Source organism: Pinus tabuliformis, chromosome 6 (assembly GCF_031772625.1).
Source record: "Pinus tabuliformis cultivar Carrire ecotype Pingquan chromosome 6, CPIR1, whole genome shotgun sequence".
Classification (NCBI taxonomy): domain Eukaryota; kingdom Viridiplantae; phylum Streptophyta; class Pinopsida; order Pinales; family Pinaceae; genus Pinus; species Pinus tabuliformis.
In genome coordinates, this window is record NC_142292.1 from 1,146,802,690 (window position 1) to 1,146,946,868 (window position 144,179).

General features: G+C 37.9%; 1 protein-coding gene and 1 pseudogene across 1 annotated transcript; one reads left to right on the plus strand and one right to left on the minus strand.

The window, feature by feature from the left end:
- Nucleotides 1–23,196: 23,196 nt before the first annotated feature.
- On the minus strand, nucleotides 23,197–28,649 carry LOC149262900 (glutamine synthetase cytosolic isozyme). The gene is made up of 14 exons (XM_089425385.1): nucleotides 28,353–28,649; nucleotides 28,206–28,245; nucleotides 28,010–28,113; nucleotides 27,679–27,727; nucleotides 27,476–27,582; nucleotides 27,148–27,235; nucleotides 26,868–26,996; nucleotides 26,619–26,693; nucleotides 25,589–25,642; nucleotides 25,457–25,494; nucleotides 25,067–25,226; nucleotides 24,907–24,967; nucleotides 23,654–23,748; nucleotides 23,197–23,512 (listed from the first exon to the last, which is right to left on the minus strand). Exons 1-13 carry the CDS (start codon nucleotides 28,427–28,429, stop codon nucleotides 23,657–23,659), a joined length of 1,074 nt encoding a protein of 357 aa, XP_089281511.1. The 5' UTR covers nucleotides 28,430–28,649; the 3' UTR covers nucleotides 23,197–23,512; nucleotides 23,654–23,656.
- On the plus strand, nucleotides 28,508–104,035 carry LOC149262901 (trafficking protein particle complex II-specific subunit 130 homolog; annotated as a pseudogene).
- Nucleotides 104,036–144,179: the final 40,144 nt, after the last annotated feature.

Genomic DNA, 144,179 nt, shown 5'->3' on the forward strand with positions numbered 1-144,179 from the left:
TGGGAATGCTTCTTCTTCATTATCGGTATCAGAGTTGGGGAGTATAAAATCCCACATTCCATGACATTCCACTACTTCTTCCTCATCATCAGTTGGTAAGATCGTTTCCTCTTCCTCTTCTTCTTCTTGCTCTGAATCTGCATTAGATATGACATTTGGTGGCTTTGATTCATTTCTCTTGTAAGTCCTAAAGGGTCTTTTGGTTGAGGTTTCGGCTACCTGTTTCTTTATTTCAACCATTTCATTTGATAAAGTTTTTAGGACTTTTTGTAAACCCTCCATGTCGTATGGGTCTTTTGGGGTCTACTTCCTTGAGTCATCTTTAAAAGAGACTTTCTTGGCTTTTCTGTCTTCCAGAGTAGCTTTCTTCTCTAGAGCATTGATGCGCTTTTCAACAGCAAGTGCTTCTCTCATGTTTTCAGCTAAGGTAGGTTTCCCAGCCCTGTCTACAAAAATGGCTATATTGGCAGGTAGGGCGGTGATATACCATTCGCTTCGAATTTGTTCACTTGGTTTGGAGGCTGTAGGGATTTTATTCAGGAGTTTATTGAAGCGGGCATTAAATTCCTTAATTGGTTCCCTATGCTCTATTCTCAGATTGGAGAGATCGATTATTAGGGTAGCCAAAGACCTATCATCTCCATATTTGGTAAGAAACTGCTCTTGGCAAGTGTTCCAACTGGTAATGGAACCAGAGGGTAAAGAGAAATACCAAGATCCTGCTGATCCTTGCAAGGTGTAAGGGAAAAGTCTAACAACAACATCTTGTTCTGTTACTCCTTTCAAGTTGACTGCTAACATGAAATTATTAATGTGTTCCTCATCCTGGGTCCCATCATCTGGATTAAACTTGGGTAGCCATTTTTCAGGATAATCTGGTAATGGATGCAATGGTGCAGGCATATTGACTGCACCAGGTCTGGTCCATGGATCTGCCATTACAATAGCAGTAGTGGTTGATACTACCACTGGAATTCCAGATGTCTGGGAAGGAAATAATGTTGAGGAGTGAGCAGGATGGGATGTTGAAGCTTCTAATCCCTGGTGAACAACAATATGTAATGGGGGAGTGGATGGTTGACTTTGCAGATAGGAAGTTGAAATGGAGGATGTGGATGAAAGCTCTCCACTGTCAGATTCTTCAGTATATTTCTTTGCCTTTTTCCTTTTGGGTAAAGGGAACTCAGTGGGTTCAATACCGAGCTTTTCGCTCTGAAGTCTGGTGAGAGGATGAGATAAATTGAACTGCGAAGTTGCACTGCTTTTTGATACCTCAGATTTCTGTGGTGAAATCGAGAAGCTCTGAACTTTGTGGATAAGAGATTGGACTTCAGGTGATTCAAGACTTAATTGTTCTAGAGTATGATGGGTTTGAGTAGTGGTAGTTGATTCTTCTTCTTCTTGTTTGGATACTGGAGAGCCAGCATGCGAATGAGAAGTTCGAGGGGATTCGGAGGGAGATTTACTCTTAGAATGGCTTGCAAATTTGGGTTTGTTTGCCATTCACAGTTAGCCCTCCTTCTAGCGCCAAAAATGTTGATGCCTCGAAAATCGCTGCAACAACATCGGGGATAACCACCCGGTCCGGACCTTAGTACAACTCCTTTTCCATTTGGAATAGTGGCTCCGACTGGGGATAATGGGACCAGTTTCCCAAAAGTGGATAAATGAGATGAATGGATGATTTATAAACTAGACTAACGGTGAGCGAATAACTAAAATATTAACAAGAATACATAAATTATGATCTATCCCGGGAACCTATTGAGCTTTAAAGTGCAGCGCTTGATGATCTATGTATATAAACAGGCATATAGATGACTCTATTTAACGGACATAAACATTATTTCATTCATGATTACTATGCTTAAATAGTTAAGCAAAGCGATTGAAGCGATATTACCACACTTATCGTTTGTATCATTGACATATACATGATTAAAAAAAACACATCATAAAACATCCAATAGTGGAATGAATATAGATCTGTTGTCACAGCGAATGCATATAATCAATAATAGCAAGAATAATCACATAACAATTCATATGAAAGGAATGAATTCAGACATAGATAGAAATACCATATGAGCTGCTTGACACTCCCAATATCAATCGCTACTTGTATTTCTTCCTTCAACGTAAAAACATTCTCAACAAAGACAATAGTGCACAATTGCATAAAAAGCTTCCTTGTCGAATTAAGAACAACTGGTCCAGTTTTATAAAAGAATATTTGACTGAAGCACAATAGTGCGAACTTCAGTCTTTTAAGTCTGGTACAAAACTTTACGACCCTTTCCAAAACAATGAAAGGGTCTATAAATACTAAATTAATCTAAATATCTATTAAACTGAAATCCTACTAAATCGGTATCAATAAATCTTGATCCTATTTTCCTCAGCGATCTGGCAATCGGCGGCATGATTCATCAAGTAGGCTGCTTGCCTTTAAATCTGAGCTGACTTATCGCAAGCATTGGCTCTACTTCAGGAGGTTTGTTGAGGCGCGAACTGAGCTGGGCGGCATAGGTGGCATCCTGAATATCAGGAATTATATACCCGATCGCATCTGTTAGGCACTTAAGGGCGGCTCTCTGTGTATGCGGCTTAATTAGGAAGAGCCAATATGCGTCCATGGTTAAACTGTTAATCCCAGCGATTAATCTCCCCTTTTCCTCTAAATCAGGATAACATGATTGCTCCAATGTGTTTGTTGTTGTCAATTTTCCTGGTGTACATTGGGAAATCATATTTGATAAGTAGAGAGTGTTGTTAACTAGTTCAACTAGATTGCTGGAAGTTGATTTACATCTTGAAGCCGCCCTCTCTGCTTTCATCATCTAAGACTACCATTCTGTGAAGAGTATATCCTTATGTGTTTCTAAGATCCTGGGCAAATTTGTTGCTCTCCCTTGATCAGAATCTTGCCAGTCAAGAAATGCAGTTATGATCTCTTCGGCTTGATCCAATTCATTTCTGGCCTTCTCTACCTGCTGATTTATGGATGTCGTTAATTCACACAGTGGCTCTGCCTGAGCGATTTGTTGACACAGGAGCTTAATTTGGGATATTAATGCAGTGTTTATTTGTAATGCTTCTGCTCTGAATTCAGCCACTTGTGGAGCGCCCTTTATTTTTTCGAGCTGCGATGACAATTGAGCAATTTGCTCATCCTTTGTTTTCATCATTTGCTCGTTTGCTGCCCTTAATTGTGCCAATGCCTTTGATAATTCCTTCTGTTTCTGGATCGCGCTTTGGTCGATCCTTTGATTTTCTGCCTGTAATTACTGAGTTAGTTGACTATTCACTTGCTGTTGTGTCAACAATTGCTGCTCTGCCTTCTGCTTTGTCTCAGCCAATTCTGCCTGTAATGCGAAAATTTCTTGATCCTTGGTTTTCAGTAGAAGACTTACCTCCGATGCCTTATCGATTGTCGCTGCCGAATAGGCTCCCGCATACTGTGACAGTTTTGTCAGGTCATCGGAGGGGTCGAATTCCTCCTTCCAAACCACGCTGCCCGTAACAGTTTGCTCTGGGAAAAGGGAAGGTTGATCAATCTTCCTTCTTTTCCTTTGTCGTTTTACCACTGCTTTATGCCTCGGGCTGTAGAAAACATCCAGGGGAGGAATATCTTCTACCTGGAGAATGATTTGGTCGGAGGGGTCTTTTGGTATTACCTCAACATCCTTAGAAATGGGTGGGCCGCTGGTTCCACTTAGAACCTGAGGTGAAGTGATGTCCTGTGTATCGTTTGTCTTGGAAGTGTCTGTATCCTTGGAACATTCCAACCCACTGATGATAGAGTCAAATTGCTTCCATTCCTGGAGCAATTTAGGGTCAATACGAGTATCTATATTGACATCAATGGTGGTTTGTTTTTGCTTTTCGGCTTGGGACTCCTTCCGCACTTCTTCCTGCTCTTTCTTTTGTTTCTCCTCTTGTTCCTTCTTTTGTCTTTCCTCCTGCTCTTTCATTTGTTGTTCCTCTTTCTCTTTTCTCTGCCTTTCCTCCTATTCCTTCTTATGATCCTTTTTTATAACCAGAGGTTCCTTTGATTGTTGCCGACCAGGCTCGCTTGATGATGTCGTTGGGGTTGTTGCTAGTAAATCTAGAGGCAGAGTTTGCAACCTCTGTTCTCTAAGTTTATTAAATTCAGTCAACCCTTCATCATTATATTTCGCTTTGGCGAATGATTTAACCTGATTTATTGACTCAGCTGAAGAGAACAGGTCGTCAAATATATCTTCCTTATGATCAAATCTTGTCAGTTTGGCCTGTTCCAGTGCATTATAGGCAACTTTATTTGGATCGAAATGCCTATTTGGGAGAGTCGCCAGAGTCAAGGATTGAATTTTTGTGGCTTCCTTTTCTGCATGTTTGAGATCATGCAAGGTATATACACCACACTTCAAAGGAAAAGAGGGCCAGCCTTGCTTCTTACTTTTCTTGAGCGTTTGTGTAACACTCTCAGCTATGATTTGGTAAGAAATTTCCCTTGCTAGCAGTTTATCCGGTATGTACAAAGGGAGGACATGAGGTCGGGCTTGGCTACCGAAAACTCTTATGTAGGTAAATCTCTCCTCTCCGAACCATCTACCTATTCCGGTTAAATCAATTCCGGCTTGATAGGAAATCTTGGGAGCAGGTTTATCGAAAATGGAATAATAAATAGGCAACATAAAGCCATTACAGACTTGGTATAGATGATGTTTATAAGAAGATTTCCACAATTTCTGATGATATATATGAATAGGCGTGGGGTCTTGTGCAGTCCACCTCCAGCCGAGTACGGGGAATTCAGAGTTAAAACAGAGGGTATCTAGAATATAGGCACTGTAGTAAAATGGGGGAATTACCCTTTCAGAAATACGGGTCTTGCTTCTAAACTCAAGCACAGCTTGTGCTAATTTGTCAAAAAGGATAGTGGCCCAATCCATAATTATACTGTTGCATGCTGCTTCCATTAGAGGGACCATTTCTATGGTAAAATTAGCAGAGTCATGCAATCCCCATAATCTACACATCATTATTCCAGCATAGCAATAAGGAGAAGCCAGAGAATCAACCGAGTACTTACCGGAAGATTCGTGTTTGTGCTTGGCCGGATTTTGTCTCCAATCCCGGATGGGTTCGGATTCAACTTCATTTTCATTTGCGAATTTCTCCAGGAACGCCTTATTATATATCTTCTCTGGCTTGGGCAAATGGTACATTTTCCTTAGATCATCCGCCCTGAATGACCCAAAAATTCTCCCGTCTCTGGTGCTGAAGGTTCTATCCAAGATTGGGATTTCTTCAATCGCCCACCGCACTACGTCTGTGTATGGGAGAATTTGCTCCCTGGCCGCTATCCTGTGAAGGAAAGAGTCGGCTAAATCCTTGAGAGTACTCTCAGACTTCCGAGTTAAATCCACAGTAGCTTCTACTATTGTCCTTGCTGGTTCTTCGGCTTCAATCAGGTTGTAGGTGCCTTGCCAAGTAACTCTGACGAGACCCGTACATGTAGTATCAGATATCAAGCCCTTCTTTTTGTCCACGACAGCTTGTCCTGCAGCTGGTGTAGCGGAAGTGCCTGTGGTCTTCTTGGATTTCTTCCCCATCTTGCTTGAGCTTTCTCCTATGGATGAATTCTGCACAGCGGCGAAAATAAATGTAACACAGAGATATGCTAATGAAAATCCAATATGGGAAAGATATACTGATCAAAGCGTGCTGAGAGATTAACTCTTAAAAATGGCCGCGGATACAATCCATGGGAAGATCTTACAATTACATTAAATGGCCATTTAAGACCTGCCACCCCTTAAATGCTCATTATACCATTATTCGGCTGAATGGCCCGCTTAAGCGTGCTATGGATATTTTGGCGGTTGAGTGCGGGTGACCGATTACTTAAGAGATCAATCTTTAAATATGCATGGATCGTAATATCCCTCCATTTAACGGCTTTTTTGAAATCCGCGCTATATCATAATCGGGCGTCGGGAACACCTAAATCCTTATGTTGACAATTTTGAAACCCCGATCGCTGATAGCGATATCGCATCGCATCGGGAGAATTGGTGTTATATAACCATATGGATAGCATACCACCGACCGCCGATAGCGAAATCGCATCGCAACGGGGTGAATGGGCATAACAATGTGCATAGATAGTGTATCGCCGATTGCCGATTGCGATATCGCATCGCATCGGGGGTATGACCTGGGCGCCTTATTATTGTGCATAGGATATTGCCGATTGCCGATTGCCGATTACGGTATCGCATTGCATCGGGGGTAAAGGATTGGGGTGCTTTAAGACTTGCATAGAGTATTGCCGATAGCCGATAGCGATATCGCATCGGCGGGAACCCATATGTCACTTATTTATGTTTTCTATGTCATTGCGATATGCGATCTTGCGATCGCTTTATCGCAATGATAAAAGATTATTTTATTTGATCAAAAATGGGTTCTTCAAAAGGTTTTATATAATGTCTTCATTTAGTTTGCGGACCTTTTTCAAATAATGCAATATTGATACCAATTAACTTCTAAAGGGACCCATCTCATATAATAATTTTGTAAATATAAATGATATGAAAATGGGGGGTTGTTGTAGGGCACAACAGGTTCCTAAGTCTAAACTTAGAAAAATTAAAATATTAATGGGTATTAATCAAAATATGGGTGAGAATGATCTAGAAGGCAGATCAAGTCAAGTTTTAATATTAGTCATTGATTAGATACTTAATCTCGACCGTTGAAGTCTCAAAGATAAAAGTATAAGTAGGCAGCTTGGGGTTCATTTAGAAACACAAAGATATTGAGAAAATCAATTTTCTGAAGTGAGAAGTTCTCAGGAAGAAAATGATTTGAAGAGATCTTGCAACAAAGGGGCAATGAGAATCTGAGAGATGGAATTTCTGGAGAGTACAAGGTAGAGAGAGGACAAAAGACATCCAAAGGAAGCTTGGCGCTAGCCTAGGCAGCGCTAACATAGAGGTAACGCAGTTAGTGAGGGGAAGTAGAGTTTTTGCTTAGGGAATTCGAAGTTTAGTTACTGGAAGCCAGGGTGTGATTCTAGGAGGCAGGAAAGTCAATTTCTTAGCCAGCAGAAGATCCAGAGTAGAGAGGTAGCGTAATACCCAAGAGGGGTGACACAAAAGCTCCCCAGGGTGACGCAGTTCTGCGCAGAGGCCACACAGAGGGTGACATAGAGCCCCTAGAGCTGAAGGATCAGTCATTGATTCTCTAGTGACAAGGTGAGATAATTTCACCAGTATTTTGTCCAGTATTTTCTCTATAAAGGATTGTTAGTTGATCATCCTAGATTTGTACTCAAAATTTTCTCCTGCATAATAATAAACCCTCAGAGTTGTTGCATTGATTTTCCCACATTAGGTTTTTCCAGGGACTATTTTGTCCAAAAATGATTGTGTCCTATGTATCTTGTTCTTTGCTCAGTTCCTCATTTCATGTAATCAAATATCAAAGTAGTGTAGGTTGCAGAAGTAATTTTCTTCAGTATTCAGAGAATAACTTGATGAATGAATTATTAAAATCAAGTAGGTGAAGTAAATTCAGATTTGCTGCAATAGGGATTCCTTGAGGATTAGGAATTTTCACATTGTATCAAAGCATTGTTTTTGAAACAGGAAGAGCAGATCCAACGCTGAGTAGAGAGGCCAATAGTTGCATTTGGCAACAATTCAAATCCCTTTGAAGGGATTGCACAGTCCTTTCTGGGAAATAGAGATTCCGAGGAAATATCTCTCTGAGAGAGTCGACAAAGGGGTATGATTTCCAGTTCGTGAGTTTGCAGAGGCAAAGGGAGTGATGCAGAGCATCAATGCAGTGCTTGAAGGACATAGTTTCCGTTAGGGAAGAAATCCGTCTGAAAGAGAAAAGACACATAGAAGGGGAATTTTCTCATCAGAGAATGTTTTGCCAAAAAGTTTGAATTTCTCACTTGTTGGGCAGTTGAGCAGTGCTGAGCAGTGACTAGAGGAGTCAGTTCGATAGTTGGGTGAGATGGCTTCGTATGGGCTCAGAGATTAAGGCAGATTGTAAGGAGCTTCCAACTATGTCATATGGAAGACCAAAATCTTAGCTGTTCTAGAGGAGTACGATCTCGAAGCCTACGTCAAGAGTGTTGTGGTTGTTCCCACTGACAATGATCAGAAGAAGAAGTACAAGGTCAAGCAGGGAAAGGAAAAGAGGTTCATACTCGATGAAGTTCGAGATCATGTGGTCTCACACTTGTAGGGCAAAGATACAACCTGAGAAATGTGGGAAGCTTTGTCTTCACTGTATGAAGGCTTTTCCAAGCAGTGGAAGATGTACCTAGAACAGAAGTTGCAACAGACATTGATGTAGAAGGGAGAAGGGATTAACTCTTATCTTCAATTTCTTTAGGACACCAAAGACTAGTTTGTTGTAGTGGGGTCTACTCCTCAGTATACAGCGATGGTAAGGACGGCCTTGAATGGAGTCTCGGATGAATGGCAAGTCTTCGTCGAAAGTATATTGGGCAGGGACGGACTACCTTCATTGGAGGAGATGTGGGCAACCCTTCAACAGGAAGAATTAAGGAGGTACCTAGTCAAGGTCAACCTCAATGGAAACAATGGGAGTGGCATGAAGACCAAGGAGGAGGAGGAGAACGCAACTCTAGCATCAAAGGTACAAAAAAAGAATAAGAGAAAGAAGTACATTTCGAAGGTGAAATGTTTTAGATGTGGTGAGATGGGCCACTTCACATCCCAATGTCCTTTGAAGCAAAAGGATAAGGATGAGAAACATTATCCTAAGGCTGCTCCAGCAAAGATTGACGAAGATGAGTTTTCCATGAGTTCCCACGCATCTCAAGGAGGGAAATGGGGCGATATTGAGCTATAGTAGGGAGGACTAGATGTGGGTAGGGTCCTTGAGAGTGCACCTCTTAGACCAATTCCTTGCTATAGGAACCCGAGAATCAACAGTAGCGAGATGGACTTAGTGTCAGATGATGTAGTTGATTTTTTGGAGGATAGATGTTGTATTCAGAGACCAGAGACTGATTAACGCAGAGAAAGGTTGGCAGCAGTACAGTTGGCAATATGTGGAAGTTAGCAGTAGCGCAAAAGATTCAGAGGGTCAGAGACTAATAACAGTCAAATTCCAACATTCATGGTATTATGCTGAACACAATTAAGTTTAGTTAATGTTGGATGTTTTGAGTTGCTTCTCTCAGCAACTAAGTTGTAGTACAAATGCAGTGTTAGCAGCAGCATAACAAATGTTGCATTTGAGAGGGAGTTATAGTACAGATGCAGTAGTGGTAGTGGTAGTGTCATAGATATCAGTACAGTGGCAGTAGAAACACAGTGTTGGTGGCAGTGTCATAGATATCAGTACAGTAGCAGTAGAAACATAGTGTTTGTGGTAGGAACAATGCGGAAAGGAGGTGCTTGAGAGACAAAGCAACATGCAGTTCGACATTGTTGCTAGAGCACTTTCCTCCCTAAGAGGGAGTGTTAGTTTTTTGTAGCATCGGATGTGCTCTAGCCATTAAAATTGGTGGAAAGTCTAAGGCACATGAGTTCTAAAGAACCCAAAAACCATTTGGTGAAATTCCACCTGGATTGTATTTTATTAAAATAATTAATATTTTTAATGGGGTTCCTAAGTCTAAACTTAGGAAAATTGAAATATTAATGGGTATTAATCAAAATGTGGGTGAGAATGATCTAGAAGGCGGATCAAGTCAAGTTTTAATCTTAACCGTTGATTAGAGACTTAACCTCGGTCATTGAAGTCTCAACGAGAAAAGTATAAAATGGAGGCTTGGGGTTCATTTAGAAACACACAGAGAGATTGAGAAAATCGATTGAGGAGATCTTGTAGCAGAGGGGCAGTGAGATTCCGGGAGAAGGAATTTCTCAAGAGTACAAGGCAGAGAGAGGATAGAAGACGTCCAGAGGAAGGCTGACGTTGGCCCACGCAGTGTTGATGCAGAGGCAGCACAATCAATGAGGGGAAGTCGAGTTTCTACTGAGGGAATTTGAAGTTTTGTTCTTGGAAGCCAGGGTGTGAGTCTGGGAGGTAGGAAAGTCGATTTCTCAGCCAGCAAAAGATCCATAGTAGAGAGGCAGTGTAATACCCAGGAGGGGTGATGCAGAAGCTGCCCAGGGTGACATAGTTCTATGTAGAGGCCACACTGAGGGTGACGACCTCCAAAGATGAAGGATCAATATTTGATTCTCCAGTGACAGAGTGCGATCATTCCACCAGTATTTTGTCCAATATTTTATCTATAAAGAATTGCTAGTTGAGCATCCTAGATTTGTACTCAGAATTTTCTCCTGCATAATAATAATCCCTCAGAGTTGTTGCACTGATTTTCCTGCATTGGGTTTTTTCGGGGACTATTTTTTCCAAAAATATCTTTGTCCTATGTATCTTGTTATTTGCTCAGTTTCTTGTTTCATGTAATCAAAGATTAAAGTAGTGTAGGCTGCAGAAGTAATTTGCTTCAGTATTCCGAGAATAACTTGATGAATGAATGATTAAAATCAAGTAGGTTAGGTAAATTTAGATTTGTTGCAATAGGGGTTCCTTGCAGATTAGGAATTTTCACATTGAGCAGGATTGGATTCTCCACCGTAACAATGTTGAATTACAAACAACCAATTACTTCAATTTATCAAATAGTAGAATCTAAATTAAAATTCTAAACCTTAATACTAACTTAAGTTTAATATTTTTACTTTCATTTAATTACATTTAAACTATGAAATAGGCACTAGCTACTATGTAATCTTTATTTTACATCAATACATTACACATTCTTTCATCATTTATGTTTTCTTATGATGCGGTGAGACTTAACTCAAAATGAGACTTATTCCAACCATGCTAGCGTATAATGTTTCATCACAATAAGCCACATATAAAAATAACACCATTCATGTTAAGTGAACATAAGAATTTTGTAACTAGATCCAATATGGTGTCCAAAGAACAATGATTGTCGTTATTGCATCTCTCATTTATTGGATCACAATCTGAGTTCTCTTATGTCAATACATTACACATTGCTCCATCGTTTATTTATTTTTTGATAATGCAGTGATACTTAACTTAAAGTGAGACTTATTTCAAGTAAACTAGTGCATAATATTGTATTTTATTTAGATAAGTTATATTATAATAATAATAATTTATCTTTAAGGTCATGGTTACATAGACACTTAATTGGTATATGAGACTTCTTTATATGTGGAATAAGGGACTTATTTACACACTACAATTTGACTACTAAAATCTACTAAGTTTTCCATACTCTATTCTCTATTCCTTTGGACCTGAACATATGATTTCTTATGAGGAACCATATTAAATTCACAATTAAGATTCACATAACCTCATTGATTTATATTTATTTAAATGGTTTTAAAAACTGAGTATAATGTTTTACATTAAGTGATACTTTTTGTTTTTCCTTTTTATTGATAGAATGTATACTATAGGAAAACTTTTGAGGCACTTCCTTTCAATTAGAGAATGGTATCTTGAGTAAATTGACTAGTTGTAGTTTTGGCATCCTAACCCAATAAAGACAACAAGTGAAACCCAATAATATTCATAAAAACAATCGACCCATAAACATAATTTTGTAACCTCTTACTTATAATTCACAACACTTAACTACTTAAACTAACCCATTAAATTACAATATATTATACTTATACTAACCCACATTATATTTAAAATAAAAATTACAATACTCATTCATTTTTATTTACTTAAATAGGAAAAACAATTATAAATAATATTAAAAATAAAAATAAAACAAATTAATATCAAGCCAGCAATCCAATAAATATCTTAAACAAGCGAGAGATGAAAGGTTCGAATATTTTACATGGTTATGAAGTCAAGGGGAATCCTTCATGAGTGGAAAGCATGGAGAGAACACCTATAAATAAGCGAGATGAGTAGATCATGATTCCCTCAATAATCTCCATGTCCCCACTTATGTCATCAAATGGGATGCGGAGTAATAATTAGAGAGGGAGAGGGAGAGGGAGAGGGAGAGGGAGAGGGGGCGGGGGCATCTCTAATGGATGTCATGTAAGTTTATTTAATACACCTTTAATTTTGGTAAAATAACGACGACTTAAGCATTGATTTATCACTACTCATACTCATGGGGTCCACATCACTATATGATTAGACGGGATATGTTTATTGAACACATACTAATTTGCGAGGAAGGTCATTTGTGTATGTGTAGATGAGCACGATATTTAATTGGAGATGATAAAGTTTGAGTGAATGAATGTTAATTTAGGTGATAACTTATTTGGTTAACCGTCATGATACTGTGTAGATCTTCTTCCGAATTTATCGTATTAGGTTTCTTTTGATCGAAATTTCGAACCAGCAACGGTGGTTCATCTTCAGGATGTGAAAGATAAGTGGAGGATTGTTCTTATTATTTCAATAAAGAGATATATTAATCGAAACATACAATTAGAATAAAAACATAATTAAGATAACAGTTAAACAATTAAAATAAAATATAATTAAAACAACTAAAACTCTAACATCTGTTGGCAATGCATCTCTTATATCTATTTATTGAAATAATAAGAACAGTCTTCCACTTATCTTTCACATCCTGAAGATGAACCACCGTTGCTGGTTCGAAACGTCGATCAAAAGAAACCTAATGCGATGAATCCGGAAGAAGATCTACACAATTATGACGATCGTAGAAACCTAAAAGATAAAATAAAAATAAAAATAAATAAATAATAAATAAAAATCATGACACATTTATAAATAAAAGAGAAATTAAGTGAAATTTTTCTTAATTTTCAATTTCAATATCATTAAAAGGATATAATTTTTAGTTAATATCTAAATAATTAAAATTATTAATTTATATATAACAAAATTAACTTACCAAAATTATTTATTTGAAAATTATTAAAATTTTGTATTTTATATTATTTTTTAGCTTGATACATAAATGAAGTTACAACATAAAAGATTTGAATCTTGAATTTCAAATCTCTCAATTTTTATAGATTTCATATTATTTTGATTACCAATTGAACAATTTCAAAAACATTATTATTACTATTATTATTATTATTATTTCCAAATTAAAAATAATTATGTAGTTACTTTAAGATATTTTAGCATCTAACTACTTTATAATTTTTACTTTAAATTTTGGACAATTCAAGGTTTATTGTCATTCATTAAAATAGACATGGGTTGTCACATATCTTATAATGTATAGGTAAGTTATTTAGGATGGAGTTCTAATAATTAGAATACTTATTGTTTTCTATATTTGCTTTATTAGGAGATTTATGATAGATTTTATTCGCTATTTGAAATCTTCACACGTTGATAATGTGGAGGATTCTTTATAGACATCAAAAATGTTTTGATTTTTCACTCAACTTACTCGATTGTGGAGGGAGTTGTTGCATATCCCTAACTTAACCACAACTTAGTGAATCTTGTCGAACCACCCCATTGTTTGGGCACATAGGAAGAGGCACATATATTTGTTGTAATTCAAGAGGGGCACTTAAGATTAAATCTCCTCTATTGTCTAGAGCTTATGTTATAGTTAAAATACATGTTGATCATTGAGTGGTATTCACCCTGTTTCAACTTCAAATATTGAGATAAACCATTTTTTACATTTTTTTTATTAGATATTTGTATTTAAATTAAGTATCATATATGTTTGTCTTTTCCCTTTCCATATTCTCCAACTCCTTTTTAATCAAATTATAATGTTTTTAATACTCTCTTTTTTGAAATCACTATAAACATTCATTTTGTCTTCTATGTGTCTTCCACAAACCATATTATATTACAAACAAGATTTTAGGTTTTTATCAAGTTTGGAGTTGTGCTCATATTGTGATTTCCAGTTTAAAATTAATGAGATATGCATGTCATTGTTTTAAAAAATGTCATTTCACTATCAAAATAAATAGATATAAATAACTTTTTAGAAAAAAAATGACAAATGAAAAAGTAAAATAAATTAGTAAATTTAGTAAATAAACTAGAAATATAAAATATATATTAACCATACGTAAATAAACATTCAATTTGCATAGAAAAACATTAAGTAAAAGGACAAAACTAAAGGATGTTTTGATAATTTTAATAAATAGACTATAAATAAGTGACATTCAATCTACATTTATAAATCTGAGGAAAAAATAATATAAGTTCACAAAAGTTGAGTAGCAATCACATTAAAATCACTTGTAAGTTTATGAGATTTTATGTAAAATAAATTCACATATTAGTAATAATTTACACCGGGAACATATAAATTGAAGAAGTAGATATATCAAAATAATATTAAAAATCACTCTAAGTTTTTTAAGTTTTAAGTCATAATTTGATTATACATGAAGTTACATCTATATTAAGTATACATTTTAAAGTTACTTGACTTAATAAGGTTTTAATTTATTAGTAAAGTTGATAAATCATTTACAAATATAGATATATTTTAATTAAGGATCTACCAAAATCTTACAATGGATCAAATCTCTTAAGAAATAAATTTCTTTTATAATACAAAACTTTGACTTCAAAGATTTGATCCCTCTTAGAACTCGATAGATATATGATTAAAATGAATATATGCCATGATTGTGTAGACTACACTGAGTAAATTATAGATAAAATATACATAATTGATATTAAAATATTTTATTTATGACTTATATTGATTTTTTAATCATTATTAATATTTTTTATATGCTACATATTAATTTTATATTAAGAATTAAATGAATTACCTCTCTTCCTCTTATTAATGTTAGTATGAAGTAATTGAATATTTTTATTATCAAATATATTTTTTTTGACATTAAAATATTTTATTATGATTACTATTCTTTTTTTAATATATATATATATATATATATAATATATATATATATATATATATATATATATATTTTCCGAAGAAAGCGAGCGCGTAATTTTCATTAATTTAGAATTGCAGAAAATTACATGTTGTAGATGCCGAAGCATATGCTGTAGTGTGGGTATACCACTTACAATAACCAATACTTCAGAGAAGTATGCAGATAGGCCCTGAGACAGGGCAACCAGAAAGAGGGTATGTAAACCCCAACAGGAGTGAAACCCTACCCATATAGCTAATAAACAGAAAATAAAAGCAGTAAATATCGATAGCTCCTTCGAAAGGCAATACCTGCCTAACTAAGCTATAAAAAACAGCTAAATACAATGGCTCCAGTGGAGAGCGCAGTAGATCGAAAAGCCACCAAGAAGAGGCACGAAATAGAAAGGAGCAGCCAATAGCCACACCCCCCATCCCCTCAACTCTCCAGCTGTGACTGAGGAAGATACCGCCCAAAAATCCAAAGAAACCATAATAAAAAACCACCAGAAACAGCCATTGAAGATCCGGCACGAATCGGTGCAGAGATAGACTCCACACCACAGATCCCTCAACGCACCCGATGACTGCCAAGGTAGCCAGCAAAGAAACCAAAAAATGAAAACCACACCTCAGCAAGGGAACCCATAAGGGCTCAACCATAGCAGAGGCGTTTCGGGTCTGGGGGCAGAGGCGGCTAGAGCAGCCACCTCGCCCCCGCGAGGCCAAAAGAAGCCCCCGCCTCCTCACCACGGCTCAGAAAAAACCGGGACGGATCACCAAAACAGAGCCGGAGTCGAAGCCGATAACCGCCGGAAACCAGAAGAGGTCGGACGCACTCCGCAGCCTCCCCAAGCAGAGCACAAGGCGGCGGAGCACAGTCTGAGAAGTAGCTGTGCCGGCACTCCAAAACTGGGACGGCAAACGAAGTTGGTATATCAAATCCTCGCAGTGGAAAGCACGCCGCAAGGGATGAGGGCCGCCGGTTGAAAGGCAGAGACCGGAAACCGCACCCCCGGCAACCGGATTCAATGAGCAGCAGACCCCAGCCGACGAGGCAACCTTACCGCACGACGGGATGGAGGACCAAGGTAGGTGGTGGGCGGTCTGAAAGCCCCACCCGAGGTAGGCCCTGCCGCCGCAGGCGCGAACAGCAGCTCAGAGCCGAGTAACCCTAGCAGCGGCCGCGCGAGCTCTGTTTCTCTGCAGGCTTTCCTAAAAGATCATCTACAACAACTGTTACTTCTATAGAGTAACTCTTTTCAGTATTTTCTTAATGTGTTAGTGAGAGAAGGCCTTGTTAACTCTTCATTGTGTATATATATATATATATATATATAAGAAGTTGATATTATAATAAATTAAATAACATGGATATTCAAATAGTTTATTTAAGTTCAACCATGAAACATTTTTAAAAATATAAGAATTATATATTTTCCTTACACTCCAAAGTGAAAACATAAGTTTATTTTATTTTTAATTGTAATTATTTTATCTCTTTAAAGTTGCTATAAAATTTTGTTATTTCATATGTACATCTAGATATTTCATGTATGCTTGAGATTGAAAATCAAATAGTTTTATCATCTCCTTTATATTGAATTGTAATATCAACAACAAAGTACAATTAAAACTAACAAAGCATGTACATTCATTTTTGTTTTTTTATTATAGGCAATATTGTTTTTTATTTAAAAATATTTTATTTTTATTTTAAAGTTATGTATGGAAGAAATTACACATCTCCTTTAGACTGGATTGTAGAATATCATATAAACCAAGGGTTTTTTATTTTTGTATTGTTGTCCTTGAATGGCATGTGAAAAATGAATAAGGTAATGCCCAAATTTTAAAAGATTTAGCATCCTCAAAACTTGGTCCTAAAACTAAATTATATTTATATCAAAGAATTAACATGATAAAACCATAAAAACATAAATGTATCCTCAAATCTCATATCCTAGAAAGTTAGATATGAAACCAAAATAAATTTGAATATAATAAAAAACTACAAAAGCTATACATATAATTTTAAGCACTCAACCAAATACAAACAAAAAGACATGAAAAAATCAACATCTCACACATTAGAAATTCCATGGACAATTGATATAAAGTAGATTTAATATCTTAGAAAATTAGAAATGAAACAAAAAAAAATTGAATATAATAAAAAACAACAAAAGCTATACATATAATTTTAAGCACTCAACCAAATACAAAAAAAACATGAAGAAATCAATATCTCACACATAAGCTATATATTCTTCGGCGAAAGTGTTCTGAGGCTCGGTGAAAGAGTTAAAAACATACTCTATATATTCTATATATTCTTACTCTATATATTCTTCGCATATATTCTTCGGTGAAAGAGTTCTGAGGCTCGGTGAAAAAGTTAAACACGTACTCTATATATTCTTCGCATATATTCTTCGGTGAAAGAGTTCTGAGGCTCGGTGAAAGAGTTAAACACATACTTTATATATTCTTCGCATATATTCTTCGGTGAAAGAGTTATGAGGCTCGGTGAAAGAGTTCTGAGGCTCGGTGAAAGAGTTAAACACATACTTTATATATTCTTCGCATATATTCTTCGGTGAAAGAGTTATGAGGCTCGGTGAAAGAGTTAAAAACATACTCTATATATTCTTTGGTGAAAGTGTTCTGAGGCTCGGTGAAAGAGTTAAAAACATACTCTATATATTCTTGGCATATATTCTTACTCTATATATTCTTCGCATATATTCTTCGGTGAAAGAGTTCTGAGGCTCGATGAAAAAGTTAAACACGTACTCTATATATACTTCGGTGAAAGAGTTCTGAGGCTCGGTGAAAGAGTTAAACACGTACTTTATATATTCTTCTCATATATTCTTCAGTGAAAGAGTTCTAAGGCTCATTGAAAGAATTAAAAACATACTCTATATATTCTTCGCATATATTCTTCAGTCTGCGGGCTGCGGTGGGCACAGGCGATCTGCAGTCAGTTACCAAAGATTACCAAGGGCAGACGGGCGATCTGCAGTCAGGTTTGCTGATATCAGGTGCACACATTCCTTATCTTTTTCTTTTTCTAATACATATTTGCTCATATAATTTCAAGTATGAATATTTCACCACAGTTACCAAAGATTACCAAGGGAAGACCTAGCACAGTTACTCTACAGGGCCTTTATGAGTATATAGAGTCTTTAGAGAAATGTAGAGAAGAAAGAGAAGCCAAGCTACAAAAAGAGTTAGAAGCCATGCTGGAAAATAAATTTGCATCTCTTGAAGACACGATCCAAAAACAAATAGAAAATAAAATAGATCTACTAGAGAATAAAATGGAGGCAATGGAGACTAGACTGCAGGTTATAGAAAAACAAAACCAAGATACTAACCAACCATCCCAGCAAGGAGATGCTGATACTTTAGAGAGTCTTAAAATGAAAGACATGATTAAAGAACTAGAAGAAAAAGTTAATAGCTGTCTCACCCTAAATAATGTGGCAGATAAGTTAGATATCAAACCAATTAAAGATGAAATGAAAAAATTAATAGAATTAGACCACGAATGTAACAAAAGGGCCTTAAACCTTATAATATTCGGTTTAAAAGAGGAAGTAGATGAGGATACTTTAGCCTTAGCCCAGACAGAACTACATAATAGATTACAAATTGAAACATTGTGTCTTACAGAAGCAACAAGGTTGGGGAAATTAACCGAGAATAAAGGAAGACTAATCCGCATAAAGGTGAGCTCCACTGATCATAAGCACGACATACTTAGTAAAACCTCAAGTCTAAAAGGAACGGGAATATTCATAAATGAAGATCTCATTCCAGAAGGTCAAGCAGAATTAAGAAAGGAGGTTCAAAAGGTAAAAGAAACTAGAAAGGAAGGAAAATGGGCAATAATCAGAAATAGAAAAGCCTTTATTCGAGATAGAAACCAAAAAGATAGTAACCAATAGCAATTAAACATGCTCCGGATCCTTTCTTGGAATTTTCGGTGCTTCCCATGGAACAAAGGCCCCAAGCTAAGTTGGATTTCAAATTATGTTGATATTATTTTGCTTGCTGAAACTTGGGAGCATGAAGAATCTAAGGTCCCTAACATAGATGGCTTTACGCTATGGTCTACCTGGAACAAGCGATCCTCCTGTAGAGGCATTGGGGGAATAGCTTGTTACATTAAGAAGAACATCTCCCCCCATGTTAGGATTTATAAAAACGACCCTCACAACCAATATAGTTGGATAGAGATCAAAGACATTAATAATAAAAAGTCCTACATAGCAATATGTTATTTTCCCCCCATTAATTCTAACTTCTATAAGAAGAAGAATCTAGATAAAACTAACCCTTACAATGGTTTAGAGAATGATATTTCTAGCCTAAGGATTGACGATAATATCCTTTTAATAGGTGACTTTAATGCTTGAACTTCAAGCAACCAAGCTATTATTCTAAGCAATCATTCCAACCCTAATCCTCTTTGGTTAGACGAAGACCCTACTCTGGTTAGCAGGTACAAAAGGAGCTCTGAAGATCTCGGGGAAAATTTGTTTGGGTCGGAGCTAGTCAAGCTCTTTAGTGCTCAGGATCTCATAATTTGCAACGGTCTAAAGAAGTGGCCCAATTCCAGGAAGATGACCTGCATCCATGGACTTGGTAGCAGTGTGGTAGACTACGTTATTTCCGATCTCCCATTATACAACGAAATAATAAATTTTGACATCTTAAACGACCACGAACCTGACTCTGATCATAGGCCTTTACTTATAACTCTCAATTTTGTCATGCATAGAGTTCCCATAGAAAATAATACTTATAGCCAAAAGAACTTAATATTTGATAGAAATAAAAATGATCTCTTTCTAAATGAATTAAAAACTAATTTGCTTCCTTTATCTAGTATAGACAACATAGAAGACCTCTATCATAATTTTACTACAACCCTCTCATATTCTATTAACAAGTTCTCAATTGAAGTTTCAAATAATAAAAGAAATGGCAAAACCAATCCATGGTATGACAAAGATTGTAAAAGTGCGAGGAGAGAAATTAAGGAAGCTGTTGATGAATCTCTTAAAATGGACAAGATAAAAATATACAAAGCCCTAACTAAAAGGAAAAAGAGGCAGTACATTCGTCAAAGACAGGAGAATCTCTTACACCTCTCTAAGGTAGCTCCTAAGAAATTTTGGAGGCAGATTCTAATTAGGAAGACTAAGGATAATAATAAAATTGCTCTTCACGATTGGAATTCCTATCTTAAAAAGCTTTATGAATCTCCAAATGTCATGGATAATTTGGAAACCCTTCTCACAACGAAAGAAGTTTTCTCTTTAGAAGACATTAAGTTTGGGGTTAATCGCCTCGCTAATGGGAACGCTAAGGACATTGAAGGTTACCAAGCGAAATCTTAAAAATTGGAGGTCCTGTCCTCATCCCCCACATCCACAAGCTTTTCAATCAAGCAGTCAAGCAAGGGTTCCCTAAACCTTGGACTGAGAGCCTCATTATCCCTATTTTTAAAAGTGGGGATACAAATAACCCCTCTAATTATCGAACAATTATGATCAGCCCTCTCTTAGCCAAGTTATATGGTAGTATTTTGGAAAAGAAGTTAAGAATATGGCTTGAAAGTGAAGGTAAGCGGGCTAAAGGCCAAGCAGGTTTCAAAAGGCATCACTCAACAACAGACCACCTTGTTACGCTTAGGATCATTGTGGAGGAATGTCGTAATGATAAATCCAATTTATTTTGTTGCTTTGTGGACTTTAGAAAGGCTTTCGATACGATTCCTAGATACAACCTTTGGAATAGATTAGAAGAGCTAAAGGTTCCTCTCGAGTTGAGAGCTGCCGCTATAAGGTTATACGAGAATGTAATTGCCAAGCTAAAGAGCAATGAGGGGTGGTCGAAAGATATTAAGTGTAACATCAAAGTTAAACAAGGTTGCCCCCTCTCCCCTACCCTATTTGGAATTTACATTGATAAGCTCGAAGGCTATTTAGAGGAAGCAGGATGTGATGGCACGATCTTAGCTGGGATAGTCGTCATCCTTCTTCTTTATGCTGACAATATTGTTCTTTTGGCAAGGTGCCCATCTGATCTTAATAAGCAACTCAAGCTTCTTAAGGATTTCTGCTCTACCATGGGTATGACTGTTAACACTGACAAAACAAAAGTTATGATTATCAAATCCAAGAAGGACACTTACACTAATTTTATGTATGACAATAATAACTTGGAGGAAGTGTATTCTTACAAGTACCTAGGAATTGATATTCATCACAAGCTCAACTGGAACCATAGCATTGAGAAAAGGATTAATGGGGGGTGGAAAGCTTATTTTGGTCTTGAAAATAATTGTAAAATAGCAAACCTCGTAATGTGGGATAAAAAGAAGTTCCTCTTTGAAACTTTAGTCACTCCTGTTATCTTATATAGCTGTGAAGTTTGGGGTTGCAGCATCTCCAGAGAATCATGGAGAAAGATTGAGCAAATCCAGAAGCGTTTTATAACTTCTAACCTGAAAATTAAAAGTAATACACCCTATCCTATTCTCCTTATAGAAGCATGTCTTTCCCCTATTAAGAGCCTAGCTATGCTTAGGTTTCTGTTGTACAAGCACAAAATCAGTAACATAGACGATCATCGACTTCTTAAGCTAGCTTTAAATTCTAGCCAAAACCACCTAAGGCTCAATCGATGGTGGCATAAAGACACAAGGGCCTGGTTAAACTATTGGGAGATCAACGAAAATGATGCATTGCAAAACATAAATAACATTAAAGATATTGTTACTTCTAAGTTCAAAGAAAAGATGTGGTGTGAGAAAGATTTAGCGACTAAAAGAAAATTAAGTTATTATAAGAAGGTCATCAGCCCCACCCTAGAAGATCAAAAGTATCTCTCTATTTTAACTAGCTCAAAGAAGAGAATTAATATAGCAAAGATTAGAACGAATTTTCATGAGCTCCATAGTGAAACAGGTCGTTGGGCAGTTCCTAAAACGCCATGGATGGAAAGGATCTGCCATATATGTGAGAATAGGAACATCGAGGATGAAAACCACTTCCTCTTAGAGTGCCCCGTGTATAACCACATTAGATCTCAGTTTCACAATCTTTGTTACAATACTGACCTTCCTAGCCTTTTACAATGTCAAAATTATAGTGAGCTCGGGAGGCTTCTCTCCAAACTTTTTGAGCATAGGAATAAAATCTTAAATCAAAATAAATAATGTGTTTCTTTAGGTCCGATAGACCATTATTTGGTCTCAGCGGACATTAACCATCATCATCATTATCATCATCATCAAGAAATTCCATGGACAATTAATATAAATTACATTTTGTAGCTTCACAAATTAATTCAATTAGTGAATATATATATATATATATATATATATAATTGCTAACTTCAACCACCATGCGAAAAGCGGCTAATCCACATATTATCTACACATAATTGCCAACAAACATATTGCATCTCTTCTTATTAAAAATGAAACATTATCACAATATAGTCCTACGATGGTTTCTGATTATATAAAATATATAATTTACTATTTATTATATCATGCAACAACTATATGGACTTCTATATTATTAAGCAAAGAAAAATAAATAGATTTCAAAATTGAGAACTGTTGCAAACTTTGAACAATTGAAATTTAAATTGAAAATAGTAGTTAATGTAAACTTTTAATAAAATGAAATTTGAATTTAGTTTAATAAAATTGAAAATAAACTTAAGTTATTAAATAAATATTTATATGGTTTAATGAAGATAAATTCTAATTATTAAGTAAAATTTTAATATTTAGGAATAATAAAATATAGAAATTTCAACACATTGAAATCTGACTTTGGTTTAATAAAAATAATTTTTTATTATTAATATTTTTTTTATTAGTTTTGATAAGTCTTAGTGTTTATTTAATTATTTTAATATTATAATGTTTATTTATTTTTAATTAAATTGAGTTTAGGTTGGGGTTAGTGTTAATATAAAATGGAAAAACTATCTATCCATGTATAGAAAGTTGTTATTAAAATTGTGTATGATTTATTTAATCAAATATCCAATAAACAATCTTTATCCCTCACACATAACTCTTTCACACATAACTCTTACGCTCAATCCCTTCCCCATAAAATTTGTAACTTTTTATGAACAAATTAAAATTATTATTTTATTAATGATTTAACTCCTCACAACTAAAAATACACAACAACATTTCAATGGCAGGTAAAAAAAACAAAAGCCTATCAATACAAAGAATATATCATATTCAAACATTCTAAACAATTTGTCGAATACATCTTCCACAACGAAATAAATAAAGGTAAAAGAGAGTCTTTTAAAGCCCTCGCCATATTACAAGTAAAACAAATACACAAATAAATATATATCCATATACCAAGAGGAAATTGTTTGACCAAAGTTCAGGTCTACCCACAACCAAAGCAAAGTTACCAACCTACTTAAACATTGGCATCACATTTACATACATATAGCTTATCAGTGACGCTGGCCTCCAAAGCAAAGCACCACGACCACGCGTGTAACTGGCCTCCACTTTGTCTGTAAGAAAAGACAATATGTTCTCCATCAAGTTAGCTATGCTCTGGCTTTCTTACAACATGAAAAATGCATTGTGAACAAGTATAAGTATATATATAACACAAACTTGCAGCCAATAGAGAGAGGCTACTAGACACTTACAATTTAAGGTTTCCATAGAATGGTCGTCTCAGCAATCATAGAAGTCACTATGTATGGATCCATGTTTGAAGCAGGTCGACGGTCCTCAAAATAACCTGAATTAAGCCAAAAACATCATAAGTTTGTTAAGTAGAAAAAATTATACTCCAGGGTTTCTTTTAATTTAAAAAAAAAAAGGCTTTTACTTGTTAAATGGGCAAATTTCTACTATTAAAATATTAGAAAAAGTAAAAAATTATCATGCAAATGAAATATATATATATATATATCCATGAATGCTATCGAATGACCCAGCAATTCGAAAAGGCTTTTATTGACAAAAATTAATATAATGACCCAGCAATTCGAAAGCTTTAGCCGATGAAGGTTCAATTTGAAATCCCTAATTTATGTTGAACAACATTTTCATAAAATATGTAGTCAACTATTTATTATCCATTCTACTTAAACAGTTTGAACCACAATTACCTCACAGTGACAGCGGTGGTTCCTTCCAGGAAGGAAGGAAGGAAAAAAGCAGTTAACCGGACAAAACCAAATTTTGCCCAAAAATGCTTAGGCCCTGCTGCTTAGGAGGTTAGCTAGAGCTCCTGAGAAGAGGAGGTTGTCATCCATCTACTACAATTCTTTATTTTATTCTCCTGTTAAAATTTCACTCCTCTATAATCACTTACAACTGAGAAAGAAGAAAATAATGAATCCGGAGCAATGCTTGATCTTTTTCCTCAGCGGGCTGCCAAGAAAATATTCGAGAAGTTTTCTACAGGACCATAAGATAGGTTTTACTCCAGTTCATTTTGGGTTTCTGTTTTGAGGAGAAACAGTGTAATTTTTTCTTCTCTCTTTTTAATGTGTTCTCTTTGCCTCTTCTTTTTTTCCTTCTCTCTTTTTTTAATGTGTTCTCTTTGTTAGTGGGGAGAGGGAGGTCGGAGATTTTCAAGCACATATAAAGCACTCTGAGTTCGTGAAGTTGCATAACAGGGCATCAAAATTTGGAGCTAACAGTTTGCAGTAAATAGCACTAATCGTCTCGAAGTAAGATACATAGACATAAGACAACAGCAGGAAATAAGACAACCCCACAAAAAAGAATTGTTGAGAAACATTAATAAGGAGAACAGTTATCATGGTTTTTTACAACCACAGTATGTTAAGTTCTTGAGCAATTATATATATATATCCAATTTTGCAATCAATATCCCCTCAGTTATCTTGGGGATAAAAATTGAAGACGGGGTTTGGCAGCATCTCACCTTTTCCTTCTTTTTCTGTGTCCCGGCCCACTCTAACTGAAGCTCCTCGATTTGCAACACCCTGTTAGCCATCAAAAAGGCGTATTACATAATTCCCCGAACCACAAAATGTCGACAAAATTGCCAGTAGTTTTAACTTTCACAAGGAAATGAAACATACCCAGGAAAAGGTATTCATGTCTGCTGTCTCGTGCCGACCAGTGAGGCGTCTCTCATTGCCCTCCCCATAGGCAGAAATATGCTCCTTATGCCTCAACTTCAGTTTTTCTATTGCTTTCTTAATTACTTCGAAGCCTCCCTCCTTGCGCATGGACTTGGTGCTGTTCAAAGAGTACGTTAGACGTTTTCCTCCAATGGAAACATGCAAACGTAAATCTATTCCAACGGTGATTCGTTTATTGGTTTACAAAGCGGAATTACGGCCAATATTGTTTTGACCAAATGCTTTCCTCTTTTCTAGTAAGGAATGCTCCTCGCTTACCTACCCTTTCGTACATTCATTTCATGTGCTTTTTTACGTATATCATACTTGGGGTAAAACAACCTTTACCTGTAATTTGTGTGGCATCCAGCACCATTCCAGTCCCCCTGAAACAAATAGTAGGTAGTCCCGTTAGTCATTAGATAAATAAAGGAGCATCAACAAAAAATGCCAGAACCACATACTTTCCCATAAGTTTACCTCAATTGGCTTGGGATCAAAGGACAGAACGACACCCGCCTTTTCTGTAATCCTCTGCACTCGAAAATTAGATAAGTCAATTAACCACAATTTCTCTTGGAGAATGTAAAGATCAATTTGCACTACAACGACATAACACGACTGGCTACCGAACTCAATACATGCATTTTAAGAGGTCAATAAAGGGGAGAATTCTCCAGTTAGGGAGATCAACACAAGTTAAAACTTCGAAACTCCTATTTCCCATTTGTTTCCTAACACCTGGTATAATTATTGTTTCAACAAAGTAGCACAATTACCACACAAAAATTAAAACTAACCACAATATGTGAACTTGTAAGGTGGACTCTTTGCCATAAAGTCTAATACAATTGCTGAATTGATGCTCACTTCACTCTATTATATATACACACAGCAAATACATCCATGAAGCATAGAATTCTATCGTTTTAAAGTTTACCACAACTATCTGCTCTTAATGCAGGGCCTTTTAAAGTTTACCACAACTATCTTAACCTAGGGTTTATTAAGCTTCAATAAAAACAAAAAAAATTTGAATTGGATTAATAATGTCAAAGATTATCTATGATAATCTTTTAATCTTATCAGGAAAATATGTAAACAGCGTCTCCCAGCCAGCCAGGCTGTAGAGTACCTCACTTCTATATATACACAATGCCAATTCACCCTAAAACATAGAATTCTATCGATTTAAAGTTTACCATTAACATACAACTATCTTAACCCTAGATCTATTTAGACAGGGATGAAAACTTTGGGTTGTACTTAATAAATATGATGTCAAGATGATATATCTAAACTTTTAACTTTATCAAGAAAATATGTAACCAGCATCTCCCCAGTCATCCGGGCTGTAGAGCTCCTCACTTCTAGGAGCAGCAAGGCAGAGCAATTGCAGTTAAAAATCCCTTTAGCACAATAATCAATCATAGGATATTAAACCAGTTAAGAAATATTATGCCTTTACGAAGAAATTAAAGATAAGAGAAGTATGAAAAGAAGGCTATACCTCCATAATAAAACGAGCACACCACAGCTCATCTGCTGCTGAGATACCCACTGACGGACCTACTTGAAATTCCCACTGCACATGCAAATATGATGCTTATACCAGAAGTTTGAAATCCTTAAACAACTTTAAATTGAAACTACCCTTGATATTTTGCATGAAATTTCTCAGGTATCCTTAGATTAAGGTCTAAATAGCCCCAAATTGCATATATTGTGGTAAAGATAGGAATTCCAAGATTTGTATTACCTGCCCTGGCATGACTTCTCCATTGATGCCACTGATATTGATTCCTGAATAGAGACAAGCCTTATAATGGGCATCAACAATGTCTCGTCCCCAGGCTTTGTCAGCCCCAACTCCACAGTAATATGGGCCCTATGGGAAACATACAAATATGTCATTCAGTGTCCATCTATGAAGTAGCTTCATGGTGATAAGTTCATAAATTCAGTCCTATATATAAATTAGTCGATGATCATATATAAATGCCTAACATCGTTAGCCGGCCTTTCTTTTGAATGCTCACCTGAGGACCGGGGTAGCCACCAATTGGCCAGCCAAGAGGCCATTTGACGTCCTTTTGCAACAGTGTATATTCTTGTTCAAGCCCGTACCTGAAGACCAGAAACAGAGCAAGAGCAGAAACCCTAAGAAAACACAAGAAACTAAAGCTAGGTAGGTGGATATATGCTCATAGAATTAGTGATGTTCGGTACAAGTCACGTGTTCTGTATTACCACCTATTCACAACTAGACCATCACCAAGCACTCGTTACTTTCAAAAAACCACGAATGCACATACAAATCTGTTCAAAAGGAAAACGAAAATAGTTGTTTCTGAGTTCCTGCATTACCATGTCTCTTCATCAGTAACCGCCTTTTCGTTAAAAATTTTCGCTGCTGCAGCCCTCTTGTTGGAAGGAATAGCAGTCCCATTAGGAGAGTAGGCATCACAGATTACCTGCATTTGTACATGAACTTATCAGAAGCAGCCCGGAGAATCTTCTTGAGAAAGAATCAATAAAATCTTCAACATGACTCTTAAAGAAATCCTTACCAAAATGTGCTTTCCTCTGCGAAATGGATCACGGAAGATAGCTTGTGGACTGCCTCAATCAGAACAAACCACGCAATTGGGTTATATATGTTCCAAACTATGAGAACAAGAACATTTAATATTGGAAACTCATATAGACTTGGAATCAAGTAATATCTTAGAAATTTCAGAGTACAGGGAAGAATATTCTAAACTGTTAATTTATGTTGCATTTTGGGCCGTATAGAATCAAATTAATAAAACAAAAGGACCATATACCCAGGCCTATGCACGATGATGAAAGGAAGAGAACAGTAAAAACAGAAACGTAAAGTTGAATATCGGTTGTTACTATAGAATGACTTCGCTGTCATGTCCTTGAGCCTGTCCAGTGCTGGAGCCGTCATAGTTCCATTTGGGAAGCTCTTTAACGCTACTCACAGGTCCTGACAGAGACTATGAAAATACAGAATGGCATAAATCATGGTGCCAGAAAAGACACCAAGAGCCAATGTGAAAGTAGCAGCAACCATATTTATTATACTTACTCTGGCTTTACTGCGCATATCCATTCCTGATCCTCCAATCCTGCTCACCACACACCAACAAACAATACATAATGTAATGTAAAGTGAAACCCGTGAGCAAAATTGCTTCAAAATGAATTTTCAGCTACATATGGATGGACATCTCACCATATATACTCTGCAATGACCTTCTCTGTCACGTCGCTCAGGTCAAGGTTGAGAAGGTCTGTTAATACGCTCGACATGGCCACTCTCCAAAACAAACCAGAGGGAAGGAGAGGATTGAATGTGGAATGAATTTATCTCCGGATAAGGTGTAGCAAATGCATATAAGGAAGGAAGGGGATAAGATTCAAGAGATGAAGGTGCAAAATCACGTTAATCTTGACTTTGAGGCAACATATGGAAATCAGCTCATCTTGCATACGGGTTTGGATGGTTCAGGTTTAGCTGGATGGGGATTAGGTGGGGGAAATCTGAAACGGGTGGTTGAGGCTCACGGTGCTTCGATGAGGAGTGGAAAAGGATTTGTGTGATGCACCAAGACGATGGGGGCGCTCAACGTCTTCAGGAAGCCTTGACCTCTCATTTAAGATTTTAATCCACAACCTCCCTCCCATGTGTATTACTGATACATACATTTTGTCTCTAATGGTAACACGCATTCCCATTCCCATTCCCGCTAATCATCATCTTTTCTTTTGTTTTCCATTTAACCAGGCAGGCATTCCCGCTCCTCTCTCGCTAATCATAATTATTAAATGAAAGTAATCATAATCTTTTGCTTTAATTATTAAATGAAAGTAATCGGATGCCAGACGCATGCGAAGTGAGCCCCTGGGAGCCAAGCCTTCGTCGTCAATTCATGCTACTATCAAGAAGTCAAGTTTACCCGACTTCATCATAACCATAACCATAGGATGCAAATTAGAAAGCCATCATACTCACTTCAACAAAGAAAGTTCATGATATACTCACTAACTAAATATAAGAATAAAATGGAGGAGTAAAGTTCAAAAAAAATTATAAATGGCAAAGCGCATAACAAGGAAAAACACAGAATCTTGACGAGGGTGATCATTTGAGCTACGTCATGGTTATTTAGAAATAATAATTAAGAATATTATTTAATAATCAGAGGATTTAAGAAGTATAAGCTCCTATTTATTCCAATTCCAATGGGTTTTGGGAGCTTGGGTAGATGGTCGCATTGGAAAGTTTGGGTGAACATGAGTAGAATTCAAACGTATTTGAATATGTGGTGGCATCAATGGTGTAACATGTGTAATGTTTTGATATGTGTTCGTCAATTTGGTGATGGAATTAACTGTGACTTCATCAAAGTTATAATTTTAGTTTCGGGTAACCATAATATTCCAAAAGTTTCTAGAAGTGGTATATTTTCACTAGAGTATTCAAAAATGTATAATGATTTAATGTACACTGAAAATCAAAGTTGTTAGAATTGGTCTATTTTTATTAGAGTTTTCAAACATATATAATGATTTTCAAATATGCACAAAGTCTTATTAGATTGTAACCATTTTTCGAGTTTTCAAAAAACTTGAGAAAAAGGTTCTTCAAAAACACTTCAAACCTAAGAAGCATCCATGCAAAGTGAAACTCAATAGTTTAAGGAAGTAGATCTCCTAACAGGGCATCATTTTAAGTGAGGAAAATAAGGAAATATCAAAAAAAAAAAGACTTGACTTGGAAAACAAGGAGATATCATAGAAAAAAAAAGACTTTTGCTTATGCTCACTCAAACTTAACTATAAAATAAAACTCAAAAAAATATTTAAAAAAATTGACTCATCTATGTTTATATAATTTAAATTTATCTTATATTTTGTTATTAAGTACTTAATATCCTTGTTATTCGCAATTAATCAAGTATTATATTAATAAAATGGTATTTCATATATTTCCATTAAATATAATATATTATAATATATTAATGTTTGTTATTATAATTAATATGAAATATAATGATAACATAAATTTATAATTCGAAGATAAAATTAATGCAATGCATTTCACTGCTCTTACATATATGTACATTTTTTTAAATTAAATTACTTTCCTTCTATTATTATAAGAAGATTATTACAGAGAAAGCAATCAACTCCTCACTCTCATGGCTTGCCACACTAGAAACCAAACCAACAGTAGTAGAGTATAGATTTAGTCCAAAGTATGTTGTTTAAAACCAAATGGGAGCCATCATGATGACTAAGAGTGGCTTTACTACTAGAAACATGCCTAGAATACCTCAAAAGCAGGCTTAACTATAGTACATGTAGCCTATTACATACTTTAAACATAAAAATCCATAATGTTAAAACAATAGACAACATAGTAGCAAAAGACTACATCATGGCAATAGAAAATAATGTAAACACAATTACGATGAGGTGGAGACCTCAATAATATCATGAGTAGCTGGATTGACTAGAGGAGTAGGGACGTTGAGATGAGCAAGTGTGATTTCTATGTGTGTAATCATGCCATCTATGTCCCTATGTTCCATTGTATCTCATCAAGTTGAAGCATAATCTATGGATTTACTTCATTTCTCTCCCACAAAACTTTGCCACAATTACGATGAGGTGGAGACCTCAATAAGATCATGAGTAGCTGGATTGACTAGAGGAGTAGGGGCGTTGAGATAAGCAAGTGTGATTTCTATGTGTGTAATCATGCCATCTATGTCCCTATGTTCCATTGTATCTCATCAAGTTGAAGCATAATCTATGGATTTACTTCATTTCTCTCCACAAAACTTTGCGAAGCAACAACTTTAAACACCAATAAAGGTTTATAGTAAGCAAATATTGATTTTTCCAACCCCTGGTGTGCCCAAGATTTGGCATCCAATCCACCAATGAAGTTAAAACCTCGGCTTTAGATCTTGCTTCTCACTTAGTCAACAACTCCTCTTCAAGATATTGGATTTCCTCTTGAATTCAAGAGGAGTTTGTTGATGGTAGAGTTGAGGAGAAGTAAAGGCTCGATATACCAAACATGGGAGCCACCAAGATCACCTTAGAGATAAATTTGCAATGCGAATGGGCTCTTTGGGTCAACACGGGGAAAACATGGCAATGTTTTCCAAGACAAGGGGGATTATAGTTATGCTAAGACACATGAAGGTTTGTTGAAGGGCTCATGCCAAAAATGCAGGGATGATAATTTGAGATCTAGGCCTAGATGAGGCTATAGAGAACCAATGGGAAAGGAAACAATGCTTGCGCATGAAGGTGAGAAAATGGGAGATGGTGCCAATGTAGAGGAGGAGACCCATACCTAGGAGAGAGACTAAGAAAAAAGACCAACCGTTTAAACTCTCTAACACATAATTGAACCATACAATCTTGACACATTCAAGCATGCATTGTAAGCCATTATTAAAAATCGAAACTTGAAACACTAGAGCAGGTACCTACCCAAGCAACCTGGAATGCGATACCTCATTGTAAACACACCTCCTTACCCTCAAGGATGTGTTCACTATGCTAACTCGACTTCCCTGGTATGGTTAGAGAAATGGGCTTAAAAAAAATCCTTGACTTTCTTCCAAGTTTCCAAAACCAAAATTAGATGTCATCATCATACTCGTCTCAACAAGACCTTTCCAGTGATATAAACTTTGTCCCTATTGGACTTCATGATTGCAAGTTATGTCCCTTTAGATGTTTTATTAATTTCAATTGTGTTACCTTTCTTTGACTGCCACATGGTCCCTATGTCATGCCCACATGACATGCCACTATAATGCCATGTCACTCAGACATGTGGTGTACTTCGATGCTACCTACCTTGCATTACCCTTCCACATGTGAATATATATCCCCTTGTTGACATCATAAGGGGGAGGCCCCACTATATCTCTCAATCGTCAATCCTTTGTATAAATCCGCACCACCTGATTAAGCCCAAGCCTTTGCCCTTAGTCACAATGGTGGTTATATGGTCCACCTCCTGGCCCTTAGGGTTAATACCTCCAACTCGACATGTACACAAGAATTGGCCCCAATCTCGGGCAATAATAATGGTCACCTCTCTTGGAATTTCTGCCCGGTCACATGCTCGTCATGTGACCAAGGCCTATCCCTCAGGGAATTAACCATTAGAGTGAGCACTATATGCTTCACTACAATGTGTACAAAGGAATGCACTTCTAGACTGTATCACGATGTGAAATACATTGTCGATGTATTTGTTGTCGAGTTACTACAACATAGCATGCATATATATATATATATATATATATATATATATCAACTTGACAATTATGCTCTGTTGTAACAACTCGAAAACACAACCATTTTAATGTATTTAAGCCTACAAAATGTATTTCATCTGTAGATTACTCTTTCCCTATGTTTTCCATACAACATTACAGTCATATGCCAATACAATGATACAACAATACTCCCATTGACTTAAGCTTGTAAAATACCTACAGAAGCATTGGGTTATTCCCTAGATTTCACATAGGATACAATGCACATGGTTAAAATACATTATTACTGAAGTTTTCATCCTCAATGCTCAAGAGTAATTAAAACGATCAGCCACACCTCTGTGTGTGTGTGTTTGTGTAAAATTACATTCCTGCAACTCAGGTTTAGATATAGCAATTACAGTCAATCCCCCTAATGACTATTGTTCCTCCCTATTGCACATCCAACTGGTATTAATTCATGGTTATAATCCCTATCCTTTCAGAATTATAAGCACATCATACATGTTACACACCCCTGTACATGTGTATGTGCTTACAGGTTACAAACACTAGTACATATACTTATATGTGTGTGTGTGTGTGTGCACGAGGAATCAAAGATCATGAGCTTATACTCTTTGTCTCTATGGCACAAAGATCAATGATACAGGTATCAGGAAACTAACATTGCCATTCTTCATGTGGAAACCAACCAGCATTATAATGACTCATTCACATTGGAGTGTTATACATCACAAAATCAGGGACATATCATTAGCTTAGTAAATATGACATGGAAATCATTGCAATTTTCTCCATAATCTGATATCTATCAAGCATTAGTAAATATAGCCACATAAGAACCCATGTTACATTCATTCAGATGATATAAAATTTGTTCAATAAGAATAAACACGAAATTCATTACATTTCAACATGAAAAATACTTATCTTGAATTGGAATAGGGCAATTGAGTTTGGGACAATGACTCTCCACCCAACCAGAGACAAGTTGCATCTAATCCGCACTTGTAGTTGTCACCCCTAAGCCATATTCCAAAGATTGAGGTGGTTTTTTCTCAAGGGATTAAACTCCAAATACTAGTTGAGACAGGGATTCCAATGGTTCTCCCACCTCCACCCACCAACTATTTAGTAGTCAACATTTGCAGGTAGGACAATCATTGTGCAATTGTTGACTGCTAAATAGTTGGTGGGTGGAGGTGGGAGAACCCCTGGAATCCCTATCTCAACTAGCAGTTGGAGTTTAGTCCCTTGATAAAAAACCACCTCAATCTCTAGAATATGGCTTGGGGGTGACAACTGCAAGTGAGGACTAGTTCCATCTTATCTATGGTTGGGTGGAGAGTCGTTGTCCCAAACTTAGTTGCCTTATTCCAATTCAAGATAAATATATTTCAACATGAAATATATATGTGTGTGTGTGTGTGTATCTTCTCTTAGAGTTGTCGATGTGCAAGAATCCTCCTTCCCTGCAAATGTCTTTGATTATCTCTAGAGAAGGGATATGCACAAATTTCCTGTAGTCTCCTGCATAATCTCTATATTTTACTGATGATTTCCTTTTTAGGAAATGCTCCCCAATAAACACAATTTTCCAACACGAGCTCTGTAACTTGCAAGTATTTTATTACACCATTCCTAGGCTACCTCCTTCACTCTACTCATGGTCATAAATTATCAATTTTGCACTGTATTGCCTTCAACATTCCCTTCATCCCTCATCCACAATGATGTTGTTCTAAGTGATCGTGGGGGATGTTGTATGTCTACCCTTCCTTCTTGTCCACCTCGTTTTGTTCTACATTATTGACTTACATTATCCCTAGTACCAGTGCAACCCATTCTTCATAATTTTCTTCCTTTTCTGCCTTGTCAATTTGTCCAAGGCCAACATGGCTCCTTGTGCTTATTCTTCAGCTAAATTAATTAAGAAGACCAGTCCATTTAAGGCAGACCAACCAACCTTTAATGACTATCATAAACAATTCATATTTCCTATAGCAAGGAAACCTTAAAAATCCCAAGCAAGTAATCTCCCCATCTCTGGAATTTGTGTCCCTTGCCTGAACCCATTTTTTTAATCAGTACTTACATTGCATACATAAAAAAAAGAGTAGAAAATAACCAAGGTTGTCACAAATTCATCCCCTTGGGGGAACACCGTCCTCGGTGTTCTTTTTCCGTATACAACACAAAAGACATGCTTAAAAAAAACATATTGTTTTATGAAGCTTTATATACACAGCTCTATACAATATTTCACTACAAGGAAAATACCCTCTAACGGAGGTTATTGCGGAAACCCTTATAAAAATAGCCCAAAAATCCATTTATAGTGAAGGTCACTAGCGGAGTTAAGTAGGCAAATGTTTTTTAATGGTGTGTCTATAATACACTAATGCACTAGTGTGTTACTATAACTAGACGCATCGGTGCTTAATAGCATATGGTGCACCGTGGTAGAGTTATTTTTTATAAAAATAAAAAAATAATGGTGCACTAAGTACATAATGCACATCGGTGTGTATACTACTCAATAGCACTAGAAAAGGGTTAAATTTAAAAAAATGTCAGTCGTAAAATTAATTTTTCCTAGTTTAGTGTTATACTCTTGCGATGCCCCGATACTAAACCCGTATACAAATGCCCTGATGCATAAACAATATGGTGCACCGTTGTGGTGTTTTTAATTTAAAAGTAGCGTTGCGCTACTTATATTATATGCATCGATGTCGTTAATTGAATTGAAGGCATTGATGCTTAGTAGAAGATGGTGCACCATTGCAGGTTTTTAAATTTAAAAATAGTGGTGTACTAGGTGAATCTGGAGCATCGATATGTATACTACTTGATAACACTGGAAATGGTTTAAATTTAAAAATTATCGATCGTAAAATTCATTTTGACCATTTCAGTGCTATACTCCCCGAATGACAGATGTTATTCTTGTTTTGAAACGTTTCGGTGCGTAAATAACATCTCAATCATGGTAGGGTTTTTAATTTAAAAAATGGTGATGCTCTTCATACATAATCCACACCGCTGTGTCGGGTACTCGAGCGCATCAGAACAAGGTTAAATAAAAAATAATTATCGGTTGTAAAATTCATTTTACCATTTGTAGTGTTGTAGAGCTCTCAAGCACCGGTGCCACTTTTGCCTCTGTGAAGCATCCTACCATGAATGCTTCCCTTGCTTTCAATCCTTCCATTCGTTTCTCACTGTGTGCCTTTTGAATTTTGTCAAATGGTGCTCAAATTTGATTTTTTCGATTGCGGGGAAACCATGCCTCCTCAACGAGTAAATGTTTAGGTAATGTCTATGTTTCTTGCTAACTTATATTTTTAGCGAAGTAGAATTGAAAGTTAAGTAAAAAAAATCACTGTTTAAAAAAAAAAGGCGTTCATGAGGTTTAGCCCGCACTATTCACAGTGCACCCTATAAATTTACAGGGTGCACCACAAATCGTTGTGTAAAGTTAATGCACCATATTTTTTTAATATTACACATTGTGTTTGGTAAATGGAAATTCACTAGTCCATGAAGTTCCACAACGCATTGCCTTAAAAATTATAATTTTTACGTCATTCCGTTAGGCAATGGATTGAAAGCACCACTAACTGGTGTATAAGATCAACACACTTGGAAGTTATGTTCAAGGACACATCACCATAAAAATATTATTCTTTTAGGTGCGTCTGGTAAAATTAACTTCTCGATGCGTTTATTTTTAAAAAACGGATATTATAATATTAAAAAGTATAGCTCAGTGTGGTGCGTCAGTGTAAAATTAATGCACCAGTGTGGAATGTTATGTCGACACATCACATTGAAAAATAAAAATAACTAATGTTATGTATGTATGCACACTGAAAGCGGTGTGTCAAGTTGATGTGCACACCGTGTCCGGTGCAATCCTATTTTTTTGGCACACGGAGGTTGAAGTTTTTTTTAATTGAAAGTTATATGTCCATATTTATAAACACATTTTTCATTTAATAAAAAAAACATGTTTTATGTATGAGGCTGATGTATTTTATATGTCAATCATGTAGATATGTCAATGGAGAGAGGAGTGACAACAACAGGAGAAAAGGGTTGACCAATACAATGTGGAACAACAGTGGGACACACGGGAGAGGGAGAGAGATTTGTACCCTCGCCCTATTATGATAGCGACCCAATGCCTCTTGAGGAATGTAAGCATCCTTAAGTACTATGAGGAGTACATCCCTAAATGGGAACTCCCAGTTGTTGGTATAGTTAATTCGTTGGTGGGATGTCCACCAGCGGGCTTTCCATTCCGGTCCTGACATGTGGTACCAACCCACTAAGGAGGACATATATTTTATCATTGGCCTATCCAAGAGGGGAGGATTTTCCCTAGTTCCCTGATGTCCCCCTCGATGTTGCAATAGAGAGTCAACTTATCTACTCTCAGAGATACATTGGGGATCACAAAGTTTCTTTAGCATATTTTCAAGTCTGGTGGACAAGTATGAATCTCTTCTTTTGGCGTAGATGAGGTTAGGTGCCTCTCACTATTAGTGACTACCATTGCACACTCTATCAGTGATGAGAACTGCACTACTTTACCTCTTTTGTTTGATATTGGTTCTTTGGTGCAAAGGCCATGATGTGTCAGATGGTCTACCATTTTTTTGCAGTACTTTTGTATAACATTAGATAGATGTCACGCTATGATACATGGGAGGTCGAACTTCCCTTTTTCTTTAGAGTTGTTTTGTTTATTTTTTGAGAGGTTTTTGGAGACAAGGCCTACTTTTGACTGTCACCCTCCTAGGTCAATGATTGAGGTACGGATACACATGTGGGGCGAGATGATTCCCAAGAGGATGTAATAGCACCTAGTTGATTTTCCATGTAATTAAAATTAAACCAAGGTCATGGGACATGTATTCCAAGTTGAATGTTGGGAAAAACATTATCTTGTGGTTTATTTATGGCTATGGAAATTGGTAAAAGAAAAGAGGCAGTAAATGGTATTTAATTATGAAATTAAGAGAAAAGGAAGGTGAAGAGAAACAAATTTGCATTCAAGGTAAATTAGAGGTAAAATGAAGGAAAATGAAGAAAAGGAGACATAAATAATAAAAAGGCATCATAGAATCAATTAATAGCTTTTATTATTTCATTTTTGGCTCTCTCCTTTCATTCTCTCTCTCATACACTCTTGCACACTTAGAAAATTCTTGGAGCACTCTGACATTCACTTGGATTTGGAGAAAGCAAACAAGGAAAGCAAGGAAGCGTAAGGAGACAATGTTGATTTTGGGTAGCATAGGATGTGCTCTAGCCATGAAAATTGGTGGAGAGGCTAAAGCACATGAGATCTCCAATACCCATAAATCCTTTGGGCAGATTCTACCCGGTTAAGGAGATATCAAAATAATTAATATTTTTAATGGAGTTCCTAAGTCTAAACTTAGGAAAAATAAAATATTAATGGGTATTAATATAAAACTGGGTCAGAAGGTTCTAAATGACATGGATCAAGCTAAGTATAACCTTAGCCATTGATTAGAGATGTAATCTCGGCTGTTGAAGACTCAACAGAAAAAAGTATAAGAGGAGGCTTGAGGGTCAGTTGGAGAACACGCTAGAGTTATCAACCATTCGATTTTCTAGAGCAGGGTTTGCTAAGAAAAATCAAATCAATGATCAGATTTGCAACAAGGGGCAGTGAGTACAAGGCAGAGAGGCATGGATAGTGCCGAAAGACCAACACAGAGGTAATGATCAGGGATTAGTATTTAGCTTAAAAATGAAAGTTCTAAGAATTCCTTTAGACCTAAATTAATGGATATATTTCGTCTCCAGCTTTCCAACACCGCAAACGGTTCGAAAAACCGGCATCGTATGCAAAAGTTAGAGCTTCTGCAAGTTTGGTAAAAAGAAAGCCCCCCGGGGCCAGCCCCTGCCCCATGTGACCAAGTGCCTGAACCAAGAGCTAGGGGTCAACTGTTAAGCGGGATTAGTGTGCCACTAATCAATTTATCATTTCATTAATCTGTAATTAAGTTGGCAAAATTTATGGCAGAGCCACTAAATCCGGAACCGCCACCAAACTTGGCGGACTTAACTGGTAGTTCTCAAGATTTAGAGGAGGTTTTCTAGGAAAAACTGTTTGAGCCATAAATTACTCAATTCTCAACTAAATTTCGAAAATTAATAGTCATTCTTGGCTAATTGGAATGCTAGAAATTCATTGGAGTAGGTTTTAGAGGCAGAAGAGGTCATCTACAGGTGGTTTTGTTCACTTTAATATTTTTGAAGCCTAGGGCCACCAGGTGTTGGAGGCCATTCCCAGAGTAGCTGGTAACCAAATTGAGTAAAAAAATAACCATTTCTAATAGATTTTAATTTTTTTTCATTGGAGCAGGTTTTAGAGGCATAAGAGGTCATCTATAGGTGTTTTTGTTCACTTGAATATTTTTGAATCCTAGGGCCACTAGGTGTTGAAGGTCATTCCCAGAGCAACTGGTAACCAAATTGAGTAAAAAAATAATCATTTATGATAGATTTGAATGCTTTAAACTCATTGGAATAGGTACCCAGAGCATTGGATGCATGTAACAACAATTTGAGCACTATTTAAGCTAATACAAAGGCCCACATTATGAAGCTGGACCATGGAGATGTAGCCCAGGAGGGGTGAACTCCTTCAAAAAAAAATTGTGTATTGAGTTCTTTTATTTGTGCTTGCTATGTTTTTATATGTTGTTTTTCAGCCATTTAAACTCATGCTTTTACGTTCATGCAAAACACTAAATTTCACCAAGTTAGATGAATTGGCAATCACATGCTCATGGATAAACTCTCTATGGATAAGCAAACCAAAGAAAATAAAATTTTATATCTGGAAATGGTACTAGCATAGCATTAACTAGCAATCAATTTCAGATCAAGTTGGTATCAGAGCATAAGGTTTCTTTCTTGATTTTCTTGAAGGGTTTAATAGTTGTAATTGTTGTTATGATTACAGGTTGAAGTTGCAGAGAGGAGAAGGGAAGCTACTGATAGCTAATCCTGAGATTAGGACAAGAAGGAATAAGGCTAAGAAAGCATCATCCTCACCCAAAGGACCACTTAAAGCAACACCTGAATCACCTCAAGTCCCATCTCCATCAATTGAGATTGAAGAGGCACAAATTGCACAAGAGGCTGAAGTGATTAAAGAGGTACAATCAGTACAAATTTCTGAGCCTAAATCCATAGCCATTATGTCTGGAGAAAGAGAGCATGAAGGTCCCTCTTCAGAAAAGGAAGAATTCAAGAAAGCTTTCTATACTTTGACTGAGATGGTTAAAGTCCTCTATGAAAAGAGGAACACTAGAATGGTTAGAGAGAGTTCTAAACCTCCACATGGAGAAGGAAGCTCAGAGAATAAAAAAGATGAAAAGAAGGATTCCAAAGGGAACGGTGGAAAGCCACCTCCATCTCCAACATCCTCATCCTCATCATATTCACCACCTCACACAACATCATCTTCCACTACCACCACAACCCATACTCATCCCAAAACCCCAAAAGGAAAAACTCCATTACTGAAATTGGACATAAAATTCGAACTTCCCATGTACAATGGAGAAGTGAATGTAGAAAAGTTGGAAAATTGGATTTGACAGTTGGAGGTACACTGTAGAATTCAAAACCTTTGAGAAGATGACATAAAGATCCAGTTGGCTTCACTAAGGCTAGAAGGAGCTGCACTAGTTTGGTGGGAAGCAAAGACTCAAGAGGAAATGTGAATCCATGGTAAGATATCCATTTCATGGGTTGAATTTGTTTCTGCAATTAAAATACAGTTTTAGCCTTTAGCCTATATGCAAAAATCCATCATGAGTTGGCAAAAATTTAGGCAGCTTAAAGGCCAAACAGTCCAAGATTATACACAGGAGTTTAGTAAAAAAACTTTGTTATTAGGAGTAAACTTGAATTCACAAGACATACTCTTGAAATATATTGGAGGTTTACATTCCTATTTGCAGCACACTATCCTTATGTTTAACCAAAGCAACTTAGATGAAGTATGTGTGCAAGATACACATCTTGAGGCAAGGGGAAAACAAAACATAGAGGAGAAAGGTGAAAGTGAGGGTAAGGAAAAAGGAAGGGAAATAAGAATGCAACTATCAAAAAAGACAAGGGAAAACTCACATGCAAAAATTGTTCAAAGACTGGCCATGATGAAGACCATTGTTGGCAACTTCATCCAGAATTAAAACCAGATAGATTGAAAGCCAAAGAGAAGGGAAAAATTGTTGCTATAGCTGAAAAGGACCTAGGGTCAGATTTAGGAGATGAGACAAAAATTACAGTTTTGGGTTTGAAAGGTCAACATGTTGAAAGTACTAGTTCCTCAAATAGTCACAACAACACTCCAAATGAAGACAAAAGGGAAGAGTTGTTCACTGTCAGAATAATCTCAAATCATACCAAGATTGATGCACTCTTTGATAGTGGATCACAAGCAAACCTAATTTCAGAAGACTTAGTTAAAGAGCTTAAACTTGAAACCGTACCACATCATAAACCATACCCTTTGGGTTGGATAGTTAAGGATGCCAATTTACAAGTTTCAAGGAAATGCATTTTTAGATTTGCTATTACTGCAAACTTTGTTGATGAAGTCGAGTTACACATGGTTCCACTTCACATTTCTGGAATTATCTTGGGAAGTCCATATTTGCATGACAGGAGAGCGATGTTTCATCGCTATGAGCACAAATATCATTTTCTTAAAGATGTGGTGAAGTATATTGTGAGCTCCTCGCAAGAAACTAAACATTTCTTTAGTTAATGCAGGGAAAATGAAGAGGCTAGTGAATGCAAGTCATAACTTGACATTGTTGATGATCAAACAAAGAGATGTTTTGAATCATACTTTTCATAAAGATGCTTATATTTGTAATGAGTTGTTTCAGAATGATAACAGGTTGCCTTTGAAAGAAGGTGAAAAACATTTGCAACAGCCAACATTAGTGTTGAGCGGTGTTGAAAACAAGGTGCCGGTGCAAGAAGTTGCAAAGGTCAAAGAGAAGAGGACAAAGCATCTTGGCAAAGAAGGCATGGGTTTCACAAATGTTCATTGCTGGTTTCCAAAAGGCACATTACAATGACGAAGAAACTTGGGCAAGAGTCGACTCAAATACAAGGCAAAAGCAGCTAAAAATCGCCATAGAGATAGTGCAAGGTGAGAAAGATTCCAAGTTTCCTTTGATTTTTGACCAAGGTAGAAACAAGATGTTTTTTGCAAAATTAGATTTTTGTTCTACAAATTCAGAAATATTGCAGCATGATGGTGTCAAAGACAACAATAGATAGTCGTCGAAATCAAAGAAAAATTTGACTTTTTATGAAAAGATCCAAATGATGAAATTAGGAAAATTTCAATGGATAAAGACTGGAAGGATGAGGGAAAAATACCCTCATCAACATAATCAGTGATCAAGAGAGCTTTTGGGGTCCAAAAGGCTTCTAGTGGGGAGGAATGATCAGGGATCAATATTTTAGCTAAAAATTGAAAGTGCTTAGACTTTATTTAGACCTAAATTGATGGATAGAGTTCATCTCCAGCTTTCCAATGCCACAAATAGTTCGAAAAACCGACATCGTATGCAAACATTAGAGCTTCTGCAAGTTTGGTAAAAAGAAAGCCCCCCTTGTGCCAGCCCCCACCCCATGTGACCAAGTGCCTAAACCAGGAGCTAGGGGCCAACTGTTAAGCAGGATTAGTGTGCCAATAATCAATTTATCATTTAAAAACACTGTAATTATGTTGGCAAAATTTATGGAAGAGCCACTAAATCTGGAACCACCACCAAACTTGGCAGACTTAACTGGTAGTTCTCAAGTTTTAGAGGAGGTTTTCTAAACTGTTTGAGCCATAACTTACTCAATTCTCAACCAAATTTCAAAAATGAATAGTCATTTTGAACTTATTGGCACGCTAGAAATTCATTGGAGTAGGTTTCAGAGGCAGAAGAGGTCATCTAAATGTGTGTTTTTGTTCGCTTCAAGATTTTTGAAGCCTAGGGCCACCAGGTGTTGGAGGCCATTCCTAGAGCAACTGGTAATAAATTGAGTAAAAAAATAGTCATTTCTGATAGATTTCAATGTTTTAAACTCATTGGAGCAGGTTTCAGAGGTAGAAAAGGTCATCTACAGATGTTTTTGTCCACTTGAATATTTTTTAAGCCTAGGGCCACCAGGTGTTGGAGGCCATTCCCAGAGCAACTGGTAACCAAATTGAGTAAAAAATAGTCATTTATAATAGATTTTAATGTTTTAAACTCATTGGAATAGGTACCAAGAGCATTGGATGCATGTAACAACAATTTGAGCACTATTGAAGCTAATACAAAGGCCCACACTATGAAGTTGGACCAAGGAGATGTAGCCCAGGAGGGGTGAACTCCTTTAACAAAAATTTGTGTATTGAGATCTGTTATTTGTGCTTGTTGTGTTTTTATATGCTATTGTTCAACCATTTAAATTCATGCTTTTAAGTTCATGCAAAACACTAAATTTCACCAAGTTAGATGAATTGACAATCACATGCTCATGGATAAACTCTCTATGGATAAGCAAATCAAAGCAAATAAAATTTTATATCTGGAAATGATACTAGCATAGCATTAACTAACAATCAATTTTAGATCAGGCAAAGAGGCAGACGCAGAGGCTAGTAGGGACTGCGCAAAGGCCAGAAGGGCCCACGTCATCCACGCAGAGGTTACAAGAGTGACACAGAGGGTTAGAGAGGCTACACAGAGCCTCAGAAGGATGACGCAGAGGATTTCAAGTTGAAGTAGAGGCCAGGAGGGCTGACACTGAGCTTCATATTGTGATGGAGAGAGTCTCATGGGTCAGACTTTCTGAATATCTGCTTCTGAATAAAGAGGTATTACTACCAAATTATTTTCTCTGCCAGGTGAGCTAGTTTGGCACCCAGTTGTACTAAGAAAGACTGCATAATAATATAACCCTCAAAATTGTTGCACCAGTTTTCCCAAGTTGGGTTTTTCTAGGACGATTGTCCAAAAATAACAGTGTCACTTGTTTGTTTTTCTATTTCTTTTAGCTTTTGATTTGTATATGTTTGAGAGTGTATTGTGTTTATTTCAATGTTTATATAGTTAAACAACTTGTTAGTAATTAAACAAGTAGGCGAAATAAACTAGAGAATACAGATAAAATTTATAATGGGTAATACTTAGAAATTTCAACAAGGTATCAGAGGGTTGCAGATCACAGGAGAGCTGAAGGCACCAGTTGAATTAGAGCATTTGCAATAGAAACAATTGTCCCGAGTGATAGAAGTTGTTCCTAGTAGAAAGCAGTAGATAAGGGTTGACGCAGAAGGACTGTGTCATCAGTTCGAGCGAGAGAGAGGTCAATGCAGAGGCTGAGGAGGGAAGAAGAGGCTCACGAAGAGCCACGTAGAGACCAAGAGGGTTGACGCAGTTGGTTAGTGGAGAAATTCAACCAGTACCGAGATTGCGGAAAGCCTAGAGGCTCAGTCCTTCAATTGTTGGGGCATAGGAAGTTGCTACCTAGGCGGATTTCTAGCCAAGAAATCTAGATCAGTGTTGCAGGTGAATAGGAGATCGGAGAGGTGCGATTCGACGGTTGGCAGGAGGATTTCCAGGAGGGAAATCGAGGCTCAGAGGGAGTCTAGCAAAGAACTTCCAAAAGGAAGTAGCGACTCAAAAGGAGTCAAAGAGAGAACTTCTAGGAGGGAAGTAGAAACTTATAGGAGTCGAAAGGAAGAGCAAAGAGATGGCCATGAATGGAATTAGGGATCAGGACAGGTTGGATGGGGCATCCAACTTTGTCATCTGGAATTCTAGGATCCTATCCGTTCTAGATAGACATTGCATCAAGGAGTTGACCTTGAGAACCATAGCTATCCCAGTTGACCCAACTAAAAATGAAAGGTATGAGGATGCGACGGCCAAGGTGAAATGCATAATCCTTGATGGGGTCAAGGATCATGTGGTCCAACATATTGTTGAGAAGGAGACGAAAAAGGAAATGTGGGACACCTTGAAGACATTGTATCAGCACACTTCCGTGTAGAGGAAGATACTACTAGAGAATCAACTGTGATCATACCAGATGCAAAAGTGGGAGTAGATAGATCACTTCTTTGGTAGGTTGAAGGAGATATGGGACCAACTGACTTCCATAGGGGCCACGCCGGTCAGGAGTTGATGGTGAGGACCGCTCTAAATGCAGTCTCTGAGGAGTGGGAGACATTCGTCCAAAGCCTTATGGTAGAGTGAAACTTCCATATTGGGAAGAATTGTGTGCTTCTCTTCTCCAAGAAGAGATCAGACGACTGACCAAGACGGGAAGTAGTTGCAAAGGGGCCCGAGTCAAGAAAGAGGAAGAAGAGGATGCAGCTCTAGCATCTGTGAGGAAACAAGAGAAGAGGAAGAAAAAATACCTCTCCAAGATTAAGTGCTTCAACTGTGGGGAACTGGGGCATTATGTGAACCAGTGTCCGAGGAAGAAGAATAAGGGAGAGGCATGTGACTCCAAGGAAGCGCTAATGAAGGTGGAAAAGGAGGTAGAGGAAGATGACGATTGTGCCAGGAGTGCTTATGTACCTCGAGAGAAGAGTTGGGGACACATCGAGCTGTAGCCAGGAAGACTATAGGTGATGAGGGGTAGGATCCTTGAGGTACCCAAACTCTTGGATTATACCTGGCTATAGGAGCCCCGAAGTGAGAGTAGCAGGATGGAGGACGTCGATAGAAATAGATGCGGATGAAGCGACAAAGAGTGCTAGAAGTGTAGAAGTCCCTGGCAGCACAGAGGCTTGCAGCAGTGCGAGAGGCAAAAAGGAGGTTGCAGCAGTGAAGGATGGAACATAGAGGTTTGCAGTGGTGCGAGAGGAAAGGAGTTGTTGCAGAAATGCAAGGGCAGTAGAGGGAGCACAATATAGCGACATAGAGAGCTTCAACATCATGAGTGTTTCTAGCCCGATAGGGATGTCAATAGCTGGGTGGATCAGTTACTTACTTCTGAGTAACTAAGTTTCAGTGTAGTAGCAGTAAGCAGTAGCACGATGCAGCATGATGAGAGCGGGTTGCAGTGCAAATACAGTGTTGGGGGAAAGGACCAGCAGCAGCAAGGATAAAGAGGGAGTTGTCATATAGATGCAACCGTGGAAGTGGCAGAGCCATGGGTAGCAGTATAGGATACAACAGTGTAGAGGATGTTGGGCAGGGAAGCCTAGCATTAACACAGGTACCGATGCCGTATAATCAGGGTGATGCTCAATATAGAGTATTATTAGAGCACAGTCCTCGCTTATAGGGAGTGTTGATTTGGGGCAGCATCGAATGTGTTCTAGTCATGAAAATTGGTGGAGGGGCTAAAGCACATGAGATCTCCAAGACCCAGAAATGGTTTGGGAAGATTCTACCCAGTTAAGGAGATATTAAAGTAATTAATATTTTTAATGGAGTTCCCAAGTCTAAACTTAGGAAAAATAAAATATTAATGGGTATTAATATAAAACTGGGTTAGAAGGTTCTAAATGACATGGATCAAGCCAAATATAATATTATCCATTGATTAGAGATGTAATCTCAGTCGTTGAAGACTCAATAGAAAAAGTATAAGAGGAGGCTTTAATGTCAGTTGGAGAACACACTAGAGTGATCAGTGATTCGATTTTCTAGAGCGGGGTTTGCTAAGAGAAATTGAATCAGTGATAAGAGTTGCAAGGAGGGGCAGTGATTATGAGGCATAGATGCAAAGATAGTGCCAGAAGACCGGCACAAAGGCATACACAGAGCTAGAGGGAGCCACACAGAGGCTAGTAGGGATTGTGCAAAGGCCAGAAGGGCCTGCGTCATCCATGCAGAGGCTGCAGGAGTGACATAGAGGGTCAGAGAGGTTGCGAAGAGCCTCAAAAGGCTGACACAAAGGGTTTCAGGACAACACAGATGCCAGGATGGCTGATGTTGAGCTTCAGATTGTGCCGGAGAGGGTTTCGTGGGTCAAACTTTATGAATATCTGCTTCCCAATAGAGAGGTATTACTGCCAGATTATTTTCTTTGTCGGGTGAGCTAGTTTGGCACCCAGTTGTACTCACAAAGACTACATAATAATATAACCCTCAGAATTGCTGCACCTATTTTCCCAAGTTGGGTTTTTCAGCAGATGATTGTCCAAAAATAATGATGTCACTTGTGTGTTTGTCTATTTCTTTCAGTTGTTGATCTATAGATGGTCTTGTAGCATTTTTTGGTTTTGGTAAGTTAGAATGAATTAGTCAAAAAATGAAAATTATTTATTTATTTATTTATATTTATTTTTTATTTTTTATTTTCAGAAAATGTTAAGCTAGGATATGGACAAAAAGAATATTGAATAAAAAATGTTAGGAAATATCTTGATAACATGTCCATATAAAAGAAAATGTTAGAATAGATGCCCTAAAGAATGAAGGAAAAAAATAAAGTGCTAGGTTAGAGAGAAAAGTAAAAAGCAATAAACTTTGAAAGTGTGCAAGTCCAAGAGCCACTACTTTTACTTTTCTATGGTTGTGTGCAGCTTGTCATAAATGCCACAACCCATGACAGTCAAATAGTTTAATCTTGACTAGTTCATGCTTTAAATTTCATGTTTATAGTTAGAGAATAAAGATCTAGCCAAATTGTTTAATCTTGGCAGATCAGTAGTTAGGTAGAGAATAATAAGGAGCTCATCAATTTTAATTTGAGCCCTTAGATGCTATAAGGTTAATATTAGATAGTTTTCTTTTCAAAAGAAAAAGGAAATAAAGGGTATGCTAGCCTATATGCACCCAATTAAGTGAAGAAAAAAGGTTAACGTAAGTAAAGGGTAGGTATAAGAAAGGTTCTAGAAGTACAAAGTTGATTGAGGCATAAGCACATTTATCATGCTTGATCATGTGTTGCAGTGTGCAGGAGCAATTATGAAGGCAAAAAGATGTTCACTAGCTGATTTGGTTAACTTCCCCTCATTTCATCTCACCCCCCACTACATACTTACTAATTTCTTCATTATCCCATCATACCCTTTTCCCTTCATTTTCACCTTTGCCCCTTGGTTTCACACATTTTCCTAGCAATTTACCCACAAACTCATTCTCCTACCCAAAAACCCCCTTTAACCTAAGTTTTATTCAAACCTCGCATTACTTAACAAACCTTCACAAATCACCTTTTTCCCAATATAAGAACTTTTTAACCCACCACCCTTGGTGTGGTTAAATAAACCCCGCCGCCATTAACCTTGTTCCCACTCCATAAACCCGTGCATTATGTTTAAATCTGCTTATGTTTAAACCCCACTTATTCATTAAAATAATTATAAATCCTTTGTAATTATTCCCCGGGCCCCGCTAATCTCAGCGCCTGTTCCCTCTGTGCATCTCGACTATGTGATAGCCGTCAGATCATCTACTCCCAGATCCAACGACCCACAACAATATATCGCGCTCCTGATCTCTGACCTTTACCCGCCTGAGAGCACACAAGATTCGTGGTTTTGCTTGGGCCCTTTGTGATTACGTGGCAGCTCCACGTTAACTCGCGTGCCCTCAGAGAAAAACCACCCCATGGCCAAAAGCGGTGCGATGAGCCTCCGAAATCGCTCCCCGCGTAGGCCTAAACCACCCACTGTTCACAATTATGAATTTCCGCGCCAAAGTTAACAGTTTCCCGTTTAAATGCCAAAACCCTCACTTTCGCTCTTTTTTCCTGTTTACACAGTAAAACCTGTATAACCCTTCCTGCACCACTCCGAGCCTCTGCAACCTATTTTGACATCCGATTACATTCCAAACACTTCTAGGACTCCGTCCATACACTATCCTGTTCCCTGAAGCCATTTCGTCCCTCCCTGTCAGCCTGTGTTTTTCTTAACAATTGTTGTATTTTTCAGGCAATCATATAAAACCTGTTTGTTCCATATTCTCTCAGGAAATGAATTCAAAAGCCTTTATACAGTTAAAAGACAATTATCATTTACATAGAGCAGAAGTCATTTACATAGTAATGGTTAAAACAAAGAAGAAATACTTCACACAGAGACAATGAATGTTAAACAAAGGAGGCAGATAAATACATAGAGTTAAAGGACAAACAAATGAAATATATAGAAAAATGATCAATATCCAAATACCTGATACTGAGACATGTAAAAAACTAAATGATTTACTGTTGAAATACACAGTAAAAACTTGAAGTGTACAACAAAAGTAAAAATCACAGTAAAGGATATTGACAGGTCAACAAGGTCAAAGAGTATCAGATGAAAGGTCATATTGAATTAGGTTCTGTCATCATTGAACCAAGTTCACTATTGAATTAGGTTGACCATTGAAAGAGAGTTGCACTCTTGATGAAGCATTTGTAAACATATGATGTACTTAGCTTTTCTGGATCCTCAATAAAAATCAAAGGATTCTGAATTCAGTTTTACACAGTTTGTGTTTCCTGTAAGTTTTTCCAGTATTACACATTATGTTTTTCTTCATATTCTTATGTCTTACAGAGATACCTAGGTAGGAATAATTGTGTTTCAATCTATTCCTATAAGCTTATGAAGTGATAATCTATAAAGAGAATGTATTAATGGACTGTCTGTTTAATTCCCTCTGAATCAATAAATCATCAACATCTTGTTGTAAGCATAAGCATATTCTCTTGAACCTTTTGAACATTGGTCAGAGGTTTTCATACATATGATTGTTTAGTTTTCTTTCTAAAAACTGTAATACTCATATTATTTTTTGTTTCTGCTCACCAATATTCAAGCTATTTCACTACGTGAAATTTTATAGCATCCCTCTACTTTGGCATTAATATTATTCAAAAGGTTAGGCATTATAGTGTTACATTTGTTTCATTCATTGGTATTCCAAATTAAAACAAAATCCCCAAAACAATTATCTTAGATGCTTTGGCTTGATCGCTGACCATTATCAACTCAGAGGTACAACATCAGTCTGGCACCATTTCCGGGGACTCGAATTCCATTAAGTTTTCCTGGGAGAACGATATTAATTCTATTCCTTTAAGGTGATTAAAGGTCTAGAAAGGTTAAAATCTTTCACCTGGTGACTCGACTAGCCAAAACTGGCACCTTTTAAGCACACCAGATCTCATTTAGAATCTGACTTAGTTAATCCTCTTTGAGATACTGAAATAATTATGAGAAAAGCCAGTTCTAAAGGAGACAACAACCATCTTCTTCTTCCTCTTCTGCCTTGCAGTCTGAAGAGTTAGTATCATTTGATCCTTTTAATAATATTCCATTCAATCCTGATTTGACATAAATACCTCCTAGGGTTTCTGAACTATTAGATAGGGGAGTTGATTTACATTCAAATTTCCTCATTCATTCTTTTGAAAAGCATCCAGAACCCCCACTACCACCAGGATCACCTAAAACTGAGTCTGACTTGGGTTTTCATTTACCTAAATACAGACCCACATATTTCATATCCCCTACTACTTATTCATTTCCTCCCACTTCTGAACGACTTGAAGCTTCTACTTCTTAACAACCTGAAGAGACCATCTCTGTATATATAGATACACTCTTTGAAACAAAAGAGGGTATTCATTCACAGGTCCCAAAGTTAGTTCTTATGACTCCTTTAAAGTTATTCAGGAGATCCCCTCCTTCTTCACCTCCACATAGTCACACACCCCCTCAATCACCTTCTCCTACCTCTTCTTCACCTTATTTTTCTTCATCCACACAAACAACTCATACACCACCTTCTACTATGGCATTCCAACCTATTGTACAGGCTAGATATGCAGCTTTAGTCTTACATGCTAACCTCGATGCATTCCCAGCTGGATACTTGAAATACCTTCCCAGGTATAAGAGAGAAACTCATCCTACAGTGGAGGACCATCTTCAAGCTTTTCTACACTTTGCAAACAACATGAATATCAAACAAGAAAATTTTTGTATGACATTGTTTGTACAGTCACTTGAAGAAAATGTAAGAATCTGGTTTAGGCAGTTACCTGTAAATTCCATTAGAAATTGGGAAGAGCTAACAAACATATTTAAAAACCAATGGGGTGTAAAGAAAGATCCTCTTTACTTTCTAACTGAATTTGAAGAACTTAAAAGAAACTTTGGTGAACCTGAATCAAATTTTATCAAAAGGTTCAATAAACTTTATCATAAGATGCCCCCTGATTGTAAACCCCCAACAGCAGCAAATAAGTCTAGGTTTTCTAAAGCCCTTGACGATGATTTTCTTGTAATGCTAAGAGAGAGAACTTCAAGAACTCTTGAAGATATGTAAACAAATGCTATAAAGGTGGAAGCAAATAGGGCTGCTTCAACTTCCTTGAAAGCTAAAGAGGAAAAGGTGTTGAAATGTGGCAACAAGAATATTCCAATTTTAATTTGTCCTTGAATTAAAATTCGAATTTAGTCTTAAAAGCTGCTTGAAAAATAACTAATTAATTCATCTTGAGTTAATTAGTTGGAGAAATTCAAGTTAGAAGTATTTTTGAAGTCATGCAACAATTATCCCTTAAATTAAGGAGTTTATCCCTTAATTAAGGAGATAAGATTGAGTTATATTTGAGTTGTAATTAGTTAGCTCAATTTACTGAGTTAAGTCCAGTTAAATTAGTTCCAAACTGTTTGAGGAACTAATTGTGAGTTATCAGTCAGTTGATGCATGCATGCACTCAACTAGTGTACTCCAGATAACTGAAGATTCTCTCATCATCAACTCATGCATGTCTATTCTGAGAAAGACCCAGTTGAGATTAAAGACAAGGAAAATGTACTACTATTAGTTGCATGTGTTTTCCTATAAACAAAACTCATGCATGAAGAAAGAATTCATTCCTTGAGGATTGCATAGTTTTATAGGGTGTGAGATCAGTGTTCCACTTGGTAACAGGAGGATAACTGAGGAGAAACAACGGAGGAACTAGGAGCTTGGAGGGTAGAGGAGAAGGCTTAAGAGAAGTCTATTTTTCCTGTGAGCATCTGTGAGGATTGTACTGAGAGTTGGATAGATGTGAGAGCTAAGGCTTGGTGTAATTCTGAGATATTTCCAACTTGTATGATAATACAGATAGTGGGGTTTTTAGCTGAGGCTTTCCCTTGAGTATTCTTCTATGTTTCATGTGCATTGATTCTTCTTTTGGTTATATGTGTTTTGCTTGATCTTGCTCAAATATTTCAAGCTTCTGCTAATTGATTGCAGAAGTAGATTTAAGTATTTTTCTTTAGTTATATTGCATTATCAGATTAATCTATAGTCAAAATTTCTACATGGTATCAGAGCAAAGGTTATTGGAGCTGTGAACAGTATACTGAGATGAGAATTCGAAGTTTGAAGTTCGGGGTTGTAGGTGCAAAATCAAATTCTTATCATACTCCAAGGTTTTCCAATGGCATTCAATGGCTTGAGACTTGAGTATGCATTGGATGGTAGCTTGAATTACATAGCATGGAAAGATTGCATGGAGGCTGTATCAGAAGACAATGACTTGAAGGAATTCATTGATCAAGAAATCCAAAAGCCAACTTCAACTAATGAACAAGAGTTGGCTGAATGGAAGAAGTGTGTGGTGAAGGCGAGACGGATCATCCTTGAGGGAGTTCGAGACCATATTGTCTCGAGTCTCCATGGGAAGGATACTCCATTTTCAATGTGGAAGACATTGAAGGACCTCTACCAGAACAATAGTGACCAGAGGAAATTGGTGCTCAAGGATAGGATTCGAAGAATCAAGATGGAGAAGGGAAATACTATTTCCACATATCTGAACAAGCTCACCACCTACAGAGATGAGCTTAGCAGTGTGGGAATAACTACTGCCGATGATGATATGGTGAGCCTCGCTCTCCTTGGCCTTCCAAAGAGCTAGAATAGCTACCAGGACTCTATGAATGGAAGGGAGAAACTGTCGGATTGGGAACGACTGTGGTCAGATCTCATGCAGGAGGAGATCAGGAGGAGCACACGAGATGGTTCTTCATCCAAGAATGATGATGAAGAAAATTTGGCCTTAGCAAGTAAGGCAAGGAAAGGGAAGGGGAAGGCTTCCCATTCCAAATCAAATTCTTCTCATGGAGGGAAGAAGGTTGACAAGTCTAAAGTGAGATGCTTTAATTGTCACAAGATGGGACATTATGCGACTAATTTCCCATCAAAGAAGTCCAAGAAGGGATCCTCGAAAGGATTGGAAGGTGAGGCATTAGCCTCTCAGTTCGAAATGGACTTTACCCTCATCACATGCATGGTTTCATCGATGATGGGTTGTGTCTGGTATCTTGATAGTGGAGCCTCATTCCACATTACCGGTGATAAAAATTTATTTAGTACCTTGGAGGAGAAAGACCTCAAGATGCACATAGAGATGGATGACGATGGAAGGTATAGTGTTTTAGGAGTGGGCACAGTTGCTTTTCAGAGGAAGCATGGAGCTCCTCTCACCTTGACAGATGTGATGTTTGTGCCTGGGCTGAAGAAGAACTTGGTATCGGTCACGATGCTGGAGGACAAAGGCTACGATGTTGTCTTCAGTAAAGGAAAGGTATTCCTAAGACACATAGCCACGGGTCAGATCAAGAGGATAGGGATTCAGGTGAAGAATCTTTATAAACTAGAGGTAGATGATTGTGCAGCATTGAGTATGAAAGCAGAATTGGTGCAAAGCCAAGTCATTGGCGAGTTGTGGCACAAGCAGTTGGGCCATTTTCATCATGGGGCCTTGAAGATAATGCAACAGATATATACAGGACTTCCCAAAGGTAAACTTGGGCAAGTTGACACATGCAAAGGTTGTACCTTGGAAAAGTACACCAAGTCTTCCTTTCATGATCGAGACAGTTGAGCAGAGGCTATCTTAGAGTGAGTTCATACCGATGTGTGTGGACCATTCTCGATGACATCCACAATGAAGCAAAGGTATTATGTGATTTTCATTGATGATTATTCTTGTAAATGCTAGATTTATTTCATGCAAAAGAAGGATCAAAACTTCACAAAGTTTTGTGAGTTCAAAGCTTTGGTCGAGAAAGAGTCAGGGAAGAAGATCAAGGCCTTGAGAAGCGACAACGGTGGAGAATATGTCTCTTAAGATTTTAAGGACTTTTGTGTAGCAGAAGGAATTAAACCAGAGTTGACGGCACCTCATAACCCACAACAAAATGGGGTGGCTGAGAGGAAGAACAGAACTATTGTAGGGGCAACACGGGTGATGTTGCATGACCAAGGCCTACCACTTCACTTGTCGGCTGAGGCATGCAACACAGTGGTATATTTGAAAAATAGAAGCCCGCATTGCATACTTGGGATGAAGACACCAGAGGAAGCTTCTCTAGTAAGAGACCAGTGGTGGGTCACTTCAAGATCTTTGGCTCATCGGTATATTTCCATGTGACAAAGGATGCATGGAAGAAGCTTGAGCTGACAGTAGAGTTGGGGTTACTGTGGGGTACACTGATACACCCCACAACTATCGGGTGTATTTGCCTACCAGTCGGAGGACAGTGGTTCACAGAGATCTCAAGTTTGATGAGTAGAAGGCCATGCAAGTTTCCCTTGAGAGGGAGCTCCAACTACAGGATGTGGAGGAACTATTGGTTCCTAAGGAGGACGAGCCTCAGACTGATGCGAAGCATCCACATGCAAAGGTTCCAGGAGTGGAGACATCCACTCAAGCAGAGTCTTCCAGAGATGGACATAAGCGCAGAAGAGAAGCTAAAAGATTGTTGACGGATGCGAGAGAGAATTTGGGAGAACCATCTTCTTAGCGTAGACAGAGGAGGTCACCTGAGAGGTACACTGGATACATTGCCCTTGTTGGGGAATGTGTTGAGACCGAGCCATCTTACTTTGAGGAAGTAATGCAACTGCCGATTTGGGTTGATGCTATGGTGGAGGAGTATGACTCCATAGTTCGTAACAGTGTTTGGGACATGGTTTCGAGACCAGAGAACAAGTTAGTTGTGATTTCCTATTGGATTTACAAGGTAAAGCAAGATGATGATGGTAGTGTGGAGAAGCATAAGGCAAGATTTATTGCTCGTGGTTTTTCCCAGGTCGAGGGGATTGACTATGATGAGACTTCTGCTCCAATTGCAAGGTACTCATCTATCAGATCGATGTTGGCACTATCAACATAGATGGGTTGGAAGATCCATCAAATGGATGTGAAGACTACATTGCTCAATGGAAAGATTGAGGAAGAGGTGTACATAGAGAAAACGAAAGGTTTTGAGACCTTCGGTCATGAGTCGCATGTGTGCTGACTCAAGAGAGCTTTGTATGAGCTGGAGCGAGCACCTCGTGCTTGGTACACCAGGATAGACAACTACTTCACTGGGTTGAGCTTCACAAAGAGTGAAGCAGATGCGAACCTGTACCACATCATGGTGAAAGGTAAGCTGTTGATCATTGTAATTTATGTTGATGATCTCATATTAACAGGTGATGATTAGTTGATCATGTCTTGCAAGGAGGATCATGCAAGAGAATTCGAGATGAAAGACATGGGTCTCATGAATTACTTCCTTGGCATGGAAGTGTGACAGAAGGACGGGGAGCTGTTTGTGTCTCAGGGCAAGTATGCCAACGAGATACTCAGGAGATTCCACATGGAGAAGTGCAAGCCCATGTAGACTTCTTTAGTAGGTATTTGGAGGAAGGAGGATGCTACTTTAGGAGAAGTAGTAGAGGCTACTGTGTACAGGCATCTTGTGGGTTTGCTGATGTACTTAGTGAACACACGACCAGATTTGTGCTATGTGGTGCACCAGCTGAGTCAAGCGATGGTTCAGCCTACCAAGATGTTTTGGAAGGTGGCAAAGCATGTATTGAGATACCTCAGAGGCACATATCAATATGGATTATGGTACAGATGGACAGAGGGAGTGAAGTTATAGGGCTTCATTGATGAAGATTGGGCAAGGAGTCCATCAGATGGGAAGAGCACATCAGGAGGGATTTTCAACCTTGGGTTAGCTGTAGTTTCTTGGTACAGCAGGAAATAGAGGTCAGTTGCACTTAGCTCGGCAGAGGCTGAATACATGGCTGCAAGTCAGGTAGCATGTGATGCCATCTAGATGCAGAAAATCCTAGTTGGTTTGTTTGATCAGAGGATGGATCCAACTGTGATCTATTGTGATAATCAAAGTTGTATCAAACTCTCTGAGAATCTAGTATTTCAAGATAGGTCCAAGCACATCGATATCCTGTACCATCATCTCAGAGACTGTTTAGCGAGGAGGATCATGTTGCTGCAGTATATTTCGACATAGGAGCAAGATGCTGACATTTTGACAAAGGCATTGTCAAGGTGTAAATTCAAGTTCGATAGAGACAGGATCGGGGTGGCAGATAATCCCTTTCTTGTTGTGGAAACAAGAATATTCCAATTTTAATTTGTCTTTGAATTAAATTTTGAATTAAAATTCGAATTTAGTCTCACCAGTTGCTTGAAAAATAATTAATTAATTCATCTTGAGTTAATTAGTTGGAGAAATTCAAGTTAGAAGTCTTTCTGAAGTCATGCAACAGTTATCCCTCAAATTAGGGAGTTTATCCCTTAATTAAGGAGATAAGATTGAGTTATATTTGAGTTGTAATTAGTTAGCTTAGTTTATTGAGTTAAGTCTAAGCTTAGTTTATTGAGTTAAGTCTAGTTAAATTAGTTCCAAACTGTTTGAGGAATTAATTGCGAGTTATCAGTCAGTTGATGCATGCATGCACTCAACTAGTGTACTCCAGATAACTGAAGATTTTCTCATCATTAACTCATGCGTATCTATTATGAGAAAGACCCAGTTGAGATTAAAGACAGGGACAGTGTACAATCAGTTGCATGTGTTTTCCTATAAACAAAACTCATGCATGCAGAAGGAATTCATTCCTTGAGGATTGCGCAATTTGATAGGGTGTGAGATCAGTGTTCCACTTGGTAACATGAGGATCACCCAGGAGAAATAACGCAAGGAAATAGGAGCTTGCAGGGCAGAGGAGAAGGCTTAAGAGAAGTCTATTTTTCCTGTGAGCATCTATGAGGATTGTACTGAGAGCTGGATAGCTGTGAGAGCTAAGGCTTGGTGTAATTCTGAGATATTTCCAACTTGTATGATAATACAGATAGTGGGGTTTTTAGCTGAGGCTTTCCCCTGAGTATTCTTTTGTGTTTCATGTGAATTGATCCTTCTTCTGGTTATATGTGTTCTGCTTGATCTTGCTCAAATATTTTAAGCTTCCGCTAATTGATTGTAGAAGTAGATTAAAGTATTTTGGTTTAGTTATATTGCATTATCAAATTAATCTACAGTCAGAATTTCTACAAAAGGCCCAAAGAAAAATCAAATCTATTCAAGAAGCCTCTAGTTACTCTAGTTCTTCTAAGACTAAAACTGAAGATTCTAAAATAGATGAAATAACTTCTCTTCTTAGAAATATATCTAATAGAATTTCCAAGATTGAGACTCAACCTAGGATAGTTCAACAAACATTTAGTAGACCCCAAATTCAAATCAAGGTCAGTATAGAAGGAATCCACAATTACAAATTCTTTAGAGACCTAGTAATGATCAGAAGGTTCCCACTCCTTTATTGATAGATGACCAACAACTTGATGAAAATGCTATGACTATTACTGAAGATATCAATAACATGGATACTTCTTCTAATCAAATATTTATGCTTCCTCTCTCACAAAAAAATCAGGTTCGAGAAGATCAAGAATCCTCACAGGTTTCTAAATACCATGCCTTCTCTGATTTTTTAATTGCAGAGTTGAACAAGAGATATGATCTTAGGCCTAGACCTGGCCCTAGAAGACCTCAAAGGAGACTCCAATAATTGAACCTCGTACTAAAGCTGTTGAAACTCAAACACCTGTTATTCTACCATTAAATCAGTCAACTGATACTGTTCAAAATGATAAAAATGCTTTGACTACATTTTACTTTGAAAAAGAGTTAGAAAGAGTTAAAACCCCAATTTCACTTTCAGAACTTTTCAAAAACCATGGGTATAAAAATGAAGTCTCCAAATGGATACAAAACACCTCGATTGATGCTAAAAGTGATATCATTAGTTTACAAGATGATAAACCAGTAGTTGTCTTTGGTCCTAGCTCAGATATGATAGATGAAATAGTGCCTCCTTTATATGTAACTCTTAAGACAAATGATTCCATGTTATATAATTGTATGCTTGATTCTGGAGCATCACATAACCTCATGCCAAAAACTATCATGGACCATTTGAAACTTGACATAACTAGATCCTATCATGACTTGTACACCTTTGATTCTAAAAGGGTGCCCTATTTAGGATTGATTAAGGATTTAGTAGTCACCCTTACCCAAATTCCAGTGAAAAGTGTAGTGATTGATATATTTGTCACAGATATCCCTCCAAAATTTGGAATGTTCCTTTCTAGGTCTTCATGTGCCAAATTAGGGGGAACTCTTCATATGGATATGTCTTATGCCACTATTCCAGTTTATGGGGGAGAACAACTAAGTTTATATAGAGAGGTAAGATTTGTGCACATTGTTTGCAAAACAGACTAGCCAAGGAACCATCCCATTTATGCAATTGATTAGGATTTTGGTTGCTTTCAACTCTCTTCAAACCAAATACATGAAACTCAAGTTAAAATAGAAGATGTAATTGAAAGTCCTGAACCAAATCAAACTGATGTATGGAAACTATTTTTTGATGGTTCTTGTACAAAATATGGAGTAGGAGCTGGGGTAGTTTTAATTTCACCAGAAAAAGAAAATATTACCCAATAATGTAAATTTGACTTTGAAGTTACCAATAATGTGGCTGAATATGAAGCTTTTCTTTTAGGACTGCAATTATCCAAAAGCTTAAAGCTTCAAAACTTAAGTGTTTTTACTGATTCAGAGCTTATTGTCAAACAAGGGAGAAATATTTGCCAGACTAAGCATCCTAGACTCGGGTCTTATAGAAATGTAGTTTGGGATTTAGTTGAAAACTTCTTTGATGCTTTTAATTTGACTTATATTCCAAGAAATCAGAATATTCATGCAGATGCCTTAGCTGTTTCTGCTAGTTCATTTAAAATTCCTGATTAGACCAATGTACTCTATCAAATACAAGTCAAATATAGACCATCCATCCTAAATAGTCTAAAACATTGATAGATATTTGAAGATGATGAACATTTGAAATCTTTTCTGCAGGTTATAGATGATTTTTCAGTTCTACAAATTGATGAAGATAGAACAAAAATAAATGAAAATGCAACTGAAAATGATACTTCAAATTTCAATTCAAAAATTGCTGATCATGACATTATTCAATTGTCTAACAATTTTATTCCCAAAGGCCTCATTCCTTTAGAAAAATTAAATGATGTCCTTAGAAAACCTTAATCCATTTCTTCACAAGATGATATAGAAGAAATTAATACTGGAACAAATGATGATATTAAAAGCATCAAAATCTGTGCATCTCTAGATCCTGAGATCAAAGCTCAATATCTTAAGTTACTTCAAAATTATAAGGATGTTTTTTCATGGACCTAGCTAATCTATAAACCTATGATACTTCATTAATACAACATAAAATTCCTTTAAAGCTAGAAGTAGTTCCTTATCAATAGAAACTTAGGAGGATCAACCCAACTCTTCTACCAACTGTAGAAAAGGAAATTAAGAAAATGCTAGATTCCCAGATCATTCTACCTCTTAGATATTCTAATTGGGTTGCAAATTTAGTTCCTGTTAGAAAGAAGAATGGAGAAATTAGACTCTATGTGGACTTTAGAAATTTGAACAAAGCATCATTAAAAGATAACTATCCTTTGCCCAAAATGGATCAGTTACTTCAAATGGTTTCAGGAGCACAAAGAATTTCTATGCTTGATGGTTTTTCAGGCTATAATCAGGTAAATGTTGATTCAGTAGACAAAGAGAAGACAACCTTTACTACACCCTCGGGTACATTCATGTATGCTAGGATGCCATTTGGCTTAACCAATGCCGGAGCAACATTTTAGAGAGCCATGGATGTAGGTTTTGTGGGTCAGGTAAATAAATTTGTGGTCATTTATCTTGATGACATAACTATTTTTCTAAATTTGATCAGAAACATCTAAAGCACTTGATGGAGGTTTTTGACATGTGTAGAAAATTAGGAATATCATTGAATCCTAAAAAGTCTCTGTTTGCTATCAAAGAAGGAAAAATGTTGGGTCATATAATTTCAAAAGAAGGAGTGGTGATTGATCCGAAGGGTTTGTCTGCCATTGAAACCTTGACCTTACCTAGAAACAAGAAGGAGATTCAAGATTTTATAGGCAAGATTAATTTTTTAAGGAGATTCATCCCAAATTATGCTGAGATTGTAAAAGATATAACTGACATGCTTCGAGAGGATCATGAAGTTAAATGGACTGTCTCTTCCAGGCATGCCTTTGATCAAATCAAGAAAGCTATCTCTAAAGCTCCCACCTTGGGTAACCCTGATTACACTAAACCATTTAGTATCTTTTCCTTTGCCTCAGAAACAACCCTTGTTGTTGTTCTACTACAAAAGAATGAAGATTATCATGACCAACCCATAGCCTTTTTTAGCAAGGTTATGAGAGATGTCGAGCTTAAGTATGACATAATTGAGAAGCAAGCTTATGCCCTTATTCAAGCCCTGAAATCATTCAGGTGTATGTCCTACATTCTCCTGTTACTGATTATGTTCCTAACAGTGTTGTGAAAATTATTTAACTCAACCAGACAATGATGGAAAGAGAGGTAGATACATCACTCAAATACTAGAGTTTGATCTAACTATAAAAACTACAAAGCTATTAAAGGGCCAAGGATTAGCTAAGCTTCTAGCTGAATCCAACTGCAAAGTGCTTGGAATCAATTCTATTTTAAAGATACAAGGGAATAATCCACAAGAGCCTTCTCAAACTTCAGATAAGAAGAATACACAAGAACCTTCTGTCCTTGTAGAAGTGGAGAATCCACAAGAACCTTCCCTTCATCCCAAAGAAAAGAATCCACAAGAACCTTTACCTTCAGATCAGATCAACCCCTTGTACATTGATGACAAATTTCTGTTGTTAAATTGGTACCAAGACATTGTAAATTTCTTGATCCATTTTGAATGTCCAACATAATTCTCAAAAAGCCAGTGTAAAACTATCAAACTAAAAGCAGTCAATTACTGTATCATAAATGCAAATTTGTACTGGAAAGACCCACTAAATATTTTGTTTAACAAAATCAGAAACTGAAGGAATCATTGACCAGTTTCATACATGATTTTGTGGAGGACATTATGCTTGGAGAGCAACAACATATAAGATATTAAGGGGAGGATTTTATTGGCCAAAATTGTTCTTACAAGTAAGAGAAAAGGTCAGAAGTTGTGTTCCTTGTCAAATGTTTGTTGGTAAGCAAAAATTGGCAGCTCTTCCACTGGTTCCATCAATAGTCTCAAAACCTTTTAGTCAATGGGGATTATATTTTACTTGATAGATTCATCCCACTTCAAGTAATAAACATAGATGGATCCTCACTACAACAGACTACTTCACTAAATGGGTGGAAGCAATTCCAGTGAGAAATGCTACTGATTCAGTAGTAATCAAATTTATTGAAGAGAACATCTTATCTAGATTTGGTTGCCCAACTCAAATTGTCACTGATAATGCAACAAATTTTTCTAGTGTTAAAATGATTGAATTTTGCCAGAAATATCAGATTATGTTACATCATTCAACTCCATATTACCCACAAGGTAATGGCCTTGCAGAATCCTCCAATAAAAGTTTGGTAAAGGTAATAAAAAAGACTCTAGCAGATCATAAAAAGAGTTGGGACTCTCATTTAGTTTATGCAGTATGGGAAGACAGAATTACTTTAAAGAGATCTAAGGGAAAATCTCATTTCCAGTTAGTTTATAGGAAAAATGCAATCTTCCCTACCAATTTGGCCTTCCCTTTTTTAAAATTCTTGCAAGATTCAATAGATGAACCTGATGATTTTTCAAGGAGAATAAATCAGATTATTGAACTAAATGAAAACAGAGATGAAGTTCAATTCAAATTGAAAAAGTATGAAAATAAGATGAAGAGCATGTTTGACATAAGAACCAGGGAAAGGGGCTTCAAGGAAGGTGATCTATTTCTAAGATGGGATTCAAGGAGAGATGAAAAGGGAAAACATGGAAAGTTTGACAACCTGTGGTTTGGAACTTTAGCAATTGCTGAAGTGAAGGGAAACAACACTTTTGTGCTACAAAAGCTTGAGGGGCTATATTCCACTTATCCTGTAAATGGAAGGTTTATTAAACATTACATTCAACATTGAGAAGTTGAAGTAGATTTCATTGCTACCATTGTAAACATTTCGGTTTCTTTTACTTTTCAAGCTGTTAGTGTGATTTTTTATAGCAAAATACTCCATAGCCTGAGGAGAAGGCACATGGATCTGTAGTTTCTCTGTATTATACTGGAGAAAGAAGTCCCCAGTTGGAGCCAATGTTGTAGAATTTTTTGGTTTTGGTAAGTTAGAATCAATTAGTCAAAAAATGAAAATATTTTTCAGAAAATGTTAAGCTAGGATATGGACAAAAAAATATTGAATAAAAAATGTTAGGAAATATCTTGATAACATGTCCATACTAAAGAAAATGTTAGAATAGATGCCCTAAAGAATGAAGGGAAAGATAAAATGTTAGGTTACAGGGAAAAGTAAAAATCAATCAACTCTGAAAGTGTGCAAGTCCAAGTGCCAGTACTTTTACTTTATTATGTAAAATAATGGTTGTATGCAGCTTGTCATAAATGCCACAACCCATGATAGTCAAATAGTTTAATCTTGACTAGTTCATGCTTTAAATTTCATGTTTATAGTTAGAGAATAAAGATCTATCCAAACTGATTAATCTTGGCAAATCAGTAGTTAGGTAGAGAATAATAAGGAGCTCATCAGTTTTAATCTGAGCCCTTGGATGTTATAGGGTTAGAATTAGATAGTTTTCTTTTCAAAAGAAAAGGGAAATAAAGGGCCTGCTAGCCTAAATGCACCCAATTAAGTGAAGAAAAAAGGTTAGGGTAAGTAAAGGGTAGGTAGAAGAAAGGTTGCATAAGTTCAAAGTTGATTGAGGCATAAGCACATTTATCATGGTTGATCATGTGTTGCAGTGTGCAGGAGCAGTTATGAAGGTGAAAAGATGTTAACTAGTTGATTTGGTTAACTTCCCCTCATTTCATTTCACCCCCTACTACATACGTACTAATTTCTTCATTATCCCATCATACCGTTTTCCCTTCATTTTCACCTTTGCCCCTTGGTTTCACACATTTTCCTAGCAATTACCTTCAAAACTCATTCTCCCACCCAAAAATCCCTTTTAACTTAAGTTTTATTAAAACCTTGCATTACTTAACAAACCTCCACAAATTAGCTTTTTCCTTATATAAGAACTTTTTAACCCACCACCCTTGGTGTGGTTAAATAAACCCCACTATCGTTAACCTTGGTCCCACTCCATAAACCCGTGCATTATGTTTTACCCGCTTATGTTTAAACCCCGCTTATTCATTAAAATAATTATAAATCCTTTGTAATTATTCCCCGGGCCCCGCTAATCTCAGCGCCTATTCCCTCCATGCATCTCGACTGCGTGATAGCTTTCAGATCATCCGCTCCCAAATCTAATGACCCACAACAATATCGCGCGCTCCCGATCTCTGATCTTTACTCGCCCGAGAGCACGTGAGATTCATGGTTTTTCTTGGGCCCCTTGAGGTTACGTGGCAACTCCACATTAGCTCGCGTGCCCTTGGAGAAAAACCACCTCACGGAAAAAGTGATGCGATGAGCCTCCGAAACTGCTCCTCTGTAGGTCCAAACCACTCACTGCTCACAATTATGGATTTCCATGCCAAAGTAAATAGTTTCCCGTTTCAGAATTTGACTATCTTCACTGATTTCAGAAATGGTAAAGACAGGTTGTATAGTGTCCTCATCATCGACCCATTCATTATATCCTACTTCTGTAATTGCTTTTGCTGGAGGATACAGATTGAATTTCTTTGTCGAATTACCATAAAAAATATACATATCCCCAGATCTACAACTAATAAAAGCATCAACTGTGGCTAGACAAGGTCTTCCTAAGATGAGTGGGTGCCCTCCTAGATTACTCTTTAGAGTTAAAATCATGAAATCTACTAGATATTCCCAAGAATCTAAGGAGACCGAAATGTCTTCTAATACACCATCTGGTTTGATAATTGATCGATCTGCAAGTTGCAGTACAGTAGGTGTAAAAAGAAGATTAGGAAGTTTTAGCTGTTCCATAGTCTGTCTACTCATAATGTTGATAGTAGCCCCTAAATCAATCAAGGTATTTGGAATTTCTACCCCATTGATATGTGTTTTGACAATTGGACTACCGGGATCTACATACTTCTGCATGGTAATTTTTCCCATCATGATATCTGCAATTTTTCCTACCAGGTGGATTCTTCTTGTATCTCTTGGTTTCCTTCCTGGTCTTTTGAGACTAAACTCATTTATTCTTTTTGCTAGAATAGGAATCTCTCTAATGGCTTGTAGCAAGGGAATCTTGACACAGACATTCTTTATTCATCTAGAAAATCATAGTCAGGCAACAAGATTTGTTTTTCCACTCCTTTGTCAATTTGTAATCTTTCAGGAAAAGGAGGTGTGGATGAAGATGCAAGTTGCTCAACTATAGGAGTTGTGGGGGTTGACTCTTTTTCTTTTTCTTTTTTAGTGCTTGGATTTTGAAGAGATGCTTCAGAACCTTTATTGGCTTCAAGAGAATCTTTCTCAGAAATGCTTTGCTTTTGAGCATCTATAGAAGGCTTTTCTAAAACTCTACCAGATCTGAGTTGTACATCATTGAGAGGAACAATCATATAGGTAGGAAATTGTTGTCCTTCTACCATGTAAGCATTTTGAGGGTTCTTATTATTGGGATTTGGCAATGGCTGGGAAGGTAGTTGATTTGTCTTTTGTTGGAATGGAAGCAAGAGTTGGAAATTTGGATTTTGTTGAGAAGGTTGTTGTTGTTGTGGAAATGGCAATGAAAGTTGTGGATTTTGATTTGGAAGTTGTTGAGTTTGTTGATTTTGAAAAGATGGAGGATATAGATAAAATTGAGCAAATCTCCCATAAGGATTTTGCATACCTTGTACCCATGAATGAAATGGATTTTGAGGCTGGGACCAAGGTTGTTGCCAAGGATTCCAATTTGGTGGGGGTTGAAAGTTCGTGGGGTTGTTAAACCCTTGATTTTGTTTCCCCTGCAAAGGTCTCCTTGAAACAAAACAGAGAGACTCAATTGAATTTGGGTCTTCTTGAAAGACAGCTTTGAGCCCAGGAATTGAAGGACAATCCTTGGTCTCATGGCTTTCTGAACAAATCATACATGTTTCTACAAATTTTGCATCTAAGGGGCATTCCCTTAGAGCATGTTTCTTCTTACATTTTGGACAAAATATGGCCAAAGCTTCAGCTTCTGCTTTCTTCTTGTTTTATATCTTAAGGGTGTCTAGTTGCCCACTAAGGCTCCCTAAAATATTAGTTTTGAACTCATCAAGCATGTTGCCAATATCAACCCTACTTACTGATCCAATTGCAGATTTGTTTGCTCTAATGAGAGAAGGATCTCTAGGTCCTTTTCTAGTTTTAGATTTTCCCCTTGAGAGATGGACACATAGCTCTGCTATATCATGAAGTGGAAGTTGAGATATATCTCCTTTTCCCATTTCAAAATATCTATCCATTCATCTCTAATGGATTTTAATAGAAGGGCTTTCAAGGTTTCCTCATCTAGGTTATTCATTTTTGCTCTTTTCAGGTTGTATTGAAATCTTTCAAGTAAATCCTCCAAGTTTTCATCTTCTTTTTGCACTATTTTGAATACCTCATCCTTATGATTGGTGGGCATACAATAGTCCAGGTATCTATCCAAAAATGTTTGTTTCATATCATTCCAAGTCCTAATAGATTGAGTGACTAATCCCATGAATCATTTTAGAGCAGATCCCTTCAATGTTGAAGGAAACAATTTGAGTTTTTGAGAGTATTCCATATAATCATAAGTTCGGCACACGACTTCAAACTCAAATAGAAATGTTTCAGGATCCTCACTTCGCAACCCATAAAAGTTTGCGAGGACAGATGGTGAGATGTTTTTCATTGTTTTTCGAGATTCCTCATCAACTATAGGAAATCCAAATGAGTTATATCCATCCCTATTTCCCTCGTTGTTACCTCTACCTCCTCCATTGTTTCCTCCTCCTCTACCTCTACCTCTACCTCCTCCAAATCCGTTTACTACTTCCTCTGTCATGATAGTTTCTTTAGAGATTTCAGAGTCCTCTGGTTTTTCTACTAATGGCGAATGAGGAGGAATTTCTCCCTCTTCTTCTTCTTTAGGTGATTCTACTTCCTCGATTACAATGTGTTTTCCTGTAGAAGTAAAGAAAGGGTCTTTTCCTAACTCAGATTCAGTGGATAGTGTGGGAGAGTCTCCTAATTCAGCTGCTGCCCCTTGAATCCCAGGAATCCTAAGGCTAGGAGTGTCAGTTGGAGATGATAGAGGTGTATCTTTTCTATACCTTGAAGTAGATGGAGTTGTAAAAATTGAACTCTTGGCCCTAGCTATAAACCTTCCCCTAGAATCTCTTGCTCTATGCATGTCATTTTTTTTCTTCAAGTCGGGCTAATAATTCTCTTTCTGATCTTCCAGATCACTCTAGGTGTAAGAAGAGAGCATACTCAAGAAATTATTGAACCAATAACTCTCTTTTTTGATCCTCCAGGTCACACTAGGTGCAAGAGGAGAGCATACTTTGAGAAGTTATCAATTTTACCTTCCTTGAAATTTTCTTGTTTTTTTAAGAAATTGGCTACCTAGTTTCACTTCCCGGCAATGGCGCCAAAATTTTTGGTCAATTTAGTGTGTCCTAAATTGCTATATTAATTGTCAGTCCGGGAATCGTAAACTGCTGAAGTGAGGTGCACTATATATGCAAGATAACCGATTTCTTACTTCTTTGTCGTTTTTGATTTTTGGTTTGTTTTTGGGTTTATCTTTTGTTGATTCCCTAATGTGAGATGGAAATTTTAAAAGTCAAGTATGGATATAAGTGTTCAAGGCAATGGTGATTTTTAAAATGATTTCAAAACTCCAAAGTTTTCAAAAAGGTTTTAAAACTTGCAATGATGAAATCAATTCCTAAGAGAAAATAAAGATGTACCTATATTCTAATTAAACGAAACAGTGAGCTAGTGACTATGAAACCCAGTATCCTTGCTACTATATAAAAAAGAAACTGAACTCAAAGAAATTCAAAAACTGCAAGCAAAGTAAACTAAATCATATTACATCAACTCATATTTGACCCCTCACCATTCGACTCGCTCTGGATATAGGAGGTAATCATAAACAAATTGAGCAATCTGATATCTAATTTGCATAAAATGAAACTAAGATCAAACTATGCATTCATACTTCAATCCCTCACCATTTGACTCGCTCTCGCTATAGGAGGTAACTGAAAATGACATGAGCAATTCAATAACTAACTTGCAGAAAAATAAACTAATATCAAACTACGCATTCATACTTCAATCCCTCGCCATTTGACTCGCTCTGGCTATAGGAGGTAACTGAAAATGACATGAGTAATCTAATATCTATCTTGCAGAAAAGTAAATGAACAAAACTGAAAGAAATAAACAGTGCTGGAATTAGAACTAAGAAAATAAATCAGTAGAGGGACAAGATAATTCCATGCCATTAGTCATTAAAAAGCTATGTGAAAATGCCCGGGCTGCCTATTAGAACCTGAAATAAAGACACTGATCAGTTAACAGCATTAGAAAGCATAAAAAAAAAAACTATGGACAACAATCAACATGAATACCATAAGCAGTGTAATATATACAAGGAAACAATTATGGCATCAGGAACGTGAAGGAATAAAGCATGAAACTATACAACAATTACAAATCCTTGGTGTGTACAGGGGCCCTCTGCACAACCTCGGCCAATCAGCAATCAACCATGAATTGAGATTATAAACAATGTCTTCTCATGTATTAAAATGCAGTCATACCATAAGGATAAAGTCACGACACTGTGGGGGTATGTTGAGTCCCAAACTTGCATCTTCCCTATACACCTTTTTAGCCTTTTTTCTAACTATGCATATTAGTTTAAAAAGAGCATATAAAATGGTTTTCTAACTATGTCTTGTGACTGTTGTTTGATCTAGATTTTTGCTCAGTCAGTTGCGGAATCTTGTCACTTTCCGCAACCTTTTTGTTGAAGTCTATGTTACAGGTGTCTATAGGCAAATCCGACCACATGGGAAAGTTGCAAATGATGTGCACATGGACCGTGTCCTCTTGCTTCAGCCGAATCCCTCACAGAAGGCCGTGGTCAAAGACAGTCAAGGTGGTCAACCTAAGAGTTTTACAGTGGCAGAACTCTGTTTTTCACCACGTGAAGACTTGCGTGGCAAATTCATAAATCTCAGGAGACGTGTTAACACATGTGGACTGCTCCATGAACTGAATCTAACAGCCACCCTTCTTGGATTTAATTTTCACATTTACCATAATGCTAGATTTCTGGACGTGGTTATTCACATGTCTTTTTATCAGTGCAGATTTTAGGAAAGTAGTTGTGTCATCCTCTGCTATAAATAAAGCATTCTCATACGCATATTAGCTAGCTTTTTGAATGTAATTTTGACTATTTACGAGCCCACTGTGCCGTGACTTTATCCTTATGTTATGACTGCATTTTAATACATGAGAAGACATTGTTTATAGGCTCAATTTGTGGTTGATTGCTGATTGACTGAGGTTGTGCAGAGGGCCCCTGTACACACCAAGGTTTTGTAATTGCTGTATAGTTTCATGCTTTATTCCTTTATGTTCCTGATGCCATAATTGTTTGCTTGTATATTTTACACTGCTTATGGTATTCATGTTGATTGTTGTCCATAGTTTTTTAATGCTTTCTAATGCTCTTAATTGATCAGTGTCTTTATTTCAGATTCTAATAGGCAGCCCAGGCATTTGCGCATAGATTTTTAATGACTAATGACATGGAATTATCTTATCCTTCTGCTGATTTATTTTCTTAGTTCTAATTCCAGCACTGTTTATTTCTTTTAATTTTGTTCATTTACTTTTCTGCAAGATAGATATTAGATTACTCATGTCATTTTCAGTTACCTCCTATAGCCAGAGCGAGTCAAATGGTGAGGGATTGAAGTATGAATGCGTAGTTTGATATTAGTTTATTTTTCCGCAAGTTAGTTATTGAATTGCTCATGTCATTTTCAATTACCTCCTATAGCCAGAGCAAGTCAAATGGTGAGGGATTGAAGTATGAATGCGTAGTTTGATCTTAGTTTCATTTTATGAAAATTAGATATCTGCTCAATTTGTTTATGATTACCTCCTATAGCCAGAGTGAGTCGAATGGTGAGGGGTTAGAATATGAGTTGATGTAATATGATTTAGTTTACTTTGCTTGCAGTTTTTGAATTTCTTTGAGTTCAGTTTCTTTTTATACAGCAGAAAGGATACTGGGTTTCATAGTCACTAGCTCACTGTTTAGTTTAATTAGAATATAGGTACATCTTTATTTTTTCTTAGGAATTGATTTCATCATTGCAATTTTTAAAACCTTTTTGAAAACTTTGAAGTTTGGAAATCATTTTAAAAGTCACCATTTCCTTGAACACTTATATCCATACTTGACTTTTAGAATTTCCATCTCCCGTTAGGGAATCAACAAAAGATAAACCCAAAAACAAACAAAAAATAAAAAACGACAAAGAAGTAAGAAATCAGTTATCTTGCATATATAGTGCACCTCACTTCAGCAGTTTATGACTCCCAGATTGACAATTAATATAGCAATTCAGGACACACTAAATTGACCAAGCATTTTTCATGACTCAATGAAAGGTTTGTTTCTTTACATCTTATAAGGACTTTTTCCAAATTCTCTAATGCCTCTTCAAATGAATCACCATAAACTGTAAAATCATCCATATAGACCTATACACAATCATGGATTAGATCAGAAAAGATTCCTAGTATTGCCCTTTGAAATGTTGCGGGTGCATTACATAATCCAAAAGGAAGCACTTGGTAAGAAAAAGTTCCCCATGGACAGGTAAATGTGGTCTTATCTTGATCTTCAGGTGCAACCTGAATTTGATTATAGCCACTAAAACCATCCAAAAATGAAAAGTACTTTTTGCCTGCTAGAGTATCTAATACCTGATCGATAAAGGGTAAAGGAAAGTGATCCTTCAAAGTTGCTTTATTCAATTCCCTGTAATCAATGCATACCCTCTATTTACCATTCTTTTTAGGTACTATAAAAAAAAAGAGAAACCCATCGGCTATCTGAAATTGGATAAATGAAGTTTACATTGAGTAGTTTTTGGAGCTCTTCTTTCACTATCTCCCTAAGGTTTGGATTCATCCTTCTCTGAGGTTGTCTGATTGGTCTACTGTTTTCCTCGATGTAGATGTGATGAATGCAAGTCTTAGGGTCAATACCTTTCATATCAGTATACTCCCATGCAAATGCAGTAGAATGCTTTTGCAAGATTTTGGTTAGCTCTCCCTGTTGTGATTTTTCCAAGTTTTTGTTGATATTCAATGTTTTACCTGGAAATATCTCAATGGCGGAACTACCAAACTCTTCCATAGAGTAAAGAGACATTTGTCTAGATGATAGATACTCAATGTCAGAATCTAACTGAAATTGTGTGTGGTCATATTCTGAAGATGTTTCAAAGTTTCCCGTTTCAGAATTTGACTATCTTCACTGATTTCAGAAATGGTGAAGACATGTTGTATAGTGTCCTCATCATCGACCCATTCATTATCTCCTACTTCTGTAATTGCTTTTGCTGGAGGATACAGATTGAATTTCTTTGTCGAATTACCATAAAAATATACATATCCCCATATCTACAACTAATAAAAGCATCAGCTGTGGCTAGCCAAGGTCTTCCTAAGATGAGTGGGTGCCCTCCTAGATTACTCTTGGGAGTTAAAATCATGAAATCTACTAGATATTCCCAATAATCTAAGGAGACCAAAATGTCTTCTAATACACCATCTGGTTTGATAATTGATCGATCTGCAAGTTGCAGTACAGTAGGTGTAAAAAGAAGATTAGGAAGTTTTAGCTGTTCCATAGTCTGTCTACTCATAATGTTGATAGCAGCCCCTAAATCAATCAAGGTATTTGGAATTTCTACCCCATTGATATGTGTTTTGACAATTGGACTACCGGGATCTACATACTTCTGCATGGTAATTTCTCCCATCAGGATATTTGCAATTTTTCCTACCAGGTGGATTCTTCTTGTATCTCTTGGTTTCCTTCCTGGTCTTTTGAGACTCAACTCCTTTATTGTTTTTGCTAGAATAGGAATCTCTCTAATGGCTTGTAGCAAGGGAATCTTGATATAGACATTCTTTAATTCATCTAGAAAGTCATAGTCAGGCAACAAGATTTGTTTTTCCACTCCTTTGTCAATTTGTAATCTTTCAGGAAAAGGAGGTGTGGATGAAGATGCAGGTTGCTCAACTATAGGAGTTGTGGGGGTTGACTCTTTTTCTTTTTCTTTTTGAGTGTTTGGGTTTTGAAGAGATGCTTCAGAACCTTTATTGGCTTCAAGAGAATCTTCCTCAGAAATGTTTTGCTTTTGAGCATCTATAGAAGGCTTTTCTAAAACTCTACCAGATCTGAGTTGTACATCATTGAGAGGAACAATCATATAGGTAGGAAATTGTTGTCCTTCTACCATGTAAGAATTTTGAGGGTTTTTATTATTGGCTTTTGGCAATGGCTGGGAAGGTAGTTGATTTGTCTTTTGTTGGAATGAAAGCAAGAGTTGGGAATTTGGATTTTGTTGAGAATGTTGTTGTTGTTGTGGAAATGGCAATGAAAGTTGTGGATTTTGATTTGGCAGTTGTTGAGTTTGTTGATTTTGAAAAGATGGAGGATATTGATAAAATTGAGCAAATCTCCCATAAGGATTTTGCATACCTTGTACCAATGATTGAAATGGATTTTGAGGTTGGGACCAAGGTTGTTGCCAAGGATTCCAATTTGGTGGGGGCTGCAAGTTCGTGGGGTTGTTAAACCCTTGATTTTGTTGCCCCTGCCAAGGTCTCCTTGAAACAAAACAGACATAATCAATTGAATTTGGGTCTTCTTGAAAGACAGCTTTGAGCCCAGGAATTGAAGTACAATCCTTGGTTTGATGGCTTTCTGAACAAATCATACATGTTTCTACAACTTTTACATCCAAGGGGCATTCCCTTAGAGCATTTTTCTTCCTACATTTTAGACAAAAGATGGCCAAAGCTTCAACTTCTGCTTTCTGCTTGTTTTGTATCATAAGGGTGTCTAGTTGCTCACTAAGGCTCCCTAAAATATTAGTTTTGAACTCATCAAGCACGTTGCCAATCTCAGCCCTACTTACTGATCCAGTTGCAGATTTGTTTGCTCTAATGAGAGAAGGATCTCTAGGCCCTTTTCTAGTTTTAGATTTTCCCCTTGAGAGATGGATACATAGCTCTGCTATATCATGAAGTGGAAGTTGAGATATATCTCCTTTAGCATCACGTTCAAAATATCTATCCATTCATCTCTAATGGCTTTTAATAGAAGAGATTTCAAGGTTTCCTCATCTAGGTTATTCATTTTTTCTCTTTTCAGGTTGTATTGAAATCTTTCAAGTAAATCCTCCAAGTTTTCATCTTCTTTTTGCACCATTTTGAATACCTCATCCTTATGATTGGTGGGCATACAATAGTCCAGGTATCTATCCAAAAATGTTTGTTTCATATCATTCCAAGTCCTAATAGATTGAGTGACTAATCCCATGAACCATTTTAGAGTAGCTCCCTTCAATGTTGAAGGAAACAATTTGAGTTTTTGAGAGTCTTCCATATAATCATAAGTTCGGCACACGACTTCAAACTCAAATAGAAATGTTTCAGGATCCTCACTTCGCAACCAATAAAACTCTGGGACGACAGATGGTGAGATGTTTTTCATTGTTGTTCGAGATTCCTCATCAACTATAGGAAATCCAAATGAGTTATCTCCATCCCTATTTCCCCCGTTGTTACTTCTACCTCCTCCATTGTTTCCTCCTCCTCTACCTCTACCTCTACCTCCTCCAAATCCGTTTACTAATTCCTCTGTCATGATAGTTTCTTCAGAGATTTCAGAGTCCTCTGGTTCTTCTATTAATGGCGAATGAGGAGGAATTTCTCCCTCTTCTTCTTCAGGTGATTCTACTTCCTCGATTACAATGTGTTTTCCTGTAGAAGTAAAGAAAGGGTCTTTTCCTAACTCAGATTCGGTGGATAGTGTGGGAGAGTCTCCTAATTCAGCTACTGCCCCTTGAATTCCAGGAATCCTAAGGTTAGGAGTGTGAGTTGGAGATGATGGAGGTGTATCTTGTCTATACCTTGAAGTAGATGGAGTTGTAAAAATCGAACTCTTGGCCCTAGCTATAAACCTTCCCCTACAATCTCTTGCTCTAGGCATGTCATTTTTTTTTTATTTTTCTTCAAGTCGGGCTAATAATTCTCTTTTTCATCTTCCGGATCACTCTAGGTACAAGAAGAGAGAATACTCAAGAAATTATTGAACAATAACTCTCTTTTCTGATCCTCCAGGTCACACTAGGTGCAAGAGGGGAGCATACTTTGAGAAGTTATCAATTTTTACCTTCCTTGAATTTTTTTTTTTTTTTAAGAAATTGGCTACCTAGTTCCACTTCCTCGGCAACGGCGCCAAAATGTTTGGTCAATTTAGTGTGTCCTAAATTTCTATATTAATTGTCAATCCAGGAGTCGTAAACTGCTGAAGTGAGGTGCACTATATATGTAAGATAACCGATTTCTTACTTCTTTGTCGTTTTTGATTTTTGTTTTTTTTTGGGTTTATCTTCTGTTGATTCCCTAATGTGAGATGGCAATTCTAAAAGTCAAGTATGGATATAAGTGTTCAAGGCAATGGTGACTTTTAAAATGATTTCCAAACTTCAAAGTTTTCAAAAAGGTTTTAAAACTTGCAATGATGAAATCAATTCCTAAGAAAAAATAAAGATGTACCTATATTCTAATTAAACCAAATAGTGAGCTAGTGACTATGAAACCCAGTATCCTTGCTACTGTATAAAAAGAAACTGAACTGAAAGAAATTCAAAAAATGCAAGAAAAGTAAACTAAAACATATTACATCAACTCATATTCTGACCCCTCACCATTCAAATCGCTCTAGCTATAGGAGGTAATCACAAACAAATTGAGCAATCTGATATCTAATTTGCATAAAATGAAACTAAGATCAAACTACGCATTCATACTTCAATCCCTCACCATTTGACTCGCTCTGGCTATAGGAGGTAACTGAAAATGACATGAGCAATCCAATAACTAACTTGGAGAAAAATAAACTAATATCAAACTACGCATTCATACTTCAATCCCTCACCATTTGACTCGCTCTGGCTATAGGAGGTAACTGAAAATGACATGAGTAATCTAATATCTATCTTGTAAAAAAGTAAATGAACAAAACTGAAAGAAATAAACAATGATGGAATTAGAACTAAGAAAATAAATCAGTAGAAGGACAAAATAATTCCATGTCATTAGTCATTAAAAATCTATGTGCAAATGCTCGGGCTGCCTATTAGAACCTGAAATAAAGACACTGATCAGTTAAGAGCATTAGAAAGCATAAAAAAACTATGGACAACAATCAACATGAATACCATAAGCAGTGTAATATATACAAGCAAACAATTATGGCATGAGGAACGTAAAGGAATCAAGCATGAAACTATATAGCAATTACAAAACCTTGGTGTGTACAGGGGCCCTCTGCACAACCTCAGCCAATCAGCAATCAACCACGAATTGAGCTTATAAACAGTGTCTTCTCATGTATTAAAATGCAGTCATAACATAAGGATAAAGTCATGGAACAATGGCCTCGTAAACAGTCAAAATTACATTCAAAAAGCTAGCTAATATGTGTATGAGAACGCTTTATTTATAACAGAGGATGACACAACTACTTTCCTAAAATCTGTGCTGATAAAAAGACATGTGAATAACCACATCGAGAAATCTAGCATTATGGTAGCCGTGAAAATTAAATCCAAGGAGAGTGGCTGTTAGATTCGGTTCATGGAGCATTCCACAGGTGTTAACACATCTCCTGAGATTTAGGAATTTGACACGCAAGTCTTCACGTGGTGAAAAACAGAGTTCTGCCACTCTGAAACTCTTAGGTTGACCACCACTTGACTGTCTTTGACCATGACCTTCTGTGAGGGATTCGGCTAAACCAAGAGGACACGGTCCATGTCCACATCATTTGCAACTTGCCCATGTGGCTGGATTCCCCTGTAGACACCTGTAACATAGAATTCAACAAAAAGGCTGCAGAAAGTTGAGCTGGCTGCAGAAAGTGACAAGATTCCGCAGCTGACTGAGCAAAAATCTAGATCAAACAGAAGTCACAAGACATATCTAGGAAACCATTTTATATGCTCTTTTTAAACTAATATGCAATGATTTGGTAGCTTAGGAGGTCCAGGTAAATGGAAAATAGGCTAAAAAGGTGTATAGGGAAGATGCAAGTTTGGGACTCAACATACCCCCACTATGAAGGTGTTGCATGTCCTCATGCAACCAAAATTTTGGTCCTCCCCCTTTAGTCCATGTGTTCTGAAGCCTCTGCTAGTACATCTAGTCCTCTTCTCTTCTTTCTTGGTGCTACCACCATTCTAGGCTTCCTTATCAAACATCTGAATTTGAGATTGATTAATTCCCTACTCAACTTCCAGCACTTTTTCTTTAATTTCTTGTTCTTTTTCTGCCACAGTCCCAGATGTAACATAGTATTATCATGAATGATTTTTTCCACTTTGCTTTGCTCCTTTAATGCTTCATTTTCTTGTTTAATGTGCCTGTTTAAAACCTCCAATTCAAACACTTCTTGTTTCAATGATTGGACTTGTGCTTCTTGTGTTATGTGAGGCAGAGTGAATGACGTGCTCGGGCCTGCAGCTGTCTTCTCTAAGGATTCGAGATAATCATACACCTCTTGCTAATTTGGATATATTTTGGGTGTTTTCCTTGGGTTGAACTCAAAGTCATGTTGAGGAGGAGGACAAATTTCTAATTCTAGCCGAGAAGGACTTACATCAACATCTGGAGGACTGGTTTCAATATTTGGCTGAGGATGAGGTGGGCTACGGCCAGCTGGAGGTTTCTCGGGTGTTTCCCCACCCAAGTCAATGAAGTGGGGTCCTTTTACTTGTGTTTTCCTCCACTTTCCTCTAAGCCTACTGCTTCTTCTTAAATACTATGGGCTAGTACTCTCTTCTTCCATGCTCTCTTTTCCTTTTTCTTTCTTCTTGGCTGTAGCAGCTTGTTTTCAAAGATGCACTAGTTTCTCAGACAACACTTGGTAGTCTTCCTCTACAGATGGTTCTGGTGATTGGTAGAAATATTATATGCTCCTTTTTCCTTTCAATTTCCTCTGTTTTCTAGCCTTAATTCTTTCCTCCTTCTCTTTTTGACCAACTTCTTTAGTTTTGCTAATAGGAGAGTCTTGAATTATTGCATTTTTTTCTTTCTCCTACTCCTTGGTGTTTTTGGTGTACTGCTTTCAGGTGCCTCAGATGGCTCTTGAAAGTAGTTTCTTACTAAAAACCGTTCCCAGGTATCTTTGTTTTTCTTCAATTGGTCTTCAATTAGAATCCTCACAAGCCCATGATGATATAAATGAGGTTCTATGTCTTCTATGTTCTTTTGGACTGTTGTGCACATCTTTTTCAAGCTCAGCAATAAGAAATAGGGCAGATTAAGGGTTTGGTTCTCTAAGAAGTTCATCAATAACTGAGTATGATACATGTACATTGCTCCAAAACGGCCTTCACAAGTAATGAACTTTTGAATGATTAACAGTAAGCTGGCCCACTCTTCTTTTAATGCATGAACATGAATTCCTTTTGTGAATACAGTAATGTCCATACCTGGGTTACGTAATATGACTCTCCATGCCTGCTCGTCCAAAATTTTGTTTTTAAACCAACGTTCACCTTCCTGGGGCAGGTCTGTAGCAGCTGCTATGGATGCTTCAGTGACCGTGAACTTAAGGTCTCCAATTTCCACCACCTGGCCGTTGAAAGACCTTGCAAAATCTTTTGTTATCTCCTTATTGTGGCCCTTAAATTTTTGAATGAAACGTAGCCATTTTGCCTTCTTCAGCAAGTCTTTTACTTGAGGGTATCCTTCTAAGAACTTAGGCCCTTCTGGTTCTGCCCTCAATAACCATCCCATCCTTTCCTCTGTTTGAAATTCAACTGCGTGTGAGGGTTTAGTAGAGGTAAGACGGCTAGGTTGCAGGGTTTATGGAGAAGAAAACAGTGGCTGAAAATGGAAGATGGAGAACAGGTAGCGGGAGTGTTCAGGAACTGTAAGTGGAAACAGAGGATAGGCAGCCGAGGTGAGTTCACGAAATGGAGTGGAGACGTATGTGAATGAGGTGGTAATGTAGCCGTGGCTTTAACAAAATGGCAGGGTAGTGAAGTGAAGTCGAAATTTTTGAACTGAACGGCTGCGTAGGAGATGTTACACGTTTATGAAATGGCTACGAAAAGTGCGGTGGAGAGGAGCCGTAATTAAATGGGTCACATATCATGATTACAAGTGGAGTGTGAAAGTGCAGTCAACTACGAGTTAAACCCGAAAATTAATCATGAGACCGTTTAGGGAATAAATGCATGGGCCATGGAGGAATGTCGTGGAATGGTACTGGAGCTATCGTGGTAATCATTGCATATAGTGGAGCTTTAAGGATTAATAAATATGCAAAATTGTGCCTTTGATTGCTATTTGAAAGAAATTTTTACTCATACCTTGGAATCTTTGCCATTTTTTGTCCATTAGCCCTTAATCAATTGCTCCTTATTGATGTCTTTAGATGCTCCATGTCTTCATAACATATGCTCAGTCATACCTGCATTTTAATGATTATTGAACTAACATCTTGACTGTTAATTTGAAAAATAGAGTGGTGGCTGCGGAAACTGATTCTGGCTGCGGAAACTGATTCCAGTTGCGAAAACTGACACAATAACCACTTGGCTGAATAAAGATAGTTAGATAATAACTAACTGAATGGAAATGGTCATGAAAGAGACTTTTATTGATGAAATGGATGAAATGGAGTGGAGTGAAATGAAAATGAAATGGAGCGGGATGGAAATGAAGTGAAGTGAAAATGGGAAAGAAAGAGAGATTTTTTTTTGCAAAATATAGTGTTACATATTCCTGATTTTCACTCTACATTTTCTGTATAAGACTGCCAATCAGTGATTGGTTTTCAGGCTTCTACATTTTTTTTTTTTAACAGAAAGGAACAAAGGCTAGGCTAGTGGAGAAGAAGGATTCTTCTTCACCAGCCTTATTGCAGAATTCTCTTGAAACATTTTGACAAATTCCTCTTTTGAGAGTGGCTTATGATAAATCTTTAATCTGTGGCCATTCACAATAAGAGGAGTTTGAAATTCATCAATGGTCTTGATTCTTACCGCTCCATTGCTAACGACTTTGTCAATCTCATATGGCCCAAGCCAATGGGTCTGAAATTTACCTTTGAAGTCTTTAAACTTGGAATCAAATAGTAATGCCCAATCTCCCTCTTGAAACATTTTCTCTTTGATGTATCTGTCATGCCACTTAGCTCTTTGATGTTGAACAAGATCAGTTCTTAGGATTGCTTCTTATATGATCTCATCCAGCTCATTCAACTGCTCCATTCTGTGCTTTTGGGCTTCTGATAGATCCATCCCCAATTGAAATGCCATCTTGAAAGTTTTGACTCGAAACTCAATGGGGAGCAGGACTTCTTTCCCATAAACAAGTTCATATGGAGAATGTCCTATTGCATTCCTCCATGTAGTTCTGTAGGCCCATAAGGCTTCAGGAAGCCTTTTTGCCCAATCTCTTCTGTGTAGATTAACAATTTTGGTGATGATGCTTTCAATAACTTTGTTTATAGACTCCACTTGGCCATTTGCTTGCGGATGGTAAGGAGTAGATTTTCTATGCTTGATTTTGTATTCTTCCATCAGCTTCTCCATCATATTGGATGTAAATTGACTTCCCTGATCTGTCACAATTTCTCTTGGGACACCAAAGCGAGTAAAAATATCCTCATAAAGAAAACTAACAACCGAATTTTCAGTAGTAGAAAGTAATGCTTTGGCTTCTACCCATTTAGTGACATAATCAGTGCATACCAATATATACTTCTTTTGTTTAGATGGTGGATTAATGGGTCAAATGAAATCTAAAGCCCATTTTTCAAAGGGTTCGATGAGTACCTGTGGTTGTAATGGCATTTCATTTGAAAGAGTCGGTTTCCCTACTCTTTGGCAGCTGTCACACCTTTTGACATATTCTTTTGTATCTTTGAATAGGGAAGACCAATGATATCCTAAAGAGAGGATTTTATATGCCGTCCTTTTGTCAGCAAAGTGTCCACCACATGGTTCATCATGACATGCTTTGAGGATGTCAGGCATTTCATCTTTCCTAACACATCTTCTGATCACACAATCTGGCCCTGTTTTAAACAATTCGTTAGAAATCCATGAATATTTTGAACTCTTCTGAATAATTCTTCTTCTTTCACTAGGAAATAGATGTGGAGGTATTTTCCCTGTAACCAAATAGTTAGCAATATCTGCATACCAAGGAGCCTTAGTAGTTACTGCAAATAAATATTCATCTGGAAACTTATCCTCTATAGGAGAATCTTCTTTAGTATTTTGGATCCTAGACAAGAAATCAGCTACTATATTTTGCTTCCCTAGTCTATCCAACACAATAATATTGAATCCCTGTAACAGTAAGAGCCATATTGTAACTATGCCATTAGTAACAGGTTTGTTCATTAGATATCTAGTCGCAGAATGATCAGTATGGACAAAAGTTTCATAGCCTGTTATATAATGTCTAAATTTATTGATTGCATGAACAACAACTAAGAACTCTTTTTCAGTCACAATATAGTTCAACTCAGTGGGAGTCAAATTTTTACTGGTATAGTAAATGGCATAAGGAACTAAATCCTTTTGACCCAACACAACTCCTAGAGCTATATCTGAAGCATCTGTAGAAATATGGAAAGGAAGTTTCCAATTTGGCCCTCTCAAGATGGGTGCTTTAGATATTATTGTTTTCAAAGTTTCAAACGCTGATTGACAATCAGGATCCCATTTGAATTCACAGTCTTTTGTAAGCAATTTGAAGAGTGGAGATGCTACTTTGGTGAAGTCTTATATAAATCTTCTATAGTACCTAGTAAATCCCAGAAAACTTCTAACATCTTTTTGACAATTTTGAATAGGCAACTTGGAGATGACTTCAACTTTTGATCTATCAACTTTAATCCCATCCCCTAAAATGTGATGTACCAAAACAGTACCTTCAGTAAACATCATAAAGCATTTTTCATGACTCAATAAAAGGTTTGTTTCTTTACATCTTATAAGGACTTTTTTGAAATTCTCTAATGCCTCTTCAAATGAATCACCATAAACTGTAAAATCATCCATATAGACCTCTACACAATCATTGATTAGATCAGAAAAGATTCCTAACACTGCCCTTTGAAATGTTGCGGGTGCATTACATAATCCAAAAGGAAGCACTCAGTAAGCAAAAGTTCCCCATGGATAGGTAAATGTGGTCTTATCTTGATCTTCAAGTGCTACCTGAATTTGATTATAGCCACTAAAACCATCCAAAAATGAAAAGTACTTTTTGCCTGCTAGAGTATCTAATACCTGATCGATAAAGGGTAAAGGAAAGTGATCCTTCAAAGTTGCTTTATTCAATTCCCTGTAATCAATACATACCCTCCATTTACCCTTCTTTTTAGGTACTATAACCAAAGGAGAAACCCATCGGCTATCTGAAATTGGATAAGTGAAGTTTACATTGAGTAGTTTTTGGAGCTCTTCTTTCACTATCTCCCTAAGGTTTGGATTCATCCTTCTCTGAGGTTGTCTGATTGGTCTACTGCTTTCCTCGATGTAGATGTGATAAATGCAAGTCTTAGGGTCAATACCTTTCATATCAGTATACTCCCATGCAAATGTAGTAGAATGTTTTTGCAAGATTTTGGTTAGCTCTCCCTGTTGTTATTTCCAAGTTTTTGTTGATATTCAATGTTTTACCTGGAAAGATCTCAATGGCGGAACTACCAAACTCTTCCATAGAGTAAAGAGACATTTGTCTAGATGATAGATACTCAATGTCAGAATCTAACCGAAATTGTGTGTGGTCATATTCTGAAGATGTTTCAAAGTTTTCTAATGTGTCCAGAATTTGACTATCTTCACTGATTTCAAAAATGGTAAAGATAGGTTGTATAGTGTCCTCATCATCGACCCATTCATTATCTTCTACTTTTGTAATTGCTTTTGCTGGAGGATACATATTGAATTTCTTTGTCGAATTACCATCAGAAATATACATATCCCTAGATCTACAACTAATAAAAGCATCAGCTGTGGCTAGCCAAGGTCTTCCTAAGATGAGTGGGTGCCCTCCTAGATTACTCTTGGGAGTTGAAATCATGAAATCTATTGGATATTCCCAAGAATCTAAGGAGACCGAAATGTCTTCTAATACACCATCTGGTTTGATAATTGATCGATCTGCAAGTTGCAGTACAGTAGGTGTAAAAAGAAGATTAGGAAGTTTTAGCTGTTCCATAGTCTGTCTACTCATAATGTTGATAGTAGCCCCTAAATCAATCAAGGTATTTGAAATTTCTACCCCATTGATATGTGTTTTGACAATTGGACTACCGGGATCTACATACTTCTGCATGGTAATTTTTCCCATCATGATATCTACAATTTTTCCTACCAGGTGGATTCTTCTTGTATCTCTGGTTTCCTTCCTGGTCTTTTGAGACTCAACTCCTTTATTGTTTTTGCCAGAATAGGAATCTCTCTAATGGCTTGTATCAAGGGAATCTTGATACAGACATTCTTTAATTCATCTAGAAAATCATAGTTAGGCAACAAGATTTGTTTTTCCACTCCTTTGTCAATTTGTAATCTTTCAGGAAAAGGAGGTGTGGATGAAGATGCAGGTTGCTCAACTATAGGAATTGTGGGGGTTGACTCTTTTTCTTTTTCTTTTTGAGTGCTTGGGTTTTGAAGAGATGCTTCAGAACCTTTATTGGCTTCAAGAGAATCTTCCTCAGAAATGCTTTGCTTTTGAGCATCTATAGAAGGCTTTTCTAAAACTCTACCAGATCTGAGTTGTACATCATTGAGAGGAACAATCATATAGGTAGGAAATTGTTGTCCTTCTACCATGTAAGCATTTTGAGGGTTTTTATTATTGGGATTTGGCAATGGCTGGGAAGGTAGTTGATTTGTCTTTTGTTGGAATGGAAGCAAGAGTTGGGAATTTGGATTTCTTTGAGAAGGTTGTTGTTGTTGTGGAAATGGCAATGAAAGTTTTGGATTTTGATTTGGAAGTTTTGAGTTTGTTGATTTTGAAAATGATATTGATAAAATTGAGCAAATCTCCCATAAGGATTTTGCATACCTTGTACCCATGATTGAAATGGATTTTGAGGTTGGGACCAAGGTTGTTGCCAAGGATTCCAATTTGGTGGGGGTTGAAAGTTCGTGGGGTTGTTAAACCCTTGATTTTGTTGCCCCTGCCAAGGTCTCCTTGAAACAAAATAGAGAGACTCAATTGAATTTGTGTCTTCTTGAAAGAGAGCTTTGAGCCCAGGAATTGAAGGACAATCCTTGGTCTCATGGATTTCTGAACAAATCATACATGTTTCTACAACTTTTGCATCCAAGGGGCATTCCCTTAGAGCATGTTTCTTCCTACATTTTGGACAAAAGATGGCCAAAGCTTCAGCTTCTGCTTTCTGCTTGTTTTGTATCTTAAGGGTGTCTAGTTGCTCAGTAAGGCTCCCTAAAATACCAGTTTTGAACTCATCAAGCATGTTTCCAATCTTAGCCCTACTTACTGATCCAGTTGTAGATTTGTTTTCTCTAATGAGAGAAGGATATCTAGGCCCTTTTCCAGTTTTAGATTTTCCCCTTGAGAGATGGACACATAGCTCTGCTATATCATGAAGTGGAAGTTGAGATATATCTCCTTTTCCCATCATGTTCAAAATATCTATCCATTCATATCTAATGGCTTTTAATAGAAGATCTTTCAAGGTTTCCTCATCTAGGTTATTCATTTTTGCTCTTTTCAGGTTGTATTGAAATCTTTCAAGTAAATCCTCCAAGTTTTCATCTTCTTTTTGCACCATTTTGAATACCTCATCCTTATGATTGGTGGGCATACAATAGTCCAGGTATCTATCCAAAAATGTTTGTTTCATATCATTCCAAGTCCTAATAGATTGAGTGACTAATCCCATGAACCATTTTAGAGCAGCTCCCTTCAATGTTGAAGGAAACAATTTGAGTTTTTGGGAGTATTCCATATAATCATAAGTTCGGCACACGACTTCAAACTCAAATAGAAATGTTTCAGGATCCTCACTTCGCAACCCATAAAAGTTTGGGAGGACAGATGGTGAGATGTTTTTCATTGTTGTTCGAGATTCCTCATCAACTATAGGAAATCCAAATGAGTTATCTCCATCCCTATTTCCCCCATTGTTACCTCTACCTCCTCCATTGTTTCCTCCTCCTCTACCTCTACCTCTACCTCCTCCAAATCCGTTTACTACTTCCTCTGTCATGATAGTTTCTTTAGAGATTTCAGAGTCCTCTGGTTTTTCTACTAATGGTGAACGAGGAGGAATTTCTCCCTCTTCTTCTTCAGGTGATTCTACTTCCTCGATTATAATGTGTTTTCCTGTAGAAGTAAAGAAAGGGTCTTTTCCTAACTCAGATTCCGTGGATAGTGTGGGAGAGTCTCCTGATTCAGCTGCCGCCCCTTGAATTCCAGGAATCCTAAGGTTAGGAGTGTGAGTTGGAGATGATGGAGGTGTATCTTGTCTATACCTTGAAGTAGATGGAGCTGTAAAAATCGAACTCTTGGCCCTAGCTATAAACCTTCCCCTAGAATCTCTTGCTCTATGCATGCCATTTTTTTTTTCTTCAAGTCGGGCTAATAATTCTCTTTCTGATCTTCCAAATCACTCTAGGTGCAAGAAGAGAGCATACTCAAGAAATTATTGAACCAATAACTCTCTTTTCTGATCCTCCAGGTCACACTAGGTGCAAGAGGAGAGCATATTTTGAGAAGTTATCAATTTTTACCTTCCTTGAAATTTTCTTGGTTTTTAAAGAAATTGGCTACCTAGTTTCACTTCCCCGGCAACGACGCGAAAATGTTTGGTCAATTTAGTGTGTCCTAAATTTCTATATTAATTATCAATCCGAGAGTCGTAAACTGCTGAAGTGAGGTGCACTATATATGCAAGATAACCGATTTTTTACTTCTTTGTCATTTTTGATTTTTGGTTTGTTTATGGGTTTATCTTTTGCTGATTCCCTAATGTGAGATGACAATTCTAAAAGTCAAGTATGGATATAAGTGTTCAAGGCAATGGTGATTTTTAAAATGATTTCCAAACTTCAAAGTTTTCAAAAAGGTTTTAAAACTTGCAATGATGAAATCAATTCCTAAGAGAAAATAAAGATGTACCTATATTCTAATTAAACGAAAGAGTGAGCTAGTGACTATGAAACCTCGTATCCTTGCTGCTGTATAAAAAGAAACTGAACTCAAAGAAATTCAAAAACTGCAACAAAAGTAAACTAATTATATTACATCAACTCATATTCTGACCCCTCACCATTCAACTCGCTCTGGCTATAGGAGATAATCATAAACAAATTGAGCTATCTGATATCTAATTTGCATAAAATGAAACTAAGATCAAACTACGCATTCATACTTCAATCCCTCACCGTTTGACTCGCTCTGGCTATAGGAGGTAACTGAAAATGACATGAGCAATTCAATAACTAACTTGCAGAAAAATAAACTAATATCAAACTACGCATTCATACTTCAATCCCTCACCATTTGACTCGTTCTGGCTATAGTAGGTAACTAAAAATGACATGAGTAATCTAATATCTATCTTGCAGAAAAGTAAATGAACAAAACTGAAAGAAATAAACAGTGCTAGAATTAGAACTAAGAAAATAAATCAGCAGAAGGACAAGATAATTCCATGTCATTAGTCATTAAAAAGCTATGTGAAAATGCTCGGGCTGCCTATTAGAACCTGAAATAAAGACACTGATCAGTTAACAGCATTAGAAAGCATAAAAAAACTATGGACAGCAATCAACATGAATACCATAAGCAGTGTAATATATACAAGCAAACAATTATGGCATCAGGAATGTAAAGGAATAAAGCATGAAACTATACAACAATTACAAAACCTTGGTGTGTACAGGGGCCCTCTGCACAACCTCGGCCAATCAGCAATCAACCACGAATTGAGCTTATAAACAGTGTCTTCTCATGTATTAAAATGCAGTCATAACATAAGGATAAAGTCACGGCACAGTGGGCTCGTAAACAGTCAAAATTACATTCAAAAAGCTAGCTAATATGCGTATGAGAATGCTTTATTTATAACAGAGGATGACACAACTACTTTCTAAAATCTGCGTTGATAAAAAAGACACGTGAATAACCACATCCTGAAATCTAGCATTATGGTAGGCGTGAAAATTGAATCCAAGGAGGGTGGCTGTTAGATTCGGTTCATGGAGTAGTCCACAGGTGTTAACACATCTCCTGAGATTTAGGAATTTTCCACGCAAGTCTTCACGTGGTGAAAAACAAAGTTCTGCCACCGTAAAACTCTTAGGTTGACCACCACTTGACTGTCTTTGACCACGGCCTTCTGTGAGGGATTCAGCTGAACCAAGAGGACATGGTCCATGTCCACATCATTTGCAACTTGCCCATGTGGCCGGATTTTCCTGTAGACACCTGTAACATAGACTTCAACAAAAAGGCTGCAGAAAGTTGAGCTGGCTGCGGAAAGTGACAAGATTCTGCACCTGACTGAGCAAAAATCTAGATCAAACAACAGTCACAAGACATAGTTAGGAAACCATTTTATATGCTCTTTTTAAACTAATATGAAATGATTTGACAGCTTAGGAGGTCCAGGTAAATGGAAAAAAGGCTAAAAGGGTGTATAGGGAAGATGCAAGTTTGGGACTCAACAGATATGGCTCAAGATTTGTTTGTTTAGAATTTTTATCCTTATTGACATGATTGTGGAAAGTTACAGGCAGTTATGGGTAGTGGTTTGGAAGCTAGGCAAAAAAGTGGCATAGATCTAGCAATCACATGCACTGAACTGAGGAATTTGGGTCATAACCACTGGAAACCAGGCTTATGTATGTCATTACAGCCTCCCACCTACATGCATGCAATTTTATGGGTGTGTTTGGTCATTTTCTCTTGTGAAAAAGAGTTCTAACTCAGGGATTGATCACGAGGGTGGTTTGCAAGCTCCTGAGTGGTCTGTAGTCCCTAAGGGATGCTTGTAATTTTTTTGTTAGTTGGCCCCACTTTCATAATTGGAACTTGGAGGTAAGGTCATATCATAGTGACACTCAACTCATGTTTACCCTGGAGAGCTTGTAGAAGTGGGTACATGTGAGAGGAGGCATTATAGGGTGGTATTAAAGCAAGATTGCAACACTGGACCTCAGGGTAGAGATGATTGTTATGCATGCATGTCAGTGGTTTATGATTTTATCATGTATGCATGTTAACTAGTTACAATTATGGATATCATAACCTTATTTATGTATGAGTTTATATGCTTGTGAAGATTATATCGTGCTAATCTAGTCTAATTTTTGTAGATGTGATAGCCTCCCCTGAACTTCAATGATGTATGCTTTTTATTATGTCTATATTTAGTTTATCTAACATGATATGTTTGTAGGAGATAAAATATCAGAGGTGAAGAGAAAAATGGTGGACTACAATTCACATGGATCCCCATATAGGCCTGAGGTGAATTCAATGGGATGGGATAGGTCAGTTGAGCAACAAGGAGGAGAGTACTCTCCTAATATAGTAGATACATTGAGAATTTTGAAGGAAAAAAAGTAAGTTAGATAATATCAGGTTGATTGAGGCACAGGAAAGGCTTGCTAGAGCTTGAGAAAAGCAAGTAGAGGTTAACAAAGTCATCCTTTAGAGCCTTATATATTTTTAGAAGTAGGGAAACCTAAGGATTAGTCATAGATAGGAGGAAAAGACTATGGGGCATATGATAATAGTACTCGATTAGGATACAGTTTGGATAGGGATGATACACTTAGAGGTGGAAGATATTTGGATACACCTAAAATACATCATTGTCATTACCATGAACATCCTTATAGGAGGAGTGAGAACTAATATTTTGTAGGAGATTTCAAGAAATCCAAGCCTCCTATTGTTGATGGGGATGTCAAGAAACCAAAATATTTAGAAGCATGGCTACTTGGGATGAACAAGTTCTTTGGATTGAATGATTATTCATAGAATATGAAATCTAAGATAGCGATCTCTAGTATCAAGGGAAAAGAAGATATATGGTGGGAAGATATGAAATGTGTCAGAGGCATTAGGATAGAGGAGTTGAGTTGGCATGAGTTTAAAAGACTCTTCATGAAGAAGTACTTGTGTGAGAGGTATTATGATAGAAATTCCAAGGAGTTCTATAAGTTGAAGATGGGTTCTATGATAGATGAAGAGTATATAACCATGTTTCTAGAGTTGTTGAGGTGTATGCCCTACCTCAAGGATGAGAAGAAAAAGGTCCAAAGATTCATCAGTGGATTTCCTTTAGAATTTAAAGATTAGATTGAGTATGATGAGCCCCAGTCATTGGAAGTTGAAGCATTGTTATGAGTAGTCAAAGTGCAAGTCTAGGCCTAAGAGGTATTGGAAAGCTAATGAGAATACTAAAGGAAAGTGGGCTAAGAAGTAAGGAAGACCTCAAGATGCAGGTGACAAGGAGAATGTAACACCTTATAAGAGGTTTAATATAGCTGAAAAAGGACATGGATTTCAGCCTAAGGAGTAAAATAAGGGTGATGGTTGGAAGCCTTTGAGGTGTTGGACTTGTGGTGGAGATCATCAAAAGAGTGAGTGGCCATCGCATTAGGGTGGCAGGCCTTAGATTTATAGTTTTCAAGAGGCGCAAATAGTTGGGGATGTTGGGAAGAGTATTCCTCGGATTTATGCAGTAGTGGATAATAGACATGATGATCATCATGCATCCATTATCGAGATGGAAGGTACCCTTTGTGATCAAGTTCTTTCCATTTTGATTTACCTTGGATCTATTTTTAGTTATATCAGTCCTGACATGGTGGATAAATGTTGCTTCAATAAAGAAGTGCTTGCAAAATCATAGTTGGTGCATTTGGCTACATGGACTAGGAGAAGATTTCATCATTGGGTGAGATTTTGCGTATTTGAGCTGAATGGTATGCCTACATCAACACGTCTAAATGTGCTTACTTTGGTTTCATATAGTATGATTTTGGGCATGGATTGGTTGTTCATTCACAAGACTAAAGTGGAATGCTATGATAAGGCTATTGAGTTCTTGGATGATGATGGAGAAAGGAAAATTTTGCAGGGAAATAAGGAGCCTACATCAGTGAGAATGGTTACAACTATGCAGGCAAAGCACATTTACAGGAAAGGATGTGTATTGTTTGCAATTCACATTTATAGTGACAAAGGGAAGGATGTTGAGGATGATGAGGTCCTAAAGAGGTATCCTATTTTGTAGTAGTTTTAGGATGCATTTTCTCTAGAGATTCCATAGTTTCCTCCTTATAGAGAAGTGGACTTTTATATTTAGTTGATGTCAGGATAAGCACCAACATCTAAGGCACTTTACAGGATGAGCACTTGAGAGGTTGTGGAATTAAAGTTGCAACTTAAGGAAATTCTTGATAATGGATACATAAGGCCAAGTGTGTCACCTTGGAGAGCACCTATATTGTTTGTAAAGAAGAAGGATGGTACTCTTATATTGTGCATTGATTATAGGAACTTGACTATCAAGAATAGGGATTGATTGTTGCGGATTGATGACTTGTTTGATCAATTGTGGAGAGAAACAATATTTTCAAAGATTGATTTGAGATCAGGGTATCATCAAGTGCACATCAAAGAAGAAGACATCTACAATACTTCATTCCATACAAATTATGGACATTATGAGTTAGTGGTGGTTCCTTTTGGTCTTACCAATGCTCTAGCCACTTTCATGTGTCTAATGAAAAATGTGTTGCATCCTTGCCTGGACAAGTTTTTGATAGTGTTTATTGATGATATATTGATATACTTAATGAATGAGGAAGAGCATGCAAAGCACCTGGTAGTGGTGTTGATATTATTGAGAGAGCATCAGTTGTATGCCAAGATTAGAAAGTGAAACTTCTTTTAGTCTCAGATTCACTAATTGGGACATGTTATTTCTGAGGAGGGGATATCAGTGGACTTGGAAAGAATTATAGCTCATGGAGTGGCCAACTCTTAGGAATGTAGATGAGTTGAGATCATTCATGGGACTAGTAGGTTATTACAGGTAGTTCACCAAGAAATTATCATGGATTGGATATCCTATTACATATTTGTAGAGGAAAGGGAATAAGTTTGAATGGACTAAGGGGTGTGGAGCTATTTTTGAGAAGTTAAAGAATTTCCTTATAAATGCTATGTTTTTGAAGTTTGTAGATCCTGATAAGGAGTTTTTGGTTTGTATAGATGCTTGCAAGGAAGGAATTGGTGGAGTACTGATGCAAGAAGGGAAGTTGGTATGCTATGATTCAAGGAAGCTGAATGACCATGAGTGAAATTATGTGACTCATGATCTTGAGTTGGCAACTATCATTCATGCATTGAAGATGCGGTGATATTATCTTGTTGGTAGGAGGTTCATCTTTATGAGTGATCACAATGGACTACAACACGTTTTTTAACAAACCAATCTAAATGCTTAGAAAGCTAGATGGTTGGATACCCTCAGTGAGTTTGACTTTGAGATCAGATACATCAAGGGAAAGGAGAAATAGGTTGCATATGTTCTCATTAGGAGAGTGTAGGTGAACCATATTTCAGTTGTGAGCTCTTATTGGACAAATTTATAGGATAATATCTTGCATGTAGCGCATCATGATCAGAAGTACTAGCAGATGAAGCAGAGATTGCAACCACAATGTTTTCGTTTCCATAGACAACCTCAGATTGCTTACAAGACCAGTGCCCCAAACATCTATATTTTCATGTGTCTCATACGATTCTCAGGAGACTAGAGACATCACATATATTTTGAACTTAAATTTATATATATATACACACACACACACACACACACACACACACACACACACAATAAACAACATGGGTTGGTTCAGTCATCCAAGGACATAAGCCACATATTTCTGGTACTCTTCTGGAGGCTGATTAGTTTGAGGACCTACAATTTAATTAGCTTTCATAGAGCAATGAAAGAAGAGAAGGAGATAGAATAACTCATAATATAGAGCTTGAAACATCAAGAATTATACACTTATCTAAGTTAAAGATAGACATAGTGGATGAAAGAGGATTGGGTACGATGATTCATGGAGTGCAATTTTAAAGGTATAATCTTAAAGATACATGCATGTGCATTAACGAGTCAACACAAATGAATCTGTAAGAACATATGAAACATTTCTAGCGGCTACAATTACATGAAATCAGAGAAGAAAAATGAACATAATGGAATTTGAACAACGAGGTAACATACTGTAGTACTCGAAGGTAGGAATGACCACCATTTCATTAATATTCTGAAAGATGCAAATCTTGAAGTCATACAGTCTCAAAAATAACATGTAGTTAATCTTTAGGATTTCGAACCTTTTCTAAGTGTTTCTTCCTCCATTTTATAAGGAGAGGGAGAACATGGAAATTAGTTACAGAACATCTCATGCCAGAGCTTCCAGTGGTCGACATGACTAGCTATCTCGGCGTGTAGTCTCTATCGCCTCCAATTATTACAACAGAAAGGTACTTTTCTTGGAAATAAAATAGAATAACAATAGAAATCAAAATCAACAAAATAGAATTAACAGGTGAACTGAAATGATGGTCCTGTAAAAATATCTCCACACCACTCTCTTTTCTGGCCTTTGGTCCAACCATGCTTCTGCTACATTATGCATCATGCTCTCTCCACCAGTTCCCTGTCGCTTTCGGTCTCAATAGTTTCACTTCTGCACTTACAGGTACCTGAAAGTGGTTCTACGTAGTGGCCATGAAATATCCTGAATATTGCTTCCAACTTATTTATCCCTTTAGAATTCCTGCGGAATGCTATAAGAGCCATACATGCCTTGTGAAATAGTTATATAGTTGTATCAGAGCTCAGGTTGTTCAGGAACTTTAAACTGGACAGGCTTTGTAAAATTGCGAATGCGGATCTCTTTAAGCCCCTTTTTCTTTGATTCCTTTCAGTATTTCTTCATCATATGACCAGAGGCTATGACTAGGTGCTTGGCCAAATATTAGAGGTCGGCAAATCGACAATTTCCTATCAATGTCCTTGGTGCATCTTCCTGAAACTTGCGATCATTGATCATCCTTTGTGCTTAGCCCTTGGTTCCCCAGCTCTTTATGTGACCGCAGGCCAACCCTTGTATCGGAGACCCTTTATCGATGGATCACAATCGGGGTTTGAACTTTGATGTAACAAAATGCCTCATCCTACGAACGCCGATCTTTGTTTAGTGACATAATCACTCCACCACATGTCACTTTCTAAGTGGCGACACGTGTCATCCAGATATGCCCCCTTTAGACCCTTGAAAATGGCAGATCTGCATGCCAAATGTCCTCGGTACTATGACATCATGATGATGTCAGATGCCACATGGATTTATTAGGACCAATAGTATTCTACCACGTGGCCTTCTAAAGGAGAGAGAAAAGAACCGCCTGCCCTTGTTTTTTTTGTTGAAATCCTTTGTAAATCGTTTTCATCCTTTCTCAACATTTTAACACTAATAACATGATTGTATATCACACATCGAAATTCCATTAGGATTGACACTTTTGAAAATGCCGATCACTGATATGCGATATGACCTGGTCACCAACTACCGATTGCACCGTGTACAGGACCCCACCGATTGTAGATTTGTGACATGCCCAACGTTATTGCGATCGCCAATCACTGATTTCATTGTACCTTTGACCTTTGATATATGATCGCCGATATTGGCGATCGCGGATCGCAAGTTTAGTCTTACCTCTCCGATATGTGAGCCTGTCGATACAGGAGCTATGATATATCGGGCATCTGACATGCGATGGGCCGATATGCCATGCTTCTCTGAGTGTGATCACCGATATGTCGATATACTATGCTTCATGCACCCCCGATTGTTGATATTCCGATATTGCTCTAGACCTCTGATGTGTGGGACCCCGGTATGTCGAGACTTCCAATTTGTGGGATCGTCGATATGCCGAGACCCAAGGTTTTACACTTAGGAATTTTCTCCTTGTTTTATGGTTTTCAAAGGTAACCTTCAATTTGCTCTAAATTTTGATTTTGGAGTCCATATGGGGAGTTCTATATACCTTTGTAAATCTACTTCAGAGCATGCTCCAATGGAGAGGGTCTAATTTAGTTTTGAGTGCTTCTGTGTCATTGGAGGCTAGCTCCAAACATCTATTTTCTTTTTCCCTCTTTGTACAACTGGAACTCTTTTTGTAGAAGGTGACAACATTAACTCCAATAGGGGACGGGGCATTGGATTGCAATGTGTCGAGAACCTACATTCTATGAACTTCTATTTTTTGGGCATGAAGTCTTTTTAAACAAGTGAAAATTTTGTGAAAGTGAAATTTTAAATAGAAAACTGGAAATTTCATATGATAATTATAATGTACACACCGATATTTACAATGAGTGCAAGATAAGTACCTTTAAATCTGAAAATAGAGTTTTAGGAACTGACCATTTACTAGCAGATCCAATGATTCACCTTCTAGATTTTTGAGTAGGTACGTATTATTTCCTTTTTCCTCTGGAATTTTGAAAGGGATCAACCAAAGTGAATCAAATTTTCCGTGTTTACTTTTTTCTTCTCATCGGACAACCCATCGGAGAAATAAATTTCCTAGTTGAAGAGGTCAATCCTTGGCCTTTTTTTCAAACAAGGGTTTCATCTTCTATTGGTAATTTGCAATTTATCCCCCACCTGTTCCATGTTTTCATGAAGCTCATCCAGTTGGTTTATCCTTTGTGTCAAAGAACTTGGCTCCTCCTCAGCTTCTTGTAGTAACTTCGCCACTGGCATTGCTAATTAGATTGGGAAGACTGCAACCTTACCATACACTAGCTCGAAAGGTAATTTTCTAGTGGAACGTTTAGGAGTCACTCAGTTAGCCCAGAGTGCAAACTTCAATTAGGTGTCCTAATTCCTCCGATTTTCGGTGATGGTCTTCTTCAGCACTCTCAACACAATTTTGTTTAAGGACTTAGCTAAACTATTTCCTTGAGGATAGTAGGTAGTGGAGTGCCTAATGATGATATTGAATTTCTGACAGAAGATGATGAATTTTGCAGACTTGAAGACTTGAGCATTGTCAATGATGATTTTGGTAGGGCAACCAAAACGCGATAATATGCTTTCCTCCATAAAATTAATTACCACTGGTTCTGTAGCGTTTCTGGCTGGGATGGCCTCTACCCACTTGGTGAAATAATTCATGGCCGTCAATATCCACTTATGTTGGCCACTGGAAGGTGGGTTTATCTCTCCTATGAATTTTAGTCCCCACTGTCTGAATGGTTATTCCACATGCACTAGGATCAGGGAAGAGGAGAAATTTTTTGTGTCTTAGAAAAGACTTGGCACTTCTTACATGACCTGACTTGTAAATTCACATTTCCAAATAGTGTAAGCTAGTAGAATATTGCCTTGAGGATTTTGTGAGCTGTGGTCTTCCAGCTATAATGACCTCCACAAAATCATCCATGAAATTCCTCAATCACTTTATGATTTTTGCTTTCTACCAAACATAACATCAAAACTCCCACTGGGTCTTTTCAGTAGAGTCGACCATTGGATATGATATCTTTTGAGTTTGCAGTTTCAACATCCTATATTTGGATTTATCTAGCCCTAATGGGCACCTTAGGAATAAGAGATAATGGATGATTTTCTTATACTAGGGTGATCCCTCATATTTAGCACAAATCTTTTGATTTGATGTTTTAATCCCATTCCATTGAACTTCTCTTCTGTCTTCCTCTATTATCAGGTTTATTCCCAAAGCTTGGCAGTTACATTCTGATAAAATATTGGCCAACCCCTAGCCTTTTATGAGCTTAGTAGGCTTTATGTCTAACTCATATTCTTGTATCTTTGTTATCCACCTACCCCTTTTTCCTTCACCATATGCTTGTACAAGGATGTCCTTGACCGCTTTCGTTGGGACAAATGTTGTGATTTCTGGCTGTAGCAGATACACTCGAAATGCCTTCAAATCCTTGACTAGAGCATAGTTTTGTTTCTCCAAGAGGTTATATTTTATATTAGCATCCCTCAAGACTTGGCTGAAGAAGGTGATGGGCTATTCATAACCATATTTATTCTTTTGTAGCCAGAATGCAACAATAGAATGCGGAGAAGCAAAATAAAAGATATAGAAATGTGTTGAGTAGTCAGGGTTGACTAGTACTAGTGCTTCAACAAAATCTTCTTTAATTCTAGTAAAATAATCTCGAGAGGTAGGGCTCCATTTGACTTCATTTTCCTTTTTTAGCATATCTATAATACCCTTCACTATTTCTGCATAGTTGGGTATGAACCTTCTCAAGAAATTGATTCTCCCCAAAAATACTTGGACCTCTTTCTTATTTTTGGGTAGAGGAATGTGACTGATAGCTTCGACTCTCTTAGGATCAATTTTCACTCCTTCTTGTGCTACTATGTGTCCTAGTAGCTTCCCCTCACTCAAGGAAAACTGATACTTCTTGGGATTTAAAGATAGCCCATACCTCCTGCATTTCTCAAAGGCGAGCTTCAAGTGGAGGATGTGTTCTTCATCGGTCTCAGAGAAGATTGTGATATCATCCAAATATACCACTACGAACTTGTCTTGATATCCTACAAAATCTATATCCATAACTCTTTGAAAGGTGGTCCCTACATTAATAAGACTGGATGGCATGTGAGCATACATGAAAGTTCCCCAAGGGGTGGTGAAAGCAGTCTTCTTCTGATCATCAGGGTGGACTACCACTTGGTTGTAACGAGAGAAGCCATCCATCATGGGAATTCTAATTGATCCAACCACCTTCTGTAATATGTAATCCATCTTGGGAAGTGGGTAATTGTCTTTCAAAGATGCCTTGTTAAGGTTACGAAAATCTACACATAACCTTATTTCTCCATTATTTTTTCGGACTAGGACTAGTTTGGCCACCCACTCCGAGTACCTTAAAGGCACTATGATTATAGCCTATAGACGTTTCCTAACTTCTTTTTCAATAGAGGGGAGTAAGAGTGGATTAATCTTCCTGAGCTTCTACTTGCATGGTTTTATTCCACTCTTTAAAGGAATCTTATACTACATGATGTTAGTATCAAATGCTTTTAAATCCTCATAAGACCAAGAAAAAACATCCTTATAGATTTTGAAGAGATTTAAATACCTTTGTTTATATTGTGAGGGGATTCCTTTTGATAGTCTAACCATCTGGGGTTCATCTTCTGAGCTGATATTGCAATATTCTACTTGTTTTTCTATCTCTAGAGCCATTGGTTTGGAGGCTACATCATTCTTATTAAATAATCTTTCCAGTGGGACTAGCGCACGAGCAATAATATTCCCTTCCAGTTGTATAATTTTCTTAATCTGCCTCTTTTTTCTGTCCTTGATCAATATTTGAGCTAGTGAACTCCCCAACGACTTCTATAAATCATTTGATCTTCTCATCCTCCTCGAATACCTGTCAGTGCTTGACATTATCAGGTATAGAGGGTCTTTTTCTGACCTCCACCTTGTACCTGAGAAGCAGATTTTGAGGAGATTTGAAATTTCTTGCTGCTACAACAAGGGAATCAACCATTCTATTTCATTCTCTGGGCAAAAATTGGATATTAAAGGCCAGGAATAAGTTATCAATTAAGTCCCATACTTCATTCTGGTAAGTCCTCTATCTGGGGTGTTTAGCCAAGGACTGATTTCAAATCTGCTTTACAATCAGCTCAGAGTCTCCATGCACAGTTAAGCATTCAATATTCATATTCCTTATTGTTTGTAGCCTAAGGAGCAACGATTCATACTTTGCCACATTGTTGGTTGCCTCAAACCCTAGCTTGAATGAGAGGGGTATGAAGCTGCCCTCAAGAGATACCAACAGAACTCCTGCTCCATTCCCTCTTTGGAATTCGCTCCATCAAAGTATAATTTCCATACTTTGTTTTTATCCGTGTTTTGGTCGTCTGACTGCATTATTGGACATACTTGTGTTTATTCTAAGATGGTCTCATATTCTTCTAGCAACAAATAAGAGAGGTCACTTTCTTTTCCATACATAGGAGAATTCTTAGAACCTTCAGCTGGGGTCACAATTTTTACAAATCTGGACTCTTTGTACAACCTCCTTTCTTTGCCTCCAAACATGGGAATAGTGGCATAAGTTAGATATAATTTGATAGAGCCCCCCACCTTGGAACCCAAGACCTAGATAGGAGCATGCCGGATCGAGGGGGATATCTGCCACTACTATGTCCATCATTACGCTCTTCATAGGGATCTGAGCTAGGTTTACCACCAAATATTTTATCATTCCCAAGCATTTGGCCCTGTTAGAGTCAAAGGAGTATAGGTTCTTGTAGGGTTTGGTGATTTGCAAGCCAAGTTGTTCCATCACGGCTAAGGGCATGAGGTTATGCGAGGCTCCAGAGTCCAACATACAATTATGCAACAAGAGGTCATGAATTACGAGGATCACATAGAAGGGTGCAGTGGAAGAATCAATTTCTTCAACATGAGGCCCAAAAAAAAAACCATTGGTCTTTCTTGTTGAAGGTTTAAATAGTCATGGATCTATAATGAGGTGGATGGAATCATGAATTGGGTGACTTGAGGTTTATAAGTAGTTTTTTTAGAATTTTAGTTAGGGGAACATGGATCTTTACCTTCTCGAGTTCCTTCTAAAGATTGAATGCAGACTGGCCCTTTTCTATGCCTCCCAGCTCTACCTCTCTTTCTTTATCACCGGTAGTTTTTATCAGAACGGGTGCCTTTTCTTCTCTGTGTTCCTCACAAGATTTGAGATCATACCTTTGATGTAACTGTGCTTGCATGAAATCCACAAACCCTATGTCTTTCTCATTTACTGTTGCTTCCCTATCATGGCACATCTCATGGTGAGCCATTTTTTCCTGTTCCTCTTCAGAGAATGAGGAATACAAGTTTCCATGCATCTCGTGTGTATCTGGTAGTTTCTCATCTGGATCATCTTCTATATATAGAGGAGGAGGGATCTGATCGAGTTGATATTTTCTTTCCCTTTGAAGTATCTGCAATGGTGGTCTTCTATATTGTGGGTTATAACCTCGGTTGTTACCTTGAGCATTCTGTTTCGGGAGACTCTTGTTCTCAAGCTCAAGTTTCACCACCTTATGAGATAAACTCTTAATGAGTTTATCCATTTCCTCCCACTTCAAATATGGTAATTATTTAGCTTGACCAGAGGAGGAAGTTTCTTCTTTCCCCTTTTTCTTCTCAGTAGGTTCATTCTTTCCTCTTGACTTCCCTGCCAAGGTGAAATTTTCTTCCACCTGAAGAGAATCAACTTGGAGTTGATCCAAAGTACAAGACTTCCTCTCCCTTAGGGTAAAGCCAAATTCAGATTCAAAGGCTCCCACAAATACTACACAAGCAGCAGCTTAAGGAGGATTTATCTCAAGAGGCAAGTTATTATACTGCTTATTGAACCTTTTTTATGAATTTTGAAATATCTTCTTCTGGCTTCTTCCTTATAACATTGAACTTTGTGAGGACATACTCATGATCTCCCTTTTCACCCCACTTTTGTGTGAAAGAGTTTTTAAGTTCTTCCCAGGTGGTGATGGATGCATTAGTAGGGCTTTAAACCATTTTATAGCTTCTCTATCAAGGGATTGCACAAAGAGTCTGAGGACCACATCCAATTGTTCTACATTTAGATTCTCAGCAAAAGCACAAAAGGTTTCAATGTGTCTCTGTGTAGTGTTTTTGTCTTCCCCATTGAACCTAGGAAAAATCTCTAGGTAGTCTTGAGGCATATCATTTATGGGATGAGGTGAACCAAGAGGGTAATATTTATTTAGTAAGAAACCCAAAACGACCATTTGGATTAATGGAGGGGGATTAAGATTTTCCGAAGGAACTTGGGCCAAAACCATAGTGGTTGGAGTAACTAGTCTAAGAGGAGTGTGACTAAGTGTATAGTGGATATTTCTATTATTGAGGATAGCTTTACCTTTTTCAATCTCAGGAGGAGGACGAAATGAAACAAAAGGAGTCATAACTAAGATTTCTTCCTCTTTGATCTCTAATTTGGGGGCACGATGCTCTAGATCATCTTCTACGAGGTATGTAAGGACCTTAGGAGTAAGATCTAAGCAGTGAATGACACTGTGTTTGGAGATGGATGAGGAAGCTTCAAAGAATAATGAGACAGTAACATGGGTAGTAGGAGGTTTCTCCTTCCAGACTCTCCTAAAAATTAATTTCTCTGGGTCAGATATAGATGGGCTTTTCTACTGAGAGGTATCTGAGTGAGTGTGAGGCTTTCTAAAATCTAGGATGATAAATGATAATGAGATTTGTGGAGTTTCCAAGGTAATGATGATGCAATCAAAATGTATTTTCTCACCTACACAAAGAGTGCTTAACTTATCATATTCTAGGGGAAAAATCCTTCAATACGTTCCCCGGAAATGGCGCCAAAAGATGTTGTCGCTTCTAGAGACAACCTTAGATTTCTTACAAGACCAGTAAATGGAACATCTAGATTTTCATGTGTCTCATACAATTCTCAAGAAACTAGAGACACCACATAAATTTTGAACCTATATATATATATATATATATATATAAACAACATGCGTTGGTTCATTCATCCAAGGACATAAGGCATGTATTTCTGGTACTCTTTCACATATACAACTCACAGAAATATATGTATAAACTAGTGGAGGCCAAGTAGTTCGAGGACCTATAGTTTAATCAACTTTGGCAAAGAAATGAAAGAAGAGGAGATAGAATAAATCATCATATAGAGCTTGAAACATCAATAATTCTACACTTATCTGATTTAAAGATAGACATAACAGATGAAAAAGGATTGGGTGCGGTGATTCATGGAGCACAATTTTAAAGATGTAATCTCAAAGATCCATACAGGCATGTGCATTAACGAGTCAACAAAAATGAATATGTAAGAAAATATGAAACATTTCTAGTAGCTAAAATTACATAAAATCAGAGAGGAAACATGAACATAATGGAATTTGAACAGAGAGGTAACATAATTTAGTAATTGAAGGTAGGAATCACCACCATTTCATTAATATTCTGAAAGATGCAAATCTTGAAGTCATACAGCCTAAAAAATAACATGTAGTTAATCCTTACGATTCAAAACTTTTTCTAAGTGTTTCTTCCTCCCTTTTATAAGGAGAGGGAGAACATGGAAATTAGTTACAAAACATCTCATGCCAGAGATTCCAACAGTCGGCATGACTAGTGGTATCGGCATGTAGTCTTTGTCACCTCCAATTATTATAATAGAAAGGTACTTTTCTTGGAAATAAAATATAATAACAATAGCAATCAAAATCAACAAAACAAAATTAACAAGTTAACTAAAATGATGGTCCTATAAGAATATCTTCACGCCACTCTCTTTGCTAGCCTCTGGTCCAACCACGTTTTTGCTACATTATGCCTCATACTCTCTTGGCCAGTCCCCTGTCGCTTTTGGTCTCAACAGTTTCAATTCTGCACTTATAGGAACCCGAAAGTGGTTCTGCGTAGTGGCCATGACATATCCTGAACATTGCTGCCAACTCATTTATCCCTCTAGACTTCCTACGGAACACTATCGAAGCTATACATGCCCCGTGAAACAATTATACAATTGTATCAGAGCTTAGGTTGTTCGAGAACTTTAAATTGGATATGCTTTGTAAAATTGTGAACGCTGATCTCTTTAAGCCCCTTTTTCTTTGATCCCTTTCGGTATTTCTTCATCATATGACTGGAGGCTATGATTGGGTGCTTGGCCAAATATCAGAGGTTGGAAAATCAGTGATTTCCTATCCACCTCCTTGGTACATCGTCTTAATACTTGCGATCGCTGATCATCCTTTGTGCTTAGCCCTTGGTTCCTCGAATCTTTATATGATCGCGGGCTAGCCCATGTATCGGCAGATCGTAATTGAGGTTTCAACTTTGATGTAACAACATTCCTCATCTTGCGAATGCTGATCTCCAATTAGTGACATCAACACTTTGCCATGTGTCACTTTCTGAGTGGTGACATGTGTCACCCATATATGACCCCTTTGGACCCTTGAAAATTCTAGATCTGTATGCCACGTATCCTCCATACTGCCATATCATGATGAAATCAGGTGCCACGTGGATTTATCAAGACCAATAGTATTCTACGACATGGCCTTCTAGAGGAGAGAGAAAAGGCTCGCTTGCCCTTGGTTTTTTGCTGAAACCCTTTGTAAATCATTTTCGGCCTTTCCCAACATTTTAACACTAACAGTGTTATTGTATATCATAGATCACAATTCCATTAGGATTGACACGTTTGAAAACTTCGATTGCCGATATGTGATATGGCTAGGTCACCGACTACCAATTGTACCATATACAAGACCCCACCGATTATAGATTTGCAACATGCCCAACGCTATTGCGATCGCCAATCGCCGATTTCAATGTACTTTGGACCTCTGATATGTAATCACCAATATCTACGATCGTTGATCACAATTTTACTCTAACCTTGATGATATGTGAGCCCGCCGATACAAGACCTCTAGTATATCGAGCATTTGACATGCAATGGGCCAACATGCCATGCTGCTGTAAGTGCGATCACCGATATACTATGCGTTATGGACTCCCGATCACCGATATACCGATATTGCTCTAGACCTCTAATGTGTGGAACCTCCGATATGTCGGGACTTACGGTTTATGGGATCACTGATATGTCGAGACTCGGGGTCTCCTTGTTTTCTGATTTTCAAAGTTAACCTTCAATCTGCTCTAACTTTTGACTCTGGAGTCCATATGGGGAGTTATATATACCGTTGGGAAGCTTCTTAATAGAACTTTCCAATGGAGAGGGTCTGATTTAGTGTTGAAAGCTTCTGTGGCATTGGAGGCTAGCTCCAAACATATCTTTTCTTTTTCCCTCTTTGCACAACTAGAACTATTTTTGCAGAAGGTGACAATAGACAGGGTGAAGGCGATAGGGATGAGGAGTATCACCTCATGGAAGATGGCTTGGTCAGATTCAAGAACACAATTTATGTGCCTAATAGTAGTGAGATCAAGAAACGTATCTTGAGAGAGTTTCATGTCAAGCCATATTCAGGCCACCCAGGATACCAAAAGACTTTGAAAACCGTTAAGAAGTTCTATCATTGGAAAAAATTGAACAAATAGGTGGCTGAGTTTGTTGCAAGATGTTTGTATTGTCAGTAGGTGAAACCTGAGTATAATAACCCAAGTGGTTTATTGCAGCCTATTCTGATTCTAGAATGGAAATGGGAGGTCATTTCCATGGGCTTCATTATAGGTTTTCCGAGGACATTGAGGAAGCATGATTCCATCATGTTTGTGGTTGATAGGTTGAGTAAAGTATCTCACTTCATTGCAGTGATATCTGTTAGTTCCAGTCTTCATAGCCTATCACGAGGGATCACCATGAGCTCTTACTATGTCTGGCTTTTTCAGATGTTTTGCACACGATATTCAGAAAAAACCATGTCATAAGTCTATTCATCAGGAGCATCTCGGAAAAAGCTTTCCAACGATATATTACACTCCAAAAACTGGCTCCCGGATCAAAAGATATGACCGAATGAGTGATTGACTCAAAGACCCTCTCGTGTAGTAGTTTAGGTATTGAAATATCCAAAGGAAGCTAGGAAATTTCAGTGTCTGGTTTTGTGGCTAGACTGTGATAGAAAATAAGAGAACATAGAATTTTAGGTCTTTTACCGTGCTGCTAATCCTCATCTCAACATATGGCGAGCTCATTTCTCTGCTTTGATTGAAAGAGATATCCTGTGCAGACGACACAGAAGTGGCATGTCAACATAAAAGGGAAGAATCTCTTTGCTCTGCTTTTTGAAAACTTGCTAGAGATTCCCATTGTTTGGTCTAATGGTAGGGTCAGTGGAGAGGTTCACATTTGTTTGTCAAAGGGTGAAAATTTTCCCCACTTACATGGGCAAATTGATGTGAGAGGATTGGAGTTTCAAATTTTGGATGCACCTTCATCCTTTTCTGCTATAAATGGAAGCCTATGCTTTCGTGGCCAGAGAATATTTTTGCATAATGCTCATTGCTTCTTTGGTGAAGTGCCGTTGGTGAAGTGGCAGCTATGTTTTACAGGCAAGGGAGTTTTGACTCAGCTGCAAAACTATATGAAAAGGTTTGTGCTCTGTATGCAGGTGAAGAGTGGCAGTCATTACTGGCAGAGGTGCTTCCTAATTTAGCTGACTGCCAAAAACAACTTGAAGACCAAGCTGGATATCTTACATCTTGTGTGAGATTGCTATCATTAGAAAAGGGCTTACTGCTAAAGACAGAATGACAGGCATTGCAATCAGAGGTGGCCAGACTTGCTCATAGCGAAATGAAAAATCATGTATCACTTGATGTGTCATCCTTAATCACCTTCTCTAGAAAGTCAGGACCACCACTTGATTTATGTGAGGGTGACCCAGGAAATCTACCAGTAACAGTCTGGAGTGGCTTCCCTGATGAAATTTTCCTAGAATCATTAAGCCTCACTCTAATAGCAACATTCAGTGTAGATGAAGGTGTTAAGGTTGTAAAATGCTTGAAAGGTCCTTTGCTAAAGCCAGGAGCAAATGATATTATAATGTCCTTACCTCCTCAGCGGGTAGGATCTTATGTGTTAGGTGTTCTAACTAGTCAGATAGGTTAGTTGAGATTTAGATCACATGCTTTCTCAAAGGGTGGTCCTCCAGACAGTGATGATTTTATGAGTTTTGAGAGAACACTGAAGCCTGTTTTGAAGGTCTCCAAGCCAAGGGCATTGGTTGACATCACTGCAGCTGTTTCATCTAGATTGCTGATGGGGAAATTCCAATGGTTGGGACTGGCTATCAGGCCCATTGAATGCTCTCTTAAAGGCGCTCTTTTACACATCGATACAGGTCCTGGTTTAAAAATTGAGACTTCTCACAATATTGAGTCGGAGACCTGTGCTAAAGCATATCACAGTTTGTCTGAAAACAATTTCTCACCAACTTCAAACTCTGTTAGTTCACATGATATCCATCTCTCTACGAAAAGCAACAGGATTGATATGGAGGCAGCTGTTGCTCAAGATATTGAAGAATTTCAAATAAGAGATGGAAAGTTGGCTCTTCTGGATTGGGCAAGCAACATCACCAAAGTCTTATGGTTACCAGTTCAGGCAATTGATGATCTATCAGATAGAATGATTTCTGCAGGTAGGCAGGCTTCTCTTTCACCATCTCCCATAAGTGTTACATCTATTGTGGCACATGATGGGAGTCTGTCCTCACAAGGACAACTAGAAGTTTCCCAAAAGCGTACCATTGTGGATGGAATCAGGACTCTTGTTTTGAAGCTGGAATATGGAGCATCTCATAGTCGAATGTTCAAAAGAACTGTTGCAGTGCATTTTACAGATCCTCTCTGTGTAAATACACGTATGGTGACAAAGAGCAACGATGGCACTTTTCTTTTGCAGGTAACATTGTTTTCCCTAGTTAAGGTAGCCATAGTAATTTATGTTACTTGGTTGGACCTTCAATTTGGGTTTGTTCATGTCGGAAGGAACAATCGACTGTACTGCCTCTTGTAGTTTCTCTATCCTCTAGAGGGGCTCTACTTTTTACAGTGTGGTTAGCTAGTGCACATGAATAAGGTAAATCCCATGTCTTAAGTAATGAAAACCATGGATGTGATTTCTCCAAAATGCATAGTATTTTGAACATTCGATATGGAATATCCGGTGATCGGGTTGTTGGAGCACATACTCCCATGAAGGTCATCTCCGAAGTAACTAATGGTGGGTTTTAGAAAGATGGTAACTTGTTTTACAGGAGTGCCCGTCCTTAAGCCATTGCTAGCAGTAGGTGCACTACCATTATCATCAGATTGTTTAAGAGAGGGGCAACAGGTAGATCCCAAAGCTTTGCTCAGCAATTAGGAGTAACATAGCTTGCATTGATAGGTCTGCACTAGAAAGGAATAGGATAGTTCAGGGCAATGCATAGTCATGTTATTCAAATATTCAATGATGATGCTTCAAAGTTCAAACAGTTTCATGCTGCTCAAAATATGAAGATCACTCCGAAAAAAAGATATTAGAATGTGGTTGTTGATAGCCCACGACAAAAGCAGTTGGAGATGTTTTTGGGTATGCGGCGCAGTGCTTCTGGAAGCGTGGTGCTACGCTCCTGGCTGATGCACTGCGCTCCTGGGGCTGAGGTGCTGCACTCCTAGGTTCGACATTGCGCGTAGAGAGATGGTGTTAGCAGTGAAGGCGATGTATAATTTAGGATTGCCAATCAACGTGGTTTATGAGAAACATATTTTGGAGGTGGTAGAGGGTCGTTTATTGGGGTATTTTTCAACAAATTGGATGGTGGGTGAAAAATTCCACATGTGGGCAAAGTGTTACAACCAAGAAATAAACTATTCCATTGAATCCTATCATTGTTTTCTGAAAAGAAGACATCTTTGTTATCGTAGAAAGAAGTCTCTGCAGAGAATTGATTGGTTGATCTTCACATTACTAAAAAGAGTGGAATAATGTTACTGGAACATGGGTTGTCTGAAAAATTCTAGTCTTGTAAATAATACTTGAAAGGATGCATCAAGCATCGAGAACTTGGGCTAGATTGTTGGTTAGTTTTGCTTCCTTCAACATAATATTATGCTTTTGATGTTCATCAGGTTTTTGTCGAGAAATTATATTTGATAGAACTATCCAGTGTCTTCACATCCATTATTTGGCGTCTTTTGGTTCTTCAAGTCAATGAAAGCTTGCAATATCAAGTGCTTTATATATATTGGCAGTAGTTCAATAAATTGTGGGAATCCCATTTCTTCCCGTAATCATGTAAAATTTGGAGGAATGGATCGCACATCTTACCAATATTTAGTGGAGAGCATACGCAAGTTTCCATCTCAGGAAAAGTTTGCTGCAATGATTAAGGAAACAAATGCTGTTGGAAGAGCAGGAGCGTAATGTGTTTCTTGAAAATATGGGCAATGAAAAATATTCTGACACAGAAGGAGGCAAACCTGCTTCACATTCTGTTGATCCAGTTGTAGGCAATGCACAAATCCAACAGTGGTTGAGGAAATCTTGGATTTAGGGCTTAATATCAATATTCAAAGATTGAAATAGCAGTACAAGGGAAGATTTTGTGGAATTCCACCCTTAAAGGAAGCAGATCTTGACCAAAATTCACTAATTTTGGTTTTCAAAACAACTCTACTTGCCATAGCTCATGAGAGTTTTATTGAATATTGTTTAGTTTTGATATTGTTTCATGATAGGATTTTAATATTAATTGTATTTTTTTATTTTTTATTTCCTATGTTGAGGAAATAAAAATATATTTGTAATTAAGTATATATAGGATCAGTTCTGAAAATGTAAGGATTCATTTTTGCAGTAGAGAGGCTGTATTCATTTTCGCAGTAGAGAGGCTGCTTGGCACTGGTAAAATTTCCTGAATATCATTTTGATACTACAGTTTTATGCCCTTTGGACCTAGGATTCATCACGATGCTTAAATGTTCAATATGTTTTTCTCATAAATTCATTTACGCATTATGTTTTTCTACTTTCTTTTAGCATTATCTAAGTGATACGTTAGGAATTCATCCGTCATGATGCTCCTTTCATGATGCTTTTGCTGTTAGTTGTAATGGTTGTCTTAGCAAAATTCATCCATTGCTAGATGCTCTATTGAGCAACCTCGTTATTCTCTTTCATCTAAAGTTGCTACTGCAGATCCATCCTTTGTTTGATGCCTGCAGGGTAGTGGGCTTTCTCCCCTATGCTACTCACATTCACAATCTTTATCTGGCTGAACATGGCACTTAATTTGCCCCAAGTTTGTCGGCAGAAACTAGCATCAACTCTATAGCCCAATCCTTTCTCTTGGTATTTCAACCCAAAAAATTTCAAACAAATCCCCGCACTCCATAGCTAGCCTAAGATTTTATTTATTGCAGCCACACTTTGTTGGCAAAGAGAGAGCCCTCTCTGGTCTGGCAGGGCTAGATGCCAAATCGAAGCTTGGTCTGTGGTTACCTTAGAATTGCCTTTCTCAGCCTTGAGGTTCATTCTAAGTGATAACAATATCTACAAATTTGGCTAGTGCGGTAGCTCAGATCTTCATCAGGGAGATAGTGAGATTGCATGGTGTTCCCAAGAAGACTATATTAGACAGAGATGCCAAGTTCACATCCAATTTTTGGAAGGATTTTTTTCCATGCTTGGGACATATTTAGCTTTCAGTACAACCTATCATCTATAAATAGATGGACAAATAGAGAGGGTTAACAAGAATGGTGAGGATATGTTGAGGATGAATGTCATGCATCAACAAAGGAAGTGCGAGGAGTGTCTTCCACTGGTGGAATTTACATATAATGATGAGTATGGAGAATCATTGAGGATGAGTCCATTTGAGGCTCTTTATGGCCGAAGTTGTAATCCTCTTATCAACTGGAGTGATCTAGTGAATAGGGTGTCGATTGGACCAGATGTAACAACCCTAGTAAAAAGTCCATGTAATAAAGTCAATAAAGGAACATAATAACCAATTTCATGGGACACGTATTCCAAGTTGAATGTTGGGAAAAAACATAAGTTTTGGAAATGGCATGAGAAATTTATTGTCTTTTATTTATGAAAATAATGAAAAATAGGAGAAAAGGGAGGTGAAAGGCCACAGGTTGCATGTGAGGAGGAAAATAAAGAAAATAGAGGCCTCATTAATAAAAATGCTTATGAGGATTAGTTTGTAGCTTTTTTTTAGTCTTAGCTTGGAGCTCTCTATTCTACTCTCTCTCTCATACTCTTGGGCACTTAGAGTTTTCTTGGAGTACTATTGGAGGAGTGTGGCATACTTGGGATTTGGAGGAAGAAGGCAAAGGAAGAGTAGGAAAGCACAAGAGGACATCAGAATCAATAGCTACAGTGGGTTTTTCTTGCAGGTACCAAATTGCATGTATGATTTCCTTGCTAGTTTTGGAATGCATTTCACATGCATGTGGTTTCTTGGTTATGATATGTCATTGGCATGTAGGATTGCTTATATTGACAACGGTATTTCCTAGCCTTTCCATTTCCTAGATAACCATAGTATTGTGGGTTTTATCTTTTGAGTTTAGGTTGGTTCTCATGTTCCTTATGGTTATGGATTGAGTTACTAGTTCTTGGAAACCTTGGTTGGAAAAGTGCTCTGGAAGTGATCTGAAAATGAGATCTAAGATAATTAACAAGGTATTACAGACTCATGTGCATGGATTAGTATATTCCATTATGTGCAATGGATCAATAAGATTGCGAAATGCATAGACTATGAAGCAGTAACCAAACATAATATATAACACGTGACACAGAAAATTTAATAAGGAGTTCAGTCAATACTCCTGGGCTACATCTCCTAGTCCAGCCTTCAGTGGTGGCCTCTCTATTATGTATTCAAGTAGAGTTTTGTTTACAATAGTGAGCTCAATTTTAGCCAAACACAAAAACAAATTGCATTAACAAGAGCTTCACTTGAATCCCTCAAGTTTCCTCTGAGTACACAGACTCCCACACAGCTCTCAAACTGCTCCAAACTCTGTCTCTCTGTTTCTCTTCAATACTACCTCCCTGTTTGCTCTCTGTCTGTGGCTTTTAAGGCCAACCGTGCTGCCCTTTCATTTCATATCCTCGGCTCTTAGTCTCCCCAGCCTCTAAAACGCTTTGAATCCCTCTTCCAGCATTATATAATCATTTCTTAATGCATGGAGAGGAGGTGGCCACCCATTTCGCAGCGCTAGAGTGCCTCGGGCCTCTGAAACGCCAATAATGGCCGTGCTCTGTTTTTATAGTGAAAATACATTTTAACAGAGAAATCCACCAAAAATTATTATACCGGACTTCAAAGTCCTTTAAATATGATTCATTCCCCTATCGGGTCCGTCCACAGGTCACTATCGCATCTCGGGAGGAACCATTCCTTTGTATTTTCGAATATATGTTTAAACTGCAAAAATGCACTAAACACTATAAAACCCCACATGCCGGACTTGAAAATATATGCAATGCAGCCTATATTATTATCGTGTCCATAATACCGCTGCCATTATTGTTATCGGCCCCGCTTCACTACACAGTTCCAATGCGATGCGGTGATGTGATATATCGCAATCTCTCATCGCAATAACCCTCGGGCCATTATAAAGTGCTCCTTTGCATACTCCAACAATGATCTGCCAATTTAATATGGGCCGTCGATCTGTGCGCTTGATCGACGGTCCAGATTCACTCTGCCATTCGCTCATCGCAATTTATATATATAAAGCGCTGATTCCCGCTGACAGCCTCCACCGATTGTGATTTCCTGATTCGATCTGGAGCATTGATAGGCCAGATTGAACGACCACTGTGCATCACTTATTCCGCTTGTCTTTCTATTGATTTCATGGGTTTTGGGCCTCTCGATAGTGTTTCTTTGCCTTGCTAAGGGTGTCCCTGTTTCGTTGTTTTTGATCCTTTAAGGGATTTTTTTGTCTTTGGCATGATTTTTAATAGATTCATGAAGACTTAGAGGGCATTCTTGGATCCATTTGGATCATGCCTTCCCACTGAAAAAGGATTTTGGACCACCAAAAGTTGGTTTTCAAGCATCAATCAAGTGCGGATATTGCTGCCTCACTTGTCCAATCTCTATCCATTTTTCACTGCTAGGTTTTGAACCTTTGAGTCCAATCCTTAGGTACTCAATATCTCCTCTGCGCATTATCCTCACCTTCCTGTCTAGAACTGTATCGTATTGCAGCTCATTGAGGTATTCAGGCAATAGATCATCAATGGAAGGAAATTGACTTTGCTCTTCAGGATCTTCAATTAATGAAGGTTCAAACAGTCTTAAATTTTCTGCATTTACCACTGAATAGATGTGCATGTATGCTGGCAGATCAAGGCGGAAAGCATTCTCACCAATTTTCTCAAGTACCTTAAAAGGCCCATACCTTATTGGCTTCAACTTCTTTCCTTCACCTTGCATTCTATCCTTGCTAATATACAGCCATACTTGATCACCAACTTGGAATATGTGCTCCACCTGGTGTTTATCATGCCTTGCCTTGGCTCTTTTCTAGCTGTTCCTGCACTGCCTGGTGAATCTCTTGGATCTGTTCAATGAATCTGGTTGCTTTGTCCACATCAATGTGTCCAGCAACTGCTATGTCTTTTTCAAAGACAAAATCCAGGGGAGACCTTGGTGTAAAACCAAAACAGGTCTCAAAAGGAGAACTCTGTGTAGAAGAATGTTTAGTACGGTTGTAAGCATGTTGCACATAACATAAATGTTCTTCCCAAAGCTTGGGATGCTTGTTGCAATAACCCCTTGAGCAACTGGATCACTTTCCCGTTGACTACCTCTGTTTGGCCATCTGTTTGTGGATGAAAGGATGTGCTTTTCTTCAGTATGGTGTCCATTAATTCCCATAGACTTGACCAAAACTTCCCAACAAATCGGGAGTCTTGATCAGATACTATGGAAGTGGGTAACCCAAAATGCACCTAGACATGCTGAAAGAACAATTTTGTTGTTTTTTCAGCTGTAATCTATTTATTACAAGGTATTAAAATACACATTTTGTTGAACCTATCCATAATAAAATATAAATGGTCATGACCTTTTCTAGATTTTGGCAATCCCCCAACAAAGTCCATGGAAACACTTTCCCAAGGACAGGAGGGAACTGGAAGTGGAGTGTACAAGCCTAATTTTCTATTGCTGGGCCTTCTTTTAGCACACATGGTACACCCTCTTACATATCTAGAAACTGTTTCATGCATTTTTGGCCAATAGCAGTATCTTTGTAGTTGTGTAATTGTTTTATTTACCCCAAAATGACCTGATATCAGAGAAGTATGTGCCTCCCTAATTATGTTAATTCTATCTGTTTGTGGAATGCATAGCTTCCCCAAATGATACAAGAGTCGGTCCTTAATATGGTAATCCAATTCTTCTACCTTTTTGCCATTACTTAAAGCTGCATATACATCTTTAAAGTCTATATGTTGAGCATATTGTTCAAGGTAACTTTCATGCATTACTGAGTTATGCTTAAGTACAGTAGATGCATTTATAATTGGTCTGGACAACATATCTGCAGCTTTATTGTGTATGCCCTTTTTATATCTGATGACTAAATGAAATTGCTACAGGAAACCCATCCACCTATAGTGTCTTGATTGCTGCAACTTAGTTTGTGTGTGCAAGTACTGAAGTGGCTGATGATTAGTATGTATTATTGTTTTTTGCCCATTAAGTAATGTTTCCAATTCTTCACACTCTGAACAAATGCATACAATTCTTTATCATATGTAGGATAATTAACTACTGCAGAATTAAAAGTCTTAGAATGGTAGCATATGGGTTTACCATGTTGCATCAACACTTCTCCCATGGCATAATCACTGGCATCTGTTTCGATCTCAAATGGTTGTTGAAGATTTGGCAATGCTAGTATTGGTGCTGTACTATTTTTTTCTTTCAAGGTGTCGAAGGTTTTTTGTTGTTTTCCTCCCCACTGAAACACCTTCTTCAATCCTGTCAATGCATGTAAAGGAGCTGCAATTAAGGTAAAGTTAGCAATAAACTTTCTCCAATATTGTGCTGCCCCTAGGAAGCTTCTAACTTCAGTAGCAGACTTGGGTTTAGGCCAGTTTATAATGACTGCGACCTTAGAGGGATATATCTTCAATTCACCACCCCTTTATTATGTGACCCAAATAATTCAAAGATGTTTTTCCAAATTCACATTTGATAATTTAACATAGAGATTTTCCTCTTTCAAAACACCTAGAGTCTTCTTTACATGCTGCAAATGTTCTTCCCATGTTTTGCTAATTACAAGAATGTCATCCAAATATACAATTACAATATCATCAATAAAAGGCCTGAGTACATCATTCAGTACTCTCATGAAAGTGGCAAGAGCATTAGTTAAGCCAAAAAGCATCACTAGCCATTCATACAACCATTGCTTTGTTTTGAAAGCAGTATCCCATGCATCTTGCTCTGCTACTCTGACCTGATGGTAACCACTACATAGGTCCAACTTGGAAAAGTAAACAACTTCTTTTAGCTGATCTAATAGATCATCTATGCGAGGAAGGGGATAATGATTCTTGATCGTTATTTTATTCAGTGCTCAGTAGTCAATGCACATCCTCCACAAACCTTCATTCTTTCTCACCAACACTATTGGGGATCCACATGGCAATGTGCTTGGTCTTATGAACCCTTTCTTGAGCATCTCCTGTACCTGCTTCTTGATTTCTGCATTCTCTAAAGTGGATAACCTGTACATTCCGATGTTAGGCAATGGAGCATCTTGTTGCAAATTAATATCATGTACAATTTCCATTTTTGGTGGCAGACCTTTAGGTTCTTGAAATATATATCATATTCTGAAACAACCTTTTCTAAATCAGCTTGCTGTTTAGCATCGCAACCCTCAAATATATTGGTCTTATTAGGTTTCTTTTCCTTTACAACCATCAGTAAAAATTTCTTGCATGAATTTACAATTCTTTTCATCTGCCCCGAGTTTATGAGAGTATAGTTGTTCTTGAGTTTATGAGCCCTTACAATATATTCGATTCCATGTTTAATGAGTTGATGATATTTTTTAGCTCTATAGAATATGTCTTTTCTATCATACAAGTAAGGACTTCCTAAAACAATCCCACATATATCCAAGGGAACGATATCTAACTCAACCTCATCTACAAATGCTGACCCAAAACAAAACCTAAGTGTACATTGTCTAGTCACTTGTAGTTTTGCTTTATCACATACCCAACCTAATGGATATGGCTTCTTGTGAGGTGTGGTTAGCAGTCCCAATTTCTTTACAATTGCTTCAGTAATTAAGTTTACTTGTGAGCCACTATCAAATAAAGTATCAATCTTTTGATGCTTGGAAATAACTCTAATATGAAAAAACTCATGTCTTCTTCTCTCATTTTCTTCACTGTCAATAGTTTGTGTAGAATTACGAGTAGATGCTTCAGAATTTTTACCTTTTATACCTGTGGCTGCAATTGTTGTTTCATCACCTGAGTCCGACCCCAAATCTTTTTGTATGGTAGCAGCAGTTTTCTTCTTCTTGCCATCAAACTTCTTGGGTTTCAGCTTCGGATGCAAAGACCAACAATGTTCATCATCATGTCCATCCTTCTTGCAATGAGTGCATTAAGGTTTGGCCTTCTGTACAGAATTTTCCTTCCTCTCTTTCCATTTTTGCTTCCTCTTTTCCTTGTTTTTGCTTGCAGTGGGTTTTGATGATCCCCCAATCTCTGGGTTCACATTCTTGCCTCTAGCCTCTAGATCAGTAGCTTGAACATATACCTCATCTATGCTAGCAGGGTTAAACATGAGAATGGTATGTCTCAAATAACTATGTAGACCACCTATATACTTCAACAAATTTTCAAGTGAGTCTAAAGAAATGCCTAGAAGCAAAGCTCTTTTACTAAATTCTTGGGTGTAGCTTTGTCCAGTTTACCCTTTTAATTGGCGAAGAGTTTGCCAACTGATCATAGCTTGCTGCATATAAGCTAGTGGATAGAATTGTTTTTTAATTGCAGAAACAAATTCACTGCAGACAGAAAGAATTTTACCATGCTTCTTCAAGTAAGCTTATGTCCTGCCTTCCCACCATACCAAGGTAGTTCCTCCAAGGCATAGGCTGGCCAGTTGAGTTTTATTCCTGTCTGAGTCAATATTTTGCACCTTGCAATACACATCAATATGCCTAATCCAGTTATCTAACTTCTCTGCATTCAACTCTCCATCATAAATAGGAAAATCAAATTTAACATCTAATTTAATTAAAGATGTTTTCTTCTTTTTATTTTCAGGGCTATCAGGAGGTGTGGGAAGCTTTTCTTCTTTCCCTTTGCCTTCAGAATGGCCATCTATAAGAGATTCTTCTGTTCCTTTGTTTTTTTTGGAAGTAGAAGAATCTTCACTTCGACCTTTCTTAAATTCTCAGTACATTTCCTCTACCATGGCCCTCATGGTCATGAAGCTGTCCATGAACTGAGAGTCTGATTGCAAGGGAATTTCTTCTCTCATTTTCCTCTTAGGATAGACTCTACCAATTTCTGGGTTAGTTTCAACCAATCCTCCTTCTCCTAATTTAAGCTTTGATCTAGTTAGCATTCACTAATTAGTCCAACACAAACTTTTCTAACCTTAGCAACCTAAAGCTTTGATACCACTTGATCTGAAAATGAGATCTAAGATAATTAACAAGGTATTACAGACTTATGTGCATGGATTATTATATTTCATTATGTGCATGGATCAATAAGATTGCGAAATGCACAGACTATGAAGCAGTAACCAAACATAATAGATAACACATGACACAACAAATTTAATAAGGAGTTCACCCAATACTCCTTGGCTACATCTCTTGGTCCAGCCTTCAGTGGTGGCCTCTCTATTATGTCTTTAAGCAGAGCTTTGTTTACAATAGTGAGCTCAATTTTAGCCTCACACAGAAACAGATTGCAATAACAAGATCTTCACTTGAATCCCTCAAGCATCTTCTGAGTACACAGACTCCCACACAACTCTCAATCTTCTCTAAACTCTATCTCACATTTTCTCTTCAATACTGCCTCCCTGTTTGCTCTCTAACTGTGGCTTTTAAAGCCAACCGTGCTACCCGTTCGTTTCATATCCTCAGCTCTTAGTCTCCCTAGCCTTTGAAACGCTTTGAATCCCTCTGCCAACGTTATACAATCATGGTTTAATGCATGGAGAGGAGGTGGCCACGCATTTCGCAACGCTAGAGTGCCTCGGGCTTCTGAAATGCTAATAACGGCCATGTTCTATTTTTACAGTGAAAATACATTTTAACAGAGAAATCTGCGAAAACTTATTATACTAGACTTCAAAGTCCTTTAAATATGATTCATTCCCCTATCGGGTCCGTCCACAGGTCACTATCGCATCTCAAGAGGAACCATTTCTTTGTATTTTGGAAAATATGTTTAAACTGAAAAAATGCACTAAACACTATAAAACCCCGCATACTAGACTTGAAAATACATGCAATGCCACCTATATTATTATTGGGTCCGTAATACTACTGCCATTATTGTTATCGGCCCCGCTCCACTACATAGTTCTGATGTGATATATCGCAATCGCTCATCGCAATAACCCTCAGGCCATTATAAAGTGCTCCTCTGCATACTTTGACAACGATCTGCTGATTTAATATGGGCCATCGATTTGTGCGCTTGATCAATGGTCCAGATTCACTCCACCATTCGCTCATCACAATTTATATATATAAAGCGCCGATTCCCGCCGATAGTCTCCACCAATTGCGATTTCCCGATCCAATCTGGACCGTTGGTCGGCCAGATCAGACGGCTACTGTGCATCACTTATTCTGCTTGCCTTTTTATTGATTTCATGGGTTTTGGGCCTCCTGATAGTGTTTCTCCGCTCTACTAGGGGTGTCCCTCTTTTGTTTTTTTCGACCCTTTAAGGGATTTTTTTGGCTTTGGCATGATTTTTAATAGATTCATGAAGACTTAGAGGGAATTCTTAGATCCATTTGGATCAGGAAGCCCTTGGTGGGTTGAGTTACTAGTCGTAGAAGTCCTGGTTGGACAAACGCTCTGGAAGCGTGACAACAGCTATAGGTTGAGTTACTAGTCTTGGAATCCCTAGTTGGAACAAGAACTCTGGAGCCATATACAACTTGGGTAGAGACCAATCTGATGATGGTTAATGTTTTCTGACTATGAGGTGAAATCACTGGTTGAGGTGGTTTGGCTTGTGGAAATCATGGTTTGGTTTTGTTGAATTTGTTCCGTGGGGTACCACATTCAGTCTTGGAATATGGCATGAGGGTGATTGGCTGAAAGAAAGATTTGGTTTAGCTAATCTATGGTCATGTGGTACATGGAAGTCCCACACCTCGTTTCATTTTGCATATGTTAATAAGAGATATTTTCTTCTTGTATTTTATGGGTAAATATAATTGTTCATATGTGGTTTTTATGGCTGTTATATCTTGGTTATTTCCGTTGAATATATGTTGGTTATGAGGATTTTTTATGACAATCTTGATGTATGGCTCTCATCATGTTTTGATTAGAAGATGAATGAATAATGAATATATGACCTAATATATGATAATAAAACTATTGTGATAATGCATCAATACTTCCTTATGAATCTTAGATAAGTATGAGAACCCTATGCTCAGATCTATTGTTTTGACCCGTAGATTTCATATTTGTGACATGTTTGACGAAATGTATGTCATGGCTAGTAGGGGTCCAATAGATTCATTTATTAAATGTTTGCATCAATACCCTTGTTTATATGTTATTTATCATTTATGGAAGTTTCATGATGTTTTGGTTAGTGGCCTAAGCCCTAGCCCTGAAAAAGTGGCGCAAAATTTGGGGTCGCTGGAACAGAACTGCCTGAGAAAGGCCACCGTTGAATGGATGCCTTATTGTGGTGGTGAATGGAGGGTCCCAGTCACATGCATGCCTTTTCATGGGAGCGACTGAGGCTCTAGGGAAGTAGAAAAGAAAGTTTCCTTAGGGGTTGGTCACCTGGAAGGGTTTGTTGGCTCATGAAGGTTCTGTAGCATGTGTGGAAGGTGAGATTGGTCTTGTCATGTCAGTTCCACTTCCTTAACTATACTTGGGTATTTGAATCATATCATAGTAACTCTTTGTCACATTTTCACCCGATTGGACCAGTTAACTTAGGTAAATGTGGGAGGAGGGTGTTATAGAGTGGTATCATAGCATGGTTCACCCCTTGGACTGGATGGGTGATATGTGATGGTCATGCATACACGTCGATTACATATGTGTTCCTTATACTTGTTCTATATCTGCTTGTTGCATATGCATGGAATTGTTCATAATTGCAATGGTGTCATAATGTGAAAAGTTGAAGGTGTTGTTGTTGGATGTGGTTGTCATGAGTGAATGTCGGTTGTGCATTGGTCATGCATGTTAGTGTTTATATGTTGTTATGAATACATTGACATGGTGATAGTTGTCGTGCATGAGAACAGGGTATGTGGTTCGTATGGTCATGCATTGATAAATGGATAATAGTTGAAATAATGATTAAATGTCGATATGATTATGTTTATATATGTGATTGCGCTAATCTAGCTAGTCTTGCAGACGAGATATCCTCCCCTTAACTAAACTGAGGTACGTTGGTTTGTTTGTGATTTGGTTTAGCTGACATGATATAACTTGTAGGAAGAGAAGATCAAATATGACTAGCAAGATGGTAGATTACAACCCATGAGATTCTCCTTATAGATTAGATGAGAAGTGTGGTGAGGGATATTCTCTTGACATAACAGACACTCTGAGAAGTTTGAATGCATAAATAAGAAGTTGCAAAGAAGATAATGACTAAATCATTCAATCGCAAGAGAGACTTGTTAGGGAACAGGAGAAACAAGCAAAGGTCAATGCAGTGATTCTTCAGAGCTTGTCAGACATGCAGAGACAATGATGCTTAGAATCAGTCATGGACAAGAGGATAGGACTAACAGAGCATATGGTAGCAGGTCATATGGTGGGCATAGGATGGATAAATATAACACTATCAGAGATGCAAGATTATTGGATACACATGATAGGTGAGGCAATGGACATGGGCTTTACTCTAGTTCTGGTTTAGACAGGTATCATAGTCATCATCATTATCATCATTACAGGAGGAGTGATAGGGGATATTTTTTGGGCACGTTCAAGAAAGCAAAGCCACCTAAATTTGATGGGGAAATGAAGAATTCATAGGATGAAAAAGCATGATTTCTAGGGATGAATAAGTTCTTTAGGTTGCATTATTACTCAATGAACATGAAGGCCAGGATAACAACATTCAGTCTTAAAGGTAAAGCATATATCTAGTGGGAAGATCTAAAGAATGTCAGGGGTATTCTCGAAGAGGAGTTGATTTGGAGTGATTTCAAGGGACTATTCATGAATAATTATCTATTAGAGAGATAATATGACGATAGGGAAAAATAATTCTATGAGTTGAAGATGGGATCTATGATCGATGAGAAGTACACTCGCAGATTCTTGGAGTTACTGAGGTATGTGCCTTATCTCAAGGAGGAGAAGGAAAAGATCTAGTGATTCATCAGTGAGTCACCGATATAATTCAGGGACATGATTGATTTTGATCAACCCATATCATCGGAGGAGGCCATCCAAAAGCTAAAGAATTGTTTTGAGCAATCAAAGCACATATCTAAGATGAAGCCAGATTGGAAAGGTAATGCAAATAATAAAGGAAAATGGGATAATAAGCGAACAAGACCTCAAGATACAAGTAATAAAGAGAATGTGGAACTACATAAGAAGTTCAATGCATCTGATAAAGGACAAGGATTTTGATTTGAGGAGCATAATGAGGAAGTAGGTTGGAAGCCTTTATAGTGTTGGAATTGTGGTGGAGAGAATCGTAGAAGATATTGTCCACAACATCAGGGTGGTAGACCACAAATATACAGTGCACAGGAAGCACAGACAATGGGGTATGCTGGAAAAATATTTCCATGGATCTATGCATCATTAGAGAACAGGCAGGCAGATCACCAAGTATCTATTATCAATATGGATGGTAAGCTTTGTGATCAAGTTGTTTATATTTTGATTGAAACTAGATCTAAGTATAGTTATGTTAATCTTGACCTGGTGGACACGCATGGTTTGAATAAAGAAGTGCATGAAGATTATTGGTTAGTACAATTGGCTACATGTACGAATAAGAGAGTTCATCATTAGGTAAGAGCTTGTACATTTGAGTTGAATGGTATGCCTACATCAACAAATATGAATTTACTTCCGTTGGGATCATATAGTATGATTTTAGGTATGGATTGGCTATATCTTCACACGACTAAGCCATATTTTTATGACAATGCTATTGAGTGCTTGGATGACAATGGGGAAAAAATAATCTTACAAAGTAAGAAGAAGGAAACATTAGTTTGAATGGTGACATCTATGTAGGCAAAGCATAGTCGTAGGAAAGGGTGTGTGTTATTTGTAGAACATATTTCCAGTGATAAAGGTAAGGAAGTTGAGGATGTGGATGGCTTGAGCAGGTACCCAGTTCTATAGCAGTTTCAAGATGTGTTCCTAACGGAGAGTTTATATTTTTCGCCTCACAAAGAAGTTGATTTTTCCATTGAGTTGGTACAAGGGGCAACACCAACATCAAAGGCACCTTACAGGATGATCACATCAAAGTTGGTGGAGTCGAAGTCACAATTGAAGGAAATGCTTGAAAAGGGATACATTAGGCCAAGTGTATCGCCTTGGGGTGCACCAATATTGTTTGTGAAGAATAAGGATGGTACTCATAGGTTATGCATTGATTACAGGAAGTTGAAAAAGGTGGCCATCAAGAATAGGTATCCATTGTCAAGGATTGATGACTTGTTTGATCAATTGAAGGGAGAAACAATGTTCTCGAAGATTGATATGAGATCAAGATACCATCAAGTATGCATTAAAGAAGAGGACATTTACAAGACTAATTTTCAGACTAGGTATGGACATTATGAGTTTGTTGTAGTTCCATTTGGTTTGATTAATTCTCCAACTACTTTTATGTGCTTGATGAATAGTGTATTGCGTCCCTATCTGTACAAGTTTGCTATTGTATTCATTGATGATATATTGGTATATTTTAAAAATGAGGAAGAGCATGCCAAACACTTAACACCACTATTGAGATTTCTAAGAGAGCATCAGTTGTATGCCAAGCTTAGAAAATGTAGTTTCTTTAGGGAAAAGGTACACTACTTGGGGCATGTCGTTTCCAAGGAAGGCATAACATCGGATTCGGAAAAGATAATGGCTATTATGGAGTGGGAAGCTCCTAGAAATGTGGATGAGGTAAGATCATTCATGGGGTTAGTAGGTTATTATAGGAGGTGCATCAGGAACTTATCACATATCATTTATCATATTACTTCGTTGCAAAGGAAAGGTACGAAATTTGAATGGACAGAGGAATGTGTAGGAAGTTTTGAGCAGTTAAAGCAGTTGTTGACAAATGCTTTAGTTTTAAATATTTGCAGATCTAGAAAAAGAGTTTGTGATATGTACATATGCTTGCAAGAGAGGGCTTGGTGGAGTCCTTATGCATGAAGTACAAGTGGCATGCTATGAATCAAGGAAACTTAATGAGCATGAGCATAATTATCCAACACATGTTCTTGAGTTGGAAATGATCATCCATGCTTTGAAGATGTGGAGGCACTATCTTCTTAGCATGTAGTTCATCTTGATGAATGATCACAGTGGATTGAGGTATCTATTTGACCAACTGAATATGAATTCCAGGCAATCTAGATGGTTGGCCATGATCAGTGAGTTCGACTTTGAGATTAGATACATTAAAGGTAAAGAGAACAGGGTTGCAGATGCTCTTAGCATGCAGATACAAGTAAATGCCATAGCAACTATGAGGAATTAAGGGAATTTTGAGGTCTAAAATAGGCCTCCTAAATAAATTATAAAATAATAGTGGAAATAATAAAATATGATTAGATTACATCATCAAATTTTAGAGGGAAAAAAATAAAAAACTAATTTTTCAACTCGTATTTTCAACATATCTCCCTATGGGTTTACTCAAATTTCGAGCAAAACACTCGTTGGATGAAAAATTTGATTCCTCATCCAAGGAGTACCCATTTTGCATACTTTCAATGGACCCTACTACACGAAAAATGGGAAATACATGAAAAACGTGATTGCAATCATGGTTTTTCATGCATTTCTCATTTTTTGTATAGCAAGGTCCATCAAAAGTATGCAACATGGGTACTCCTTGGATGAGGAATTAAATTTTTCATCCAATGAGTACTCCCGCTCGAAATTTGAGTAAAATTGTAGGGATATAAGTTGAAAATACGAGTTGAAAATGTAGTTTTATTATTTTATTATTTTTTTATATATTTTACTTTTTTACTCCAAATATGGTGAATCATCCCCAATGGTTGACATCATCATCTTGAATACTATCGATTCTTATAAAGTTTATTTTGGTTGTACATTTTTCTTAGGAGGCCCATTTTAGACCTCAAAATTCCCCTAATGTTCTTATGGGACAAATTTATAAGATCTGATCTTGTAGGTATGAAAACATGATGACAGGTATATGGAGCTGATGCATAGGTTACATCAGGGTACAGGAAATCAGGATGTGGACTATCATCTCACACCAGATGACTTGGTCAGGTTTAGGTATATGATCTATGTGCTAGATATCACTAAGCTTATGAAGCTTATCTTGAGGGTATTTCATAGTAAGTCGTATTTAGGTCATCCAAGATATAAAAAGACGTTGACAATAGTGAAGAAGTTTTATTATTGGCCAAATATGAAGAGGGAAGTGGCAGAGTTTGTTGCTATATGTTTGGACTGTAAATAGATGAAAGTAGAGTGTAAGCATCTAGGTGGATTACTGGAGTTGATTCTGATTCCAGAGTGGAAATAGGAGGTCATTTTCATGGATTTGATCACAGGTTTTTTGAGGACATCTAGACAACATGATTCCATCATGGTTGCGGTGGAAAGATTGACAAAGGTAGTGCACTTAATTACAGTGAAGTCTAATTATTAAACTAATGATGTATCACAGGTTTTCATCAGAGATGTAGTGAGGTTTCTTGGTCTTCCGAAGAATATTATGTTAGACAGGGATGCCAAGTTCACCTCTTGATTCTGGAAAGAGTTATTTGCAGGTTTGCGCATAAAGTTTTCGTTCAGCACAACTTATCATCCGCAGACAGATGGATAGATAGAGAGGGTCAATATGATATTGGAAGATATGTTGAGGATGTATGTGATGCATCGGCAACAGAAGTGGGAAGAGTATCTTCCACAAGTTGAGTTTTCTTACAACAATGGGTACCATGAATATTTGAGGATGAGTTTGTTTTACTCATTGTATGGTCAAAGTTGTAATATACCCATAAGTTGGAGTGATACAATTAATATGATGTTGATTGGACCAGACATGTTGGCAGAGATGGAACAAGAACTACAGGTAATAAAAAAGAATCTGAATGCAGCACAAGATAGACAGAATATTTATGCAGATTAGAACATGATGTTTAAGGAGTTTAAGGTTGGGGAACAGGTGTACTTATGCATCAAGCCCAAGAATAGCTCCTTGAGGATTGGATCATGTGCCAAGCTGGCACCTCAGTTTTGTGGACCTTTTGAGAGGATTGGACTAGTAGTCTATCGACTTGCATTTCCTTTGACAGTGAAAGTCCATGATGTCTTCCTTGTGTCATTGCTTAAGATGTATGTTAAATATTTTGATCATGTGATTGAATGGCATGTATTGTAGGTGGAACTAGAATGAGAACTCCAGCCAGAAACTCAGTGCATTTTGCAGAAAAAGATTTTCATGCTCCATAATTGAGCAATCAAGCAGGTTAGAGTGCAATGGAAGCACTTTAGGCCTGATGAAGCTACATGGGAGATGACAGATCAGATGCGGGATATGTATCCTTCTCTATTCGCTGATTGGGCAAATGTTTTTGGCATATGTTTTGGTATATGTATATACGTATATGGATTTAAATACCGCCATGAGTTGTGCTATAAATCTCCAATAAGCAGTATGGGTGTCATGTCATTATGGTTGTCATATTGTTATGCTTCTCATGTTGGTTTGCTTCTTAACAAGATGATCATTGTAAATACTTCAACGAGATAAGTTTTAAAGCTCCATGAGCAATACGTTTTTCTTTTCAGTAGTCTTGTTGGTTGTAGGTGTCATTGAACACTGATGACAGTGTTCCCCCAAGGGGGAGGGTTCTGTAACAAGCCTGGTAAAAAATCCATGTAATAAAGTCAATAAAGGAAAATCATAACCAAGGTCATGGGACACATGTTCCAAGATGAATGTTGGAAAAAAACATAAGTGATGGGGATAACTTGTGACTAATTAATGGATATGGAAATTGGCGAAGGCAATGGCAAAGGATTTGGAAAGGCACGAGACATTTATTGGCATTTTATTTATGAAAATAATGGAAAATAGGAGAAAAGGGAGGTGAAAGGTCATAGGTTGCATGTGAGGAGGAAAATGAAGGAAAAATAATCAAAAATGAAGAAAATAGAGGCCTCATTAATAAAAAAGGATTACGAGGATCAGTTTGTAGCTTTTTTTTTCAGTCTTAGCTTGGAGTTCTCTATTCTACTCTCTCTCTCATACTCTTGGGCACTTAGAGTTTTCTTGGAGCAATCTTGGAGGAGTGTGGAATACTTGGGATATGGAGCAAGAAGGAAAAGGAAGAGAAGGAAAGTTCAAGAGGACATCGAGATCAACAACTACAATGGTTTTGCTTGTAGGTACCGAATTGCATATATGATTTCCTTGGTAGTTTTGGCATGCATGACACATGCATGTGGTTTCTTGGTTATGGTATGTCATTAGCATGGAGGATTTCCTAGATTGACAATGGTTTTGCCTAGCCGTTCCATTTCCTGGATAGCCATGGTGCTGTCGGTTTTACCTTTTGTTTGCGGGTTGGTTCTCATGTTCGTTATGGTTGTGGGTTGAATTACTAGTTCTTGGAGGCCTTGGTTGGACAAACATTCTAGAAGTCCTGTAACAGCTTGGGTTGAGTTACTAGTCTTGGAAGCCCTTGGTGGGTTGAGTTACTAGTCTTGGAAGCCCTAGTTGGAAAAACGCTCTAGAGGATCGACAATAGCTGCCAGTTGAGTTACTAGTCCTGGAAGCCCTAGTTGGAAAAAATTCTCTAGAGCCCTAGACAACTTGGTTAGAGACCAATCTGGTGATGGTTAGTGATGTCCAACCATGAGGTGGAATCACTGGTTGCAAGTTGAGGTGGTTTGGCCTTTGGAAACCCTAGTTTGGTTTTGTTGTATTTGTTTCGTGAGATCCCACATTCATGCTTGGAATATGGCACAGGGGTGATTGATTGATAGAAAGATTTGGTTCAACCAATCTATGGTTGGGCGGTACGTGGATGTTCTAGTCCTGGTTTCATTTTTTCATATGTTAATAAGAGCTCTTTTCCTCTTATATTCGATGGGTAAATATACTTGTTCATATCTGGTTTTTATGACTGTTATATCTAGTTATTTCCATTAATACACTGGTTATGAGGATATTTTATGATAGTCTCGATGTATGGATCCCATTATGTTTTGATTAGGAAATTAATGAAAAATGAATATATGACTTAATAGATGATAATGCAACTACTTTGATAAGGCATCAATACTTCCTTACAAATCTCATATAAGTATGAGACCTGTTATTGCTCCAAGAAACTCTCCTAAGTTGTAGCTCGGAGATGCCTGGTAACATATAAATCTTCAATATTGTTCTCTAAACTATTGGAGTGGATGATGGTTTGGATCAAGTTGGATGACTCTTTCAACTCTGTTTTCACTCAAGACATGCATGAACACCCTCAACTTTACAAGGCTTTAGACCACTAATGCTCAATAGTTTATAGATTCAATGGATAGATGGAGAATACTGACTGTAACGGCAGATGCATATATAAATATATGTGAATGGCTAGCTACAAGAAGAAAATGAAGCTTGCAAATATAATTTATCAATGTAGAGATAAGATGACAGTTATCTGGCATTAGATACAGATGAAAACATGAATAACCTATTCAAGTGCAAGCTTACAACAGAGGATAAAATGGGAATTGAACATGTAACAAAAAAAGAAGCTTATATTGCTAGAATGAAGATGAGACGCTTAGAGGAGCAGAGTCTCCACAGTCTCCAAAAGTTGAACCCTTCATCCTTCTAACTTTAAGCCATTTATAGGCTTTTTACAATGCTCCCAAGCTCTCAAAGGCTTGAGGTGTCTTAATCTATCCCCTCTGTATTTTTAACTAATTGATTCCATAACTCAACATACATGAGTTCAGAGGTCTCTTTCTCTAACAACATATTAACCGAATTCTGGTAAATCTTGCCGCTTTGTCAGGTAGCTCACTCATGCCGGCGATGCTCCATGACTATTTCTGTTGGTTTTGGTGGTGTTGCATTGTGGATTTTTCCCCTTCCGGCCATATGTCTCCCGACCTCTGTTCTGTAATGGAATGGGTCTTCGGGCTTTTGACATCCTTTCGAATACCAAATGATTGTTTTCTGTTTTACACAGAGAAATGCATTCAGCTGTGAAAATTTGCCAACAACATTATTCACCCAGACTTCAAATGTCCTCAAATACAATATATTTTTCTATCAGGTCTACCCTCGATCACTATCGCAAGTCGAAAATGGCTTGTTCCAAGGCTTCCCTTTTTATTTTGAAATTCATTAAAAATCGTGAAAATAACGTAAAAATGTCCTATGGCAGATCTGAAATAATATACAATGGCTTTAAGGAACCCTTTCATGTCTGGCTTATCGCATCGGTTCTTCATCCTTCGCCTTTCATTTAATAAACGAAAAGCTGTGAATATACATTAAAAATGGTGTTTGATGAATCTCAAAATCCATGCAATAATATTTATACAACCATCGGGTCTGGCTAATCGCACCGCAATATATACATGTGCATAGGCCCCGCTCCATGGTGTTGCTCTGATGCGATATAGCGATTTGATCTGATTGCAATCACATATTGCATAACCCCGGGCCGTTGTAAGCACTCTATTGCTATTTTTTGATCACCATTCACCAATGCAACGTGGGCCGTCAATCTGTACGCTTGATCGACGGTCCATGTTGACTTCGTCGATCGCCATCGCCAGTTCCATATAGTCTGCGCCGATATTCGTCGATTGCCTGTGCCGATTGCGACCATCAATTGCGATCAGCCAATCAGATCTGGACCGTTGATTGGCTAGATCTGACGGCTACTATGCATTCATTGCTCATGCCTCCAATACTCTATTTTTTCACAGTTTTCTCTGGTTTTTGCCTCCCGATAGTGTTTTTTCAGCCATTCGAAGGGCTCTTGGCATGCGATTATTTTGATATTTTGAATGATCTTACTAGCTTTTGAAGACTTAGAGAGCATATTTGGATCCATTTTGGGCCACATGCCAACAAGGCTAACACTGGCTCCTTCTAGGGATGAAAGCCTCCCTGTGAGGTTTCAAGAACTGCAGACCAATGCTTTTCCTATAAAACCAAAATAAAATCTATCTCCTAGTGTTACATTGGGCATGGAGTTTTTTTTGCATAAAAAATAAAAACTAAAAAACATATTTACTATATCAAGGCTTTAAAGCCTTAAATGGAATAAAGTTTCAAGAACCGCCCATTGACTGGGCCACCAAAAACATCTTATCCTTCCAGACTGTGCAGAATAAAGGTATTGTTCTACTAAACTTGAGCAATGACAAAAGGTCTTGTCCATAAGGCATCAAACATACCATGGTTGCCCTTACTTTCCTTCAATGCATCCCATTTGAGAACCCAATGACCAACTTGGAAATTTTCCACTTTTTCCTTCCTGTCAAAGGTTTCTTTGATTTTCTTCTGATGAACTTTTGACTTCTCAACCAGCTACTCTCTGATCTGCTATAATTCAACCAAGTTATTCATTCTCCTTACCATGTCATTCTGTTCATCCTATTCTTCTTGCAAGAATTTGGCCACAGGGAGAATTAGCTGGATAGGAAAAATAACATCAATGCTATAAACCAGCTTAAATCGAGAATTTCCTATGGACTTCTTGTTGGTAACTCTACCAGCCCATAGTGCAAACTTCAACTTGGAATCCCAGCTCTTTTTGTTGTCCTCCAATAGTTTTTTGATTCCATTTTCAATTAAAGGTAATAAGAGAGGGCTAATAGGTCTTAATTTATGATTAAAAGGGATGGTGTCCTTCTCCAGTGGAATCTTATGCAGAATGATGTTGGTGTCGTAGGTCTTAATATCACTGTATTCCCAAGAAAAAATATCAGCGATTTCATCATCATCTTCAAAAACTTTCCAGTATTTGACATTGTTAGGCAGAGATGGTCTATATTTCACCTGAACTTCATAAGTCAATTTAGGAGGCAAAGGAGGAATAAACGTGCTAGCAGACACAGAAAGGGAATCAACAAGCTGGTTCTTCATTCTCGGGATGTAAGAAATACTGAAAATATTGAAAGAGCCCTTGAGCTTCCACACCTCATCCCTGTACGCTTTCAGCCTTAGATGCTTTTCTTGGAAAGTTTTTTTGACCTGATGAATGATAAGGTCTACATCTCCAAACACCTTTAGACCTTTGATGCTCATCTATTTAGCAGCGTTTAAGCCCAATATCAAGGCTTCGTACTCTGCTATGTTATTTGTGACTTGAAAAGTTAATTTGAAAGATAAATGAATGCATTCTTGTGTGGGGGAAACAAGGACTACACCTTCCCCTATAGCTTCCTTAGAGCAGGCTCCATCAAAGAACATGTCCCAAATTTGTAGGCCTTCTTCCTCTGTGATCTGGCAAACCGGTTTCCTAAGCTACGTGGAGGCAAACTGGGATTCTTCAATCTGAAGAATACGGGCTCCAAAATCAGTGTCAACAACATAGATGGGATGATTAGTGGGATTCCTTTCATCACTGATGATATAAGCCAATTAAGCTTCTCTGTATAATCTCCTACTCTCACCTCCAAAAACTGGGACAGTAGCATAGGACAGATCATTTTGTAATGTTCCACCTAATCTCTTGATCTAGCCTCTGGAAAGAAACATGCCAAACTTGGGGGGTACATCTACTACCAAAATATCCATCATCATGCTCTTCATGGGTAGTTGAGACAAGGTGATAGCTAGGTCCTTGATTAATGCCAAACATTTCACCCTTCTAGAGTCAAAAGAAAACAGGTCATGATAAGGCTTGGTAATGTCAAGGCCCAATTCATCCATGACTGGCTCCTGTGTCCAGAAGGCAGTTGTGAAGGATTTTTTCATGAATAGCCAAAGACACATAGAATGATGGGGAGCTATCATCATAATTTTCAATCATTGGGCTGAGAAAAACAGCTGGTTTGTCATCTTGCAGATTTACATAGTTGGTGGAGGCTTGCATGACTTTAGGCTCAAGGATATCGAGGATAGATTTCTTGAAGGACTCACTCTTCACTAGTTCAATCAGAGGTATAGGTATTTTTAGCTTCTGGATTTTTGATTCAAAACTAAAATTAGAAGGAGACTCGTCAAGGCCTCTTACCTCGTGAAATGGAGCTTTGAGGATGATGGGATCCACTGCCAGTCATTTATGCTTATTAGCTTGTTGTATTGCAGGGACAACAACTCTATGAACATGAGTTTCCTTAGCATTATTCATCTTTGACCTCAGATCATATCTATGTTGATCATCAGTTTGCAGAACAGCTCCACCATCCCACTCTTGGCTGATTTGATCATTGAATAATGACTTTTCATAGGCAGCTAAGGTCAAAAAGGAGGCACTACCTTTGTCTTCCAGACAATGGATCTCCTCATCTTCTTCAAAATGCCTTCTTCCATGATTACATTTTGGAAAGGGGTCTTCACCCTTTGGTCTTCATTGACATCTTTGCTTCTTTGCAGAATCTGCAACTGCTCATTAACTCTTCTATATGATTTGGATTTCTAGGAGCAAAGGTATTAGGAACTCTTCCTTTCCCAGGGTGCTGCTCAACCTTTAATTTGGAGATTTCAGAGGCTAATGACTCTATCATCTTGGTCATTTTATCTATATTTGGATTTGAAGATGATGAAGATTTGCCCCTCTATCTTCTTCTATCAACATTCCCCTTGAGCTTCTCTGCAGCCATGATGTTTGATTCTACTTCCAAGGTTGCATCCTGCATATCAGCCAAGGTAGGACATCGTCTCTCCCTCAATAGTAGACAGAAGTCAGAATCAAAGGTGTTAGAATAGGTGAGTTTAGCAGAGGTAGTGGTAGGTTTTACTTCAACTGGTATCTTTCTGTACATACGGTTAAACCTCTTATTAAAATCAGACAACAACTCACCATTTTCCCTCTTTAAGTTCCCAAACTCGGTGTGGTAGTAGAGTAGATCATTCTTATCCCCCCAATGCTTTAGGAATGCATCATCTAAAGCATCAATATCTGCTATAGACCTTGGGGTCAGTTCTTTGAACCATTTTCTAGCCTCTCCATCTAGGCTTTGGACAAAGACTCTCATCCACACATCGTCTTCACTAATGTTCAAGTTATTAGCATAGCTATAAAATGACTCAATATGTTCTTCAGCTGTAACACCTTCAGTCCCAGTGAACTTAGGCATATAATTTTGATATTCTCCAGTAGGCATGGCAAAAGGAGTGGGCAGTATTAAAGGTCCATACCTAGCAGCTATGATTCTTTCCATTTTGGTAGGCGCTTGTGGTCCTGCCACAGCTGTGATGGCTATAAGGGTACTAGAATTCTGAATGACAGAGGGTTGAGGAGTAAATGATAGGACTAAAGGAGTATGATGGATAGGAGGAGAGGTTTCCTTTGGGCTTGCAACAAAAGGAGAACCTAAAGATTAAGGAGCTTTATGAGTCTCTGAGATTTTTTCTTCACTGCTAGTATTAGATGCTATACTGTCAACACGTATTTGCTCTATTACAGGATTTTCTTGTAGAGATATAGAATATTGTTTAGAGTTACCTGAACCTGATGCTCCTTTCTGCAATGCCTTTCTTTCTTTGATGGTTTTTTCAGGGTCAGGTACCGGGTTAGCTAGTGGCTTCTAAGTATTTCTCCTAGTATACCTCACAAACTGAGCCAGCACTATGGAGTGGAGTCACCAAGAGGTGCGTCCTCCAGTAGAGTCACCAGATAGATGATTACAAATGAAATAGTGTCCAGACTTTGTGTATCATCAAAGCTAGATCTGTGTCATTCCCCAGGGAATTTGAGCTTTAGTTTCCTCTTCCTGGAAAGGGCGCCAATTATGTTATCACTCCAGGAAACTCTCCTAGGTTGTAGCTTGGAGATGCCTGGTAACATATAAATCTTCAATATTGTTCTCTAAACTATTGGAATGGATGATGGTTTGGATCAAATCGGATGACTGTTTCAACTCTGTTCTCACTCAAGACATGCATGAACACCCTTAGCTTTACAAGGCTTTAGACCAATAATTCTCAATAGTTTATAGATGCAATAGATAGATGGAGAATACTGACTGTACCGGTAGATGCATATATAAATATATATGAATGGCTAGCTACAAGAAGTAAATGAAGCTTGCAAATCTAATTTATCAATGCAGAGATAAGATGACAGTTATCTTGCATTAGACACAGAAGAAAACATGAATAACCTATTCAAGTGCAAGCTTAGAACAAAGGAGAAAATGGGAATTGAACATGTAACAACAAAAGAAGCTTATATTTCTAGAATGAAGATGAGACGCTTCGAGGAGCAGAGTCTCCATAGTCTCCAAAATTTGAACCCTTCACCCTTTTAAGTTTCAGCCATTTATAGGCTTTTTACAATGCTCCCAAGCTCTCAAAGGATTGAGGTGTCTTAATCTATCCCCTCTATATTTTTAACTAATTGATGCCATAACTCGACATACATGAGCTCAGAGTTATCTTTCTCTAACAACATATTAACCAAATTCTGGTAAATCTTGCATGCTGTCAGGTAGCTCGCTCATGCGGGCAATGCTCCATGACCATTTCTGTTGGTTTTGGCGGTGTTGCACTGTGGTTCTTTCCCCTTTCGGCCATGTTTCTCTCGGCAATCTATCTCCCGACCTCTGTCTCTCGGCCTCTGTTCTATAATGGAATGGGTCTTCGGGATTTTGATATCCTTTCAAATACCAAATGATTGTTTACTGTTTTACACAGAGAAATGCATTCAACTGTGAAAATCCACCAACAACATTGTTCACTCGGACTTAAAATGTCCTCAAATCCAGTCTATTTTTATATCGAGTCCGTCCTTGATCGCTATCGCAAGTTGCAAATGGCCTGTTCCCAGGTTTCCCTTTGTATTTTGAAATTCGTTAAAAATCGTGCAAATAACGTTAAAATGGCCTATGGCGGATCTGAAATAATATACAATGGCTTTAAGGAACCCTTTCAAGTCTGGCTTATCGCATCGGTGCTTAATCATTTTCCTTTCGTTTAATAAATGAAAACTATGAAAATACATTAAAAATGGTGTTTGACGGATCTCAAAATCCATGTAACAATATTTATACAACCATCGGGTTCGGCTAATCGCACTGCACATATACATGTGCATAGGCCTCGCTCCATGGTGTTGCTTCGATGTGATATAACGATGTGATATGATCGCAATCGCATATCGCATAACCCTGGGCCATTGTAAGCGCTCTATTGCTGTTTTCCGATTTCCATTCACTGATGCGACATGGGTCATCGATCTGCGTGCTTGATCGACGGTCCACGTTGACTCTGTCGATCGCCATCGCTAGTCCCATATAGTCTGCACCGATATCCACCGATTGCCTGTGCCGATTGTGATCCATCGATCAAATCTGGATCATTGATTAGCCAGATCTGACGGCTATTGTGCATTCATTGCTCATGCCTCCAATACTCTATTTTTTCAGGGTTTTCTCTGGTTTTTGCTTCCTGATAGTGTTTTTTTCAGCTATTCTAAGGGCTCTTGGCATGCGATTGTTTTGATCTTTTGAATGATCTTACTAGCTTTTGAAGACTTAGAGAGCATATTTGGATCCATTTTGGGCCACATGCCAATAGGGTTAACAAGACCCATGTTCTCAGATTTGTTGTTATGACCTATAGATTTCATATTTGTGAGATGTTTGATGAAATGCCTGTCATAGCTAGTAGGGGCGCAAAATATTCATTGATCAAATGTTTGAATTTGTATTCTTTTTTTCTATTTTATTTAACATTTCTGAAAGTTTCATGAAGTTCTGGGTAGTGGCCCAAGCCTTGGCCATGAAAAAGTGGCACATATTTTGGGGTCGTTGGCACAAAAATGTCTGGAAAACGGCCACAGTCGCATGGATGCCTTGTTTTGGGAGTGACTGGAGGGCCCTAGTCGCATGCACACCTTGTCATGGGAGTGACTGAGGATCTAGGGCAGTGAAAAAGCAATTTTCCTAAGGGGTTGGTAACCTGGAAGGGTTGGTTGGATCCTAAAGGTTTTGTAGCATGTGTGGAAGGTTAGATTGGTCTTTTCATGCCAGTTCCACTTCCTTAAATGTACTTGGGGAGTTGAATCATACATCATAACTCTTCAACACGTGTTTAGCCTAGTGGACCGATTAGCTTGGGTAAATGTGGGAGGAGGGTGTTACCCCATATATGTTGGGTGAGATGGAGCAGGAGATGTAAGTTATGAGAAGGAATTTAAAGGAAACACATGACAAACATAAGAGTTATTCTGATAAGCATAGAGAATTCAAGGAGTTTCAGGTTGGGGATCATGTGTACTTGCACATCAAGCCCAAGAGGAGATCCTTAAGAATTGGATCGTGTGACAAGTTGGGACCTTAGTATTGCAGGCCTTTTGAGATCCTTGATAGGATTGGACTAGTGGCCTACTGACTTGCATTACCTCTAACAATGAAAGTCCATGATGTTTTCCATGTTTCATTGCTTAATATATATGTCCAATATGTTAATCATGTGATTGATTGGTCTGCATTATAGGTGGAACCATAGGGAGAATTCCAATGAGATCCATAGTGCATTTTGCAGTTGAAACAACTCATGCTTCAGAACTGAGCAATCGAGCAAGTCAAAGTGTAGTGGAATTACTTTGGGCGTGATGAAGCTACATGGGAGATGGATGATCAAATGCAGGATTTATATCCTTTTGTATTTGTTGGTTGAACATATGTGTTTGGTTTATGTGTTTTTATTTATATTTATATATGCATATGCATATTGTAGATACTATAATGAGTTGTGTTATAAAGCTCCAATAATAAATATCTTGTTAATACTACATCGAACTATTGTATAAATCTCCAATAAGAAACATGTTGTAAATACTGCATCAAACTATGTTATAAAGATCCATTAAGTAGTATGGTGTTCATGGTTTCAACAGTTTGGTATGATGTACATGTTGCATAGAGTTGTGTTATAAAGCTCAATGTTTAGCATTTTTTGTCGATTACAAGTGTCATTAAACACCAAGGATGGTGTTCCCTTAAGGGGGAGGGGTTTGTAACAACCCCTGGTTTATTTTTCATGTAAATAAAAGAAAACCAAGGCCACAAGCCACATATTCCAAGCTGAATGTTGGGAAAAACATCATATAGAACATCACTTGTGGTTTATTTATGGAAATGGAAATTAGCGAAGGAATTGTGTTGGCTTAGGGGGTCCTGACCCAGGTTCAGAGTTAGTTGCACCAACCAAAAAATCCCTACACTATTGGCCCTTTCAGAAACAACCTGCATAGCGCAGGCTGCAGTCCCACCTGAAGCAGTATGGGGGGATGCAAGAACCAAGTTTCTGCATCTAGAGATGAGCGTGCTGTCTTTTAGCGCCTCAGATCTGCCTTCACACATATCGATAAGCCCTTAGGCTCAGTACTGCAACTCTATTAAAACAACCTTCAGACCTTCGTGAAGGTCTACGATTAGCCTTTGTGGATCCTTATCAACCGATTTATCCACTTACGCATATAAGAGAATAACCCTAAATTAGTGTTCGCATAGATCTACTTAAGTTATTTATTAAACATAACATACTTCATCAGTTTCTTCGTGAAAGTACTTAACATGCATTTCGTACATCCATTAATATTTATTCAAGAGAATTGCACATCATTAGATCAATATTCCATAAACACATTATTCATCAACATCATATATCATAAATAGAAGTAAATAGAAATACACAAGAATTCTTCAGAACCTGTCTTTATTTATCATCAATTTATGATTACAAACTTAACACTACCCTATGCACTCAGCGGCAGGGGTCCACACACTCAGCTGCAGACTCTACCTATGCCTCTGTGCACTCAGCTGCAAAGCCTTTCTTCTCGTATCTGACCCACTTCTCTGTGCTATCACTTCTCTTCTATTGACCCATTACATCCAAGATATCCTTAACATGCCATAGACTCTTTAAGACACACCTATTTATAGCCTTTTACATACAATGCCATGGTCTGTGGACCATGGGTGGATCTCAAAGTCAACTCATACTTTACATGAAATAAGGGGCTAAACCCCTTTGAATCCTAATCCTCTACGTGCTCCACTTCCACAAATCATGTAGGATTTATATTAATTGCAAAAACTGATCAAAAGTTGGGTTATTTTAACCCCAAAACTGACCCATGGGACCCCATCGCAACATGCCTCGAACACAAAGATCGTGACTCGCCCTCAAATCACCCGGCTAGTGCTGTGATCTTGCTGCGAAGATCTCCTAGCTCCACTTGGATTACTGCAACTTAAACAATGCTATGTGTTGTTGCTTGCTTGACTTCCTCCACTAACATTTCTGTAGCTGGTCCTTCTTTGGCCAACCTCATTGTTTGTTGTGTCTAGAGAAAAATTTAAGCTTGTCCTAGATGGAGGTTGTGACTTGATTAGCCTCTTCCAACCATGGCTACAACCTGACCTTTAGCAAGGCCTCCTTCTTCTATGCTTCCTCTACCTATGCTAGGAGCTTCCATCCTGTAATTTAGCTAGGCACTACATTGGTGCGATGGAGTGCGCCATTGCCCTAACTTCATCATACTATCATTGTATCTCCTTTGATTCCATATTCAATGTCTATAAGTTTAGTTCGTCCTGCAGATTTGTCACCAGCTCCATTGCTTGCTCAAATAATTCTGAAGAGTCAGTGATTGTGGCCATTCTTTCTTTTATCGCGGCTCCGTGTTGCTCCTGGACTTCAGGTGGAGTTTGGGGCTACAACTTTAACTACAGCTCTATGATCTTCATATTGAGTTCAAACTAAACTCGGTCGACCTCTACTTTGGCTTTGTGCACACCAACGACTAATTTTCTGTTCTTTACTTCAGGCTGTGCATCCTCAAGGATATGAAGCTCAGGCACTATCTTGCATGTCTCTGCGACCACTGAATCTGGTCATGAGCTTTGTGCCTGTAATGCCTTCTTTTCCTTTAAAGCCTGCATCTTCTCAATGAACATCTGCTCATTGTTCAATCTTTACTCATTGATGAGGTTGAGTGTGCGTTGCTATCGAGCTCTCAATTCCTTTTTCACCCCTGCATGGAGCGCATGGAGGATCTCGTTGGGAAGTGTTGTTATGTTCAACCCGATGTTCTTGATTGTGCTTAGAATGATGTGATCATCAAATGACTCTGCGCAAAGGGACCCATCTGGCAATACAATAGTCATAAAGTCTAGGGTCCTTACCAACTTGGCTGCTTGGCTCGTCCCAGGTGTCAGGCTTGCTTGTTCTGCGCTCGCTTGTCCGGTGCCTAATTGTATTCTTCTTTCCTGGATCTATAGCTCGTGAAGATCCTTTTGGACGCTCCCTAATATCTGCATATATTACTGCTCGAACTTCTACAACACTTTAGTTGTGGTATCCCTGATTTTATTCTCGATCTCATTGAGATTGCCCTCCATCAAGACCATGGGATCACCTTGTGACTTGTTCGATTTTTGTTTATTCCTTGAGCCTCCCTATTGTTCCTTGCCGTGTCTCTTCAGAATAAATGGGGTGCTCTTCCCCTCATCTCCTTCATCGCCTTGCTTTGAGAGTTCTTCCTCCTCTGTCTCTCGCGAAGGTGACTTGCATTGTTCCTATTCTGCCTGCTCCTTGGCAGTGCACTCTTGCTCCACTTGGGCCTTCTCTGTGACTTCCTTCTTTTTCTTCTTTGTGAGTGCACATGTAGCTTGCTTAGCTGCCTCCTTTCTCTTCTGTGCTGCAGAAATTCCCGCACCCTTTCTTGTTCCAGAATCTAAATCTGAGGGGGCATGCCACTTTGTAGGCCATCTCGCAATCACCTCCTACACATCTATCTCTGCCACCAAATATGGAAAATCATTCCATTTCTGTTGTGGATCTTTCTGTGCTTGAATGTATACTCTATGGAAGTCAGCCTTGAATGTTGCATAGGCTAATAGTTGCGTGTACAAGGTTGGGGAAAACCTTGGATGCTGGATGATAGCCATGCAGAGACTCGATTCGATAAAGACCCAAAATATTTTCATCTCTCTGATCCACGTGGGGTCCTTTATAGCCCATAAGGAAGTGAATTGTGCTACCTCCGGCAATCCTTCCTCAAGCAGAGGAAACGCATTGTCTTTCGGTAATTCCCACGCGACAAATACAATGGACAACAATAACCAAGTGTAGTGAAATGACTTGGTTTCATCCTGGGCTTCACGACAATTTTCCAGGAACTTCTTATAAAGGTACCTAGACCAGTTGAATTGTATGCCCTTTGTGCAGTGGGCAGCCAGGGAAACTACAGGCACCAGAACTTCATTCGCGTGACATTTAATCATCACCTTCCCTGCCAAGTTTTGCATTGCTATTTGAACTATGGGGTTTGATGTCAATAGAATATAATACCCTTGCAACTTTTCATGAGGTCGAAATCTTTCATTGTTCTTTCTGAAAGGTCTTTTTTCCTTGTCTTTTCGCCAAACTCCTTGGCTGGATTCAGTGCTTCGTAGGGCAGGTGTGTGATTTTGTGGATTAGCATGTTAGTGATGGGGATAGGCCCTCATAGCCATAAACACCCATCGTGCACCAAAGTGAGCAATTGGCACACATAGATTGTGTTAATTGGGGTGCGGTGATAATGGGTCACCCACAATAGATTAAGTAACCTCGAGTTCTAGACACCACAGACCCATTCAATCATCTCTAATGCAGTAACACCTAACTCTGCGTAGTAGATGTGCTTCATGTACTTATCTATTATTAAGTGTGGAAACCTAGCATGATCTGCGAGGTCCTAATCCTACATTTTTAACAGTGGGATCATCGCAAACCGCAAATCGTCAAAGGGAACATGCTCAAATATTAGGTGTGTAGAAATGGTAAACTTCTCTAAATATGTGTCCTTTGTGATCCTCGCCTTTCTCTTCCGTGGAGGGATATAGTCAGATAGCTTCGATATAGGTTCCACACCCTCGATTTCAACATCTTTTGTTCCTTGGCCTTCTTTCTCCTCTAGGTCCACGAGTTTCTCATGCTGCTTGTCTTTCTTTTGTTTCTGTGTTGAATAATGCTTCTCGGGGGACTTGCGCACCGGTACTGGATTTTTCTGCTTATCCTTCTTCGGTTTAGCTATTTGGGTTTCTCTAGGAGGGGTAAGCTTCGGCCTAGGTGACCTCAACCCCGTGGGCATAGGAGTTGAAGCTTCCATACGCACAACTTCTAGGGCAGCTCCTCCAGAGGCAACATTGCCATCAGTACTCACAAGTTCTGTAGGGCTCGGTCCAAGCATTTTTTCTAGAATGTTCTTTTTTAACTCAGACAACTTAGCAAATGTAGGGCTCACGACTAAATCCTCCCAATATGATCGGTCCGTAGGTGACATACAAAAAATCTCAATAGAAATTATGAGAGCGCAAAGTGTTCTCTGTTGGACCGACAAATGTTATTTATAGGGGTATTTGAATTTAAATCTAATTGTTCCCCCCAAATTCTGATAATTAATGCAGTTTTGGCGGAAAATATTCAAATATTGTTGCCTTAAATTCCACCAGCCCACTCCTCTTAACCGTCTTTTGGCTATGAAGTCATGAACAATGACTCCAATGGTCATTTTTTCTGCTATGTTGTGCAACACCTCCCTCCATGGTGCAACTTCCTGCACACAACTTCCTAGGTTGTAACTTCATTGTTTTCCATGCATCCCACCTACTATGTAGTCCTCTAAACCTGGTAGTGTAGTTTATAGTCCCCACTCCCTTGCAACTACCTAGAGCACTAAGACTTTCTTGCCAGCATATAGCCATTGCACAGGATCCCCTGTATACAACTTCAATCTGCTCCCATTCACTCTTCTTGGAAAAGGTTCTCCATTCATATCGTGATCTGAACTACAACTCCATCTATAATTTCTTTGATAATATATGGTCCTAGCCAATGCATATGGAATTTCCCTGGAAACTTAGTGAATTTACTATCATATAATAGGACAATATCATTTACCTTGAATGTGCAAAGCTTGATGTGGCGATCGTGCAATGCTTTTTCACGTTCCTTCTGTACTTGCTAATGAAATCCTACCAAAAATCGATCCTCTTTGAGCTCCATCAGCTGCATGAGCCATTCTTCCAAGGCCTCGTGATCCGCCATACCTGTGATAGCCTTTATTCGTAGACTAGGCACAATATACTCCATCAACATTACAGCTTTGACACCATATACCAATTTGAATGGTGTTTGTCCTGTCAACTTCTTGCAAGTAGTCCTATAAGCCCATAGTACTACAGGTACGCGCACATCCCAGTCATTTCACTGTGCGTTGCAGATCTTTGTCAGCGTGTTCTCCAAAATCTTGTTGAAGGCTTCAACAATTCCATTGGCCTATGGGTGATACGGTGTACTCTTCTGATGGTAGACCTAGAATTCTTCTGTCAATGCACTGATCGTTTCGTTTAGAAAGTGCGTACCTCTGTCGCTCATCAACACTTTCGGGCAGCCAAATTTGGTTAAGACATATTCAAACAAAAGCTTTGCTTCTGTAGCCCCTGTACAATCCTTAACTGGCTGTGCTTCCACCCATCTTTTGAGATATTCTGTTGCAGTGATGATATAGCGTGCACTTGTCTTCTTTCCTGGGGGCTGAATTGGCCCAACAAAATCAATCACCCATTTCTCAAATGGCTGCAAAAATACTTGAGGTTTTAAAGGCAATTCATCCCTTCGTGATGGTCTTCCCATTCTCTGACACACATTGCGCCTTGGAATCCTTGTGCAACATTGGCCACCATAGACCTGTGTGAAAAATCTTCTGCATAGTCGCCTTTCATGCATAATGTCCTCCCGCAACCCCTCCATGAGCTTCAACGAGAATTCTATCCCTCTCGAAGTCAGACACATATCTTTGCAATATTTCAGTAGCACCCATCTTATAAAAATGTCTCGGAATAACTGAAAAATCTGCCACGTTCACTACGAGTTCCTTCTTTTGCTGACTTGTATACCCTTCTGGTGCCATCATTATAGTCAAGAAGTTAATAATATCTACAAAATTATTATCCGCTACGCGCACTGCAAAGCGTTGTGCATATGGCAACCCTTCCCCCAGATCATTTGTCTCCTCTCCTATTTTGATCCATGACAGATGGTCAGGTCCCACATTTAACCTCCCTAGCTTCACAATTACTTTAAAGTCATACTCCTAGAATAGTAGCAACCATATGCAGATCTTCCCCCCCAACACAAGCTTATCATCCAGGTATTTCAAAGTAGAATGATCTATGTGCATTTTGAAATGTCCGCCTAAGAGATAATGCCCGAATTTTTGTAGCGCGTACACCATAGCCAACCCTTCGTGCTCAGTCATTGAATCATTCATTGCAACCTTTGATAATTTCCTACTCGTGAAGGCTATAGGATGGTCCATTTCTCCTTCACCGGCTTGTGTCAACACTTCACCCAACAAAATGCAAGAGGCATCCACATGTACGTGGAAATCCTTTTTCCAATCAGGGAATACCAAGATCAGCATGGTGACCATCTTTTATTTCAGTACATCTAAGTTGTGCTAACATTCTTCATCCCAACAGAATGCTGCATCCTTCTTCAGCAGTATCTCCATGGGCGTGGTAATTTGAGCATATGCTTTGATAAATTTTATCTAATATCTCATATGTCCCAACATCGCCCATAGCTACTTAACATTACGCGAGGCCTCCTGATTTGCAATTACTGCAATCTTTGCTGGATCCACCATCATTCCTTGCTTGCACACAACGTGACCCAGCAAGATCCCGAAAGGAACAAAAAATATGCATTTCTTCAGGTTCAGTGTGATCTGGTATCTGTGACACATATCCAACATCAAGCGCAGACTTTTTACATGGCGCTTCACTAATACGAACATTTTCCAGTCATCAAAGTATACTTCTAGGAACTTATGAATGAACTCCTTGAACACTACGATGACTACATGAGAAAATACAGCAAGTGCATTCTTGAGTGCAAACGACATCACAGTGTATTGAAAACAACCCCACTCCATCGTGAAGGTTGTTTTTCTCCTATCCTGAGGTATGATCTTAATCTGATGATACCCCAAAAACCCGTTGTCTAATACTTCATCGGTAAAGAGTGTCGAGGATGGATCATGGACACATGTATCGTTAACGTTTCATGGATCTACGAAAATCCTTATGTCACCCTTCTGTTTCTTCTCCTGAACCACCATTGGGCTCACCCAATCAGATTCTTCAACTAATTCAATGATGCCTACTTCCAACATCGTATCCAACTCTAAGCGAACCTTTTCCTTGTACTTAGGATTAAGGCGATACGACCTTTGCTTAATAGTCTTCGCGTTCGGCTTTAGAGTAATTTTGATAATGACGAAATCTCCTACTATGCCCTTCAAATCTGAAAACATGGTAGGGAAGAGATCCTGATATTTGCGAAGTAACTCAACAACTTTATCCATAGTATCATCGTCCCAATTGTTATCACTTAGAACAATAAACATTTGTATATAATCCTTTGTCCAAGTTCAATGTCAAAAGTTGGTGTCAAATTGTTTTTGTTCTATGTTTCTTACTTAGGGTTGGAGCTTTAAAGGTGTTTGATGTAATTTGTACTCTAATCCTATTGGTCATCCTCCACCATCATGGTTTCATAAGCCATGTCTTGTCATATCCATGTCATCGATCCTTTCCGTAATTTCGCAGCGCAGTCTCTTATTGGTCATTTTCGCAGCGTAATCATTGTTTAGCCATTCCGTAGCGCGTCATCATCAAGCCGTTTCGCAGCGCATTATGAAAATTCAAAGCTAACCGCGCTGCGAAATCGCAGATTCGTGCGTTTTGCAGCGAATATTTCTCAAAGGGTCAAGTCTGTTGATGAGTCACCACTTCCATCCTCTCATGTCAGTTTGCGTACTTCCTAAACGCTCATTAACCATCACTCCACCAATAGATTTGTAGACATGCACATAAATATTATTCAAATGGGTTTTACCGTGAATGGATTTTTATGATGATCGTAAATGATGCATAAGTGACCAGCCTGTGTGATGATGTATTTGAATTTGCAAGCGAGCCCGAGTTTTTTCAAGTGCGCCTGATTACAAGCGAGCCCGAGTTAAAAAGAATTGAATCACCATTTTAGTTGAAGCTGTTGGTCATTGTCTATGCGAAAATTTCAAAAGAAAAATGGAGAGGAAAGAATATAGGTCTGGAAAATGTCAGAGAACAGAGCCTGAAGGTTTAGACCTCGCATTAAGAGATGAGGGCGTGAAGAAAGCATTCAAGGATGCTGGCTGTTGGAATTTCTGTAAGAAGCTGCAAGGTGGCCATGCTCAGGTAACAAAGGATTTTGCTTTAAACTTCACCGGTTTGAATTCTAAAATAGCTATGTTAGAAGTTCAAGTGTCTCCGGAGGCAATTGCTGCTGTAACTGAGATCCCAAGAGGGGGGCAAGAATGGTTTAAGAACTTTAAGTTCGATATGAATCCATGCAAAGAGTTCTTAAAAGAGGCATATGTGAATGAAGATCTAACAAAAGCAGTGCCTAGAAACTATGTTAAGGAGCACTATGCCCTTCTTCTCACCTGTATTCAGAAGTACTTAACCTGTGAGGGAAGATACAATAAGGTCTACTCTTATCACTTCAAGTTGCTGTTACATTTCACTGGTAAAGCATCCATAGACATTCCCTTCTATTTGTTTCGTAGTCTGAGCAAAATGTGTGACAAAGTGCAATTAAGGAAGGACGACTGTGAAACATCTTTATTTCACCATGGTTTGGTTAAATTGTTAGTTTTGGATGGTCTTCAGAAAATTGGTAGAGACTGGAACTCCTTCATCTTCATGGCGGGTTTCCAAAGTAAAATAGGTCTTACTCCACAGCCAGTTAGAGAAAAAGAACAATCAGTTGAAGAACTCACGCTAGCTGAGCTTCAAAAGGAGGCAAAAGATAAGAAGAAGGCCAAGTCACAGTTGAGAAAATCAGTAAAGCCACTGATCATTAAAGAACAACCTCAGTCATCATCAAAAGAAGAAGCTCAGCATAAGAAGACTGTACCTGGACCAAGTGGATCTGAAACAGTGTCAAGAGTTAGGACAAGGAGTCAAATAAGCAAAGAAAAAGGCAAAGCATTGGCTATTGAGGAAAGCCCGATATCTAAGGCCAGCTTGAGTGATTTGCTTGAGGCCATTGAGTTTGAGCAAATTGAACCGGTGCACATTGAACCAATGCACATTGATTTGACACAATCATCACCAGAAAACACCAAGAAGTCTAGGGCTACTAAAAGACTGAGGTTTGATGAACCAGGTGATGAATTCATCTTCAAACCAAGAAGACCTATTACAAGAAAGCAAGTAAGGGAAGCTGAGAAACTGCCTAGAACAGAGGTAGCTGAGGAATTGTCCAGAACAGAGGAGGCAGAGAGAGTTAAGCAAAAAGACACAAATACAACAGTTATCATATCTCAAGGAGGTAATACTATAGCTGTAAGGAACTTGTTAAAAACCGCTAAACATGAGATTGATAAGCTGAAGAATACCACTAGGGAGTCTGCAGTCAGGTATGCAAACTATCGTAAAGCTGTATTGAAAGGAAGTGAAAACCTAGTAAACCAGGTGGATTCAGTAGCTGATATTTATACATGGACAGTTCCCGCAATTAAGGAGGCTAAATTCATCAGAAAGATAAATATGCGTTTAAGAGCCGAAAACAAAGCTATGAAGAGGAGGATTGAAGACTTAGAATCACAGCTAGGTCAGTGGAAGAAGGTTGAAGACTTAAAGGCCCAGCTAGACCAATTAGCTGATAAATAAAGTTGCTGTTCTAAGAAAGGTTTTTTCCAAATTTTGGCAAATTTTGCTTAATTTTGTTGTTTTGAGGACATGTATATCCCTGCTAAATGTATCAAAGATCAAAAGGAGTTTTGGCAACCAAATATCTAGGCGGTAAATACCTCAGGAAAAAGACAAGCTGTTTAAACATTTTAGCAGTTTCGTAGCGCGCTACGAAACTGCTGTAGGTGGTGTTTTCAACGCAAAAAGACAGTTTGGTGATAGGTGCGGGAATTTTCAAAAGGAGACATCTAAAGGACATCAAAGGGACCAGATGAAGCCATCACAACCATTCAGATCAAGACAGCTGTACCTTTAAAAGGTGGAATGCTTTAACTCAAATTTGGAGTTTTTGTTATAAAGCCACTTTATTACCGGTCATTAGGGTTTGGAAGGGGTTGCATACGAGGAGTTTTGACTTGCACACCTGTCCATCAATGAAGCCTCCAACACATCAGGAACATGGTGGTGTTCTATATTTTTGGGATATTAAAGAGCCAAAGACATGCTGCTGCATATTCGAATAAGGAGTGGAAGACTGGAACCGAAAAAACAGGGGATATCACCTAGCATCACTGAGCAGATTAAAGTATTCAACATCCGAGGCCAATATGGAGCTTTAAATGCTCATCTCAGCCATCTCAGCCAAACTGCAAAGAATCCAGGTGTCAAAGAACAAGAAGGAATCTTTCTACGAACAAGATAGTGTTAGAGTTATAATCAAAGTAGAACTCTTTAGAACTCCAGTTAGCATTAATTGTATTTAATAGTTTGTTGTAAAGCAGATAGGGTCATTAGTGGCAGTCATCGAGCTCCCCTCATGCTGGAGGAGGAAGCTCAAAGTAGTTAAAGTTATGTTTCTATATATAGAGGAAACTTTTATGTAAGGAAGGTTGGATATTTGAGAAAACAGAGTGTTATTTTGGCTTGTGTACAAACTCATTTTCAGTAATACAAGTGACTGCTTTTCTTCTCAGGATTCATACAGTGTTTCAAATGCTCAAGATATGTGGTTTTGTTTTATCCTTTATGTTTTTACAGTTGTATAGATACACAATCACTCAGAATTCACTTTGCTGCTCTGATTTCCTGTGTGTATTTGTAAGCTGAGGTTTCTATGAGATGTGTTTTGAGTATTTAAACATCACATGCCCTGACTTCTATGAATGAGTAGTGTTATAGTTTACTGAAGGATGATTAACTCCATAAGCCCAATGGAAGTCTTTGTAATGTCTGTCCAGCCAACATATTTGTTTAATTCACTTTGCAAGAGTTAGCCATCTCATCAATAGTTAAAATCAATAACCTTTTGAGAGAGCCCTCTCAGGCTAAGGAGGCTAAGCCTTAGTCAAAAGATTGGTCTGAAACAGTTACACAGAGTCTACCTGGTCAGCAGCCTTCCAGTGCTTGATTTTGTGATAACACCAATAATCTCCAATATTTGCAAACTTCGGTTCTGCTTCAGTACTAATGTTTACTTGCTTTGTCTTCAACGACGCGGTGATGTCCGAGATTTCTATTTGTGGGCCCTCAACTTCACGATGCCCTTCTGCCTCCAAAATATTAATGTTTCTTGGATCGTCATCCTCCTCTTCAGTGGTAACATAATAGTATTCAAGCGCATGGTGCAACTGGGTGCTCTAGCCTGGTTGGATTGATTCCATAGGTTCTTGCAAGTTTTGAATATAACTGCCTTAATCTCCTATGGGGCTTCAGCGATGCTTGCGAAGTCGTCTTCAAAACTGAAGATTAGTAAGAATGATTCCCTCAATATATCCCATTACTAGGTACCATGGCTGAGCTCTGTTCCCAGATACCAGTTCATGGAAATTGTATCCAAAGTATGGCAAAATATGTGCACCCACTCTGGTTATGGTTCTGTCCCCCACGCTTTAGTCCATTTTTCTAAGTGTTCACGCGGATCATCCTTCCCAATATATTTCTCAGTCAATCTAGTGTTAG

Bases quoted from the DNA above. Each gene is read 5' to 3' on its own strand.
- LOC149262900 (XM_089425385.1), bottom strand. From the start codon at position 28,429: ATGTCGAGCGTATTAACAGACCTTCTCAACCTTGACCTGAGCGACGTG. The intron at 26,997-27,147 runs GTGAGCATTCAA...TGTTTCCCATAG, and splicing joins GTGGCTACCCCGGTCCTCAG to GGCCCATATTACTGTGGAGT. The intron at 24,968-25,066 runs GTATGTTTCATT...GATGGCTAACAG, and splicing joins ACATGAATACCTTTTCCTGG to GGTGTTGCAAATCGAGGAGC.